The sequence below is a fragment of the Halichoerus grypus genome, chromosome 5 (genome assembly GCF_964656455.1).
Source record: "Halichoerus grypus chromosome 5, mHalGry1.hap1.1, whole genome shotgun sequence".
NCBI classification, from domain to species: domain Eukaryota; kingdom Metazoa; phylum Chordata; class Mammalia; order Carnivora; family Phocidae; genus Halichoerus; species Halichoerus grypus.
The window spans coordinates 154,094,094-154,233,503 of record NC_135716.1 but is presented as its reverse complement, the minus strand read 5'-3'; the positions used below and the strand labels follow the sequence as shown (position 1 = coordinate 154,233,503).

General features: G+C 54.6%; 2 protein-coding genes and 1 long non-coding RNA gene across 17 annotated transcripts in view; 2 read left to right on the top strand and 1 right to left on the bottom strand.

Annotated features, from left to right (window-relative positions):
- Positions 1-30,193: 30,193 nt before the first annotated feature.
- Positions 30,194-115,836, top strand: PTPRF (protein tyrosine phosphatase receptor type F). Of its 11 annotated transcripts, XM_036086085.2 has the most exons (36): positions 30,194-30,424; positions 37,165-37,241; positions 43,895-44,030; positions 52,780-52,925; positions 53,093-53,234; positions 66,274-66,462; positions 72,215-72,232; positions 75,030-75,140; positions 83,869-84,138; positions 85,630-86,211; positions 86,464-86,600; positions 87,073-87,217; positions 90,700-91,005; positions 91,654-91,847; positions 94,741-94,767; positions 96,102-96,219; positions 96,310-96,888; positions 97,528-97,625; positions 97,779-98,032; positions 98,122-98,215; positions 98,821-99,036; positions 99,363-99,517; positions 102,209-102,324; positions 106,273-106,305; positions 107,067-107,164; positions 110,026-110,149; positions 110,293-110,468; positions 111,197-111,316; positions 111,578-111,732; positions 111,817-112,102; positions 112,189-112,367; positions 112,585-112,711; positions 112,927-113,052; positions 113,316-113,470; positions 113,561-113,696; positions 114,113-115,836. In XM_036086085.2, exons 3-36 carry the CDS (start codon positions 43,940-43,942, stop codon positions 114,179-114,181), a joined length of 5,772 nt encoding a protein of 1,923 aa, XP_035941978.1. In that variant the 5' UTR covers positions 30,194-30,424; positions 37,165-37,241; positions 43,895-43,939; the 3' UTR covers positions 114,182-115,836. The 11 variants fall into 11 exon arrangements, with proteins under 11 accessions (XP_035941978.1, XP_035941981.1, XP_077929399.1 ...); XM_036086088.2 differs by lacking the exon at positions 72,215-72,232; XM_078073273.1 differs by lacking the exon at positions 90,700-91,005.
- On the bottom strand, positions 52,932-62,628 carry LOC118531845 (uncharacterized). 2 transcript variants are annotated; one of them, XR_004915418.2, is made up of 6 exons: positions 62,356-62,628; positions 58,580-58,772; positions 56,659-56,922; positions 55,794-55,841; positions 54,460-54,632; positions 52,932-53,191 (listed from the first exon to the last, which is right to left on the bottom strand). It is a non-coding gene; the product is annotated as an uncharacterized LOC118531845 (long non-coding RNA). The 2 variants fall into 2 exon arrangements; XR_013448211.1 differs by lacking the exon at positions 58,580-58,772 and having other exon boundaries at positions 62,027-62,628.
- A 19,466-nt stretch (positions 115,837-135,302) lies between the features above and the next one.
- KDM4A (lysine demethylase 4A) overlaps positions 135,303-139,410 on the top strand; it is a 43,131-nt gene continuing 39,023 nt past the window's right edge. For 2 of the 4 annotated variants that reach the window (XR_013448210.1, XM_036086076.2), the window contains exons 1-3: positions 135,303-135,437; positions 137,838-138,014; positions 138,670-138,845. Coding sequence is in view for 3 of the 4 variants with exons in the window: in XM_036086076.2 (XP_035941969.1) it covers positions 137,877-138,014; positions 138,670-138,845 (314 nt within the window). In the remaining variant the exon portion in view is untranslated. Of the gene's footprint in view, positions 135,438-135,651; positions 135,732-137,837; positions 138,015-138,669; positions 138,846-139,410 lie in introns of those variants that run through there. The other 2 variants (XM_036086078.2, XM_036086077.2) reach the window with 2 other exon arrangements.

The window sequence follows — 139,410 nt, the reverse complement described above, 5'->3', positions numbered from 1 at the left end:
AAAGAAAGAAAGAAGTGAGGCTTATAGAAAAGGGCTTTCCAGGCAGAGATGGAGCAAGATCAAAGACTCAGCAGGAGCATGCTAGCATGTGTGGGGAACAATAAAGAGGCTGCCGGGTCCGAAGCAGAGAGATCGAGGCGGCAGTGATAAAATACTGAGTCGGACTGCTACAGAGGGCCAGCTGACACTGGTCTTGGAGGCCACCGTAGTTGTCTATCTCTACATGACATTCCATGGAAGGGGGCATTTTGACCCCCTGAACCACTAGTATGTTTTCGTCGGTTGATATCACACGGTGTTCCTGTTGAACCTGCCCCCCCCAATCCAGTGAATGCTTTTCTACTCTGTTGATGGACTAGTTGACCTGGGTCTGTCTTAGTAGAGCTGCAACCCAGCGATAGTTTCCCCAAAACAATGCCATGCCGCGGTACTCTGGCCTAAAGGACAGCTGTCCCTGTGATCTCTAGGATACTCGTTTCCAGCCCAGATCCCACCTTCCTTCACGGTCATTCCTCCCTCGGAAACCATGGTGTTCTTCCTACCAGCAGACCTACATCAACACTTCAGTGCTCCATCTGACCAGCTCAGGTCTACTTAATGTCAAACATCAGAGAAGGAGGGCTCTCACTGCCATCCCTTCCTTCTCACAGGCCTGGGGCTTCCGATGCAAATCAGTTAGCCTTCTCCTCACAGACCAAGCCTCCACACCAAGGGTGTAAGAATCCTGCTTCTATGAAGCCACAGAAGGCTTCATGCCCCCATTCCCTCAGGGCAAGGGGTGCCTATCTAACACGCACTCCCATAAATAATGGATACCACTAAGGGCATCCTTCTCTGAAGGGAGGAGACTTGTTTCAAGGTGAAACATTAAATCTACCTAAGCAGAGAAGAGGGACAGCGGCTTGGCACTCTCTTACATATGGATATATCGTAATTTAATTGATTGTTCCTCTACTTTGGGGTATTTGTTTCCCTCCTTTTTTATTATTATAAATAATTCTGCACGAGTATCTTGGCATGAGTGCAGATATTTCTGTAGAATAGATTCTTGAAAGCACAACTGCTGGGTCAAAAGACACATGCATTTAAATGTAAAACATTCCCAAATTGCCCTACAAAACGGCTTTACTGATTCTTACTCCTGTGCATTGCCCCACTCCATCCTCATCATGAAATATTAAGAATCATTCTTCACTCCTGATATTAATACTGTTTCAATTTCCATATCTCTGATTACTAGTGAGCTTGAACATGTTTTTATGTTTATTGACCATTTTTCTTTTGCTGTGAGCTGTTTGCAACCTTTGCTTATTTTTCCATTGGAAAGTTTGTCATTTGCTTATCTTGCACACATGGTTTTAAGTGTATTCCTAGGTATTTTGGAGTTATCATTGTTAATTGATTGCTACAGACAAATAGAAAAGCTATTGATTTTGGTATGTTGGCATCCTTTCTGAACATTTTTCTTGATTTTAATGGTTTTATAGTTGATTATCATTCCTTTCCTAGGGAGACCATTGTATCATTTGCAAATAAGTTTACTGTAATTACTGATGTATTTGGATTTATGCCTACTGTTTTATTCTATATTTTCTATTGATCATGCTTTCTGACTTCCTTTTTCCCTCCCTGCCTTTTGAGGCTTGATAGCACATCTTTGATTCATTTGTGGTCTGGACGTTCTGCATTCTGTTTCTATCCTTCTAGTGGTTGTCCTTCACATTTTGTTAAATACTGAAACAAATTTCTCTATCAATGTCAAGAATCATATCAGTTAATGACTTCCCCCCAAGCAAAGCAAGCTCATAATACACCTGAACTCCACTCCTCACCCCTCATGTCCCCTGTTTTATTGAAATCATTTGAAATCTTAGCACCATATTATTTTTTAAAATATTTTTTCACATTCCATCTCTATTACTTAGGAATCCTTTACTTTCTGCTATTTGCTTTATAGAATGTTCTGGGGGCGAATGGCTGGCTCAGTCGGTGGAACGAGCGACTCTTGATCTTGGGGTCGTGAGTTCGAGCCCCACGTTGGGTGTAGATTACTTAAAAGAAAAAGGCCTTAGAATGTTCTGTTTTCTTTTGTCACCTCCTGTGGTTTAAAAGGTTGTGATCCTTGGGGCACCTGGGTGGCTCAGTCGTTTAGCATCTGCCTTTGGCTCAGGTCATGATCCCAGGGTCCTGGGATCGAGCCCTGCATCAGGCTCCTGCTTCGCGGGAAGCCTGCTTCTCCCTCTCCCACTCCCCCTGCTTGTGTTCCTTCTCTCGCTGTGTCTCTCTCTGTCAAATAAATAAAATCTTTAAAAAATAATAAATAAATAAAATGTTGTGATCTTTTTTTTAATTTTACTAGTGATTGACTTTTATATCACCAGATATATTCTTAATTATTTTTTATTTCTTTTTTTAAGAGAGAGAGAGAGCATGAACAGGGGTGGTGAGGAGACAGAGGGAGAGGGAGAGAGAATCTTTTTTTTTTTTTAAAGATTTTATTTATTTATTTGACAGAGAGAGAGATAGCGAGAGCAGGAACACAAGCAGGGGGAGCGGGAGAGGGAGAAGCAGGCTTCCCGCCAAGCAGGGAGCCCGATGCGGGACTTGATCCCAGGACCCTGGGACCATGACCTGAGCCGAAGGCAGACGCCTAACAACTGAGCCACCCAGGCGCCCGAGGGAGAGAGAATCTTAAGCAGACTCCCCACTGAGCACAAAGCCCTAGCAGGGCTCCATCTCAGGACCCTGAGATCATGACCTAAGCCAAAATCAAGAGTCAGTCGCTTAACTGACTGAACCACCCAGGTGCCCCAGATATATTCTTAAACCTCTATTTCCCTGATTAGAAAAGCTGAGAACAGTCCGTGTCTCCTAACTCCCCTCCTCTACCTGAGGTGAAGACCTCTGCATGCCTCCGCCTGCCTTGCCCCCTCCCCACTCGCTTCTCAGTCTTTCAAAATGTAATGGGATTTATAAATCCAACTTGCGTTTCAACCATCTATATCTTTTTGTTGTTGTTCAATTCTTACGATATATTTAGTTGGTTTTAATGCTCACAACCCCATCTTTTATAGTATTATAATGTTCCCACTTTCAAGCTCTTGATTTTAATTCATCTCCTGAGCAGCTGAAGTGTACGTCTTCAAGTTGTTTACTTAGCACACAGGAGTGGTACATTCTTGTCTACATCCTTCTCTGTAAATCTGGAATATATTTCTGTCGTTTGTGCATGTGAATGACAGCTCGTTGGGTACAGAACTCTGGCGTCACTGTCTTTTCTTCTCGAAGCTCTAACCATCGTTCCCTGTCTTCTAGTGTTCAGGAATGCTGAGGCGAAGCCTGTGTTCCCTTTGTCACCTGACTTAACGTAGGGATCCGTATAATATTTTTTCTTTTGTCTTAGAAAAAATAAGTTTTTCATTGCCAGGATATGCCCTCATACAACTCTTCATTAATTTTCCCTGGAACTCGTGGACTGACTTACCTCATCATTTCTCAGCACAGGAAGTCATTTCCACTGGGTCTGTGAATATTCCGTTCATTTGCTCCTCATGACTGTGAATATCTCTTGGCTGTGACTTCCTCTCCGTCATCCCTGTCCAGGGCCAACGCAGCAACCTTCGAACGCGTCTCTCTGTTCCCCCTAGACCCCCTATTCCTTTCTCATTCTCTACCTTCATTTACGATCCTTGAGGCTGTGGACCCTGATCACTTTGTTCCCGGCTCTGAACACTAGCTCCCCACTGCTCTCAGAATAAGATCCAAATCCCGAGTGTGGCCGCTGCAGTCTCGGGTGAGTGCCCCCCACCCATCACCTCAGGGCCACTAACCTCCCCTTGCTCCCTCCGCCTCGCCCTGCTGGCCTCCTCCCACCAGCCCCAGCTTCACAGATCCTGTCCCTCTGCCCTTGCGGACTGGCCAACCTGTGTTCTCTGGAGGTCAGCTTAAATGTTGCTTCCCGAGGAAACTCTCCCCGACTCTCACACCTCCTCTCTGCTATGTCCACAACTTTGTCCTTTGTTCATTTTTTTCAGTAAGCATTTACTGAGTGTCCCCTACGTGTCGGGCACTGTTCTAGACCCTGAAGGTACGGGGATTGCCTCCATGTTGCCAGGGGTCCAAACCCACACATTCTCCGCTTAGCAACATCCGGGAGCAAAGCCTTTGTTTCTCTCACCATCCGCAAAGCTGCAAGGCCCAGACAACTGGTGATTGGCCCAGCTTAGGTCACATGCCTTTCCTGGCCCTATCACGGCATCGGAGAGCGTGGGGCATTCTGATTGGCCAAGCCTGGGCGGAAGTCAGGTGGGCGAGACAGCAGGCCTTTCGCGCGAGGGTGTCTCCGAGTTCAGGAGGGCTTCCCCAGAGGAATAGCCGGTGTTACCCACAGGAAGAAAGAAATGTGCTTCTAGGCCAAATGCAATACTTGCCCATTCTCACACGATGGGTTTTCTTGTATTCTTCGCTTCCTGCAGCCAGTGCTTTTGCACGCATCTCTCCCTCTCAGCCTGTTCCTTCGGTTTTCTCTTTTTAGTAGCTATTTCCTGGAGGTGCTGTCCTCACGCTGAGTGTAGGCAATGTAGGAGTCCGGGGAACCTTGAGCCCGCTCTACACAAAGCCATCTTGTGAAGACAGTGGCTTCAGATGGCTCTTTCATACTTTGGGGAGCTCTGTCCCATAGGGCTGCTTCCCTGGAGAAATGCTACACAAACTCACCCAAATCACTTTGCACCTCTGGAATCAGACCTGAAGACCAAGTTAGTAGAAGACGCAGTCCGATTTCATGCATGAGGCGCTAGCTCTTCATCTAGAGTGGGGCAGCCCCGATGTCCAGTTGCTGGGCTATGTTAAAGGCAGGCCCAGGCCAAAGCCTCCTGCATGCACCTGGCGTGCCCTCAGCATGTGCTGCATCAGTGTAGAGGGCTACAGGTCCCAGACCACAGTGTTTTGAAGGCCCTGCATGCTTCGTTTTCTGCAACACAGAGTTAGGGTCTCAGTTCAGATTATTATCAACAGGCCATCGACTTACGTAAAAGTCCAGTGGGTTGGTCCCAAGTTGGGCAGGGTATAGTGTGATTCTTCACTGCGAGCGACTGTCGTGGGTTTGCAGAACATCAGAATCCCTCGCACCTGACCACTGAATGCCAAGGACTCCCCTCCATGAAGGCAACCAAAACTACTGCCAGACATTTTCTAAACACCTCCCAGAGGGCCGTGGACACACTCCTCCTCAGCTTTTGAAGACTAAATGGGGGCTTACCTCTCCCCCCACCCAAAGTTCTGCCAGCATCCTGAGTGACTTCACTGTCCTCATGGACAAGCCGTCCAGGATTGGAGCAAGCACCATGTAGATGGAGGGAGAGTCGGCCTTTGTTTTGCTTAGAACTTTTCCAATACCTGCTCACCATTTTGGAAAACCACTGAGAACAAAGCCCCTAGAGATCTGTTCATGCCACACACTACGTTTGTAGCCATGGTGTTCCCGGTGATTCCACATTCACATACGAGCATCTGACCCCTTCATTGTGTCTTCAGGGCAGTCACGCCTGAGCATTTACATACTGATACACAATATATCATCATGCACCATTCTCCTTATTTTTCTCCTTTATATTACTCTTGGGGCCTTACTTAGACATTTTGGACATTTGAACAGTTTAGACATTCAAAACTATAATATTGTAGGTAATCTTACCTGTGCATTTATTTCAGGATAGGAAAGGAGGTGTTAGGAAACATTGTGAGAAATGTGTGTTGGGTGTGATAGCATTGAGAACGACAGGTCTAGAAACTTGGCAGATGTCAGTAACAAGAAGGAATATTTTTTTTTGGTCAGAGCTATCTTACTCTCCTTAAATAACAGACCCATGGTAATGACGTAACCTGCCTTGGGCCAGGCTGATCAGTCTTTGATGCTGCTGGGGACCCAATGGCAGCTAAAATTCAGGTTTTCCACCTTTTCCATCACAAGCATCACACCTAGACTCCCCTGCTCCCCAAATGGCCAGCCCCGGAGAGGAGAGTCCTGGCAGAGACAGGCTCACACAGACACGGAGAGAGGGCTCCTCCTGCCCTCATCAGTGGTCTGTATCACTTGCATTTCCTGGGGTCTCATCAAGTCCCTCATCTTTTTCCTGAAGCCCCTATGGCTCTGAAAGTCTCCTACTTCGTGGGCCTAGGATCACATTCAGGGCAAGCACGTGGGCTCCCCAATCCCCCTCTTCCCCAGGTCTTTGTCCCCGGAAACGTTCCAGGACCTGGCTGCTGGAGTTGGTCTCCAAAGCAACAAAGCCCTCCCTCCCCATCCTGCGGGAGGAGAGCTGGGAGCCTTCTCTGAGTCCTAAAGCCATTCTTCTGGACGAACCACCTGTCCTGGGCTGCACGGGGTCATGTTTCTCCTGAACACAGAGGAGCAGAAACAGGAGGTCTTCATTGGGATTCCGAGCACAGGGGCCTCTCTCACACCTCCACTTGAACCTTCTCTGGATTTTGCTGGCTTATCATGTTGCCTGCATGTGAGTGGACGGAATAAAAGATCTTCCTCTGACAGCCTGGAGGCCCGTTCCTGTGTGTCTCTATGTTTCTGCATCCCAGACACACAGAATTCCAACTCCCGAGGCAGCAATAAATGATTTGGATTTTCCTGCGGGTTTGTGAGATGACAGAGGAGTGCTAATGCTCCCCACCTACTCCTTCGCCCAAGTTCTCCTGCCTGCAGCACGTCCCTCCCCTCTCTGCAACCTCTCTTCCTTGCACTCTCTCCATGGTGGTTCCAGCCTCCTTACCCATTCTCTCTCAAAATCAGCATGCAAAACTCCAGCATCATTAGCCAGACAGAGGCCACTGGTCATTCACCCAGCATCCTCCAGGAGGCCTGGTTTCACCTCCCCACCCTCTCCTGCTTGGCAGATGCCTGTGGTCTTCAGCGAAGTGCAGGAGGTGTGTTATTTGCTTGTGTCCTAGAGGCTCTTGGGCTCAAGCCCTGCCCACTGCCCCCTCCTCTCTCTGCTCCCCAGCCTTGCCTTCACCCTTGAAGCTTCGCTTGGGGATGTGCTCTCCAGCACCGGCCTAGCTCTTCAGCTACTCTTCCCTCCAGGGCCTCTCCTTGGACCCCAGCTGGCCTACAGGGGACCCTCGGGGGTAACCAAAGCCTTTGGGTGGCACCTAGGAGCTAAGGACTGGGAGACTGCTGTGGAGGCAAACCTGTGAGTCCTGGGACTCCCCAGGCACGGAGCGAGCAAGCGGCACCTTCTGGCGGGTCTCCCGGTACCCCTTCTTCCAGGCTTACCAGTCCATGTCTCTCACTCCCTTCCTCCAAAAGGAGCAACCAGGGTGGCTGCTCTGCCTACTTCAGGCCCCTTTCCCCAGGAGCAAGGCAGTGTTTGCCATGCTCCTTTCCCACGGGCACGGTCTGCTGTAAGACGCCCTTCAAGGCCTCAGTCCGTACATGTTCGCAGGGCAGGAGAGAGCGGAGGCCTTTATGCCACAAAGCCCTGGACTGTTTGGAGTTGTCCCGGAGACTGACGGACTTTTGCTGAGGCCTAGGGGTGCCGAGAGACCCAGTAATCCCAATGGACCACCCCAAAGACAAAGTAGGGAATGGTAGCTAGCCAGGTCCAGGGCCTGAGAGGCCCTCAGATGAGGGGCTTCTCTTCCCCCTCTCCCCAGGCTTCACTTATTGAGAACTTGACCTACATCACCACCAGCCCCCTCTGATGCCAGCCCTGAGCCTAACCTCCCTCTCTTGCTCCTCACTGACATCTAGAATGCAGGTGGCCCCTCCAGATTCTGGAGGGTCTAAAATTGTTCAGGAAAGCCTGGCTAAATCGTTCCCACACTGACTGGTTTCAGCCCTCCCAGATTCTCAAAGTTGAGCCTATGCACCTTGTCAAACAGCTCGCCCCAAATGTTCCCAGAGACGGTGCACACGTGTGAGAGCGCCTCCCCACCCCGGTGATCTGGGGTTACTAAGTCAGCACTGGAAGGCCCCTTTGTGAGGCGCTGTCCCTGCTGCCAGCTAACAGGACCACAGACACTTGGGTTGGTTCCTCAGAAGCAAACCCTCAAAGGAGGATTGATATGCAGGTGATCTAAGAGTTCCCAGGAAAAACTAATGGGGGCGGGGTAGGGGTGGGGGCAAGGCTGAGGTGGGGGGATGTCAAGTGCGTGAAATATTGAGCCAAGTCCCACAGAGGGTAACTTTTCGGCTTGATCCCACAGTGGGCTTGGAGGGTGGTGTAGACACCCCCAGGATTGTCCTGACGGGGAGCAGGGGAACCCCGAGTCACTGGTAAAGGCTGTCCCTGCCCCCAGGTCAGTTCTCAGGCTGAGGTGGAGTGCAGGCTGCTGGGTGGGAAAGCCCTTGGGGAGCTGGTGTGCCCACAACAGTCCAGGGGTATATGGGCAGAGCACTGTGCCAGGTGCAGCCCTCTCCCATTACTTCTAGTGCAGACTCTTCAGAGCTGAGACCATACTTCTCCGTCATGTTCTAGCCACTCCGCTAACTCATCTGCCATCCTGGGGGCAGAGTACCTTGTTGCTCCAACGCCTGTCCCCTGGCATCTGCTCAGCCAGCGGGTGAAGCAGGACTGGACCCCAAAGGTGTATCTCCTCCCAACTCCTCCCTCCTCCAGGAAAAGATCTGACCCCTTAAGGAATTGTAAGTCCGTCAAGGCTGGAGTTTCCTACTTCCTCATAATGGGGGGACACAGATCCCTTCTACATGAAGGGTAGCAGGGGTAGCCTGGGGCGTACCACACGCCCCACAGAGCAGGCAGCCTCTAGGCAGGTGGGGTCTGTCTTGGACAAAACCATCCTCTAATCCATCAACCGAGTGACTGGTGGATTCCCCTATGCCCCCTCTGTTCCTTCTACCACCTTCCCTCTGTGGTACTCTTTTCTTCCTCTTTATCCTCTGCTGTCTCCAGGTCGAGTGCTGTAGAGAGGGCTTGCCACGCCCCCACGGAGTCATCAGTGTTTCACCCTGGCCTGGGATCAAGGCATCACTGGACTCCCATTCCAAAGGGTCACCAGGTACCCCCCTCACCATCCTCCTCCTCACCATCTGTCTCCCCACTTCGTCTTCCCAAGGGGAGGGCTGGCTTTTCCTTGGCTTCACTGGGGCATTTCCTCTTCAGCTGGCTATGGGGGCTAGGGTTAGTGTCCTCAAACGTATTCTCCCATCCCTCCAGGTCTCCCTTGGCGAGAAGCTTAGGTGGACGCACAATCTTAAGAGCTCTGGCCCAGGATCCTGAGCAGTCCCCCCTCTGATAGGGGGTTTCCTTTAGTGCTAAACTGTCTCTTGCCTACCTGAGCCCACCAGATCCATCATGAAATCCAATCTCCAGTCTGCAACCCTGGCTCTGTACATGGTGAATTAGCAAGAAACTTCTCCATTGTGTTGACAAGAACACCAGCTCAAATTGCTTTGAGTAGAAGGGGAATGTACTGGTTCGTGAATTGAAACGTCACAAGGGCAGTTAGCTTCAGGATCAGCCGGATCCAGGTACTTAAACAATAGGTTGGTAAACTACAGACCGTAAACCACTAAGCCACATCTAGCCTGTCGCTTGCCTTATCAGTAACTTTTCACTGGGACGCAGCCACGTTTGTTACATATTGCCTGTGGCTACTTAGTGCAAGTGCAGAGCCGAGGAGTTGCAACAGAGCCGGGATAGCCCGCAAAGCTGAAAATATTTGCTCCTGACCCTTTATAGAAAACTCTGCCAAGCCCTGGCTTAAACAAGATGGTCGGGAATCTACCTCTCTTCTTGCCTGAAGGTGTTGTCAGTTCCCCTCAGCCCTGGCCCCTAAGCTGCAGAGACAGAGTGGCTGAGGTGTGTGGTCCCCAGCGTGACGATCGGAGTGGAGTCAGCCGGAGGATAGATGGCTTCTGGGCAGCCCAAAACAACAGACGTCTGCTCTCCAGGCTCTGGTCTTGTTTTCCGCGCGGTGTTATATCAAGCTGCCGCCATGACGAACCATCAGCCACCTGGAGTTTATCCTTCAGCTCGGTGGCATACAGAGTGAGACTGTCCCTGTGTGTCCCCTTGTTGTCGAGCCCAGAGTGAGATCGATAGTGGCCGTGCCTCGGGGACAACGATCGCGATAGAGAAGAGCACAGTCTATGGCGCTGTCCCCAGGGCGCCGTGGGGATCGGAGTGGCCCTATACCAGCACCGCTGCCATTTTTGACCTAGATGGAGCATTCCATGCATGTTTAATAAAGTTCTGTGAAATCCCTTGGCTTGGGGTCCCTTTGGGGGAGCAGTCCAAGCCTTGCCATCACAACTCTGCTGGCAAGACCGTCCTCAAAATCTCACAACTTCTTGGCGAAGATGTTTAAAAATGGGAAACCCAGGGGCACCTGGGTGGCTCAGTCGGTTAAGCGTCTGCCTTCGGCTCAGGTCATGATCCCAGGGTCCTGGGATCAAGCCCCGCATCGGGGTCCCTGCTGGGCAGGGAGTCTGCTTCTCCCTCTCCTCCCCACTTGTGCTCTCTCTCACTATCTCTGTCTCTCTCTCTCAAATAAATAAATAAAATCTTAAAAAAAAAAAAAACGGGAAAACCATAAACTGAGAACCTCTCCCACCACACCTCTGCTGCAGAAGAAGCTTCTTGATCCCTGGTGGGAGACCCAGGCGTAGGAGGAACTGTCTGGTCCTGATTTTGACTGTCTGGTTTCAGAAGACAATAATCAAGGCACACCATTCCTCAGAGTGCGCCACTCTGAGTCCTCTCCAGATCAGCTGCTTGGTGAGCAGTGTTGTCCACGTAGTGCTCTGGGCGCAGGTGTCCCATTTTATTTGGACGTCCTCCGCCATCCTGGGCCAGAGGAACCATGCCCTAATTAGCCCCAGCATCTGTTCCCTCCCCAAGGCCCCGAAATCATCCTGTGTGGACTTCTGCTGCGGGGCAGCCTTTTTGAACCAGTACCAACTGCTTCCACAGTTCATTTATGAAGCACACAGAATCCTGTGCACTACCCACTAATCAGGATGGTCTCTGTCATCCCTGGAGTAGGACGTTCAGGCCACAAGAGGACTTTTGTATCCTTCCTGCCAAAAGGACCCACTTCTCCCCCTTCACTGTCAACAGCTGCTCACTTCCTAGTAAAGTTCCTTGCTCATCCCCCACCTCCATCTGGAGCTGGGAGGTAGACGCGGGTCACCTAATTCAAGGTTCACAAGTATAGCTGAATTCAGAGGGTTGCCCCGGGCTGTCAGCCGAGCCTCTTTTCCAGACCCCTCTGCCATTCCAGTTGGCCTGCACTCCCTCATTAAAGATGGTCTCAGCAACCCGAGGATGTGACTTTTGTAACCTAGCAGCTGCACCTTCAGAGCATATAAAAACGCTGGGCTTGGGGCGCCTGGGTGGCTCAGTCGTTAAGCGTCTGCCTTCGGCTCAGGTCATGATCCCAGGGTCCTGGGATCGAGCCCCTGCATCGGGCTCCCTGCTCAGCGGGAAGCCTGCTTCTCCCTCTCCCACCCCCCCTGCTTGTGTTCCCTCTCTCGCTGTGTCTCTCTCTCTCTGTCAAAAAATAAATAAAAATCTTAAAAAAAACCAAAACGCTGGACTTAATCCGGCATTCCCTCTAATATCTGATTCAACCCTAGGAAGTGAGGCGGGTAGCAACCCACACTGGTAGGGTGCTCTGTATTCACATTCTTTAAATATATTCTCGATAATCCACTTCAAACTCTATAGTCTGATAAAACTCTATAGTCTGATACCTCTATAGTCTAGGCCTCACTGTCAGATGGACTTTGATGAACGAATATCATCATTTTATTATCCCCACCGACCTAATATGATACTGCCTTTCAACCTTTCATCCTAGACCAGGGTGGTTTGCATAGCCTTCACTTCATGTGGTTTAGACGGCCCAGATCCCCACTTGGTCCCCATCTCTGGAGCCCAGAGGTGGGTATGCGACATGGGCCTGCAGACCATTCCATTTCTCTAGCTGTAGTGATTAGTTCAGGGATGGAAGCACGCAAAGCTGGGCCAACCTGATTCTTCCCTGGGAGTTTTCTGTCAGACCCATGAAGAAAATGCTCTCCATTCCCAGAGAGCACCAGCTGGAGCTGCCTGTGGCCATTTCACTGTCCCCATGGAAGAAAAAGTGTACAACAGAAGAGAATGAGGCCAACAGGCTAATCCAACCAGAGATTAAATAGAGCTGAGAGGTGAACAGACAGAGACAGAGAAAGAGATAACTCTGGTGACCATGATTTGAGCCCCTGGCCCCAGCCATTTTGGAGCATCTATCCTTTGAGGAAATAAAATATTATAAGCTCCCCATCTCTTATTTCACCTTTGTTTAGAATTGTCATTGAAACCAGAGGTTTCAGTAACAATAAATAAGGAACCTTAGGAGAATGAGAAGTTACTGGCATGAGGGCTTTTGAGAATGTAAAGCATTGGCTGGATATAATTTTTTGTGTGGCAAAGATTAGGAATAAGTGGAAAGGTACAAGGAACAGAAAGAGAGAGAGAGGGAGAAGGAGAATATTAACCATATGGAGTTAAGATCTTATTTCAAATTACATTTATTCTTATTTTGTATCTCGTCATGATGATGTTGAGTAGTTTGTATGCAAGAAGCTCTCCTATAATATTCCACTCTAACTACAATGGTTTATTGTTTTATAACCCTTAACCTTGAGACTATGATGCTTGTTTATTGTAGAAAATTGTATTTACTCATCGTAAGTTTGTTAGAGGATATTGAACTTTCCATCAACCTTGTAATATTTAACCTGCTGAGTATGACTTCAGCGGTCTTGTTTTATTTAACCAGCAGTACAGGACCAGTAGAGTTTCTTGTCATTTAGGAGAAATAATTGAAAGTTCTTTCCCCCTCACCCAAGTTGTGCGAGACAAACAAGTACTGATCAGAGCAGAGTCACGTTAGAAACACAATACAATGGCTAACACTGTTGGACGTAGGAGAGCTGTGAGTTCTCGCCACTAGGAGAACCCTGTCTTTCCTTTTTTCTTTCTTTTTTAAAATTTTGTCTATACAAGAAGATGGATGTTAGCTGAACCTATTGGGGTAATCACTTCACAATATATGTAAACCAAACCATCATGATACACACCTTAAACTTACACAGCAACGGATGTCAGTAATTTCTCAAAGGGCTTTTCACTTCTGCAAACCAACTGACTTTTTTCCTTTTTCTTTTTAAATGTAGTTATTTATTTTAAGTAATCATCCCTCCACCCAATGTGGGGCTGGAACTCATGACCCCGAGATCAAGAGTCTCTTGTTCTACCGACTGAACCAGCCAGGTGCTCCGAGGCACAGATATATTGACTCAACTTTCCCAAGGCCACACCAACTGTCCTTTCTTTGCCACGTGCAGTGGAAAGAATCCTAACTAATACACCTTCCGGGGGGGGAGTGGTGAGGGAGACTGAGGCCAGAGGGGTCAGCAGAGTCAGAGGCACACAGACGAGCTGATCCCTGGGCTTCTGAATACACTGCCCTCTTTCAGGGCCCTGGGCTACACTAGATATTTTAGAGATTCTTGGGCACTGACACTGACCTAACATTGATTCCTAGGGTTCTAGGATTCCCCTAAGGCCCACTGGTTAGAGTGGGAGTGGATGGGGTTGGGGCAAATGGAGATCTGAACCTGAGTCCACCTTACAGGAGGCCCTGGAAGGCCCCCACCCTACCCTGTGGTCATTCACCTAGTTCCTGAGAGCGCCGCTGGAACACACAGTGCTAGGAGCCCCTGATCCCTGCCCAGATCCCCGACTGGTATGGATTAAGAGCTTTTTTCATAGGAAGACCCTCATGTGAGTTCCTGGATTCTCCCTCCCTGCTAAACAAAGTAAAAGGCCTACTACATCCCTGGGACAGTTACAGACGTTAGTGAAAGCACTAACAACTTGAAATATACAAGGTTAGTGATTCCCATCACATAACAACTGATTCTCCAGTCTTTTTTGGCATAGCCAAAGAAGGATGGCTGTTGGGGAATGGCAGCGGGTCATCAGATGTTTCTTCCGTGATGACTATTTGCAGCTGTTGCTCGAGGTTTGGTCTGATCGAATGTGTTCGCACAGCTCCCTGCACGGGCTGCCTCCCGTCCACGTCATCTGTGGCTGTGTGGTTCCCAGCAATTACACCCACCGGCAGCTCCGGAGCCAGGCGTCACTGTGGCCTCCGCCTGGTCTCTCCTCCCTGTCCCTCTCATGCCCGATGCCCACGGTTCCTCAGTACATTCCTTACCGCTCCTCGGATGCCACAAGGGGGCCCAGAGCTCGCTTAGCTCAGTGGGATTGTTGGGTCTGGTCACAGCTGACACCTGCTTTGGTCAACACTGCTGGGTGGTTTTCCCTCCAATACGACACTCTAAACATGGCAGGAAGGGGGAAGAACCATGGACCATAAATAACCGTACTGCTAGCCAGAAACACACATACCCAAAGCACAGAAAAATGTACAAAATCATTGTCCACTTCTGACTCGAGCTTTTCTTCCAAGCTCTACAAGAACATCCAGAGAACTGTTTTCAGGGATGACTTACCCCTAAGAGCACCTCCGTAAGCAAGGGGCTTTTCTTTTTCTTTTCTTTTTTTTTTTTTTCAAAGATTTTTATTTATTTGTCTGAGATAGAGAGTGAGCACAAGCAGGGGGAGCGGCAGGCAGATGGAGAAGCAGGCTCTCCGCTGAGCAGGGAGCCCGATGTGGGGCTCGACCCCAGGACCCTGGGATCATGACTTGAGCTGAGGGCAGACGCTTAATCAACTGAGCCACCCAGGCACCCCTCACGGGGCTTTTCATGCAGGCTCTCCCTGCACCTAAAATGCCCACCGGCTCCACACTGGGAGGGAAAGTTCTCTCTCAAACTCTCCTGCTCCCTGCTGATGCCCCACCTGTTTGTGTCCCATCATCCTTCCCTTCCCTCCTGCAGGAGCCTACCTCCTGGGACTCTGGTACAAGTTGTCAGTTGTTTGGTCCCAGCTGGTTTCACACCAGGTGAGAGGGGTGGGGGTAGGGGGCTGCTGGGGCCACTGGTTAAAGTATCTACAAGAAATAAAGACCGATTTTCCTACTACCAGCGTCCATCTCTTCTTGGCATCGGGCCATGTGCCATTATGCAGAAAGAGCTGTTGACTCTCCAGTCGGAAGTCACATGGCCACACGGCCCTTTTGTCACTCTGGTCTTCGTATGTCCCATGCTTCAGGAAGGCAGCGAGGGGCCCACAGGGGACCTTGTACGGCCACCATTGTTATTTCTATCTCAGAGTGGTTTCCACAATTTCCCCCTGACTTGAGATGGGATTCCAAATTTCATTACAGCTCAGGCCTGATCAATCTTCATTTCTTTGTGCTGTAAATCTGCAAGCTTGGCAGTCAGAGTGAGCTTGTACCCTGGAGCTTGAGAAGAAAGGTTTAATCCAAGATGTAGCCTAGAACCATCACCCATTAGGTAAAAAAAAAAAAAAAAAATCTCAGACGAGACCCCCATCAGTGGATTTCCTTGAGCCACTGCTTGAAGTCACACACCATGAAATCCCCCCAGATACAAACCTAACTCTGGTGCGACCAAAAGTTTCTGGGAGAGCCGGAAGAGCGGCCTGCCTGACCCTCTGTAGAGCAGAATCCCCTCGGGCACATGCTCCTGGAGCACCCCTCTCCCCAAGGCAGAACCACACTGTCGCCCTCTCCCCCCCTCGCTTGGTGCTCTGGCTCCTGCCCGCCAGGCTGGCTCTGGCCCTCTCTGCTCTGTGTATCAAAATCCTGCCAGCCTGAATATTCCACTCAGCGAAAGAGAAGCCAGCCAAAGGGCGCTTTGCAAAACAAAAGCCCAGTCATTAGCTAAGCGGCTAAACTAACCAAATGTTGTTCCTCGAGTGTGCCCCTGTGGGCCTCTGCGTCCCCCACCGCTCCGTGACACATACCGGCATCCAACTTTGTCTGATTGTTTGAAATGACATTTCCACTCCTACCCTCATCCCATCTTTCTGCCCACCCCCTTCTCAATGTGTGCAGTTACGAAAATAGATTGAAAAGTTCCATCCCTTGTTCAATGTGTGTGTTGCCTGTAAATACTAATGGGGTGAACGGTAATTATCTGGTACTCAATAATAAGATGTTTCATTGTGTGAATAAACTGGGTAGAATTACATCAGAGAACTGACCCTTGACTGATTACGTTGAGGGGAGAGAAAGAGGTGGAATATACAGAGGAAGAGCCCTGTACCACCCCCAGATCAAGGGTTCCGCTTGGGGGTGCCTGGGTGGCTCCGTCGGTTAAGCTTCTGACTCTTGATTTTGGATCAGGTCAGGATCTCAGGGTCCTGGGATGGAGCCCACATCAGGGTCCTAGCTAGGCGGGGAGTCTGCTTCAGGATTCTCTCTCCCTCTGGCCCTCCCCCCTCCAAATAAATAAATAAATCTTTAAAAAAAGGGGGGGTTCCACTTGTTGCAATTAAATTGAAACCAAATGAAATACTTTTGCTGCCTCACGGTTTCACCTTCTTTTTTTTTCTTTTAAGATTTTATTTATTTGTCAAAGAGAGAGAGAGCACAAGCAGGGGGCTGCTGCAGACAGAGGGAGAAGCAGGCTCCCTGCTGAGCAAGGAGCCCAGTGCGGAACTCGATCCCAGGACCGTAGGATCATGACCTGAGCCAAAGGCAGACACTTAACTGACTGAGCCACCCAGGAGTCCCACAGTTTCACCTCTATGCGAGAAACATAGTTTCCTGAATATTTACATTAAATTTTAAGCTCACAACTTTAATAAAGTTTTACTAAAATTAAAAATAAAAAAGTTCTGCCCTTGCCAAGGTTGGAACAGAATCACTCTTTCCCCAACATTCCAAGCTCCAAGCTTACTTGTTTTTACTAAATGACACTCTGGCCTAACATTACCCAATAGAACTTTCTGCAATCATGGAAACATTTTATAGAGGCACCATCCAATATAGTAGTCACAAGCCCATGTGGCTACTGAGCACTTGGAAAGTGGCCAGAGTAACTGAGGAAAATAAATTTATTTATTTAATTTTAATTAATTTTAATTAAAATAGCCACAGGCAACCGGTGGCTACCATATTGGACAACACGACTCTAGCCTAATTCCACCAATGACAATGAGGGACGTCATATGAAACTGTCAAAGAAAATTCAAAATTACATTGACTGTAGGATAGGGCTCGGGGTGTTCACTAGTTCAGATGCCGTCCTCTCGCTAGGAAATATTTTTCTCGGGTGTAAGGACCTGAAGAGGCAAAGCTGCTCTTAAACAACTAGGTCATTTTGTTGTGTTTTTAATCCTAAAGATACTATGAATTACATACTAGTCATGTTTCCTTTTTCCTTCGGCTGCCAGGAAGCTCGGCCAAATTTCGACCCCGCTGTAGATACCAACATCACCCTGAGTTCCAGTTGTCCCTTTCCTACCCTGTTGTCTTTTTCATTTGTCTGTTTTGTTTTTAGTGTCTCCTTCAATGATTTTTAGTACATTTACAGAGTTGTGCGACTATCCCACACACGTTCCATCATCCCAAAAAGAATCCTTGTGCTCATTTCTAGTCACTCCATATTCCCACAGGCAACCACTAATCTACTTTCTGTTTCTGTAGATGTGCTTTTTCTGGGCATTTTATATAAATGGAATCATATCATATGTGATTTTTTTGTGTTTGGCTTCTTTCACTGAGCATAATGTTTCTGAAGTTCATCTGTAGAATCTATCAGTACTTCATTCCTTTTTATTGCCAAATAGTATTCTACTGTACAGATATACTACATTTGGTTTGTCCTTTCACCAATTGATAAAACATTTGCGTTGTTTCAGCTTTTTTGGCTATTGGGAACACTGCTACTATGGACTTTCACTTGAGAAGTCTTTCTGCAGACATATGTTTGCGTTTCTCCCGGGCACATAGCTACAAGTAGGATTGCTGGGTCACATGGTAAATTTATGTTAAAAATCTGCCAAACTGGTGCCAGGTGCCACACTGTTTCTCATTCCCCCAAGCAATGTATGAAGCCTCCCGTTTCTCCACATCCTCATCGACACTTGTTATTGCCTGTCTTTTTTATAATAGCCATTCTCGTGGGTGTGGGGTGGGATCTCATTGTGGTTTTAATCTGCATTTCCCTAACAACTAACGTTGAGCATCTTTTCACACGCTTATTGGCCATTCGTATGCCTTCTTTGGCAAAATGTCTATTCAATGTCAATGTCTTTTGCCCATTTTTAAATTTAGTTATTTGTCTTCCTATCATTGAGCGGTATATTCTGGATATAAATCCTTTTTATCAGACATAAGATTTATAAATATTTTCTCCCTGTCTGAACCTGGTTTTCACTTGGTGTTTTTTGAATTGAAAAGTTTTTGGGTTTTTTTGTTTTTTTTTTTTAAGATTTTATTTATTTATTTGACAGAGAGAGACAGCGAGAGAGGGAACACAAGCAGGGGGAGTGGGAGAGGGAGAAGCAGGCTTCCCGCCGAGCAGGGAGCCCGATGCGGGGCTCGATCCCAGGACCCTGGGATCATGACCTGAGCCAAAGGCAGACGCTTAACGACTGAGCCACCCAGGCGCCCCAAATTGAAAAGTTTTTAATTTTTGTGAAGTCTGATGTAGCATTTTTTCTTCTATTACTTGTGTTTTGGTGTCATTCCTGAGAACTCTTCTTAACCCAAGGTCACGAAGATTTTACTCCTGTGTTTCTTCTAAGACTGTTACAGTTTTAGCTCTATGGCCTTTTTGAGTTAATTTTTGAGTATGGCATGAGATAGGAGTGTAAATTAATATTTTTGCATGTGGATATCTAATTGTCCCAGAACTATTTGTTGCAAAGACTATCCTTTCCCCATCAAATTGCCTTGGCACCTCTGGCAAAAATCAACTGACTATAACTGTTAAGGGTTTATTTTGGGACTCTTAATTCTGTTCCACTTATTTGTGTATCTTTATGCCAGCATCACACTGTCTTGGATTACTGTTTTTGTTTTTTTCTCACTTACTCTTAATTTTATTTAACTGGAAGAATAGGTCATCCCCTTCCTCTTTCCCCAAATTGATATTAGCTCTTGGCAAGAATGTAATTGAGGCTTCCTAAAATCAAGCCATCAAAGCCTCTCTTGTGAAAATCATTGAAAAGTCATTAAAGGGACTATGACCATATTCTTATTCATACAAATCCCAAAGGGGATCAAGAAAGGAGCAGACATTCTACCCTTGCCACAATAATCGGATTTACTGATTCCCAGAGAGAAGGGAAGACACACTGCTAATTATGAGGCAGTTAAGGAATTATTTCCTTTCTCAATATGGCTTTAGAATGTGTTAGACCTAAGAAGTAACGTCTGTCTTTGAGCTATGGGTATGAATGTATGTGTTTAGCAAGTTCAACATTTAAGGAAACCCATATGGATATAGCATATCAAGAAGAAAGCCCTCGAAGAAAAGAAACACACCTTGAAAAATGGGATGTAGACTGCCAACTTCCCCACAAGCATGAGCTTCGGGAGGACGTGCCAATGTGCAGGTTACTGACCGACTTAATGAAGCTCCAGACGTGACTCTCCAGTTATCTTGACTTGGGGAACTGAATGGGGGAGGGAATGGAGCCAGGGAGATAGACACGCCCCACCCTATACTGGTGAAGACCGAAGGGATTTTCTGCAAGTGGGTTACCAGGGGAAGTTAAGGAAGGATGAAGTCCAGAGAGAAGCTGTTCAAAGGAGGCCAGGAGAGTAAAGTTAACATTTAAATCTTGAGATACTAGGGGCGCCTGGGTGGCTCAGTCAGTTAAGCGTCTGCCTTCAGCCAGGTCATGATCCCAGGGTCCTGGGATGGAGTCCCGCATCAGGCTCTCTGCTCAGGGGAGAGCCTGCTTCTCCCTCTCCCTCTGCCCCTCCCCCTGCTCCTGCTCTCTTTCTCAAATAAATAAATAAAATCTTTAAAAAAAAATGAATCTTGGGGTGCTTGGGTGGCTCAGTCCTTAAGCGTCTCCCTTCGGCTCAGGTCGTGATCCCAGGGTCCTGGGATCGAGCCCCGCGTCGGGCTCCCTGCTCTGCGGGAAGCCTGCTTCTCCCTCTCCCACTCCCCACTGCTTATGTTCCCTCTCTCGCTGTGTCTCTGTCAAATAAATAAATAAAATCTTTAAAAAAAAAAATGAATCTTGAGATACTTTTCTCTTTGGTCTCTAGGAAAGTCCTACTTATTGTCCAGCTGTAATTTTCTTTTGCTGCATTATAATTACTATTTGAAGCTGTCCTGCCCTTCATTAAATCAAGTCACATCTTGCAACCCAGCCTCATATGATGGTTTTGGGGAGCATAAAAAGGTGCTGTGGTGAATGGGGCAGGGGTCCTGCTCTACCCCCACCTCGTTGCTGGGGTTTATGGGGATGGAGTAAAGTTTTCTTAAGGTATCTACATCCCAAGCTCCAGGTGGTGACAAGCATTATGAGATGTGATCCCCTTTAGGACTTAGAAGATCACTTAAAATGGCAGGCCAGCTCCCAGTTGAACAACTCAAGGGAGGTCTAAGACTAAGCCTTTCACTTCTCTGCTTATGTTAGATGAAACCCACCTCTGAAAGGGGTATCGGGGAGAGGTAAACATCTACGTAATAGTTTTAAATGCATTCATTTATTCACAAATATAGAGAGTCCTACTAGGTACTAGGCATCTTATATTGCATGTTTTTTTCTAAGTCACCGAAATCCTTTGTGAAAGAAGATAAGGGAGAGAAAGAGGAAAAAGCACTCAATAAATCTTGGTTGAATGAATGAATTGCAAGAGCCAGATGGCACGAGCCTTAAATGAGCAGGGATTCTTTCCATGAGGCTGAAGGAATAATGATCTGGGAGTGGTTTTTGAGAGCGAGGAAGGTTCTGCCCCTGCCTCCTCACTCTGTGGTTGTGGAGGATGGCAGCTTCCCTGGAGACAGCTGCCGGGTCCTCAGTTAGGCAGGAATTAGAGAAAGGACCTCTGAAGGGGCTGAGGGCTTCTGGAGGGCTATAGGGAAGGTTGAGGAGGGAGCAGTGGGAGGTCGGATCAGGGGAGAGGAAATGCAGAAGAAGGTTGATGGAGGATGAAGCCAGCTCTCATTCAGATAGTGGCTGAGGATTACCAGGATATGGGGCCCAGTGGGATTAGCTTTTAAATAGTCCTCCAAACTGGTGCTATTAGAGTCTTGATTATGCTAATTCTAATAATCATCAAATAGCTTCTATTTTCAAGAACCTGTGGTGTGAAGCTCTGGTGAAGCTCTTTATAAACACAATTTCATGCCATTCTCACAATGTTGCAAAGTAAGCAGGGTCCCCTTTTTACAGAAGAGGAAACCGAGGCTCAGAGAAGTCATTTGTCCAAGACCACGCAGCTAGTAAGTGCCATGACTGTAATTCAGACCAGGCGTGTATATCTCCAGACGCCAGGCTGCCCCCCGCATCTGGTCTGTCCTGACTGGGGCCAGTCCAGCCTGTGGCGTTGGTGGTATTGGTGGCATGTGGGGAGTCCCTGGAAACCTGGAGGTGTTCGTGATATACACCTATGCAGCTCCAGGCCCCTAGCCAGAAGCTCTCACCACACTTCTGAATCCCATCTCCACATTGTCTGAGATGCCCATAGACTCCCCCACCTTCTGCACAGAGCTGGGGTCCCAGAGACAGACGTATGCATCATTACTAGTGGAAGAAACAGGGCTCTGCAAGAATGTCTTGCAAACAACCCTGATCTAGACCAAGGGTCAGGGAAGGCTGCCCCAAGGAAGTGATGCTTGAGCCGAAAGTGAAGATGAGCTAAAGGTAAAACAGGTGGGTGTGGGGAAATCATCTAGAAAGAATGTGCGGGTGGTTGGGAGTGAGGTGTTATTGTGTGTTTGAGGAATTGAAAGGAAGCTGGCACAGAGGAAGGGAGCTGAGCAAGGGGGAGGGTGATGCTGGATGAGGCTGGTCATAGGCAAGGGGAGGGCATTCGGCACATGGTAAGAAGCTGGCTTTTTATCCCAGGAGCAATGAGAAGCCATCAGAAGGTTTTAAAAGGGGAGTGACGTGGTAGGACAGGAGAAGGGCAGGACAGGTGCAGTGAGATCAGTTAGGAGCCCCTGTAGGAATCCAGATAAGACGCAATGGTAGCTGGGACCAATGAGGTACCAGCAGAGATGAAGAGAAGAGGATAGGTTAGAGAGATGCTTTGGAAGTAAAATTGGCAGGATTTGATGATGGTTCCTAGGTCTCTGGCTTGCCTGTTAGGTGGACAATGGTGCCATTCACTGAGACAGACAACGTTGGAGAGGTGAGAGAGCGAGGTAGGTCTTGGACACGCTGGGGTTGGGTGCCTTTGAGACATCAAGGTGCAGATGTTGACGAGGCAGTTGGCCCAGCACCTGCTGGTCAGGAGCTTAGACAGGAGGTTCCCCGGGCTGGAGACACACAGGTGTGAATCATCAGCAGATGCATGGTAATTGAAGCTATGGGCATGGATGAGATCACCAGGGAGAGTCCACAGCAAGAGGAGGAAAAGGCCTGGGAATCGGCCTTGAGGAACATGAGCATTTGGTGGAGGAGGGCGACCCCGCAAAGAAGTCTGAGGAGAAGACCAAGGAGTTAAGAGACAAACCAGGAGAATACAGTGTCGAGGGAGTCAAAAAAGCCAGTGTTTTCCAAAAGAACAAAGAATCCAATCAAGAAATGGGCAGAAGACATGAACAGACATTTTTCCAAAGAAGACACCCAAACGGCCAACAGACACATGAAAAAGTGTTCAATATCGCTCGGCATCAGGGAAATCCAAATCAAAACCTCAATGAGATACCACCTCACACCAGTCAGAATGGCTAAAATTAACAAGTCAGGAAATGACAGATGTTGGCGGGGATGCGGAGAAAGGGGAACCCTCCTACACTGTTGGTGGGAATGCAAGCTGGTGCAGCCACTCTGGAAAACAGTATGGAGGTTCCTCAAAACGTTGAAAATAGAGCTACCATATGATCCAGCAACTGCACTCCTGGGTATTTACCCCAAAGATACAAAAGTAGGGACCCGAAAGGGTACGTGCACCCCGATGTTTATAGCAGCAATGTCCACAATAGCCAAACTGTGGAAAGAGCCAAGATGTCCATCAACAGATGAATGGATAAAGAAGATGTGGTATATATATACAATGGAATATTATGCAGCCATCAAAAGGAATGAGATCTTGCCATTTGCAACGACGTGGATGGAACTGGAGGGTATTATGCTGAGCGAAATAAGTCAAACAGAGAAAGACATGTATCATATGACCTCACTGATATGAGGAATTCTTAATCTCAGGAAACAAACTGAGGGTTGCTGGAGTGGGGGGTGGGGTGGGAGGGATGGGGTGACTGGGTGATGGACACTGGGGAGGGTATGTGCTCTGGTAAGCGCTGTGAATTGTGCAAGACTGTTGAATCTCAGATCTGTACCTCTGAAACAAATAATGCAATATATGTTAAGAAAAAAAAAAAAGAAGAAGAATGTAGCAGGAGGGGAAGAATGAAGGGGGGAAATCGGAGGGGGAGAAGAACCATGAGAGACGATGGACTCTGAAAAACAAACTGAGGGTTCTAGAGGGGAGGGGGGTGGGAGGATGGGTTAGCCTGGTGATGGGTATTGAGGAGGGCACATTCTGCATGGAGCACTGGGTGTTATGCACAAACAATGAATCATGGAACACTATATCTAAAACTAATGATGTAATGTATGGGGATTAACATAACAATAAAAAAATTAAAAAAAAAAAAGCCAGTGTTTTAAGAATGCGGTAATCAAGAGATCTAATAAGATGAATACTGGGGGGGGGAGGGGAAGCCCAGCCAGTTTGAGACATGGAGGTCATATCTCAAGCATCATGTTCTGGGGGAGCTGTGGGAGGTGAAAGCCAAATTTGACTGAATGTTGGACTGAATAGGAGCCCAAAATGGCCAGCAGTGAGGAAGGGAGCCAGGTGGAGGTTGCAGGGGGCAGGTGGGTAGGGAGGATCCAGTTGGGAGGGTGCTCAGAGAAAGAGGGGATAACACTGAGTGAGTGGCCTAGGGAATGGAGGATGGGCAGGAGGACTGGCCTGAGATAGGAGGAGGGGGGCTTTCTCTAATGCAGCAGGGGAGAGGGCAGATGTAGGGAGATGTGGGCTGTGCCGGTGGGAGACTGGGGGCATTCCAGTCTGGTGGCTTTAATCCTCTCTGTAAAGGAGCAGCAAGGTCACCTCTGTCATTGAGGAGGAAATGGGCTGGTGGGAGACTTAAAGGGAAGGGGGAGGTTTGGAAATGGCCATTGCAGGGAGCAGGTGCAGAAACGTGCCGAAGGCCCATATGCCATTAGGGGCTATGATTTATGGGAACATCAAGCTGACCTGTGGAGTCACTTGGCTGCTTGAACACAGCACAAGAAGGCAGATAGGAGGGGCGCCTGGCTGGCTCAGTTGGTAGAACATGTGACTCTTGATCTTGGGGGTGCGAGTTCGAGCAGAGATTACTTAAAAATAAAATCTTAAAAAAAAAAGGCAGATAAGGAGGGCTCACTGGGGCTTGGGGTGTGCCAGACACATATGATCAAAAGGCAGAGAGGAAAGGGTTTGGGGTATTGGCAAGTGTTATTAAAGTATGGGGCCTTGGCATCTAGAACTGATGTGTTAGGAGAGCATCAGGAGGTGAACAGGGTGGAGGTCTGATGAGACTGAATAGCTATCTCGAGGTCACATGAGCAAGGTGGGAGCAGTGGAGGTGTGATCAGAGGTGGGGTCACGGCTCAGTAAGGATGGGTGGCCTGGGGTGTCTGCCTGGCTCAGTCAGTGGAGCATGAGACTCTTGATCTCGGGGTTGCGGGTTTGAGCCCAAGGTTGGGTGTAGAGATTACTTAAAAATAAAATGCTTGGGCGCCTGGGTGGCTCAGTTGGTTAAGCGACTGCCTTCGGCTCAGGTCATGATCCTGGAGTCCCTGGATCGAGTCCCGCATCGGGCTCCCTGCTCGGCAGGGAGCCTGCTTCTCCCTCTGACCCTCCCCCCTCTCATGTGCTCTCTCTCTCATTCTCTCTGTCTCAAATAAATAAATAAAATCTTTAAAAAAATAAAAAAATAAAAAAAAAATAAAAATAAAAATAAAATGCTTAAAAAAAAAAAGAATGGGTGGCCTAAGTGGCCTTTGGAAGATGGGCATTATGATGATGTCAAGGAGCTGGCCTGTCTGCGCTTGGACCAAAGTGACCCAGGCAGAGGGCAGGAAGCAGCAAAGGCTGCTGGGAAGTCCACTAAGCTGAAAACAGGCAGGGCCATTGGGTTTGGCAAAACGGAGGTGAATAGTCATTATGGCAAGAGCAATTGCCATGGAGTGTTGGTCTGAGAGCGAGGCTGTAGTGGTCTGAGTATGAGCATGAGATGGGAGAGTGGAAGCTTCATGTATAAACAGCTCTTGGGTTTGCTGCAAAGGAGAGCAGAGAAATGCTCAATGTCTCCCACTCTGAGGGGAGTGTGGGGTCAAGGCAAGGAATTTTTCCTAGGATGGGAGAGATCTAAACATGACTGCAAGCAGGTGGGAATGACCCACAGTAAAAAAGATGGGGGTGGTGGGGGGATGGGGAGAAGCAAAGTCCCGGAGAAGCCGAAGCATCCTGCACCCAGGTGGGGATCAGCCCCTGCTATAGTGGGAACCAGGAGGGAGACAGAGAGGAAGGAGATGGGGGTGGGCCTGTGGATTTGGTAGTGGGGAGATGATGGTGTCCTCCTCTGGTGGCTTCTGTTTCCTCAGAGAAGCTTAAGGCGAAATCATCAGCAGAGTGTTCTACTGAGAAATTAACCCCTGGCTCATTTTTCCCCCTTGTAGTGACTCATCAGGAAGGAATGAAAGGCATCAACCAGGCTTTTGTGTTTGAGGCCTGGGCCTTTTTTCTCCCGCCCCACACCTGAGAAGGTAAACAGACTACTGTGCAGTTCTAGAGTCTGAACTCTTTCCAGTGGGCTAAAAGGGAGAACACCACATATCTCGGAGTTGATTGGCCAACATGGAAGAATACAGGGCCAGGGGTCAGGCATTCTGTATCCCCCGGTGACAGGGCCTCCAGGAAAGTAGCTGTGTATCACCAAAAAATGCCAAGAACTCAAGGCTGCCACTTTGGGCATCTAGGGGAGAGGTTCCCTTGAAAGAGCCTGGATGGAGGGAGTGGGGGGCCCCTTACCAAAGCCCAGGCTGGACAAGGGAGACCCTGTAGATGAGGCCACGCAGTGAAGGCCCCACAGCAGTGACGGCTGATGGCTGCAACAGCAGCAGTGGCCTGAAAAAGACCTCAGCCCTTCCCTGCAAAGCTGTGGGGCACAGACTGACCATTTTGGGGGGTTATGCAGCCCCTGGAGTTCTCGGACAATCGGAGGGAGGTGGAGGAGAGTTGTGAGTGATATGAAACTCTTACTTGATCTCCTGGGTAGGGACTCAAGCTGAGGTTAATCTGATTTAGACCGACTAAGAGATGTATTTACAACATGAGTTTGAGGAGAGCGTCCAGTGGGCCCAGGCCCTGGACAAAAGGGTGAACAGTGAGTGGGAGCTGACATCTGGCTCTCCCCTCACCCTGCACCCTGGGGCTGGAACACAGCAGACACAGAACTACCACGTGGTACCACTCGGCCTTCACAGATGAGCACAAGGACGTCCCTCCCCGCCAGGCCCGGGAGCAGGGAGGCAGGTCAGTCCCACACGGACCCCACGCTCAGAGTTTGGCAGTCTGGACAGAGTCTTGGCTCCTCTCCTTCCATAGCTGTCACACACTCACAGACCCGGCCACCTGAGGTCCTTATCTGTGTGGCCCTGGGGCCTGGGCCTCTGGTTTCTCTACCTTGGCCTGGTGTCCAGTTTCATGTGAGGCCCCAGGCAGCCTGCACATGGGCATCCTCGTGCCGTGCCTCGGCCCACACTTGACCACACGGGGTACCGAAAGATGGGTGAGCAGGGGACTGGAGCCCAACGGGCTGAGTTTTCAAGACCACTGTGTCCTTGTGGGGGCTGAAGCAAGAGCCTGGTTAACACAGCAGAGAGTGGGGTCTGCTGGCTTCAACTGCAGGAGTGTAAAGGCCCTTGCCCACCCCACCTCCAAGTGCTGTGTTCACAGACCAGGCTGGGCTGGGCAGAGAGAGCTCCACTGCCAGAGCTTTGGACCCAGTGAGGTCCGGGCTAGCAGGCATGCAGGTCAGCAGACATCACAAGTCCCTCCAGCATATGCTGGGCCTAGAGGCCCCAGGGTTGCATGAGCTCTGAGGCTTGGTCAGGGAGCTTTTCCCTCCCTAGTCATTTATGTCTGATGGATCCCTGAACACAGAAAAGGAAAGTTTACCTTTTCACTCCTTTAACAAAAACATGCGGAGCATCTGTTGCGTGTTAGGCCCCCACGTTGGCCACAGGGATATGGCAGTGGGCAACGCAGTCTCATCCCTCCTGCCCTCAAGGAACCCACACTCTGTGGGGTGTTGATACCTAGTGCTTAGCACTTCCACAGGCAAGCCCTCAACCCAGCCAGGGATTAAGCATGGCTTCCTGGAGGAAGCAAAGGCTGTAAACAGGTTCCAAGGTACCCACTTAGGGACCTGGGTGGCTCAGTTAAGTGTCTGCCTTCGGCTCAGGTCATGATCCCAGGGTCCTGGGATTGATCCCTGCTAAGTGGGGAGCCTGCTTCTCCCTCTGCCTGCTGGCCCCCCCGCTGGTGCTCTCTCTCTCTCTCTCTCTGACAAATAAATAAATAAATAAAATCCAAGGTACCCACCTAAGGAAGAACAAATCTTAAGGGGTTTTACTTAATGACTATGTGCAAGGGATTTTATGACCAACTTGGCTTTGTATGGACTGAAACCCCCAAATCAGAAACTCTGTCTTTCCCCATCCCCCACCTCTCCTTTCCTCATCTTTCTGTCTCCCCCTACCTCCTGCCCTTTATGTTCCTCACAGAGCCACGTGGTCTCCAGTCGCTTTCGATTTTTCAAGGTTTGCAGGACTGGTGACTGATTGGATGGGGTTGCAGGAGAGAAAGAGTCCGTGTTCCTGGCCCTGTGACAGGATGAATGAGGATGCCATGGCCTGAGATGGGGACTCCTGACGGCCAGCAGATCTGGGATGAGAGAGAGAGTGAATTCAGTTTACCCGACAAACATCCAGGGAGTGGTATGGAAAAGGTTCTTGGTTAGATGAGAACTGAGCCCAGAAGAGAGGCCCAGACTGGTGACAGACTGGAAGTCATCAGCATACAGTTGGCGGTGGCCAGGATGGTCCAGGGGGTAGGAGAAGAGGGGAAAAAGGGGTGGCCTAGGATAGACCCTAGGAGGAGCAGGAGATGGTAAAGGAGATGGAGAAAGGGTAGCCAGTGCGTAAAGTATAGGCCATTGAAGCCAACGGGAAGTCAGCAAAGAGCACGCATAGTTGGCTAAAAAGTATATGTTTTTAAATTTGGGAAAAAAACCAAGAAACTAAACCAGCTCCGAACTCAGAAAACCGGGCAAAATGTCTAAAGATACATAAAACTTACAATACCTCCCCCACAATACACCAAAATTACCAATAGGTAAAAAACCACTGACTGGGAATATTCATTTTTGATCTATTTGTCATCCGGATCTAATTGTTTGCCCAGAATCACCGGAGCCAGTCCATCCCCTTCTCACACACCAGGGGGCGCACATACACTGTTTCTGAATCCAAGTTCTGGGCAAAAGCGGGCAGTGAATTAGGTGAGAATCAGAACTTGACCCCTCAGCCCAGACCGGCAAACGCCACCTCCACCCCTGCCCTGCACATTAACGCTGTGATGCCTGAATCCAGGTGCCTCAACAATCCCCAAGCTTCATTTACTTCTCACCTGACCTCCGAACTCACAAAGGTATCAGGGAGACCCATAGAAGATCAGAGACCCCCAGGGGTCAACTGACCTAGGGCAGTAGGGGCAGGTGCCCATCTTCCCAAGGGAAGGAGAGGGCTGTGTGGCTGATTCTTAAATGGTGGTGACATGGACTGGGAGGGTGGGTCTGGAGCAGATGGGGAAGGGGGTGGTTTCATGCCAACATGTGTGGCTCTTGGTTTGGAGCTCACCAAGTGTCCCTCTGAGTTAGGACTTGGAATGAATCTTCAGGTAAGTTATAGGTTTAGCCCAGAAATTTATAAGGTCAGCATTTGAGTTTGTTATGAGAAGTCAGAAACTCAGTACCAAGGGTTTTTTGTTTTTTAAAATCAGGTTTGGGGGACATTATTAAGTCTTGAACTCAGGGACCAATGAAAGACTTGATTCAGATTCACAGTTGGAATTGGTGTAAGTATTAGGGTGTTGGCCAGCCTCTGGCTGGGGTTGATACCAGGTCAGATAAGTAGAGGGTGAGCATGGGGATGAAGATTTGTGCAGAGTTTCCACAAAGTTAGTCTCATTAATCTTGCATTCTAAGATTATTTCTAGAGTTGGGGTAAATTAGGGTCTTAAATTGCCCCAAGGATTTGTGGGGTTTAATTAAGGTCAGTATCTGCAGTAAGGTCCTTTTCAGGTGACCCAATCCAGTTCTGGAATTGGGAATCCCAATTCAGAAAGTATTGGTGTTGACCTAGGACTGAGAGTTTTATGTAAGTCTTGGGGTTCAGAAGAGAGTAGTGGGGTCCATAGCAAGGTAGCTGTTGCACTTTAAGGTTCATATAGGGATCTGGGGATCAGCGTTAGTGCTGGGGTCCACTGAAAGACCAGAGTTGGTGCTGGTGTCACTATTAAGTTTAGCTGGGTAAAGATGATAAAGGGGTTTAGACTCAGAACTGGTATTTGGGGTCAATATAGGGGTGCAAATTAAAATGACTACTTGTGCCAGTGTGGGAGCAGATTTAGGAGTTTGGACTCAATATTGTGTTTGGGGAAGGGTCTGGGCTCACTATCAGGTGCAGATTTGTATAGGGAGGAAATGGGGTCCTAGAGTAGTTACCAGGTTCATATTAGGAGTGGGAGCCACTCATAGGATATGGACTTCGTATGGGAGTTTGGGTCTGTCCTTGCTCATGACTGGGGTTCTGGTCCAATACTGGAGCTCCAGTCGGTTGAGACTCAGGGTTGGGTTGTGGCCTCGCTGGGCCTACCCGGCTCCACCGCTCTACGAGTAAGAGTGCACGAGGGGAGGGGCGGCGCCGGGGACGCGCACGGCAGGGGCAGGGGCGCGGGCGCGGGCGCGAGCGGGGGCGCGCGGCTGGAGCTGGCGCGGGAGCGGCGGGAGCGGTGGCGGCGGCGGCAGAGGCGGCGGCTCCGACTCCGGCTCCGGCTCCGGCTCCGGCTCGGGCTCCGGCTCCGGCTCGGGTGGCGGTGGCGGGAGTGGGACCCGGCGGCGGCGGCGGCGGCGGCGGCAGAAGAGCAGCGGGAGCAGCGGCCCCAGCGGCTTGGCGGGGGGGGGACATGCGGACCGACGGCCCCTGGATAGGCGGTGAGTGACCCCCGGGCCCCCCCTCCAGTCCCCTCCGCATCCGTTCCTTCCCGGCTCCCGCCGCCCCCTCCCCGCGTCCTCCGAGCGGGGCTAGAGGCGCCGCTTAGGCCGGGCCGCGCCCCCACCTGCCGCGCCCGCAGCCTCGGCTGGGCCCCCCCTCTGAGCCTAGCGCCTCCTCCCCGCGCTTACCCCGCGGCAGACGCGTCCCCCCCCCCCCCCACTGGTGCCGCCGCCGGCTGGCTAGCTCCTCGCCGCCCCCCGCCGCCCCCCTCCTCCCCGCCCTCCGCGCCGCACCTGAGCCGCAGCCCGCGCCCCCCAGTGCAAAGTTTCCCTTTGCATTTGTGCTCCGCGTCCTCGGTCCCGCCTCGTCTCCCCCCCACCGGCGGGCCGCGCTCCGGGGGCGGCCCTCCACCTCCCACCGCCACCCCAGCCCCGGGCGGGTCCAGGCCGCGCCCCCGCCCCCGCCGCACAGGCGCCCCCTCCCAGCCGGCAGGGGATCCGCAGCCGACGCGCCCCCGGCTCGCTCGCGGCCCCGGCGCACGTGCGGGCCCGGGGTTCGCCGGGCGCGAGTTTGGAGCCCCCCGCCTGCCGCGGTCGCCGGCACGGGCAGGGGAGGGGCCGGGGCGGGCTGTGCCCACCCCCACCCCGGCGCAAAGACCTGAAGGCCCCGGAACGACCTGTCCCGTGAGGACGTGTCCACTCGGACCCGCTCCGGAAAGTTCACTCAGTCGCCGCCCCGCGTCCCGTCCCGTCCCGTCCCGGTGTGCCCCGGTCCCCATCGCTGTGCCCACATTTCAGGCTCAGCTTCTGTTTTCCTGGGTGTTTTGGTCTCAGTGCCCTTCAATGTCTGTATCTCTGTCTCCCTGTGTCGCTGCCTCCCAGTCTCACCCCCCGCCCCCCCAGGGTTTCTTCCGCTGTGTGTGGCTCCCTCCCCGGGCCTCTCTGTTCTTCCTCCCCGGGCCTCTCTGTTCTTCCTCCCCGCGTCTCTCTGTACTCCCTTCCCCATCTCTGGGTCTCTCTCTTTCTCTCTCTCTCTCGTCTCCTATTGGTTTTTCGGTGTCTCTGTCTCCCACTGACCAGGATCTCTGCCCGCGCTCTGCTAGGCCCCCTCCTCATTTCTCTGGAATGCCGCCTCTCTGGTTCTTCCATCCCCAGGGTGGGGGAGGGGCTAGGCTTTCTCCCCATTTCAACGACCCCCCCCCCCCCCCGCCCCGCGCAGTGCAGGGCCCCCAAGGTGGAGCAGGTTGGGCGGTGGGAGCCCGGTACCCGAGCTGTGAACTGGAAGGGAGGGGATTCTCTGGATTCCCCTGAGGGCGGCCAGGCAGAGCCTGGGAGACTGGACTGCTGAGTGTTGGTGATGAAGGCTTCACTTTGGTTCCTGAAGAGACAAGGGCAGGGATCCAGAGTGACCTGGTGCGGAATCTGGCCAGAAAATCCAGGGGAGTGCATTGGGGTGGGAGGCCTAGAAAAAGATCCAGGAGGATCTTTCTGGGGGATCCTCAGTGGTGAGGGATCCCCTGGGAAGGGAAGGGATCTGCTGAAGAATCCTTTGGGAGGCATCAGAGATCTGATGGGATCCAGAGGAGGGTTCTGAGAGGAAATCTCAGAAAATTCTATGCTTGGCGCCTTATTAACTCTTGCTTCAGGGAGCAAGAAAATCCCTGTTTTTCACTGATTATATGAATGAGCCTAGGGCTTCAAGAAGGAGCAGGTGTAACTCCCCAAGCACAGCCCCCAACATCCGCAGCCCCGGGCACAGGCCACACACACACACACACACACACACCTTCATTCCCACAATGAGCTCCCCCCCACACACACACACACTGCACATCTACTTGCCTTCTTGCCCTCACACTTGCACACGGGGGCCTGCCCCGCAGCCGGAGCTCAGGCATCTACTGGGCTTGCGTGCCCATGCACCACTCTGTGTGCCCACTTGTGCCCTCATAGCACCCCTTTGCACATCCCGGGGAAGGGTGTGTGCACACTCACAGTCTAGCGCACTCTTCCTGCACACATTTTCTTGCACATTTTGGCTGGCTCAGTTTCCCCCTTGTGATTTGAAACGTGTCTGTAGTTTGGTTTTCCTCTCCAGTTGCTCTTTCCCTTAGCAAGGAAATTGTTTTAATATTATTCCTTCCTTCCTCCTTGTCCTTCTCCCTGCAGCTCCTGACCTCCCCTCTGTTGAGCCTTGTTCACACTGTGAGCATGGGGTGGTGTCCAGGGCCTTGATTTGGGGGCTGGTGAAGCAGTTGGAGGGGGATGGCTGCAGGAAGAGTAGATCGGCTGAAAAGCTTTTCTTGGGAATTGGATTGATATGCAGCAAAATGCTGGCCCTGGTGGTTTATGATCTCCCTGCTGTCTCCCATCAGCCCTGACTAGGAGTTCAGTGTGGAGGGCCCTTAGTCAGGGGCAAGTGGGACCCAGGCCTCTTTGATAGAGACTGTGACACATGTCACAGCTTCTGCACTTTCCAGCTTCTTCCTCCCTGCGCCTCAGTTTCACCCCCTGTGAAATGGGACAGCTAATCCAGCCCGGACTGTTGTGAGCATCCAAGGGAGCTGTGGCAGTGGGTAATCAGCAGTGGCAGGCCCTCCTCGTGTGACCGACACTGTTGTGTGCTTGGGCCCAGCTTGCAGCCAGGGCCCTGCCCTTGAGAAGCTCATGGTCCCTGGGGGAACAGATTGCATCATGGGAATGCAGAGCAATTCACTAACCTCTTATTGATTGCCGACAGTGTGCCAGACCCTGGGCTAGGCACTTTCAGCCGGGCCGCCCTGCTTCCGAGGGGACTAGCAGCTGTGCGGAAGAGGCAGCCCTCCCCTCAGGAACTGCTGAGGTTGAGCTCAGCGTCAGTTCATCTAAAGCAGCTGTGGTCCTGAGCAGACATCACAAGGTTGGGGAAGCTGCCGCCACATGAGGCAAGGGAGAGTTCAGGGGTCAAAGTCAGATGACTTCCAGAAGAGACCGAGAAGGGGCTATCTGAAGTGGGTTTTGAGGAATGAACAGGAGTTTTCCAGTTGAACAAAGAGCACTCCAGGCAGAGAAAATAGTGTGGGTGAAGACTCAGAGGTCTTGAGGTATTCTAAGGTATAGCAGATCCCAGAGGGCCTTTAATGTCCTGTAAATAGCTGTGACTTTACTCTGAGAACACAGAAGGGAGCCGCCAAAGATTTAAAGCTGGGGGAGGGGGAGGGGTGGAATGTGCTAGGATCAGATTTACGTTTCCGGAAGAGGATTCTGTGGTTATGGGAAGTGGATGGACCCAGGATGCCCAGTGAGGAGGGTGCGGGTAAGTCAGGTGAGAGGTGATGGTGGCTTGGACAGGGCAGTAGCATGGAAACAACTAGAAGGCACATTTATGAGGACAGGATGATTTATTGGATGTGGAGGTGGAAGAGAGGAAGAGGAAGGGGTCCAGGTTCCTGGGAGTGACTGGGTGGGGCCTTTCCTGAAGGCCCTGCAGCCTCACTGAGCTGGGACAGGGAGGAGAGGTAGATTTAGGGGGCGGATAATGAACTCGAGCTCGCGGTTGGACACGTTGTCTTTGAGATGCTTGGGACATTTGAGTTCCAGTGCGGGCCGAGGAGACATCCAGGAGGGGGCTGAGAGAGTGCTGAGCCGTGCTCGTCAGTGGTTAGTGCAGGCTCTGGTTCCAAACTGCTGAGGTGCCCCTCGGCTAAGGAGCAGTGTGACCTTGAGCAAGTTGCTTAACGTCTCTGAATGCGTCTTCTCCTTTGTTAGGTGGGTATAAGACAATTCCGTGCCTCGTGCTGTTGTGATGAGGATTAAGGCTGGATATGCAGGAGGTACTTAGAAGAGGGCCTGGCCTCTAGTAAGCATGATACCTCAATAGTATTAGCAAGTAGTCATTATTGAAATTATCGGCGGGGCTGGTGCAGATCCACCCTCATCAGAATCACGGGGTGAGGGCTGGCAAGGGGGCGCCTTTAAAACAATACCTTGTTAAGTAGTTGCAATTCTGAACTGAGGTTCGCAGGTTGGAGGAGCTCAACAAGGAGAATGCTTGGCCCCAAGCTGCCTGCCCTCGTCATCATCTATGGGATTGTGTGTATTGCTCAGGTGTATTTGACCTTCTGGGGGGCTGGTGTGAGACTAGAGGCCTCAGTGTGCTCAGTCCCCCCTTCCCCCCACCCCACCTGGGCCCTGGGTGTCTAATGAAGTCCAGATGCACCGGTCTCTGTGTGCCCCCCCCCCCCCCCCCATCAGAGAACGGTGGTTTTTGCTCCTCGGCAGTGTTTTAGCTGCTACTTCTGGGGACTGTTCTGGCGTAGCCATAGGGCCTGCCTGGGAGCTGCTCTGGAGGGGCCCCGGTGTCTCTGCTCCTCTAGATTTCAACTTGCTCCTTGTCCTGCTGCCAGAGAGGGCTCCAGGTGTGGCACATGACCAAGAGCCCTCCTGGGGGCCAGCCCTGAGTGGGTGCCAAGGACTCTTACCTGATCCTGGTCATTGCTGCCAACCTCACCATTTCTGAGGCCCTTCTGGGGGCCAACCAGGGATTCCAGACTTGGGTTCGGTATCAGTCAGACCCTTTCCAAGTAGCTTTCCAGTTGGCCTTCTGAGTGTATCTGGTGGTCCTGATTGTTCTGGGTTTGTGCCAGAGTGGGTCTAGAGTGGTTCTGGGAGCTGCTGCTGGTGAATGTGAGAGGTGATTCTGATTGCCTGTCTAGGTTGTTTTGGGGCCCGTTTGATCCTGGACTGGTGTGATGCCAGGTACTATTCTGGCTGTTCCAGAATCCTGCCCTCATGCTGTTCTGTGTGCTTTAAGGTCTTTCCCATTGCAAAGTTTTGTCTGTTCTCTGACCCACCTCCAGGCCATTTGGGACATAAACCCCTTTCCTGGTCAGTTTAGGTCATGCTCCTAGTGCCAGCTGGCTTAGGGACCCTCCCCATTCTCCGCCTCAGACCCTGTCCCTCTGCCCCAGGGTCCCTGAGCAATGGAGGAGCCAACAGCCTCATATCTGGCAGCATGAGGCCCCGGCGGGCGTCCCTAGACAAACCGGCCTTTGAGTCTAGGACATGGAAGCTGGTTTGTCTGGCCAGACCCGCCCAGCAGCCTGTGTGCTGGGAGCAGCGGCCACAGGGAACCTTGTGGAAACTCAGTGGACCTGGGGAGGGAGGTGTGCAGCCCTCCTGAGGGCCAGGGCTGTTGGTTCGGGCAGGGGCAGAGGCCAGTGGAGGCCAGAGAGAGGGTGAGCTGCAGGGTCAGCACGGGATGGTGGTGGGTCGGCGAGGCCCGTCTTGGTCCGTTATGATGAGCCTCCCGTCAATGAGGACGTTCCCCCATGCTGGCAAAGGTGGTCAGTCTCAAGGGAGGACGATTCCCAGGTGCAGGAGGCTGGCTTCGAGTTGGTGAGGGCGCTCCCTGACCCCCGTCCCTGAGTGTCCGTTTTGGGAGGAGCCACGGTGGAATTGCTGTGTTTGTGGGGATGGGAGGCTGAAAAGAAGCCCACTGCGACGTGCAGCCTGCCCTGAGTGGGCCCCAGTGGCGCCCAGTCGCTGAGCTGTGGCGAGGTGGGGACGAGACTGGCTGGCTCCATGTCTGACCCCCACCCCCACCCAGGACGGTGCCCACGCTTCTAGAGGGAAGAGCTGGGCTGTGTGGCTGTGTGTGTGCCAGGGGAGGGGGCATCCAGGGGCACACCTTCATTTTAAAAATTATAGAGAAGCAGAAAGTCAAAAATAAATATTGCTGCTGAAGCTTCTTTGAAGGCTACGCGTATGCTGGTGTGGATCTTCCAAGCTGCAGTGTTTTCTTTGAACTCATTCATGTGTTCATCCACTCATTCGTCATATCCTAACGTCCTGATGGAGCACCTACCATGTACCTGCTCTCTCCTGGGTGCTGGGGCTACAGAACTGAGCCGGGCACACGCCAGGCTTATGGTCATGACTCGGTAATTGTATAAAAGAATAATTTGTGGGGCGCCTGGCTGGCTCCATGGGTTAAATGGCTGCCTTCGGCTCAGGTCATGATCCTGAGGTCCTGGGATCAAGCCCCACATTAGGCTCCCTGCTCGGCGGGGAGCCTGCTTCTCCCTCTCCCTCTGCCGCTGCCCCTGCTTGTGTTCTCTTTCTCCGTTTCTCTCTCAAACAAATAAATAAAATCTTTTTAAAAATTAAAAAAATATAATTCATGACATTTGTCGTCACTACTCCTAGGCAAGGTCCAGGCATGTAGTCTGGGTCACCATGGAAGGCCTCCCTGAGAAAGTGCCATTGGCTCTGAGATCTAAGGGATACTTGGCAGAAGCGTGTGGGCAGCATGTTTCGGGCACTGACAAGGCTGGAGACTGCACAAAATGTGGCACATTTGAAGATCAGAAGAGGAAGTTCTTGTGGTTGGCTGGCAGGCCAGAGCTTGGGCCAGTGGGGCTGCAGAGGTGGGCAGGGCTTCTGCTCTGCTGGGGGGGTCTCAGGAGGGCTAGCTGCAGGGGTAGTGGGGGCCTCAGTCTGTGTGTTGCTCATGGCTCTATGCTGGGTACCTGGAAAAAAGCCCAGCACATAGTAGATGCTCAGGAGTCCTGAAAAGAGTGAGTGAGCGAGTAAAGAGATGGGCATTTTTACTGAATGGGGAATGTCCTGCACGAATGGTTTCGAAACCTACTTTTTTTTTTTTTGTCATAAATAGCAGGTTTTGAATGTCTTTCTGCGTCAATATCTACTCTGCTGTGATGAAATTCTTGGTGTTTTCTCATGCTTTACTCTCTCTCCAGGAAGGAGCGGAGACCCCGATGCCCTGCCCTCAGTGCTGGTTGTACAAGAGTGACTGACGTGAGCAAGCAGAGACCTGGTGAGTGTGCCCCAAGAGGTGGCAGGGGCCGGGGGCATAGAGGGGTCCTGTGGGCCAGGCTGAGCAGCTGGGATTGTGATGCAGACTGGTGGGGAGCCGTGGAAGGGTTGCCACGAGGCGCGTGACCCGGTCCGGTGTGCACATGGCTGAGCGATGGTGAAGGACCAGGGAGGTGGTGATGGAGGCAAAGAGAAGGGATGTGAGTGCCTTTTAGGGACGTGGAGGAGATAGGACATGGTGAAGGGCTGAATGTGGGACATGAGGGAGGAGGGGAGGTGTCAAGGATGGTGGCTGGTTTCTGGCCAGAATGCTTGATGGAGGTGGGTGGGGAGTGATACACAGCTCGTCAGCTGCTGTAGGTGCAAAAGAGGCTTCTGGGTGACGTTCTGGGACTTACACTGGGATCTGTCTGCTTTTCCATTCACTGTGTTTCTGGAGAAAAGTCTGTTCCCATCAACTGTACGTTGTGGTAGAAAGAGCAAGGCACTCCCAAGATCCGGGCACCTCCTTCCTTGTCTCTTTCACTTCCGTCTTTCTGCCAGAAGCACAGAGCAGGTGGGTTGGGGTTGGAGATGGATCATGGTGAGCCTTGGATGTCCAGCTAAAGACTCTAGACTTTTTCCTGAGGGTGATCTGGAGACAATGATGGATCTTAAGCAGAAAAGCACCATCCGTGCATCCATCTCTCCACTTGCCCATCCATTGAGTCCCGAAACATTATCTGTGTGTCTGCTGTGGAATCAAGCAGCAGAATGCACCTGAGGGCCATGATCACCTTGGCGTTCTTGTAAGCCAGCGGGGGCACTGGTTTGTGTGCAGGGCAGACAGGGAGCAACCTGAGGCAGGAAGCCCCCTGAAGAGGTCCGTGCTCCTGAGGTCTCACTAGCATGCTGTGGCTGGAGTGGAGGCAGTGGAGGCCCAAACTTCTTGACCAGTTGGGGTGTGTGGGGTGAAGAAAGAGGAGAATTTGAGGAGGATTGGCTGGCTTGGGAGACCAGGTCAGTGGTAGTGCTTGTCACTAAGATGGGGACCAGGAGGAGGGGCAGTACTGGGGAGGATGAGCTCTGGTTCAGCCATCATTCAGTAAGCTCCTGGAAGGCCCAGCCCATGGCTCTCTCATTCATCTCCCTGCCCCTTGGCTCAGGGCCCAGTAGGGCCGCCTGAATAGTTCTGCATGGTCAGCTGATGAGGAGGGTCGTGAGAGATGGGTCTGGCCTAGACAGGAAAAGGGGGTGAGCATGTATTGGGGATCTGCTAGGGGCCCAGTCCTATGCGTGGCAAGATGGGCGTTGGGATCATGTAGATGGTGCAGCAGGAAGGCTGCGTCGTAGGTGGGAAGGGTCAGATGGGGAGGCATGTGTCCCTTCACTTTTCCGTCCTCAGATGCTGGGTCTGACCTACCTGGGAGCCCATTCTCAGCGGGAAAGGTGCCTGAGAGCAGAGTTCTCTGTCTTGTAGAGAGGCCGCTTGCTGATGGCCTGTGTGAAAGGGTGTGGGAGATGTGCTGTAAGGCCTGGCTTCTGGAGGTGAGGCTGACTTTGAGGGGGAGGGGAGGATGCTCTAGGATCCTGAGGCCCAGGTACAGCTGATACAAGGGTTAAGCCAGGCTGGGATGCCCAAGGTGCTCATAGGGGCCTGGGTTCTGGGGTAGGCCCTGGCCTACATCAGCAAAGGATCTTGCTGTCTCTACCAGGTTTTCTCAACCTTAATACTATTGACATTCTGGACCGGTTAATGCTTTGTTGCGGGGGGCTGGCCTATTACTGTAAGATATCTAGCAGCATCCCTTGTTTCTCCCTATGAGATGTCAGTAGCACTTGCCCCCAACCTCCAGTTTCGACGATAAAAAATGTCTCCGGACGTTGCCTGATGTCCCATGGGGGTTGGGGGGGCGGCTACAGAATCACTCTAGATTGAGAACCCCTGGTCAACACCACCTCTTGCTGCCTTCACTAAACCAGGGACGGTCGCTTGAGCTGAGTTCTGAGGGGTGAGTCGGTGGCTGGGGGCAGGAGAAGGGCGTTCCTCCCGGTAGAGAGATCAGCAGGTGCCGAGGCCTGGAGGTGCTGGTGAGCATTCACCCCAGGGAGGCTCCGCTGCCTGAGGAAGGAAGCTGGAGGGCTGGTGGCTTGGTAGGGCTATAGGTGTAGGCAGGTGCCTCTGCTCGTCCCCTTGGTCTTCTGCCCCCAGCTGAGCCTCTGCTGGACCTCGTGCCCCCTGGAGAGACTCTGGGATGCGCTTCCTAAGTTTCCCCTCCATTCCCCGGGGAGCCCAAGAAGCCGAGGGCTGCGAGAGGGTAGGGGGCCCGGCTGTAGGAGGACGGGCGGGCTGTTGCAGGCTGTGCTCACGGACTCTGGCTACCTGGCTGGCAGAGGGAAGCTGCCTGCTGCTGGCTGCCTCCTTCCCCGGGGCCGGGGTCGAGGCTGAGGCTGATTTATTCCCGTCATAATCCCGCGGTCGGTTTGGTGAGAGTTGGAAACATGTTGGTTTTCCTTCCCAAGTGTAACAAGGCCTGTTTCCGCCTCCGCGGCTGCTGCTGCAGTGCCACGCGGTGAGCTGTCCAGGACATGACAAAAGGGCTCGGTCAGCTGCCCGCGGCTTTGACCGTGAGCGGCTCCCGGCTCTCCCTGCCCTCCCTGCCCTCCCTGCCCTCCCTGCCCTCCGGCTCCTCTTGCCCAAGTGTTGGTCTCTCCTCTTGGCCGGCCCCTCTGGGGGGGGGGCCCTGGGTGCCCCTCCTCCTGTTGATGTCCATTTTGGGGCCCCAGCCTCGGGGGAGCCAGGGTCCTGGTCTGGGGGTGGGGGAGCTGTAGGAACAGGTAGTATTTGGAGACTAATTAATATTTGTGAATAATAACACGTGCCCAAGGGAAACAAATCAATCTGTGTTTGCATATTCATGAAGAGGACTCAGAATGATCCCAGCTGTTCTCCAGCCAGGGATCCCCCCCACTGTCTCTGGCATAACATGGTCTCTCGGGTGGGGGAACCCATTGAGGCTGACAGGGGTGCTTAGGTTGGGCTGCATGGAGGTGACATGGCCTCTGTGTTCCATACATTTCCAGGGCATTCTTATTTGAATCTTGTGGTTTGGTGTGGTGCCTGGCCCTTTTTCCTCAGAGCAGTGACTCGCAGGCTCTTGGATTTCACAAACCAGTACACTTTCCAAGAGTACTTGGGGTTCAGATATGGGAATGGCAATTTTTTATTTGGCCAAGTAAGGACATTATAGAAAATACTGCTATCTGTTATCACCCTTATTGCATACAAGAAAGGACATTTTAACACTAAAACACAATTCGAGAATAAAGGACAGTTCTTCCCAAGAAAGGGCATTTGGCAGCTTTACACTGACATAGCAAAGGAAAAGGATATATCAAAACCGTTCTGAATGTGGAAAAATCCCATCCAATTATATTCCTATAATGTCGTACGGTATGGAATTGTTTTCCTGCCCCAGTATGTCAGCGTGGTGGAGCCAGTGGCCCACAGTGCATTTCAGAGACAAGCCTTCGTTAATGTCAAGAGTGCAGGCCTTGTTCTCATCTCAGTTGTTAGAAACGCAGACTCACCCAGCCATGCTGGGGGAAGTGGACACTCAGCTCTTAACACTGTTGCACTGGATTCAGAAGGTTCTCGGCGACCCCAGCAAGGTTAGCATTAGTCCTACCTCCCTGCTCCTCTCCCACCTTCTCCCCACAGGTGACCCTGAGCACTCCGGGGTGGGGACAGGGCCGAGGTCTAGACCAAGGCGAGGCCCAGGGATCCAAGACTCGGAGGAACGGGGCCCAGGGCTGGAGGCAGGCTGTGTTTGCTGAGTCTGGGGTGGACAGCAGCTCGCTCTCACTGGGAGCTGGTGACCCAAGAAGCCCCGGCTTGGACAGCAGTGTGCCTGCCGGAGTACTTCCTGAAGAATGTGTCCGTGTCCATGCGTTCCCTGTGTCTCCGGTCTCTGGGTAGCCATGTCCCTGTGTCCATGCACCTCTGGGAGAAGCTCTTCGGAGAGGGGATGTCTTTGCTTTCAACTTCTCTACCTTTGTCCTGCTTTCTGTATCTGAATAGTGTGCTAGTATCCCAGACTCAGAGACATAGGGAGCCCTTGGAGTCCCCAGGTTAGTGTCACTTGTCTTTCCCACACCGGGGCTGGGGTTACCAGAGGCCCCAGTTCTCCTGACACCCATGGCCGGAATCTCATTCTAGACTGTACCACAGGACCTCTGTTCTGGAGTTAGGCCCCCTCGATGCCTGTACTGGGGACTCACACCCCATGATGTCTGTGTTGGGGGGTTACACCCCCACAATAATGTACTGGCAGGTTATGGCCCGGTAACGTCCGTCAGGCAGCTCTACTTCCGGTGGGGTCTGGCCCGGACAGCCACACCTCCCCGATGTGCCCCCCTGGGAGTTACGGTGCTCTGATTACTGTAGCGGGGCCGCTACAGGGATATGCCGCCCGCCGTGAGAATCGTCCTGGGGGGTTCCAACCCATGCTCACAGTTCCAAGCATGTGTGCCTCCGTGACCTCTCTTCTTTGTAGCCTTATCGCCTTTAGTTCGTACCAGGGAGATCTGCCCCCCATGGTGTGTGTTCCTGTGGCTTACGCGGCCATGGTGTCTACCCAGGGAGGGGGTGCATACCCAGAATGCTTGCACCCGGGAACGAAACCTCTGTGCATATGCTATTGTTGTACCCCATGATAGCTGGACTAGGCCCCTCTTCCCCTGTCTTTTGGTGCAACAACACACCACTGAGCCGTAAACCCACGGTGTCTATACCAGGACAACAGGATGATTGTGTCAGGGGGCCGTGCCCCCGTGGCAGCCTGGCCAGGCAGTTCGCCGCTGCATGTCTGCTGAGAACTTTAATTCCATGGTTGGTGCTGTGGCTTCACCTCAGTGCAGTGGTGACCAAGCTCAGACAGGGCCTTGGTGCTAGGGGACCTCCTTCCCAGACCGGCCGTACCGGGCATCGTGGTGGGGACCTCCTCTCTCCGGGTCTCAGCCACTGGAACTTTGTGATCACTGAGTGGAACCCCAGGCATGGTGTCAGTGGGGCCGGATGCCCATCGTGCCCCTTCAGCTTTCTTGTTTTTGCTTCTCAGCTGCTGTCTAAGACTCGTTGCCAGCTCTTGGGACAAAGAACATCTCCTGCACTTTGCCCTTTGTGCTCAGCCCCTGCCCCACTTCACAGTCCTGCCTGTTTTGTCTTAGCACCTCTGCTTACCTACTGTCCTCCGGTCTTAGGACCTCTGGCTGTCCCGGTTGAGACCTGAGATCGAGTTCCAGGCAGGAGCAGAGCCATCTTTGAGCCCTGCCCCTTCACATTCCCTGGCCCTGGCACTTCCTTGCAAATTCTCCTACCACTGTGGGCCAGCTGGGACCTGGCTCTAACCTAGACTCTCCCACCGGAGTCCATGGGACCCCTGCAGGGCCCCAGGGTATGTTCATCATCACCCCCTGCCCCCTCTATGTCCGGGTGTGCTTTCAGAGCATTATTGAGGGACTTCTCATGTGCCAGCCACCTGCTCAGAGTGAAGTGTGAGCAGAGCTGGTGGACACTGTTGTGGGTCCCCTAAAGCCCCCTGGGTGGGGGGTCCAGCATTGGGGCTGTGGTGTGAGAGCAGTGTATCGTAGTGAAAGCTTCACACAGGTGCCTGGCAGACGGCGGAGGGCACACCTGGTGGAGGAGCCCGAGGAGCAAAGGCCTGGGAGGCATTCAGCCAATCCCAAACACAGTCTTCCCTGTGCACAGGTGGCGGTCTCAGTCTGGAAGGCAGTTCTGAGCAAGCAGCTCCCGGAAGCTACTAGGCCACTAGGGCAAGGGCAGAGAAGGTGTGGGTGGAATCTGAGGGTCCAGCACCCCCATTCCTGGCCACACCAGGGCCTCCCTGTGGTTTCCTTTTGGAGTGGGAAGGTGCCATGGGAATTGGGTAGGTTGAGGGTGGCCAGGCGGGGCAGCTCTGACTTGTCAAGAGCACGTCCTGGCGAGCCTGGACGGGTTGTGGCTTTGGCTTCAAGCCTCTGATACCTGGATTCTGTCTGCTGCGAACAAGTCTGTGCTCTGGGGCCTGTACTCAGCATGCGGGGTCTGGCCCACTGCCTCCTCCCTCCCTGCTGGGGAGAGAAGAGACAATGGGATGCCCCAGGGACTCCAGAGTCCCTGGCCTGCATGGGTCTGCTACCTTCTCACTGCTCCCTGTCTCTGTCTCTGTCTTGTTTTGTTTTGTCTGTGTGTGTCTGTGTCTTCTGACCCTGTTTCCCCATTCCTGTCCCCTTCCGGAGGCAAGTTGGAAACTCACAATCTGGGACAGAACAGCCCTGTACATCCTCTGGGCTCAGTGGCCCCCTGCCCTGCTACTCAGGTTTAGAGAATGACCTGAAGGCCTCTTGTGCTGTCTCCCTACAGTGTGACCATTGGGTTATCCTTGGGGTCACCGAGAAGAGGGGATCGGTGAGGAGCCTGGGTCGCCAGGGTCCGGTTGGTCATTGCACAGTCCAAAGTCGAGGAGGGCGGTGTGTCTGTGGAACCGGGCTCTGGATGGTCAGTGAGGATGAGCAGGGTCTGGGTGGTGAGTGGGGGCCAGGAGGTGGCACAGGTGGGCGATAGGGTCATCGCTGGATACCAGCTAACTGGCTGTGCCCTTCTCTCCATCACAGGTGGATTGTCCTGGGCTGTGGCTGGCCGTGGTGCTAGAGCCCTGGATGGCCCCTGAGCCAGCCCCAGGGAAGACGATGGTGCCCCTTGTGCCCGCGCTCATGATGCTTGGTTTGGTGGCAGGTGCCCATGGTGACAGTAAGTCTGACCCCTCAAGCTGCACGTTCCTCCCAGCAGGATCCTAGGGTGGGGGACATGGGCAGCTACTATGAGAGGCAGGATTGTAAGACACCTTCCCAGACCTCCTACTATTAGAGAACCCCCCCCACACAAGAAGTACTCCAGCCCCATGCTTCCTAGGAGCATCCTGTGGAATCTCTTAAGGCACTGCAAGGTGGAGCATGGCTAAGTGTGACCCCGTTTTATGGAACGGGGGTGAGACATGTCCAGGATTCATGTGGTCATTGGGTGACGTGCTTAGGTGTGTACTATGTCTGCCACTGCAGATCTGTGCAGAAGACCCAGTGTGAGCCATGTCAGAATTGAGTGGGAATAAGGGGGTGGCACACGAGGAATGTACATAGGTGTGTGAATGGGATGCCGGCTGAGTCCACAGGTCCAAGGAATGGTCGGAAGCCAGAGCCACCATAGCCCTTTCCCTGGGCCGGACTCTTGGGGTTCACATGTGGGAACACTGAGCCCCTCCTTCCCCTTCCCCACCATCCTTCCCCACTACCTTCCCCACCATCTACCATCCCCACCCCTTCCCCACCATCCTCCTTCCCCCAGCCCCTCAGCCTGGGGAATGGGGGGAAGATTGCACCTGGCTGGCAGGAAGCTGGGCTGTGTGTGTGTGTGTGTGTGTGTGTGTGCGTGCGTGTGTGTGTGTGTGTGTGTGTGTGCGTGTGTGTGTGTGTGTTGAGGGAAGTGGGATCGTCCCCTGCCCAAATCTAACTCCGAACTTTCATCCCTTTCCTGCCGCCCTTCCCCCTGCCTGGCACTACAAGACTGGCCGCAGCCCTCCCCGTCACCATGGTTACCACTGCTTGGTTACTGGAGGGAGGCGGAGCACAGGGCCGATTTAGCCAATCTGCACACTGACTGGGAGGGGTGAGGTCGGAGCCAAGGTCCCTGGGGGAAGGGGCTGTTCCCAGCCTGTCGGGAGCCCAGAGGTGGCCAAGGGCCAACGTGGGGGTCAGCCTGGGGGTCAGCGGGCCACAGGGCTTCCATCACCCCCCACTCCAAGTATCTGGGCATAGATCTCTCTCCTTGCCCCACCCAGGCCCTTTCTCCTAATGGCTCATTAATTATTCAGGACCAGATCCCGGAGAGGGGTGGGACCAGGGCACCCCGCCCTTTGTCCTCTGAGGAGGGGCCCTGGTGGGGCTAGTAGGGCCAGGGGAAGGGGAGGGCCTTCCTCCTGGGGGCAGAGGGAGGGGGGTAGTGGAAGCTTTGAGGTGCAGGCCCTGGTGGGGGTGATCTCCAGGCCTGGCTGGGGCTGTTGGGGAGAGCTTGAGCCTGCAGAGGCAGGTTGGGGTAGAAGTCACTGGGTGTGACTCTGACGTTGGCAGGGAGGCAAAAGCTTGTCAACAGTCAGGTGTGGTCAGTAGCCCTTGGACACTGAAGTCCTGTCCTTGCTCCCCAACCTCACCCTGGACACTCTCATGGCCTTTGGACAAGAGCTTGAGGGCTGAGGGAGGAGCGCCCAGCTGGGCTTTCAGACAACACATCCTGGGAGACTAGCTGCCTTCCCCTCCTGCTGTAGATTGAACATGCCATAACGTGTCCCCTCATACCCCCAAACCCGTTCCTCTTTCTGTGTTCTCTCTCCTGGCCAATGGCATCACCACCCGCCCCACCACCCAAGTCAGAACCCGGGGCCTCCTCCCTGTCTCATACCCCACATCTAATCCATCGCCAGCTTCTGTTGTTTCTCCCTTCTAAACATCTTTGGAATGCATCCACCTTCCCTTCCGCTGCCTTCACCCAAGCCACCCTCGCTCTTGTTTGGGCTTTCACACGCAACTGCCTCCCCATGGCTTCCCTGCCTCCGTTCCCTCACAAGCCATTCTTCCAAAGTAAAAGTCTGGTTGAAAACGGAAGCCTGACTGTGTCACCCCTCAGTTTAAAATCCCTCATGGGTCGTCTGGGTGGCTCAGACGGTGAGCGTCTGCCTTTGGCTCAGGTCATGAGCCCAGGGTCCTGGGATCGAGCCCTACATCGGGGTCCCTGCTCAGCGGGGAGCCTGCTTCTCCCTCTCCTGCCGCTCCCCCTGCTTGTGCTCTCTCTTTCTCTGTCAAATAAATAAAATCTTTAAAATAAAATAAAATCTCTCACTCTCCTCCCCTGTTGCCTTCAGAATCAAGCTTAGGGGTCTCAGTGCTTCTCAAGGCCCTGCATTTTCCAGCCTCTACCAACCTCATCCTTCACTCTGCCCCCCTGCCGTGTAATCCCGCCATGCTGACTTCTCTGTCGCCCATGCACTTCCCAGGCCTCTGTTCCTTTTGATCCCTCTGCTTGGAACACTCTTCCTCATCCTCTTCCCTGACCAGTTCCTATACACTTCCTCCAGGAGTCTGGGTCATGTGCCACTTGGGGGGCAGAGTGGAACAATACTTGGAGCAGAGTCCCAGAACCTCCATGCTGGTCCCTTGAGACCCAGAACCCAAAGACCAGGGTCTGGAAGGTAGGAATCAGCTGGAGATGCTGAAATAGGGTGAGTGGGGCTCTGCTCCCAGGCAGACAGCCATGGGAGTGGGGACTGGGCTGGGAGCTATGGGGACCTTGGCCCGGGTCTTAAGGACCTGCTAAATACACTTTTGGATCTGTACCCTTTCCACTGTGGCCAGGCTTAGGCTGGGCTTGGGAGACTTCTAGCCAGGGATGAGTGGGCAAACGTGGACAGAGCTGCTGCAAAAGGTAGGGCAGGCGCCCCAGAGAATTGACGACCAGAGCAGTGAAGCGCGGAGCGGACAAATGTGTTTCTATAGGCCTCTTAACGAGACAAATGAATGGGAGCGCTGGCCTCTGAGGGGAGCGGAGGGAAGGAGGGTGGAGAAGCAGCTGCCGAGAGTTAGCCCAGAGGCCCCAGCGTTAATGCCGAGTCAGCTCCAGTGGAGACCCAGGCACGCGGGGTTGGGCAGTTCCCGAGCCCAGGGCTTCGTGGTTTCTCAAGGGGAGCGGCTTGTGGGTCTGGAGGTGGTCCCAAGCAGGAAGAGGTTTCTGCTGCTCTAACGGGCGAGTCAGGTGCCAGGTGTCCACACAGGCCTGCCTTCGGACCCTGCCGTTCGAGTTACTCCAGCGTGTGCTCTGTCGGGGGGCGGCACCAGCTCAGAGGTAGCGACCTAAGCACCTGGCTCGGGCGCCGGGAGGCTTCCTGGAAGAAGGGAACCCTGAAGGGTGACTGGATATTTGCTAATGGGGGGTGGTGCATAATGGGATGAGATTGGGTCGGGGGGACATTAATGGCCCTGGGCTTCTCCATGGAGCTCATGAGAGAGCTACAGTGAAAACCTTTTGTCCCCAGGCAGCATGGGACAGAGGTAGGGATGCAGCACAGGTGATCAGGTTTGAGCAGGGGCCCTGGTTACGGCCCAGTGACTTGGAATCATAAGAGCCCAGAGCAGGATGCCCCACAGCTGGAGGGGTAGGGGTGAGGGTGGGGTGGGGGGCGGGGTCCTGCGTAGCTGAGGGGGTGTGTGTGTCATGTCATACCCCCGCCCTGCCAGCCTTATGGGTAGGCAGGGCCACCGGGTGGGTAGGACCTGGTGGCCTGCCTAGACTCTGCCCTCTGTGGCGCTTCCGGCAGATTGCTTTCTCTTTCTGGGCCTGTTTTCCTATTGCACAACGAGGGTAATCATTCCTACCTGGAAAGGTTAACTGAGGTCCCATGTTCAAAGCACCTGGCACTTAGTATGTGGTCCCTCCGATCGAGGCCACGACCTGGGGCTCCCTGTGTGTCCCCTGGGAACCCAGAGAACCCAGGGGTGTCTCTGGAGGGTTGTGGGTCTGGAGGTGGTCCCAAGCAGGAAGAGGTTTCTGCTGCTCTAACGGGCGAGTCAGGTGCCAGGTGTCCACACAGCCCCCTCTGGAGGGCGCCAAGAGCGGTCATAGGAGCTAGAGTTAATGAGTCCCCAGCTCATTAGGTGGTTCAGGGCCTGGGAATCCACCTCTCCAGGAGCTCCCTCCCCTGCCTTGCTGTCCCTCACTGCCTCGGGGCTGTGTGTCTGCTCTCTGCTTCCGTGTACGCATGTGTGTACGTGTGTGTATGTACTCCACAGGGAAGGCACAAAATAGCAGTCTGTCTCCCTGTGGAGGAGCCTCCAAAGTGGCCCAGTTTGGCTGTGAACAGCCCCCCCACCAGAGGTGTGCCTACCCTCTCCCCAAGCCAGCCCACTGGTTTCCTTTATGAGGCCACTCATTCCCACTGTGCATGGGCTCCGTGGCCGCTTGCATGGAGAGTGTCCCAGGGCATACCTCTGGGAGCCGCTGCCCGAAGAGCTGTGTGGCCCCCGACCTCCATGCAGCGAGGAAGGGGGGCCAGGGGGTTACAGAAAGCCCCTCCTGGCACGTGGTCTCTGAAGTTCTTCAGACCCTCCCTGAACACCAGCTCGGGGTCAGCACCGGGCCGAGTGGTCAGGGTGCCTGGTGTTGACAGCAGTCAGTGTAGCTGTGATCAGTGCTGGAATGGGAACCCCAAGGGCAGCCGGACGCAGGGCAGGCTCCCACGGGGGGTGGGGTGCAGGAGAGGGGCAGGGCTGCGCACACGAAGGCAAAGAGGCGCCCATCGGCCTGGCCTGTCAGGGCAAGTCCACCAGGGCCGAGCTGTGTGCCAAGTACAGTGCTTGGCCCATGGAAGGTGCTCCGTTTGGAACGAGTCGAGAAGGGTGAGCCTAGAGAGGTTAGCAGGAGCACGTGTGGGGAGGGTAGCAGGGAGAGAGGAGTCAGCACCGAGTTTGTAGCTGGGGAGAGCCCTGGTCAGATTTGTGCTCCCCAAAAGTTGGCCTGGTGAACAAAAGGGTCAAGGGCTCAGTAGGGCTTTGGGACGAGGACGAGCTGGGCTTTGGCTGCAGTGCTGGGTGAGGGGACCCTAGGTGGGAGTCGGGGTGGGTTTGGGAAGCCGAAGCCGAGGCTGAGGCCGGAGACAGGGGAAGGGCCTGTCCCCTGGCGCACGGGGCTGGGGAGGCTCTGCCAGTTTGGCGGGTGGGTGGGCTGGGCGGCACACTGGCTCCTCTCCAGGCTCCAAGGGGGCTCTGCCTCCTCGGTGGCCCCAGGCCTTGGGCCCCCATCCAGCCTCCACACAGTACTCAGGCTTTTTCCCTTCTCGCTGCTTTCTCGTGACCTAGACCTGGCTCTCCTCCCCAGCTTCTGGTTCTTTGTTTGGCGGGGAGGCCCCGCCCCCCGGCGTGCTCTCCCGGCCATTCCGGTTCAGCAGGTTCCAGCCTCTGGTTTCTGCGGCTGACATGTTGAGGCAGGAGCCAAAGGAGCCCAGCACCCTGGGCTGCTTTCCCTGGTGGAACGGGCTTCCCCCTGGTGTGGAAGGAGCTGCAGTCTCCATCCTCCTCGGGCATCCCCTTGTCAGGTCCCTCCTTTATTTGTTCCACACCCCTGTGTGCCAGGAACTGGTCGGGCAACTGGGACAGGGCAGGAAGCAAAGCAGGCATGGTGTCCGTTCTGCCCCGGGGTATTGTTCTAGGTGGGGAAGCAGCTGTGAGCCAAATACTCGCCCCAAACATAGAAAAAGTAAAAACGTCACGCACGTACTATGTAACAAACTGTGAGCAGTGCTATGAGAGAGGCAGAGGGAGTTACCAGAGAGCTTAAAACCAGGAACTGAGCTAATGGAGTAGGGGACAATGACAGAGAGACCAAGGGAGGTTTTCTGAGGAAATGATGTTTAAGTTGGGATCAGGAAAGTAAAGAGGATGTCTAAGAGGTTTGTGGTGGCAGAAACAGCTTATGCAAAGGCCCTGAGGCCACAGGGAACATTGCTTATCCAGGGGATGGGAAGCCAGGGCTGGTGGGGGTATGGGGTGCGCATGGTGGAGAGTGGCTGGGGTTAGACCTGGCAGGGCTCTGTCCACCATGAAATGAGTTGAAATTTTGTTTTGATAGCAGTGGGAGGCCGTCTCTGGGTTTTAATCAGAGGAGAGAGGCAGTTCACTCTGGCTGCTGAATAGACCAGAGTGGAGGGGGCAAGACTGGAGGCAGGGACACAGCTTGTTGGGCTGGTGGAGTGTCCAGTCAAGGGAAGGTGGTATCTGGACTAAGGTGGTGGCATTGCAGGAGGAGATCACAGGAGATCACAGAGCTGCTGGTGTGCAGGTCCTCGGGTGTGGGGGAGGGGTGCACACCCAGTGGAGCGTGAGTGGGCAGAATCCTATCCGAGAGGACCCGTCTGAAAGGACCAGCAAACAGGGACAGGCTCTGCAGACCAACACAGACTGGGAGAGTCTGGAGCCTCCTTCAGAGTGTAGTCGGAGGAAATGTGAAGCAAATTGAAGCTTCTAGAACCTCTGTTATCCCCAGGCCACTCTGGCTCCCACCAAGGCTGCCCTGGCTCTTCTGGCCCAGTGGCCTCATCCCCTCTATTCCAAGAGCAGTCAGGTAGGGCCCGAGTTTCCATCCTCCATGGAGCCTTGGATGCTGGTGCTGGAAGATGAGCTTAAGATTTAGAATGCCAGTCAAACCCTAGCTCCACCCCCATATCACTCTGTGATTTGTCCATTACTTAGCCTTCTGAGCCGCCATTGCTCCATCTCTCAAACGAAGACGCTAAGATGACCCGCGTCATTGTTTCAAGACTAATAATATGAATGAGAGTCTGCACAGACCCTTGGGTCACTAGCACCATTTTGCAGATGAGAAAAGGGAGGCTCAGAGATGATGAATGACTTGCTTAAAAATTACATAAAGCGCCCCCTCCCCCCGGGCCCCGGGGTGCTCAGTAAGGTGGTCCCCTTCCTGCTCTCTGTACCTGCAGCTGTGACTGCTGACCCAGTGGTTCCCCAGCCCCTCCGCTCCTCGGGGACCGTGCCCATCTCCACTGGACCCTAGATCGGCACCCTCTTCCTTTCTGCTGCCTCCTTGCCATCAGCATGTAAATATTGTCTTTCATGTCTTAGGAAACCAAAAAAGAAAACAAGATGTAAACCTCCCTCGGCCCCTCATCCCCTCTAGGTGCCATCTTTTCTTCACAGCCAATGTCCTGTAAATGGTCACTGCACTCTTCCCTCTCCTTCCTCACCCCCCACTCACTCCTCCACCTTCTTCGGTCCGGCTCCCCCCAGCATGCCACAGGCCCTGTTCTTCACAAGGCCCCTCTGTTCTGCACCAGGTGTCTTGGAGTCAGACAGGCTTGAAGTCAAGTCTCAGATGTGCCACTCATTGGCTGTGTGACTTTGGGCAAGTGACTTGACCTCTCTGAGCCTGTAAGCTGGGAATAACAATGATGAAGGACTAGATGAGATAAAGTTCCTGGTGCAGAGTGGGTGGTTAGGGAGAGATTGTCATCATGGCACACACACGTTTCTGTGCCAGGGGCTGTGTCAGGTCGGGCCGGGGCTCACCGGCGCTGAGCAGGTGGTCTGAAAGGTCATTTCTCACGGTATTAGCCTTCCTAGAGCTGTTCATTGGCCTGATTAATAGGAAATGGATCCTCTGTCAGGATTAACGAGGCGTTGCTACGTCTTAATGAAAGCAGGTCTCTCTGGTCTTGTGGCCCCGGGAGGTGGGATTCATGGGGACAGGTGCTCCCAGTCAGCCCTGGTGTGTGCACCAAGGTGATGTGGGCATGGCGGTACAGTGTCTGAGGCCCCTTCTTCCTTCCCCTCCCCCACCTCCCGGTGGCCACCCTGGGGAGATGTACAGGCTAGCTATATCAGAAGGCAATAACCAAGTCAGTGGGGGCGGGGGGGGGTGCAGATTTACAGGAAAGCATTCACCTGGGAAGACGTCCAGAGATACTTAAGAGGTGGAATGTCTAGGCCTTTCAGGACTGCTGGTATGTGGAGGCTGAGAGAGGAGAAGTCACGGTTTCTGGCTTGAGCTTAGGGGTAGATGGAGGTACCATCACCCAGATGGAGAGTAGTGGGGGAGGGACAAGTCTGGGAGAGACACTGGGGCAGCTTTCCGCATGCCTTTGTCCTCGAGCTTGGAATTGATGGGGGGGGAGGGGAGACAGAGTGTAGCAGTTAAAGCATGGACTCCAAACTCAGAACTCCTGGGTTCAAATCTCAGGTCTGCCGCAAACCAGCTGTGTCATGTTGATAAATCCCTTAACCTCTCTGTGCCTTGATTTTCTTCTTTATAAGCACATGCAATTGTAGCACCCACTTCATATGCTAATAGCTCTTTGAATAGTGCCTGGCACGTAGTAAACACTTTATAAGGGTTAGGTGTCACTATTAGTGTTTTCTTTCTTTTTCTTTTATTTATTTATTTTTTAAGATGTTACTTATGTATTTGACAGAGACATAGCAAGAGAGAGAACACAAGCAGGGGGAGTGGGAGAGGGAGAAGCAGGCTTCCCGCAGAGCAGGGAGCCCGATGTGGGGCTCGATTCCAGGACCCTGGGACCATGACCCGAGCCGAAGGCAGACGCTTAACGATTGAGCCACCCAGGCACCCCTCTTTCTTTTTCTTTTAAAGATTTACTTATTTATTTTAGAGAGCGAGAGGGGGAAGGAGGAGAGGAAGAGAGAGAGAGAATCTCAAACAGACTCCATGCTGAGTGCAGAGCCTGATGTGGGGCTCGATCTCATGACCCTGAGATCATGACTTGAGCCGAAACCAAGAGTCAGACACTTGGCCAACTGTGCCACCCACATGCCCCTAATGTTTTGTGTACAGATCTTCTTGCCACCATGCTCCCATGCCTACCAGCTGTGGAGTGTTGGCCATCTCTGTAGGACTGTGCCATGGTGACTTGGTGTCTCCATTTCTCCAGGCAAACCTGTCTTCATTAAGGTCCCTGAGGACCAGACTGGGCTGTCAGGAGGAGTGGCCTCCTTCGTGTGCCAAGCCACAGGGGAGCCCAAGCCGCGCATCACATGGATGAAGAAGGGGAAGAAAGTCAGCTCCCAGCGCTTTGAGGTATAATCTTGGGTAGGAAGGGGCAGGCAGGGCTCCCGGTCTGCCTGTCCTCTTCCGGGGTCTGATCCTACATCCCTTCTCCTTCGTCTCCCTCCTCGGGGGCCTTTCGGAGGTGGGAGGATGTCTGACCCTGAGCCGGCTGTGAGCCTGTGTCTGTCCTCTGGCAGGTCATTGAGTTTGATGACGGGGCAGGGTCTGTGCTGCGGATCCAGCCGTTGCGCGTGCAGCGAGATGAAGCCATCTATGAGTGCACAGCCACCAACAGCCTGGGAGAGATCAACACCAGCGCCAAGCTCTCAGTTCTCGAAGGTACGTGCCGGGGAGCAACGTGACGTGGAGGGCGGGTAGACCGGCGTGTGGGAAGAGCCAGTCAGCCAGCCCTGCCCCTGCCGTGGGCTGGTGTGTGTTTGGCAGAAAGGAGAACTGGCCATCTTGGCGTCGGCAAAGGTCGGATGTGGACGGGGATGGTCACTGGATGTGGCCTGGACTGTGTAGCGTGTGCCTGGTGTCTTTGTATCCTCCTGCGGAGCCGTGGCATTGCTCGGGTAGGGTCTGAGGTCTGACTTGACGCGTGGGGCTGCGGTTGTCTATCGTCTGGGTGACGTGGCTTGTGGCAGCGGATCTGATTTTCCTGTGGAGCCTGGCGGGGGACTCCAGAGAGGTGTGTTCCCTATAGCCCTTAGGAACAAGGGCCCCAGGCTGGGGGCTAGGACTGTGTGTGTGGATTTTAGTGCCTTCTCCCCTCCTGGCTCCTGCATTCATTCACAATACTCCCTAATGCTGCTGGGAAGTCCAGAGCGTCATCTGACCTGGGCCCTGCCCTCGAGACGGTCTCCAGTAAGTCTTATGGGGGCAGCTAGGGTTGCACAGAGGAGAGGGAACTGTTGTCTGAGCTGAGCCCGAAGGGTAAGTGGGAGTCGGGGTGGGGGCCTAGGCAGAAAGAACAGCAGCAGCATGTGCCAGGGCCCAGAAGCAGGAGAGAAGGGGGCTTTCAGGGAACTCTGAGTTGCTCAGTTCAGCTTGGGGGGTGGATGGAGTTTGAGGGCACAGAGAGACGGTGGGGTGATCTAGAGAGGCTGGAGGGCAGATCACACAGGATGTGGCTGAGAAATGAACTCTCCTGGGGGTGTAGGAAACCATGGGTGGGGGGGTGACATGATCGGCCCCCAGCCACAATGGATTCATCAGCCTGAATATGTCTGTGTGTATTTTCAAAATATAGCCTTGATTGTTGCCTTTTTTAAAAAAATTGCGGTAACAATACCTGTTCACTGTTGAAAATTTGAGAAGTATAAAATAGCACATAGGAAAAAATAAAAATCACCTGTTATCTTACCTCTACCAGTGACACTTGATTATTTCCTTAGGGTCCATTTTCTGGGCAGGCATTACGTATGCAGTTAACCCTTGAACAGTGCAGGGGTTAGGTGTGCTACCCCCCCACCCCCCACCCAAGCAGTGGAAAATCTGCATATAACTTTTGATTCTCCCAAAACTTAACTACCAATAGCCTACTATCTACTGGAAGCCTTACCAATAACGTAAAGTTGATCAGGGGCACCTAGGTGGCTCAGTCGTTTAAGCGTCTGCCTTCTGCTCAGGTCATGATTCCGGGGTCCTGGGATCGAGCCCCACGTTGGGCTCCCTGCTCAGCAGGGAGTCTGCTTCTCCCTCTGTTCCTTCCCCTGCTTGTGCTCCCTCTCCCCCCTGAGATAAATAAATAAAATCTTTAAAAAAAAAATGTAAAGTTGATTAACACATATCTTGTGTATATATTATATACTGTATTTTTACGATAAAGTAAGCTAGAGAAGAGAAAATCTTATTAAGAAAATCATGAGAGAGGGGCACCTGGCTGGCTCAGTCAGGAGAGTATGTGACTCTTGACCTCAGGGTCGTGAGTTCAAGGTCCACCTTGAGTGTAGACATTAGTAAAAAAAAGTAAATTTTTAAAAAAGAAAATCATGAGAAAAAATAAATTTGTGTAGTACTATACTATAGTTAGCGAAAAAAGTTCACATATAAGTGGACCTGTGCAGTTCAAACCTGTATTGTTCAAGGGTCGGTTGTGTAAGAAAAATGGGATCACATCCTGCCCAATGATCTGTAGACTGCTTTTTTTTTTTTTTTTCAAGATTTTGTTTTTAAGTAATCTCTACACCCAATAGGGGGCTCGAACTCACAACCCTGAGATCAAGAGTTGCATGCTCTACCGACTGAGCCAGCTGGGCGCCCCTCATTTGTAGACTGCTTTTCAAAATAACATACCATGAACATCTTCCTCACCATTAAATATTCTGTATCATTATTTTTAATGGCTGTAGGTATCACACGAGGTGCCTTAATTTATTTAGCCATTCCTTTATTGTTGGACACATATATTGTTCCCATTTTCTTGCTTTTATAAATAAAGTGCTATGCACTTCCTTGCAGATAAGATGTGTTCACCTTCCTGATTATTTCCTTATTCTAGATTCATGGAAGTGGAATTGCTGGATCAAAGGACACATGAATTTTTAAGAGTTTCAGTATTTCCAGAAGATTGTGTCAGTTTACACTCCCACCAAGCAGGGCATGAGAGGGCCTCTTCTGCACATCCTCACCAGCAGTGGGAATTATCATTAAAAAAAATCTTTGCCAAGTTAATAGGCAAAAAATGGCATCTCAATTTAATTTGCATTTCTTTGATTACAAGAGCAGTTGAACATCTTTTCACATTGGCCATTTTTATGCTATGGCTTTATGTGTTTGCATGCATCCATTCAGTAACTCCCTTGCGCCTGTGTGTTTCCTGTGTGTATGTGGCGGGGGTCCAGTTTAGAGGGACAGTGGTTAAGAGCAGGGGCTCCAGACCCCTTCCTCTCTTACCTTGTGACCTGGACAAGTAACTGTGCCTCTGAGCCTCATTTGCTCCATCTGTAAACAGGGAGGCAATGCCTACTACCCGAGCTGGTTTGGAGGATTGAATATGACGTAAAGTAGTTCACGGGATTCCAGTGGGAACGGTAGCTGCTGCTGGGCGGGAAGCTGCCAGTACCTGGCTTCCGTGGCATCATCTAGGTGGTGCAGCCCCACTGTCCATTCCCACCGGGGTGGGGTGGGGGGACTGACCTGTGGAGCAGGGACCCAGAGGACAGGCCCTGGGCCAGGACCTCAGTTTCTGTCGCTGTAACCGGGGACAAGTAGTTCAGCCCTGCCTTCCCTCCTGTTGGCGTCTGCACCAGCAGGGAGCCATCTGTCCTACCCTGGCATTTGGGAGATGGCTAAAGGGTCAGAACCGTGGCTCCTGCCCCAGAGGGCATCTGATCAGACTCTTGTGGAAGAAAGAGGACCTCCGTGCTAATGTTGAAAGAAAAGCACCCCTCCCCAGAATCCCTATGCCCCAGTTCCTTTGTGGGCACTCTCCTTCCCCCGCACTGCCCTAGGCAGCTTTATCTTTTATAGGATTGAGGAGGAGGAGGATGGTCTTTCAGGTCCTGAGGTGAGGGGGATTCAGACTTGGAGGGGACCCCTCCATCCTGAGGGGCATTCTTGAATGAAGGTTCCTCTAGCAGGGGCTAGGGGATGTTTGTGTTTCTAGGCTGTGGGAAGTGTCTGATGAGGTTGGGGTCAGTGTGGGGCAGGTCCCTGCCCTGCTGGTGCTCCCGCCCCTGGGGGGGGGTGGGACTGTGGGCCTCAGGGAGCCCCTCCTCCTCCTGAAACGCGGCACCCGGAAGACGAAATGCTGACTTACCGTGTTGGTCTGTGTAACCTTGACCAGGCTCCTGGCTTGGCAGAAAGGAGTGGAGTGGGAGGTCTCAAAGGTGCCAGGAGGCGGGGCCAGGAGGAAGCAGCCCAGACTGTGAGCATCCCCGCCCCTCCCTGCCCGCCCTGAAAGGTGTGGGGGCCGGGGGGGGGGAGCGGAGCAGGCTGAAAGGGTAGTCTGACTGGGGCTGTGGGCTGGAGCCAGAGGAGAGCCAGGCCGCTCCTGGGAGGCCTCCACAGGTTCTAAGGAGGCCTGGGGAGAGGATGAGACTGGTTTGAGGGCTGGGAATAAGAGTGAGTCCCTTCCGGGTGTCACACACCGCACGTACGCCCCAAAGCACGAAAGCACGGTCCGTGCACATGCTTACTGCGCACTGGGCATATCAAGGGAGTGGCTGAGGGCTGCCTGCGGCGACCCGGCTCAGGGGAGGAGTCAGTGTGCCCCCAAAAGGGAGCCCCGGCCTACAGCTGTGGTCCCGTGCCCCCTGCCCTGTGTGGTTCCGCACCAGGCCCAGCCTCCCCCATATGCAGTCCGGTGCAGCGTCGGGGAACCACCAGGCTGCTTGGGGGCCCGCCACTCCCTCATCCCGGCCTTTGCCCCCGGCTCCCCCGACACCTGACTGCCACTCCCCGTGTGTCCACGTGTGGCCCGGTGTGGCCCTGCGGTGCTGCGCCTGCCGCCCCCCCAGCCCCAGGGCTGGGGACCGGGTGGGGGTGCCCGGCACAAGCGGGCCAGGGCGAGCCGTCCGGGCTGTGACGCGCGTGGGGCCCTGCCGCCCAGTGTTCCTGTCTGAGTGGTAATTGAAGCCATTAGCGCACCAGCCTCTCCCTCGCCCGGTAATGGCAGGAAAAGCTCTTCTCACTCCGCACTCTTGAGGCAGCGGCTGAATCACTCCCCCTCCAACCCGCCCGCTGCCGCCACTGAGACAGAGAATCTGACATTTTCCCTCTCCAGGGAGGGGGAGGGGCGGCAGGCTTTGCTTCTTGGCCTTTCCCTCCAGGAGGTGGGAGGAGTGAGGGGCTTGGCGCTCCTTCTGGACCTTACGCTCTGATCTGCCTGAGCCAGTGGGTTCCAGGCCAGGCAGGACAGTGGTCAGCGAAGCCCCAAAGGAGGCCAGACAGCAGGGATGTAGGCAGGGCCCTGGTGACTTGGGTAGGTTCTGGGAGGGCTACGGAAGGGGAGGGGAGAGGTGGAGGACCGCAGGGGGTGGGGGGGAGCCCAGGAGCAGGAATGAGCTGTTGGTGACTCTGTCCTGGGGGGGTCTGGCGCTGAGGGCCGGTGGCGGTGCTTGCCTTGTGATCATGGACACAGCAGCCAACACGCACCCCGTGTGTGCCGTGGGTGCCCCGCGTGCCCTGGGTAAGGCTGTGTGGTGTGTGCTGCGTGTACAGCCGGGGGTGTGCAGATGTGTGTGTGTGTGTGTGTGCGCGCACGCACGCGCGCACTCCCATCAAGCACCGTGGGGAGGTGTGGTGTATACGGCAGGTGATGTACATCGTGCCGTGTCTGTGTGTGCGCACACGGGCGTGTATGTGGGGCGCGGTGTGGTGTGCATGGCAAGCAGCCTGAGCTGAGTGTGTGGGGGTCAGTCTGACGCTTGGGGGCATGGTCAGAGAGGCTGTGTTGGGCTCATTGTCTTGGGGACCCATGGGTTCCCTGCCCAGAGCTGCTGGTCAGCGAGACAGCTGGACAGACGAACGTGGGACAGAGTGGTCAGCCTGACCTGTTCTCAAGTACAGTGGCTCCCCAGCACGTCCTCTGCAGCCAGGCCAGGAAGGAGGGTGCACAGATAGGGGTCCTGCTCAGACCTTGGGAGCCCTCCACTTCCTCCCCTGCTCCTACCAAGGCCAGGCTCCCTTTCACCTGTTTCCACCCGGCCTCGATGTCTGCTGGGTGACTAGGACCGTACCATCCTTGGATGCCACATGGGCCCGGGAATCCAGGTGCCTTCATGGAGTGTGTCTGGTCTGCCTCCTTCGTGGCAGGCTCTGTGGGTGCCAACTGTTAGGCATGTGGGATGGAGACTGGGGTAGCAGGGCAATCAGTGCTGGGCCTGGACCCATGAGTTCTGCAGTGGCTCCCACCCTGGCTGGCCTTGGGACCTGTGGGATGATGAAGGACCTCTTGAGACACCCCCCCACTCCTCACCCCCATACTCAGTCCCTTTGGAAACAGCCTCAGGGACAGGAGGACTGATAAGCAACATGTGACCCTGTCCTGAGATCCTGGGCTAGGCTGGACGTGGAGCAGTCAGTAAGGGAACTTGCTTTCAGGATGGGTGGGAGTTTCCCAGGGAGTTAGCACTCCTTACTCTACCCCTCTCTCTGCCCCTGGCCCAGGCCTCACTGGGGTTGGGGGCGTTTGGATAAAGGGCTACCACAGGCAGAGGATGACTTCCCAAGTGGCAGGCTCTGCCCTCTCCCTGTTGCCTACATAGGTGTCTGGGTAACAAGCTGGTTTTGCAGAAGCTGGGCCTGTCACCTCCCTGATTTGCAGCCACAGAAGGCCTAGAACCCAGACCAACTCCTGCCCCTCCCCTCTCAGCGGAGGCATGACCTACGTGCTTCTGGTCCAGTGACTGGTCTCTGTGACCTGTCCTTCCACCCCCCATCATGACCACTGTAGCATTGGGGACCACACAGACATGAGGCTCGGCAGCCATTTCCTGGAGAGTTCTGGGCCCTCGGCATGGGGCCGGGGGAGGTGTTAGGTAGGTGGGCAATGCCAAGAGGGCCTTGAAGTTCAGACTCTGGGTTTCTTGGTACCTAGAATCCCCCATTTTCTCTAGTTTTGATCCTTCTCCAAGGGCCCAGCTGGACTCCCTTCTGAATGGCCCTCCTGTGGTATAGGCAGTATGCTTGTGTTTTCTGTTAGCCAGACAGTAGGTACGTCCCCCGTGCCCAGCCTGCCCCCCCATCACAGGTACTTACTAGTCCCTGGTTTGTGCTTGGCCCCCTCACTGACTCCCCTCTCCCGTAGCCTCATGACCACACAGTGGAGCCAGCAGCTCTGGGAACAGCTAACCAAGTTGGAGGTTTTAAATGCCCGTATGTGTGCACATTCTCTATCCTTGGTAGGTGCCTCCCTCTGGTTGCCGGGGAGAGAGGATTTTAATCAGAGGAATGACGCGATCAAATGTATGCTTCAGAAAGGTCCCTGAGGGTGCAGAGTGGGGTGGCAGGAGACCAGTAAGAGGTTGAGGCAGCCCTGCAGCCCAGGCAATAGGGCAGTGGCCCAAACCCAGGCAGCAGGCAGGGGAGGAAGGGGGGAATGGGTGGCAAGCGGTGGAGAGAGCTACCTGGCTACTGTGGGGCTGAGGAGGTGGGAGACTCTGGGTTACGGCTCTGGGGCCAGGTAGGTGGTGGTACCATTCTCTAAGTTTCAGGACCCGGTCTGAAGGGGCAGATTGACGAGTCCAGCTAGAAATCTGTTGTATCAGGCATGTGCGGGCATCCAGGGGGAGGTATCCAGGAGGCCTTGTTCAGATTCGCCTGGCGCTCCAAGGGACATCTGGAAATGGAGTTTTGAAGGCTGAGAAATGGCACATCTCAGGGAGCCAGAGCCAAGAAGGGAGGAAGAGGGCCCGGATGGAGCCCCAGCTGGCTAGTACTTCATGTTGGGGGGCGGTGGGGGGGGTTTCCATAGGAATCTGGTGAGGAGGGGCCTGAAAGGGAGGAGGGAAACCCAGAGGGAGGCTGTGGAAATGGAGAGAAGAGAGGTATGTGAAGGAGGAGGGAGTGGTCAGTGGGGCGGGGTGCTGTCAAGAGGGCAGACAAGATGGGCACTCAGAAGTGTCCTTTGGACTTAGCCCCGTGGAGTCGTGATTGACCTTGATGAACTGGCCAGAAGCAGTAGGGGTGGCAGCTGGGTGACAGGGGTCTGAGGAGTGAGTGGGAGGCTGTCGGTGGTCTGGGGTGACTGGGCCTGAACCTGGGGCGGAGAGAAAATAGATAAAGGCGGAGAGAAAATAGATAAAAAGAATCTTCCTGGAGTAGGGCCAAGGGGGGGAACCCCAGGAGGAGAGTCCAGCCTGGGCCAGGTCCCGGACGCCAGAGTGTGGGTAGGGTGTACAGCTGGGGATAGCCCCACGGTTCACTTGGGGGGGGGGGGTTGAGTAGAGCAGTATGAGGTGCCAGGGAAGCCCTGGGGGAGGGGGAGGCCATGGCTGCTCTCAGCTCTCACTGCCACTCTCGGGCTCTCGCTGCCGACAGGCCCCAAACAGCTCAGATTCAAAAACAAAACAGGCTTTTAAGATGCCAAGTTTGATGAAATCTGAGTGCTGGAAGAGGTGGGAGTTTTCTCTTAGAAAAAGCTGAAAATCGAGACTGAAAGCTGCGAAGGAAGATGGGCCCAAGGCTCCCTGGGCGCCCCCCCTTACTGCCTGGAAGCAGGGTGGGGGTGCTCTCTGGAGAGCGGGAGCCTCCAGGGCTGGGGAGGGCCTCCGAATTGATAGCTGGTGTCTTGGCCCCAACCCTGCTAAGGATGGAGCTGCCTCAGGGACGACGCTTGAGGTGGCCTTGGTTTCCCTAGAGTGCACAGGGGTTGGGGGAACCCGCAGCCCCACTACCCATGTGCTTCCTTCATGTGTCTCTACACGTCTGCCGCTCCCATGTCTCTGGGTGCACGTGCCTCAGCATTCGCGTCTCCCTGACTGCATGTGTCCACATGTGTGCACTGCCTCTGGATCTGCTCGCAGGAGTCTGTTTCCACAGGTGCCTGTCACTGCAGGTGTCCCTCCACACACGCACGTACATTTCTATTTTTGCACCTGTCTCTTTCTCCATGTATCTCTCTGTGGGTCCCTGGCTGTGCATGTTTCTAGGTGTCTGTGTTCAGAGACAGGGTGAGGCCAGGCCCAGCACTCAGGCACAGGGGAGGAGGTCAGGCTGACAGACGGTGCCACCCCAGGGAGCCTGTGGGTGCGTGTGCCAATGTGGGCCTGCGTATGCACAGAGACGCCGTGACGCTGGGTAAACACGGGTGAGAAGGTCGTGCTGACAGACGGTGCTGCCCGCCCCAGGACCCTGCGAGGCGTCTCCATCTGTCGGCTTCCCTGGTGCATCCCCCTCCCTCTGGCCCAGACTCAGCCTCAGGCATCCCAGGCTGAGCTGGACAAAGAAACCTGTGTGTGCTTTGTAGGGGCCTCACCAGCCTCCCTCCCCCCAGCCATCACAGCCGGCCTAAGCTCATCCCCTGTCTACCCCTACCCTAGCCTCATCTGTCAGGACCCCAAAATTTGCCTTAGCTCCAACCAGACTTACCTTCCTACTGGCCCCCCACCCTCCCATAGCCTTCACTCAGGCAGTCCCCCGCCCTCCAAAGCTCTCCCTGCCTCCCATGCTCAAGGGTTTAGTACCTTTGCGTCTCTCTCCTCCTCCAGGAAGCCACCAAGATGGCAAGTGAGTCATGGAGTTGAAGCAGCTCCACCACCGCTGTGGGGCCTCAGCCAAGTTTCTGCCCCTCTCCCCTAGCCTTAGTCTCACAACACCCTCCGCCCCCACACACGCACCCTGTCATCTTCCTCTGCCCGGTGGGGCCAGCAGGGGAGGAGTTCAGAGCTCCTGTTGCAGTATCTAAAGACCAGTGCAGTTTGCGGCAGGAGCCATTAATGTGCACGTGCGAACCCACCACAGGTACTCAGAGATCTGGGGGGGGCAGACCCTTGGGAATGTGTGTGCACCCTACCTGTGCATGCTGGCGGAATCCACAGACAGCTGTAGAGACTTGGGCTCCCGGGTACCTCTAAAGTCCCTTAGAGGCCTCATGGGCTTCTCTTTCCCCCAAGGACCCCCTTGTCAGAGAATGGAGGGGCCTCCGCCCTGCAGCCACACACTGCGAATGCCCGGCTGAGGCTATGAGGCAGGTGTGGGGAGCCCCATCTACCCGGTTGAGCGGGAAGGAAGCCTAAGGGGGAGGGGAGCGGAGAGTTGGGGAGTTGGAATGGGGGAGCAGGGTCCCGGGAGGGGGCGCGCCCGCTCCACCCAGGTGGGGGCCGCAGGGGCGGCAGCTGCTTGGACCAATCGCGGATGCGCGCCCGCTGGGACACGGCACGCGCAGCCTTCCTCCGCGAGCCCGCCTCTCCGCCGTTGCCATGGTTACCGGGTGGCCTGGAGGGGGAGGGGCCTTCCTTCCACCCGCAGCCCGCGGGACAGGTTTGGGGGGGACTCGATGAGCATACATTGGGGTGTGGGGATGTGGGTGTGTGCCCTCGGGTGGCCACATGTGGGGGACAGTCGGGTTTGTCCTGCCACTTGTGCGCAGGGGGTTTCTGGGGAGCGGCTGAGCCCTGAAGCTGGGTGGAGGGTGTGGTATGGGGCAGGATGGTGGCACTGTTCCCCAGGGGCACCCCTCCCCTCCCGGGAGCCCAAGGCCCAGCCCTGCCAGGCGTGGGGCCCACCCCCCGGGGTCATCCCAGCCCCACCTCTCATTTAGCTGTGTGACCTTGGCCGGTTTTTAAGCCCCCCAGTCACTCCTCTACCGCATGGGGTTTTTGTGAGATTAAATCATTTTTTAAAGCGTTTTAACTCTCTACATGGAACATAGTAAATGCTCTGTAACCATAACCTCCTATGCCTCCTATCTGGGCCTCAGTTTTCCTGATTGTTGATGGGTTTGCGGTGATCATGTGACGTCAGACTGAGGGATTTCCCCAGGTCAGTAGCCTCAGTGGTTGAGGCTGTAGTGGTCCTGGCCCCTGTGGGTACTGGGGGTGTGCGGGGGATAAATGTGCCGGACTCGTGGATGGGTCAGTTTACACCAGCTTGGCCAGACACACGACGGGCATCAGTAAGCAGCTGCTGACCTTGGCTACGTTTGAATGTACTGGAGGCCACCTGCGGAGCAGGGAAGGAAGAGACGGCAGCAGGTCCCTCCTGAGGGGCCGGAGTCCTCCTGCGAGACACGCTTCCCCGGCTGGAGGTGCAGGACTGCAGCCTTCCGAGCTCTGCCTAGAAGCCTAGTTGGCACAAGGGCCCAGCTTTTGGGTCCCGCTGTTTTATGGACAGCTCTTCACACATGCCGGTTTTAGGCTCTGGCGGCAGTGCCTGAGGCATGATCTGAGCCAAGGACGGAGCGATTGAGGGCGCGATAATTGAGGGAGGAAAATTAATTGTCCTTAATTTGGCGTAAATCCCCAAGACCTTCCCCGTGTTAGGAATTCAGAGTAGATTCCGGGACACTGGGCCGCAGGTGTTTGTACTTCTTCCCTTCTCCTTGATCTACCTTGCCGGTGGAGATGGGGGCCAGCTGACTTCTGGGCCGGGACTCTGGCAGACTCTGTCACCCCTGCGCCCCTCATTGCTCAGCAGGGCTGAGCAGGTGGGATTGAGGACTGTCACCCTGGTGAGCCAGGGTGGCTCTAACTGTCCTGAGTGTCCCCCAGCTGCTGAGGAGGGCAAAGAGGGTGGAGGGGGGCCCTAGGCCTTCCTGTTAAAGCAAGTAGCAGCAGGCCCAAAGGAAGCTGCCTCCTGCTTGGTATACCCCAAGTCCTGCTTCCTTGCCACTGTTTAACATTCTCCTATTAAAAATCAGAGCTGGTGGGGCACCTGGGTGGCTTAGTCGTTAAATGTCCGCCTTCGGCTCAGGTCATGATCCCGGGGTCCTGGGATCGAGCCCCGAGTCGGGCTCCTTGCTCTGCGGGAAGCCTGCTTCTCCCTCTCCTGTTCCCCCTGTTTGTGTTCCCTCTCTCTGTGTCAAATAAATAAATAAAATCTTTTTAAAAATAAATAAAAATCAGAGCTGGAAGGCAGGACACTGGGACCATATTTACAGCCAAGGAGATGCTGGGTTCACATCTGGGATTTATAAGGCTGCCGGTGGAGAAGTAAGCGTACTGCCAGCTGCTGGGAGAGGCTGGGGAGGCAAGGCCGTGCTCGGAGTCCTACCGCTCTCCAGCCCAAGACCCCGTCTCCTCGTGGGGCCACGGTCCCTTTGGGATGCCCCCGGCAGCTAGAGCCTTGGCAGAGCCCCCCCAGGATCTGGCAGCAGGTAGAGGGATGTTTTGCCCCTGCCTGTTGGGGCTCCTCTGGCTTCCTCTCCTGCCTGGCTCCCCAGTCAGTCCCCCCGGGTCTCTGAGAGTCTATAGGGAGGATCAGCCCTGCCGGCCTTTACTTTCTAGAATCGCTTCTGAGGGTGCCGTGTGCCTTTTCCCTGGTACAGGAGTCCAACCTCAGCTAGTGTCCCCACACGCCCATCTTATGCTGGGCCCAAGGGAGGAAGGTCCAGGTGATGCTGTCTCCTGGTCTCTGCCACCGCGGAGCCTTGCTCCCCCACTGCAAGACTGACGGTGTTCCCCATCCTCCACTGGGCGTGTCTAGCGTCCACACTGACGGAGAGGCTCTGCCGAGTTCCCAGACACGCTCTGTGGTTTGCTCCTGGTGGGCAGACCCCACCAGCCCCAGGCCCTAGTCTCGGGTACCGGACTGCCCTGGTGGCTCAGCCAGTGCTCATTATAATGGTAATGTCAGCTAATACTCATTTGTGCAGATTCTCTGTCACACTCTCCAGCACATGTGCATCATTAGATGTGGTCCTCACGATGGCTTTACGAGGCGGGCACTGGAACCCAGTTTACAGTAAATGGAGGCATGGAGAGGATGAGTAATGCACGCACAGGTCACAGAGCTAGTTAGTGGTGGAGGTGGAAGCCCCACTCGCCTGCACTAGACCAGAGCCTGTGCTCCCAGACCCTCGTGCTTCCGTGGGTGCGGAGCGGCCAGCCTCGCTCCCCCAGCCTCAGGGGCTCTGTGCCGGAGTCTCTGCAGTGGGAGTGGGCGTGTGCTGATGTCTGTTGCTCCCGTGGAACTGACTCTTGCGTGACTGCCAACCCCCAGCAAGGTGGGAAAAGGCAGCCAGGGAGTTTTGTCTCCCTTCATCAAATTTTGGTGTCATCATAGAGCTTTTTCATGCTCCAACATGGTCCCCAGGCCTGACCGCGGCCCCCAGTGAGTGAGGGAAGAGGGTCAGGGTCAAGACTGGAGTAGAGAATGGGTCAGGGTCAGGACCAGGGGTTGTGGGGGTGTGGTCACTGGTAGGGCAGGGGGTACCCAGAGTCAGGTCCAGAATCCAGGCTGTGACGTGGGATTCTGCTGTGCTGTGGAGCTAAGGGCCAAATGCAAACAGTGGAGGGGACACTGCATGTGCAGAAAAGGGAAGGGGGACTAGACAGCACAGGGGGCCTTTGGGCTCAGTTGTGGCCCTGGGTGCAGCCATATGAGCCGTGGGCTGCCCCACAGCCCAGCATCTGTGCAGCACTTTCTGCTGTGGCCAGCAGAGCATCAATCCTTGTTTTTCCCAGGGCCCGGAGAGATAAGTGCTGACGTCTCCAGTCTGAGGCATTGTTTCTCAGACCTGGGAACTCCCTGACAGGGCAGGGGATGCTCCACTGCCGACTGTCTCCCTCCCCCTGCAGCCCTGCAAAGGGCAGGCCTGGGTAGTGGGACTCAGGAGTCTGGTTCCGCACATGGAGCAGAAATCAGAAATTGGGAGACGAGGGGCCTTGAGGGTCCCAGCCAACCGGGGAGTCAGGAGCCGCTGCCCCCGGTGGAGGGTTCTAGTGGGCAGGCAGTGCTGGCCCTAACTTTCACTTCTGTTTTTCGTCTGCAGAGGAACTGCTGCCCCCCGGGTTCCCCTCCATCGACATGGGGCCTCAGCTGAAGGTGGTGGAGAAGGCACGCACAGCCACCATGCTGTGCGCCGCAGGCGGGAATCCAGACCCCGAGATCTCTTGGTTCAAGGACTTCCTCCCTGTGGACCCTGCCACGAGCAATGGTCGCATCAAGCAGCTCCGTTCAGGTGAGCAGAGGGCGAGGGTCAAGGGGCCGCACAGACTTCAGGAAAGGTGTCCACCTGGCACCCAGCACAGCCTTCCCTCTCGGGCCTGGGAGCCACAGGAGGCCTCGGCCTGGGGCCGACCCTCCGGGCTGAGCAGAGGGCGTCCAGTGGGCAGATCAGATCTTGGTACAGGCCCCCCCGGCCCAGGGAAGAGAGCTTGACAGCAAGAGCTCGTTGTCAGTGATTCTTTTCCCTTCCTGGGATCGACAGAGTCTAGACTTCGGTCCAGCCCGGCTCCTTGCAGCATGAGTAGTGTGCCCGGCGTGGCGTTGGGCTCTGCAGAGGTGCTCTGTGGGTGTTCATCCTCCATCTTGCCTGGAGTCTGGCCTACATGATGCTTCTCGTTACTTCTCCAGACAGCAGGGCTTAGCCAGGAAAAGAGGCCAAAGATGCCTGATTCATCAGGCTTCAAAAGGCTGAACCTCAGGAGCTTAGAGCCAGGAGGACTTGCTGCCATCCCTTGGCCACCAGGGCTACCTGTCTCCTCTGGATATCTCAGTCGAGCCAGCTCGGAGCGCTGGCAGCAAGGATGCCGTCATGACCAGGCAAGAGGTGTCGCCCCATTGATCGATCTGCCTCCGAGGCTCCCGCCAGGATAATTGATTCAGTTTTTGTGGGAACGGTGCAGGCGGGAAAGGAGGCTCAGAATCAGCTCAGCATCAGCTTAGCTGCATTCTGCATTTGCCTCCGGCAAAGCCTGGACCGAGAGACCTTGGTCCAGAAACTCTGCTGTTAGCTGCGGGGTGGTGGGCTCAGGCAAGATGGCCAGAACCAGCCAGAGCCCCTGCTGCCCGTCAGCTGTGAGGTCAGCACTGCAAAGGAGGACGTGACTCTGCCCCTTTTGGGGTCCTGCAGGCCTAGAGGTGCCCCTGCCACTCCCTGGGTTGCCAGCCCCTCCCCATTGCCTCCCACCAGGGAGATGCCCCAGCAGCGCCCGGTCGGGGGGTGGGGGGGAGAGATGAGCTGCCCAGCAGGGGCAGGATTCAGGCCCGAGCCATGGCCACCTGAGACAGCCTACAAAGTGTGAGCTCATTTAATTTAATTAAAACTCAACAAGATGGAGGCAGCTGTAAGGCAGTTAATTAAAACAGCCATAATCAAGGCAGGAAATGGTCCGGCGGCATTTGCAGCCACTGCCCAGCACTGCCCAGCGGCCGGCCTGGTTCGGCTCCTCTGCATTTCCCCACAGCCCCCCCAGGCAGGCTCCCCACACAGCCAGATGGTCCTCCCCGCAGGCCTGGCCTCTGCCCCAGCACGGCCCTGGCTGTCCGTGGCAGCAATTCTGGGAAGGCTCACGGTCTCGCGCGCTCGCTCATCAAGTATTTATGCAGTGATTACTGTGTGCCAGGCCCCGTGCCACCCGTTCACTGCCCGTTACTCCACCGGCTGCTTCTCCCTGGCTTTCCCCTCATGCCTGTCTTCCCTGAGGCCTCCTCATCCTCCACTCCTTCGGCCAGCCAGGGAGCCCCTGTCCCCGGCACTTGCTCCATGGACCGGGCCTTCCCCCCAGGCCAGCTCACCCCCTCCTGTAGCTTCAGGTACCCTCTCCACGCCCGCGCGCCTCGTTCTGTCTCCCAACACCCCACAGCTTGCCCGAGCTTTAGACTAAAAAAATCTAGCAGCCTTCTGAGTGTCACCCTGACCTGCCGGGAGTGGTGACTTCCTTCCCAAACAGCCGTGGCCTTCTCCCGCTGACCAGCTCTCGGGGACACACCCCGACTCCTGCTCCAATAAGGAGGCATCACGTCCTTTTGTCACCCACACGGCTCTCACGCTGGACCCCCTTGGTCCTTCCACGGCCTTGGCTGTATCCCAGTCCCCAAGCCCTGCACTCCCCACCTCCAGGCTCTCCCCAGGAATCCAGCTGCCCACGTGGCCAGGCACCTGCTCCTGAACGAGGCGCACAGAACCCTCCTGATCTTCCCAGCTCAGGTCGCCAGCTTTACCTCCTCGGGTCTCAGCTACACCACTTACTAGCTCTGTGGCCTCATGAAGTTCTTTAACTTCTTTGAGCTTCTGTTCTCTCACCTTTAAAAAGGATTAAGCGAGACAACAGCAGTCGAAGCTTTAGTTCGCTGCCTGGCATATGGGGAGGGCTCTGGCCTCCCCTCACTTGCACGGAGCCACCCTGACCCCATCCTTGCCGTCTGCTCTAATTCACCAAATCAGGAAGCCTCTCCCTTCTGTGCCTAAGTAAGGCCTACTCCTTCAAGACACACCCCACCCCGTGTTGTTACCGCCTGGCCCCAGCTCTGCTCACTTAGGCTAGGCACTCCTTGCAGGGAGGGCATGGGTCTGGCTCCCCTCTGCAAGGTTTCCCTCAGCTCCCAGCACAAGCCCAGCTATAGCACAGGTATCTCTCGTGAACGAGACCTTCGGGCCCTGTCCCTGCAGACAAATGTCCATTCCCCCTGCTTCTTAGGTCCAAGGAAGACCTTGTTTGACCTTTGCTGCCACGTGGAAGCTGTAATCTGAGGGTTGTGGACCCAGGGTCCAGTTCCTGGGATGGCACCTGAGGGACTTAATCATCCTGCCTCTGTAGTAACAGACAGGAGTGTCTCCCTGCACCGTTCCTGCCTGGCCCTGGCACCAGGCCCTTGACTCCAGGAGCTGCCGGCCCTGTCTATTACCATGTAAAAGGGTGCTGGGGCCGGTCCCCGCACATTTGACAGGGACTTCCCTTCGTGGAGGGGAATCAGGCCTCCAAGTACTTGGCTGGTTACAGGGACCTTCACAGTTTACGCATCGCCGACGGATCACAAAGTATTTCCCTGCCTTTTGTTGCACTTGATTCTCCTGCAGCCCTGAGAAGTAGGACAGGCTGTGATTATCATGCCCACTTTACAGCTGAATTAAGGGAGTCCCCTGGGGTCACACGTGGAGATCCAGGGCCAGGGAGCTCCCCTGTGCAGTCACCGGAGGCCTTCTGGCATCACAAATGCCGAACCTGGGGCCTGGGGAATGGTTGGACCCTGTGAGCACTGCAGATTCCGCGGTCCCGTCCTCTCCAGATCTCACACCCTCCCTGAGCCGTCCCCAGAACCTGTGAGGCACCTGCAGGCTGAGCTGCAGCCCGTGGCACGGGGCATGGCCCCCGGAACAGGAGCTGGGGCGGGGGGGCCACTGGTGCGGGCGCCGCCCAGGCCTGAGCTCTGCTCCACAGGCGTTTTCCTCACTAAAGCGACGTGACGTGCTGCCACAAGAGCCTTCTGGGAATTTGAACTTGAAGCCCAGGGTGGGCGTAGGAGGAACGGAGACAAACTCAGGGAGAGCAGAAATCAAGTCAGGAGCAGACGGTGTCACTGGGGCAGCAAGCAGAGGCTGATCTCCAAGTGGGGCTCAGAGCCACTTCCGGGTCCTGAAAGGAGCTGGTGGCCCACACGCTCTGCCAAGCCTGGACAGGGCGCCGAGGAGACCTCCCTTGCTCCGCTCGTCCCCTTGGCCTGAATGTGCACGCCGCCATCCCATCACCGTTGAGGACAACCTGATCCACCACATCCACGTGCTCACCCGGAGCACAGTCTCCTTGCACATCCTCTGACACCTGAGCTGAGACTACAGGGCCTGAGCAGAGATGCCAGCATCTGGCTGCGGGAGAGGGCCCACTGGCCCTGGCAGATGGGACCCAGAGCCAGGCACAGAGCAGACTCCAGGGTGGGCCTGAGGGCTGCTGGTTGGCCCAGCTCTGACCAGCAGAGCCTGTCCCCCCACTCGCCCCACCCCTCCACTGGGTCTGCAGGAGGGCACACTGGCGCTGCAGGGTCATGATTTATTTTCCTTTGGCCTAAGCACGCTGGCACCTCTCAGGAGAAGCGCTGACTCCTGGGGCCGTCCAGTCTCCCACACCCACCCTGTAAAATGGTAAGGCAAATTCTTCTTTCAGTTTAGTGGAGAAATGACCCTTCTGAGAGGTCCAGAGACTTGTCACACAGCAGGTTAGGTTCTGGGAGAGCAGAGGCCAGAAGCCTGGACCGTTTACACTGCCACCCCCTCCCAGGCCGGGCCTACCCTGTAGAAGTAGATCAGCGGTTGTTGACTTTTTGGTTCCAGGACCTCTGATTGTAAATATTAGAGGACCTCAGAGAGCTTTTGTTTGTGCAGGTTTTATCCATCAAAATTTACCATATTAGGTGTTAAGAAAAGGTTTTAAATATTTAAATGTTAAAATAATTTAAAAACCTATTACATGTTAAATAACTTTTTTTTAATGAAAAATAATTGTATTCTAAAACAAAAACATTTCGTGAGAAGAGTGGCATTGTTTTACATTTTCACAAATCTCTTTAATTGGGGGCTTGATAGAAGACTGCTGGATTCTCTTGTCTGCTTCTGCATTTGGTCTATTGCAATATCATACTTCACGGAGCTCCTGGAAAACTCCACTGTATATTCGTGAGAGAGCAAGAGTGGAAAAGGCAAATAACTTCTTAGTGTCATGAAAATAGTTCTGACCTTGTGGACCCTCTGAAAGGGTCTCGGGGACACTCACAGTCCCGGGACCATGCCTGGGGGATCACTGTGATGATGGTTCTTCCCAGACTCTCTGCAGCCCCTCCACACCCAGCCCAGCTCCCAGCAACTGCCTTTGCCCCCGCCTCCAGCCTCTGTGTCTGCAGGAGGCAGCCTAATCCGGTGGGAAGCCTGTGCAGCAGGCCTGGTTAGTTCCTGCCACGGCACTTATAGGCCACGTGACCTTGGGCTTTGGGGAAGCCACTTACTATTCCTCAGCTTGTTTCATCATTCCTATGTGGACATGGGTACTTCCTCCTAGGCAGGTGTCATCAAGTTCAATGAGAGAGTGATCAGTGTTTGTCCCTTGGCACACTTCCCTCCCCCGCAATGGGCAGAGTGGGGAGAGGAGCAGGGTGGACAGCATTGGGCCCAGGCCCACCCATGGGCTCCTCACTTTTCTGGATGAGGCTGTAGTAGATGGGGCTTGAGCACAGCCTCAGAGGAGGCCCCTGTTCAGACCTCATAGCAGCCCTGCAAGGGGCATTTGGAGAGTATGCGTCTGGCCCTCTGGGCTTGAAGCACTGAACAGGCAAGGGGGAGGCCCTGGCTTCTGGCTCTTGCCAGTCTGGTTGTGGGGAAGCTCAAAGGTCATTCACTTTTTATCTGGGTTGAGTGGGCTCTACAGGGCATCCGCCACTGGGTTGTAAGCTCACCCCAAGTCCCACGGCAGGGCTGGGCTGGTGTGTCTGCATGAGGGAGACCTGGCCTGGTGGTGGCCTACGGCAAGCCCTCCCTTTAGCCCTTTCTGTGTGCTTAACCTCCTTGGTTGGTTTTGGTAAGTGCTTTGTTTTGAAATCTTGCCCACCTGGGACATTTGGGTGCCCCTGAGGAGTGGGGTTGCTCCCTCTTTTATTGACTTTCTCCTCATTGGCTTCAGCCAGCTGGGTCTGCAGGAGCCCCGACTCTACCTTCCTGATTCCCATCACCTCCGGCCCCATGACCCCAGCCCCAGTCCCCGCCCCTGCCCACCTCAGAACAGTGCCTTTGACCTGGGGGACCCTGCTTCACCCACACTCGGCCTGGCTCAGCCTGGCCCTTGTGCACTTATCACCTGCGTCGGCCTAACTCAGGCCTTGATTTCTCCGTGTATTTAAGGCCCTTTCTCATGTTTTATTTTATCTGATTTGGCTTTTTGTGGCTTTCCTTCCTTTTGTACTAATGCTTCTCTCTGATCTTATTTGCATTCAAATTACCTCGCCAGGTGGTTCACCAATCAGAGGTAAGAATGCTGTCCGTGCATCTCGCCACGCCACGCCACTGCCGTCACCACCACTCCATCCCGTCCAGTCCGTCACCTCCCCCATCCCCATCCTGACCTCTCCAGCCTCCTCATCTCCAGCTCCGGTCCCCTCAGCACCACCGGCCACCACACACCTTCACTCTCGGTCATTCCCTCCTGTGGACTCATCCATTGCAAGTCTGGACTGTAGAAATACTCAGCTGAGCCCTGCCGTGGGGATGGCAAGCCCTACCTCCCGGGCTTTCCAGGCCAATCCCACAGAAGGGAGCCTGTCCGCTCCCACAGGGAAGCCAAGTGCTGAGCCCCAAGCCTGGCCACAGATGGAGAGTCTTCCCAGGAGGTGGGGCAGCATGACCAGGCCTCGCCTTTCCTCCTAAGAAGCTCCTTTTTTCTTGGGTCCCTCAGTGATTGCTTGACTTCCCTTAACATCCTGGCCCTAGAGCAGGGTGAGGACCATCCTGTAAATCCCCGTAGCCCAGCACATGCGAGGAAGAGCACCCAGGCAAGACTTTAGTGTAGGTGCTGCAGTGACACGGGGACCTGCCGAGCCTGGCTGCTTTCGTGCCCCAGAGCCCTGTGGCCTGGCTTGGGCTTCAGAAATCACATTCTGGACTCAAAGATCCGGGTGCAAGTTTGACTCACCTGGGTGGCCTTCAGAGAGGCGATCCATCTCGCAGAAGTCTGCTTCCTGCTCTTTAAATCGGGGCCAGGACCCACCTCACGACTCATGAGGTTTAGAGGAGCGGACGGGGGTCTGGGCAGTGTCTGGCTTGGAGCAGGCCCACTGGAAAATGGTTGCTTCTGGACTGATTGTATTCACATCATTTCTTCACACCTCCCTCAGCGTCCTTGGGCACATCTAGATCCTCGGTCCAGGACCAGGGTGGTCTCAGGTCAGAAGCCGGGGCTGAGAGAAGCCACTGCTTCCCTGTGGGGCATCTGGTCCGCTACCTTCCGAGGCCAAGACTCGCCCTCCAGACCCCCCACCCACCCTGTCAGCCTGCACTAGCTCTTGATGCCCCTGCCACTGGGTCTTGGTGTTGGTTCCAGATGGGGTTCTGTGTGCATCCAGGTTCAGGGGCTGTGTTGGGTCCCTGACCAGGCCTAGCTCTCCGTACAGGGGAACCTCCTCCCCCGGCAGGGGTCTCACCCAGCCACTACTTCTTGTCCCTGCCTTTGGCACCAGCCACCAGGTCTCCGCTCCCTCCCCAGCTGAGCTGACCTAGTGCAGCACCCCCTGCCCCCAGCCGGGAGCCTGGCCCCACCTGCTTGAAGGAATATTTTCTGTAACAGCATCCATCCATCCCATACACGTGACCTGTTGGGTGCCCATCAGGGCTGTTCTTGCAGGAGATGGGTATTGGGCAGTGCTCCCTGATGTCCAGTGGGGAGGGCTGAAGGCAGGACCATGGAGCAGGCCAGCCCTTTGTCCTGCATCGGGGTTAAGCCTTGGCAGGTGCTTCTCCCACCTCCAGCCCCCAGCCCCCAGCGTGTTCAGCACCCTTCCTGCTGCCCTGGGTCTGGGTATGGAAGAGGGGTGTCAGGCAGTGAAGGGGCTGCAGCTGGGACCCATGGTGGTCCTCCCCTGGGGCCTGGGCCATGAGAGTGTGACCTGGAACTCTTCCTGTGGCTCTTATCCAGGCCGCTCAGGTGGGATTCGGCAGGTTCTGTCTATGTCTTTTGTGGGTGTGGTGACTGTCAGCCAGCCTGAGGCCTGGGAAGGGGCTGTTCTGTGCAGGTGGCGGTTTTCTGTCAGGCCATGTGCTGTGGGGTTATTAAGTGTCCATTGGACTGTCCTGTGTGGGTTTGATTGTCTGTCGGCTTGTTCCAGGGAGGGGGTGTTGCCTGTGGCTCGGGGTGTTACTGCCGCAGATGGCTTGCCTGGGGTGCTCTCAAGAACGGTGTTTTCAAGTATTTATTGCCAGGGCTGGGGGGTGGCCACGTTGAGTGGTTTCACCCCCCACCTCCTGCTGCCTTGGACTCCCCTACCCGGACCTGCCAGAACTGGCCCTCTGTGAGGGTCCTTTTCAGCTGCCTCCGCCCCAGTCCTGGCTCCTGTCTGTCCGTCTGCGGCCGGAGCAGCCCCTCCGGGCACTGGCCCGAGTGGGAGCTACAGCCTCCATTAGCCTCCTGAATTATGCAGCAGCCGCGGTGGGTCGAAGCACTTTAGCGGGACCAGGCTGAGGAGAGGAGCCGGAATGGGTGGGGCCAGCGGGGTGGGGGCCGGGTGGGAGGAGAGGATGGGTGCTGTGAGCAGAGGCTGCCGGGCACCAGGACCCCAAAGCAAACCCTGTCCTTCCTGTGGAGTTCTGGTGGGCGGCAGACTCCCAGGCGCTTGCCCGATGAGGGCCACTGCATGCTTGCAGCTAACTCCCAGGCCAGCAGGGATCCAGGCTGCTCCCACCCACGCCTGGCTCCACGTGGCCTGGCAGGGCCGGTAGGTCTGGGAGCACTCGTGGGCATGCTCACTGGCAAATGGGCTCCAGGATTGGAGTCCAGGACTGGGCACTCCGTGGAGCTGGGGGATGGGATGGAGCCCGCGGCCCAGCCGGCAAGCTCTGCTAGGCTGCGGGGTTAAGACAAGCAGGATTGTGCTGCAGAGTACAACGCTTGCTTCCAGCCACGAGGCCACGGGGCTCATCAGGGAGAGCTTCCTGGAGGCAACACTGGTGCCCAGGTGTGGCCCCGATATCTTCAACATCTGGTCAACACAAACCCAAATGCCATCGAGACTCCTCCCCACGATCCAGGCCTGACTGTCGCTGTGTCCCCGCAGGTGCCTTACAGATTGAGAGCAGCGAGGAGTCGGACCAAGGCAAGTACGAGTGTGTGGCGACCAACTCTGCAGGCACTCGCTACTCGGCCCCTGCCAACCTGTATGTGCGAGGTAAGGACGTGGGCAGTGCCTAGCCCTGTCTCCACGGAGCTGAACTGGCCCTGCTGGGCACGCTGTCTGGAGCCCTTGGTGTGGGCAGTGGGGGCTGCCCTCGGCCCAGGTTCTCCTTTCCCTGCCTCTTTCTGCCGCAGCAAGAACAACTGCAGGAGCTCCCACTGGGCAGACTCCCGGTGTCCGCCACCACTTTGCCTTCCTTCCCTGCAGGCCCTTTGGGACGCAGCCACTCTTGGGAGCATTTGTATCTCTTGTAGGTCCTGCCATGTGGGCCCAGAGCCCCACGGGAGTCTAGAGCCTTCCAAGCAGACTTTTCACTGTGTGTGTGTGTGTGTGCGCGTGCATGCGCACAAGCAGGCACACTCATTTGTGTGTAAATGCGGGCATACGTCCCTGGTAGTCCTCGAGTCTGTCCTGCCCGCCCCAGCAGGGAGGGCTCCAGGCCAGGTGAGCCTGCCCTCCGGCCAGGTCTGCCCAGGGCCTTCCTGGAGGAGGAGCTAGCTGTGCTTTGTCACCAGCCAGGACTCTTGTAGAGAAGGTCAGTCTGAGGCAGCTGTGAGCCCCTGTAGGTGAGCTTACCTACTGTGTTTCAGGTGTTCCTTGCTGAGACTTGGTGGACCGTGCATCTTCACAAGTCCAGGGACCCAGCAGAGAGGGTCTGGAGACTGATTTGGAGTGTCCAGGGTCTGCTAGGCTCACAGCCCAAGGGTGACCAAGGCTGGCCACCCGCTCCTTCCTGAGAATGTGCACAGTGCCCGGGAGGGGCCCTAGGAGCCCCTCCTACCCCCACACCCCCTCACTTAGCCCTCCTGCACAGACGGGTATCATTACAAGTGAAACTATCTCCACTTGGGGGATTTGAAAAGGAAAGTGGACACGGCTTCCTTGCAGCGATGACTTCATCACGCTAAGTGCTGAGTGTAGCTTCTCCAGGGGGTCGTCTGCCTGTCCGCCCAGGCAGTGTCAGCGGCCTGTCCCACTCTTTAGGGCCAGCCACATGGTCAGACAAGGCAGAGAGAATTAGGCCATCAACCATGTAGTTACTGCGGAGCTGCTCCATGTCGGGGCAAAGGTTCCCAAGAGGCCAAGGCTGCCAGCCCATCGGGTGACGGGCAAATTGTGTCTCAGAGACCATGGATGACACTTCATTGGAGTTGGGGGTGTGGGGTGGGAGGTCCCCACTGGCCCCCTTGTCAGGTGTCCTGCCCACCAAGTGCTTGCCTCAGTGGCCCCAGGGCCTGTCTTAAGGAACAGCATGAGAACAGAGAGGCCGGGAGCCCGAGAGCCACCCGGATGGCCGAGATGAGGGGAGCTGTGAAGTGCACAGCCTTCCCCCACACTGCTCCGGGCAGAGCTTCTGACGGGCGCACGGGGCTCTGACGAGTCCCCCTCCTAGGGAGGAGCCGCTGGAACAGCCCTACTCATAAAGACCTGCCTCCTTCCACCTGGACCATTCCAAATGCTATGCAGTCCTGACTGAACACTTCTTCCAAAAGATCACAGGGCCAAAGAGTGGAGGTCCCAAGAAAGCCTTTTGCCGTATGCGGCTGCACCAGGGAGAGGAGCGGCCCAGCAGAGCTGCTGAGAAACAAGCAAGCCGCATGGGCATGGTCTAATGGGCACACTTCCTGGGCCAGAGCTGCAGGAGAAGGTCCAGACATAGGTGATGGACCCTGCATTATTATCTTGGCTGGGTAGTCTCTGAAGTCACCCTCACACTGGCCTCAGCCCTGAGGCGAGGCGGGGGGTGTCTCTGGAGATGAGCTGAGCTTAGCGGCCACAGCCCAGGCACTGACCAGGGAGCTCTTACCTCCAGCCCCACGTGGTGGGCTCAGGCAGGGTCCCGACATGGCCCATTCTCCACTCCCACCAAGCCTTCCTAAATCACCTTTCCGACCCACACCCACAGGCCTTTTGGGCAGCGAGTGTGGGGGCTTCTTTAATTCTAGCCCCACTTGCCAGGGACCCTAAGGCAGGCTGTCCCAGCGCGGCTTTGCTTGCCTTTCCCTCTCACACACGTGTTCCTGGTGCCCACGGGCCAGTCCTGTCTCTGTGCCCGAGACCCGCCCGGTAGCCAGGCCCCACCCGCACCTGTGCCTGCCCTGTTTGTCCAGAGCGATTTGCCCTGTAGCCCCAGGACACACCTACTAAGGAGACTTGGCGACATCTAGAAAGCCAATTCCTAGGACTTTTGCCTCTGGTGTGGCAAAAGCTTTTAATCTCAGGCCTGGCAAAACCCGCACGTTCTGTCCCCAGCGGTACTGAGGGCCCATCAGCCCCAGCTCCTCTGAGACAGCCTCTCCCGCGCTGGCCACCAGCTCTATCCTGAAGCCTGCTTGTGAGTGGGCCACCCGTGGAGACATCCCCCAGCGCCACAGAGCGGCTGTGAGACCTCCTTCCAGAGCAGGCATCTGTTCCCCTCCAGGCCACTGGGCTCCAGCTGCCAGGAGCCTCAACATCGGGGCCCCTGTGGCCTCCAGCCCAGGTTTCTCAGCCTCAGCGCGTTGACACTTGGGGCCGGATGACTCTCAGTTATGTGGGGCTCTGGCCCCCTAGATGCCAGCAGCACCCCTAGTCATGAGAACCCACAACATCTCCAGACCTTGCCCGGTGTCACCTGGGGGGCTCCCTCCCCACCCCCCACATTGGGAACCACTGCTCTAGATGGACAGCCTCCTGCCAGTGTTCATCTCCCTTCATCCCTTTCTTCTCCCGCTGTGTCCACTGGGCTCAAGGCCACATCTCCTCCTTAGGTTTGTCTTCAGTTTCTCACATCCTTCCTCTGTCGCCCAGACTCTGAGGGCCCCGCTGTCTCTCTGAGCCCCTGCACCTGCCGCATGTAACGGGACAGTGCGTGGGAAGCCCCCAGCACAGTGGCGGGCACACGGGAAGCGCTTAGTGGCCAGTGACCACTGTTGCTGTCAGGGTAGCTGTTGGGGAATGCATCTTCCACTCACATCTGCCTTGGCTCAGTTGCCCGCAGCTGCACCCGCAGTCCAGCAGGCCCAGGCAGGCTGGGTGGACCGGCCTGTGTCACCATCTGTCTCCCTCTCTGAGTGACTCACCCTCTCCTTCCCTCCACAGTGTCTCTTTCCTCCAGCTTTCAGGACGCGGAGCTGCCGGGGGCCAGGGCGTGGCCGTGCCCTAACTGCCCCCAACCGTCCCCCTTCTCTGCAGGGAACTGGCTGCTGGCCACAGCTGTCTCTAAACGGGGCGGTGTCTCCACAGCCTTTCTCCCCGTAGGTGCCCAGACCAGCTCCTCACACTGGGACAGTGCAGTGTGGGGCTTCCTCAAGGTGGTGGGAATCTAGTGGCCCGTGTGCCTTGGTGGGTTTGTGGGCTGGTGGGTGTGGGGGCCGACCCCAGAGCCCAGCTCACTGGGTCTGTCGAGCCGTGGGGTGTGCGTGAGGCATGGGGGCCCGCCTGTGCTCCCCTTCCACCCCTCCCTGTCCCGCCCTTGGTATCCCGGCACCTGCCAGTGGGACCCAGCCCCGTCCACCGTGTCCTCCATGAGTCCTGAGTCTTTCGTAAGCGGCGTGGTCCGTGCGCACCTGCGTGCACGTGCGTGTGCGTGGGGCACAAGAGTCTTGTCTCGTGTCTGTGCTGTGTGGGCAGATGAAGGTTGGCCTGTTTTTACTCTCTCTGTGTTTCTCCTTGTCTTTTTTTTATTCCCTCCTCATCCTCATCGCACTCTGCCATCAACCCAAACTCTCATCTCTCAGATCAGCGAGAAGGTTGGTCCTTTTCACTTCTTATCCATCTACAGTTCACCCGTCGATGGGATGCTCCCGTCAGTAGGGACCAGCGGGCTCAGTCAGCTCCCTCGGGCTCGCTCCAGCCAGGCCTGCCCGCCGGTCAGGCTCTGCTCTGCGTTGTTTGGGCCGGCAGGCCGGCAGGACTAGGGGTGGGTGGGCAGGCCCCCTGCCCTGCATGCTTCTGCTGCTTGGGTCCCTGATGTGCCACGTGTCTGCATGTCCCCTTAGCTGGGCCCCTCTGCCGGGGCGGTCAAGCAGGCATGGTGCATGCCGGGACACTGTGCCCCGCCCTTATGCCTGGGCCAGGCCAGCTGTCTGTTCCAGGTGGGGCTCGGGAGTGGTCGGGGGAGCTGTGAGAGCTGTAGTGCGTCACGCGTGCCTGTGGGGCCTTCCTTCCACAACCTCATCCCCTAAACTCCACCTTTGCCCCAGCTCAGCTGCAGCCACTGGGAAGACCCAGGGAAAAGGCTAATCTAGAATGAGCTCACACCTCAAGGTCCTACAGCACAGGACAAAAGTCCCACAGGTCTGCCCTGACCTTGAGGTTCCCACCAAGCTCAGTGGGGCGGCCAGCCCCAATCTGCCTCACAAAGCTTGGTGTCCATGGCACAGGTGGCCGGCATCATCTTAGGCATGGAGGAAATCTCCTACACTCTTGTCTTTTCCCTCCCTGACCAGAGCCAAATGAAGATCTTCCCACCTGCCCCAGGCCCCCCGAGCCCGCTCCCGTTTCCTCAGGCCTGTGCTGGGTGCTGAGCGTTCACATTCAGGGAGCTCACACCAGACTGGACAGTTGACTGCAACTTAGTGAGGCCCACATGGGAGCCCAGAGGAGGCCCCAGCCCGGCCACAGGTTGGGAAGGGCTCCCCGGAGACCCTGCTCTAGCCCGCTCCAGAGCATTCTCATGTGGGACTCGGTTCTCAGCCCCACCCTCAGGGCCAGACCACTACCCCTAGTCTTGGGGCTGGCAGCAGGGGTTAACGGTCATTCTTGTGTCACATGGTCTGAGTGGTCAGAGGAGACTCACCTGTCCGCTGGGCTTTGGGCTCAGCCCCAGGGAGCAGACTTGGGCCACCTGCTCCCCTCTGCATCGTATCTCCGTAGCCTGGGTTTCCTCCAGGAGGGAGAAGGGAGCCAGTTGGGAGGAGGGCTGCAGCCTCAGCTCAGATATCAGCCCTGAGCATCCATGCATATGCACTCCTGAGCTCTGGGGCATTTCGGTTACACCATTTCGCTGACCGGGCGGATCTGCCGGGGCGTTCAGAAAGCAGTCATCAGCAGAGACAGGCCAGCCCTCAGCCACCTCCCCGTCCTCGCCGTCCCCCCACCGCCCTGGTCCCTTCCCCTTCTCCCCCTCTGTGGTCCCACCAAAAATAAAGCACGTGCACAAATATTTAACGGGAAGGCAGAAATGAGTTTCTAAATATTCCAGGGGGATTTGCCGGGCTGGTAATTTGTTTGGCGCTGATAATTACATCTTACATTTTTCCAGCTTTACTTAAAACTGTGTGCCGAGTGCGCCGGCATTTAATTACTGCTCTGCGGCAGCCACAAGGTTATTTATTAAAGAGTTATTTTATCTTGATACAGTGGGTCCTGCCCCTTATCCCCTCCTTAATGTTGTGTTATTTTCATCAGAGAAATTCCTGCAAGTGAATGCAGATTGCGGGGCCACCCTCCCCCTGCAATTAGGCTGTCACTCCACTGAATGCCGATGCCTTCGGGCACCACACCGCCCTATTATACGGGCTTGTCAGTGCAAATAATTAGACTTAAAAGTTACAGTTGAAATATAATCCAGAAATGGCAGAGCCCTGTTCTGGAAATTGTCTATAAAATGTCAGCACCAAGGATGCACGGGGAACAGTAATAGACTGGCATTGTTGGAGCCCAAGATTAGACCCTGAGTGTGTTTTTCCTGGCTCTGGTTTTTTCTTCCCTGCTGCTGCTTCTGTCAATAGACCGGATCCAGGGCGAGTCTTGCCCCTTTTGGAGGCCTCGTGTCTGGGACAGCGGGAGGAGTGGCGGCGGGACTGCTGTGGGGAGGCACCAGCCACGCCCGGCCATCAGGATGGGGGTGGCTGTCCAGGCAGGTCCAGGACGCAGGGCCCCACTGGCTCTCGGGATCCTTGGAGGTTGTGTCTTACCTTTCTTGCCCCCACTCTCCCTCCATAGACATACCCTAACCTCGCTCACACTGCAGGGAGGATGAGCCTGAGCTGTGGGAGATCGTGCCTATCAGCCTTTCTGCCTATCAGCCAGACCTGAAAAGGGTGTGAGCTTTTCATCACACTGACGACCTCCTGATAATACGTAACTTGGGCATGTCACTTAAAAGTTTCGAGTCTTAAGTCCGTCCCCTTGTCTGCAGTCTGGAGGTGATGGGATCTATAGCAAGGGAACCTTCCTCACCTTGAGTAGGAGCTCAAGAGTGGTTTCCCTTCCCGAGCTTGTTCTGATGCCTGTGAACAGAGAGCAGATGGGCCACCCCTGGCTGAGAATAAAGACCTGATCAGTTAAGGCCGTGCCCCTGTGCCTTCCTGCTCCAACCAGGGCCGTGCTGGACCCCTCCCTTCTTCAGCAGGCCTGGGCCTGGTCAGCAGACGGACCTGCCTGCCTAGGCCTCTCCTCCCACAGCCCGCCCCCCAGGCCCAGCTCCAGAGCTCGGGGAGGGCCCGCAGCACCAGGCTGGGTGATGCTAATGTCCATGCCTCCTGGTCTCACTCTTGTGCCATTTGAGGGAGTGCTCAAAGGGTGCTCTTTGTCGTGGGTACCCCCCGCCAGTCATGCCCAGGATCCACCTATTGTCTGCCATGCAGAAGTCTCTGCCAATGACATGCTGTCATCATTCCGTGGGGACTCCCAGCTTTGGGACAAGTGACAGAAACCTACTTAATCAGCTTAAGCAGAACAAGGAGATTCTTGTCTTATCAAACTAAAATATGTAGAAGTAGATTTGGTGTCAGGGAGGGCTGGATCCAGATATTTAAACAGTTTGATCAAGCTTTTGTGTTTGTCTCTTAGCTCTGCTCTCTACAGTTGACTTCTTTGTTCTCCAGCGTGTTCTCCCATGTGTTATGAAAGGTGGTTCTCAGTTCCTTTAAAGTTGGGCACTGCAGTACAGAGAGAAAGTTGTTGTTCTGATGGTTTTTGCAAAAGTCTAAAGGCTGTATCTTGTTGGCCAGATCTGGGTCACGTGGCCCACATAGCAAGGACAGAGGGAAGAGGTGGTTCCCCTAAAGAAAATGAGGAGGCCGGTTCTATAAGGTAGAACACTAGATGTCCACGAGACACACTGAGACCCCAGTGGGCCTGGGGGCACAGAGGGGACTCAGCTCATGATGTCAGTCACACATGGCTTGCTTGGGGGTTCTGTCCGGAGGCCTTGGACTGAGGCAGTGTGGACAGTTGAGGCAGGGGCGTAGTGAGGTGGGGTCCAGTCGTGTGGCCTGAGGAATCAGAGGGAACCATGCAGGGGTTTTTAACAGAGAGGTGATGTGAACAGACTTGTACTAGCTGTTGGTGGAGGGCCGGTTCTGGAAGAGAGCTGCTAATACAGCGGTGCCAAGAGAGATGGAGGTGGCTGAGGCTCTGGTGGGGGCAGTAGCCTCTGGGTTTGAAAAGAAATTAGTGGGTTTGAAAGATACCTTGGGCCATCCGTTAACAGGACCTGGTGATTCGTTGGATGTCTAGTCTCTGGGCCACAGCCTGACCCCAGTGCAGCGAGGTCAGAGTCGGACCGGGCGGTTTCTGTAGTTATTTCCGGCTCGGATTCTGTGGTCTGAGGCTATCCGAGCAGCAGAGTCTGGAACCTCTAGTGGAGGGGCCCCTGATGTGACGGCTCGGGTCCTCTGCATGCCAGGCTCCCCAGCACGGGTCCTCGGAGACCCACACACACTCTCAGTGGTGCCTCTTGGTCACGTAGCCTCGCTGCCTGACCTCTCCAGCCCTGTCTGTAGGGTGCCTGTGAAGGACACACCTCAGCCTCGGCCCACCAGCTGCATGACCCATCAGCACGCCAAGCATGCCTGCCCACGGCTAGGTCTTGCCTGACTGCCCTCCCTCTGCATGTTCCGAATGTTTGTGCCAAGCTTGCAACTTTGGGGGGTTCCAGGCTGCACGTTGGCCTGGGAAGCTCAGAACAGCTTCTGGCCTGGGAAGCCCAAGGCCGGAGGTCATGGCCAGGCACAGCCACCCTCCCCCTGGAGACCCTTGTTCATTGACGCAGAAAGCCGTTTGTTCGGCGCCCTCATCATGTTACTGCCATCGTCATGCCCATCCTGCCCGCGGACCACGTCCCTGGCCCACCCTGATCCCTTGCCCCTGCCCAGCCCCTTCTGAGGGGTGGCCCTTCCCCTTGGGTTCCCAGGCTATGCCTGGAGCATGGCTGAGATCATCTCTTCCCTCCGGTCATGGCTGGGAGGTGGAGGCAGTGACTGCAGAGAAGGTGGCCATGTCACTCCTGGCTTGCCCCTCTGCCCTGCCCCCGCCATGCTCTGAGGTCCTCCACCCTCCAGTGCCTGGACTTCTCCCACTGGTGCCCCAGTTAGCCCCTCTGGAGACCCACAGTGGGGGCGGGGGCAGGAGCAGGTAGGGACAAGCACTGGAAGGCAACCTGGAATGTGGCCCCGACGAGGCCCGCAGTGTAGACCTGAGGCCTGAACCTTGCACTGAGTCCCTGTGTGACCCTGGGCGGACAGCAGGACTTTCCTGGGCCTCAGTTTCCTAGGCTGTAAAATGGGAGCTTGGTTGTGGAATCTCTCGTGTTCCAGTCTCTGAGCGTGGGGGCTACTCCTAGCCCAAAAGCAGGATGGGAGGTGGTAAGCTGGGGCCCAGGGACTCTGCCCCACCTGTCTCTGAGGTGGGTTCGGCTCTGACAAGAGGGGCTTCCTGGATGAGGGGCCCCTGCCCTTCCATCCTCTTGAGTGTCTTGCCCGGCCTGTGAGTGTCTCTCTCCCTCCTCCCACAGTGCGCCGTGTGGCTCCTCGTTTCTCCATCCCTCCCAGCAGCCAGGAGGTGATGCCGGGTGGCAGCGTGAACCTGACTTGTGTTGCGGTGGGCGCGCCCATGCCCTACGTGAAGTGGATGTTGGGGGCTGAGGAGCTCACCAAGGAGGATGAGATGCCGGTCGGCCGCAATGTGCTGGAGCTCAGCAATGTCGTGCGCTCTGCCAACTACACCTGCGTGGCCATCTCCTCTCTAGGCATGATCGAGGCCACAGCCCAGGTCACAGTGAAAGGTGAGTGCCACATGCGTGCCTGCCGTGGCCTGTGGCCTGCCCCGTTGTGGAGGGCAACAGGAGGTCCCAGCACCCGTAGCAGGTGAGCGTGGCTGTTGTGGGGGTGGATGAGGTCGAGGGATCATTGCCCTCTTCTGGGTGCCTCCTGGGGTCCTGCTGGCCCTCAGTAGTGGAGAGAGGGGTTTCTGTAATTCTTGGTGTTCATAATAATAGCCAACAGGTACTGACGTCCTGGGGGCAGATGCTGTGGTGGCAAGCACAGATCACTTTGTTCAGTCTGTGTCTACCCTGGGAGGTAGACATTCTCGTCCCCCTTGTATAGATGAGGAAGCGGAGGTGCAGGGTCATGTGGGAGTAAATGACAGAGCAGGGACTTGAACCCTTGGGGGTCTGATGCCACAGCACGGCCCCCTAACCACTACACATGGCACCAGACCCTCAGGTTTACCAGCCTCCTGGCAAGGATGTGGTGAAAGAATGGCCATGGGGACGTGGGCTCTCCGCCAGAGCCCTGGGATAGGCACGCGCACTCCTCCAGGCTCCCTGCTTCCACTCCTCCCCGCTCAGAGCCATCCTCCGTTCTGCAACTAGGATGATCTTTTGAAGATGTAAAGCAGGATCTCACCGCTCTGTTTTGAGAAACGGCTCTCTAGTGACTTCCCGTTGCTTTTAGGGTAAAGACTGGGATCTTCACTCCCTTGCCTGGCCCTACTGGCTCAGCTCAGTTCCGCCAGGCCTTCACGGCGCCCTCGCCATGCTGGTCCTCTCACTGTCCAGGTCTCAGCCCTGTGAGGCCTTCTGGATTTGCCCCAGCTCAGCATCCTGCTTGCCGCTCTCTTTGCCTGCCCCAGAGTCATGATTATGGACTCGGCGCTTTCCACTCACCCTAGAATGTAAACGAGAGCAGGCATATGACCCAACTGTGCGACCTGTGTCCTCAGCCCCAGCGCAGTGCCCAGCACTTAGTAGGCACTTGGTACTTATTTGTTAAGTGGTTGGCTGTGGGTCTGGGACTTCTCCACCTTCAATTTGAGCCAAGCCACAGGTGTGAAGGGCCAGCAGCCCCATCACTCTAAAATCCAGGCTGTTCTCTCAGGCACGTCTGTCCCCGACACCAACCCCAGTTATACGTGAGTGGCCACAGGTGAGCGTAGGCAGGCCCCAGAGGCAGACCTCCACCTTTCAGCCTGTGCGCCTTCCATCTGCACGAGACCCAGTCGCTACACCACCTCTGGGTCTATTAGGAGGGGATCCAGTGAGTTCTGGAAGTGGTGCAGGTAGACACTAGATGACCAAAGGCCCCTGGGGGCACTGACAAGGGTCACCATCCCCCACTAGGTGGTGCCCTTAGAGGTCACCTAGAGCTTTCCGGGCCATTCTTCAAGGTGGGCTGTGGAGGTCAACCACACTCTGGTTGGGTAACACCAAGGGCAGGGTTGGCTCCTGGGGTCATGACCTCAGGCAGCTCTGAGCCTCCCACTTTGTTCCCAGCTCTGCCGAAACCTCCGATTGACCTCGTGGTGACAGAGACAACTGCCACCAGCGTCACCCTGACCTGGGACTCTGGGAACTCTGAGCCTGTGTCCTACTACGGCATCCAGTACCGTGCGGCAGGTGCGGAGGGGCCCTTCCAGGAGGTGGATGGCGTGGCCACCACCCGCTACAGCATTGGCGGCCTCAGCCCTTTCTCGGAGTACGCCTTCCGCGTGCTGGCGGTGAACAGCATCGGCCGAGGAGCGCCCAGCGAGGCGGTGCGGGCCCGCACGGGGGAGCAGGCGCCCTCCAGCCCCCCGCGCCGCGTGCAGGCACGCATGCTGAGCGCCAGCACCATGCTGGTGCAGTGGGAGCCGCCCGAGGAGCCCAACGGCCTGGTGCGAGGCTACCGCGTCTACTACACGCCCGACTCCCGCCGCCCCCTGAGCGCCTGGCACAAGCACAACACAGATGCGGGGCTTCTCACCACCGTGGGCAGCCTGCTGCCTGGTATCACCTACAGCCTGCGCGTGCTGGCCTTCACGGCCGTGGGCGACGGCCCTCCCAGCCCCACCATCCAGGTCAAGACGCAACAGGGAGGTAGGTGCGGGCAGCACGCCGGCTGGGCGGCGGCAGCGGAGCCGGGGCGGGCAAGACCGTGGCGGGGCCCCTGCCCTCAGGCCGTGGGCTCAGGGGCTGCGGGAGGAGGAGGGCCTGTATTCCCCACGTGTGTGGTCGCCTGGGATGCAGGGCAGGGGTGCGGGGGTGTCTTCCCCTGCCTCCTTTCTCTGGGCACCCCTGCCCTCGAGGGGAACTGGGGAGCTCACGGCGCCTGGCGTGGGGGTGTTGCAGTGCCTGCCCAACCGGCGGACTTCCAGGCGGAGGCGGAGTCGGACACCAGGATCCAGCTCTCATGGCTGCTGCCCCCGCAGGAGCGGATCGTCAAGTATGAACTGGTGTACTGGGCAGCAGAGGATGAAGGTCAGCAGGTGAGTGCTCGGCGGGGACAAGAGGAGGAGGGCCCCTCTGTCTGTGCTGGGCTCACCCCGGCAGGCTTTCTGGATTTTGTGGTTGTACGGACACAAGCCCTAGGCTTCTCCCTGGGGCCCTGGGGCTCACGTGGCCGGTATGATCTGTTGTCCTTGTCACCCCTGTGCTGGGGGCAGAGTCCCCAGGTCTGTCCTTGGGTCTCTTAGGCTCTGTGGCTCACATGGCACTGGCAGAGCCCTCAAATTCCCCACCGGAGGCCCTTGTCTCAGGCGTTCATGGCTGTGTAGTCGGCGAGGTGTTCGTGGCCTGGGCTGCGCCGTGTCCCCTGTGCAGTCCAGGTGGCCATGTGACATGGAGCCAGCCCTGGAGCCACAGTGGGTCCAGAGGGGTCAGCTGCAGCCCATGTTGGGGAACACCCTCTGAGTGACCTGTGAGGTCAGAGCAGTCAGTGAGTGCTCCCTGCTCTTCCAGCACAAGGTGACCTTCGATCCCACCTCCTCGTACACCCTAGAGGACCTGAAGCCTGACACACTGTACTACTTCCAGCTGGCCGCCCGTTCCGAGATGGGGGTGGGCGTCTCCACCCCCACCATTGAGGCCCGCACGGCACAGTCCAGTAAGTGTCTCCTGAGGCTCCTGCCTGCTTACACCTGGGCTGGGACTCAGACACACACACCCTTCCCCCTTGGCCAGGGGCGTGGTCAGGTCTGCTGGGCCCTGGCCTGGACTCTGGTCTGGGCTCCGGCTCCGGACCCTGAGAGAGGGACAGGTAAGTTCCCGCCGGTCCGCGTCCAGGCAGCTGTTGGCCACGCTGCTCCCCGCCCGACTTCTGCCCCTCCCTTCCCCAGCCCCCCCACCCCCACCCCGGCCAGGTAAGTTCTGTGTCTGTGACTCATCCCCCTCCCCCGTCTGTGCTGGTCACACTAGCTGACTAGGCCACTCTCAGCAGTGGGACGGCCATGCTTGCTGTGTCTCAGACATGTCCCCGCTTTGGCAGCTGTCCTCCCCTCTCCATATCCCCACATCTCATCTCCCCTATCACCTACATTCCCTGCCTCATGACCCCCCCACCATGAGAAGAGTATGTGAGCTGTGTCATCTCACACTGAGCCAGCCACACGTAGGGACACGTCTGTGAGAAGGTCTACGTGCCTGCCTTAGGAGCGCGCGGTCTTCCGCGTGTGAGGCTGCCCGCCAGCCCGTTTGCGTGACTGCCTTGTGGCTTTGTGTGTTAACTGTGTTTCCGTATACATTCCTGTGTATGGGGAACGGACGCCGCCAGGCCGCGTGCGACCCCGTCCAACCACCTGGCGGTGCCGCATCTGTAAGAGTGAGTGTCTGGTGTGCTGCAGTGATTGAGTGGCCGCGAGGCTCTGTGTCCTCACCGTGGGGGCCACGGCACGGGGCAGTGAGCACATGTGACAGCCTTAAACACAGCAGTATCTGTGAGGCGGTCCATGTGACATGGGACTGGGTGTGAGTGTGCCAGTGATGAGGGGAGGCCACGCGTGACCTAGTGTGCACGGGTTCATCCTACAAGCACTTGCTGCGCTCCTGCGGGGCCCATGCACAGTGCAGGCCTGGCAGCATGACCCGGGCTTGGCCTCTGCTTGCAGGGATCCTCGTCTGGTGGGGCAGAAAGATATTAAACCTGCAATTACCCAAATGAGCTTTTAATTACATTTGGGTAAAGTGCTGTGGAGGGGACAAACAGTGGAGAGATGACGGGGTGGGAGCTTCGTCTGGTCTGAGGGGGCCAGGCGGGGGGGCTTCCTTGGGGGGGACACAGGCCCCAGGCAGGAGGTCAGCAGGTGCAAAGCGGGAAGGCACTTAGTTGTGGGCAGGGGGGAGCAGGGGGCCAGTGTGGCTGAAGCAGCTGGCCGCAGGTTGAGGGGACAGGTGGGAGGGCTGGCTGGCCGCTGGGCGAGAACATGAGGGACAGCCCAGCAGCATGCCAGACACCGGCGAGGAGGCCGGGCGGTAGTCGAAGCCAGAAGTGGCAGCTCAGCTCGGAGTGGCGGTGGATTAGAGCCGTCTAGGGTGCCAGCTCCCCGGGACCTGGTGGCGGACTGGCTTTGGGATGCTGAGGGAAAGGGGAACGTCGTGCGAATTCTGTGCTTCTGGTGTGTAGACCTGGGAAGAGGGTTGGAAGTGGGACCGAAGCAGGCGCCGCAGCCAGGGAGGCCCTACGCCGTGCGAGCGGCCATGCTGGGTTAGAGCTGGGGGACCCTGAGGAGGATGACCAAAGACAGCAGGAAATCCCGGAGAGGAGAGCGTCTTGGAGGTTGGAAGAAGAGAGTTTGAAGGAGCAGACGAGATGCTGCTGCCGAGCCATCAGGGCCAGAGGAACACAGGAGTATCCGCTGCGTCCTCCGCTGCGTCGGGTACCTGGGGGTGGGGCCTGGGACGAGGGCTGTGAGGACTAGCTGGAGGGAGGGGACCGCTGCAGCGGGAGGAAGGGTGCTGTGGGCCTGAGGATGGGTTTTGTCTTTTAAGATAGGAAAATTCGAGCATGTTTAAATGTTAACTAGGAATGAGCCCACATGGAGAAGTCGAAAATTCGGGAAAGAGAAGGATTTTGGGGACTCAGCGACAGAGCGTGGATGGGAGAGCTCCACCTTAGATGGCAGGGCACACCTCCCTCCTCGTGGGAAGCAAGGGTGGCTCAGTGAGATTGCAATTGTTCGGTGGGTTTGGTAGCGAGAGATGGAGGGAGCTGCTGGTGAGAGGCTTCAGTTTTCTCTGCAAAGTGGGAGACAGTTGTGTGCTGAGAGCTGGAGGTTAGCGGAGCGTGGAGGAGGTTGAGAGCGTTCTGTGTGCAGCAGCGGAAGGAGCTCCGGCGGAGGGAGCTGGGCAGAGAACAGAGGCCGCGGGCTGCAGGCAAGGCCCAGGTGAGGCCACTGGGGACGTGCTCATAGGATGCCAGCCTTCCAGGGCAGCTGACAGCACCGCCTTGAAGAGGGCAGAGGATTGGCTCCATCCAGGGCTTGGCACAGGCTGGGCAGGAGTGTGGGAAGAGAAGCAGGTGGGGGAGTTGGGGGTATGTGTCGAGTGGTGAGGTACAGGACCTCGGGGTCAAAGCCCAATATCGAGGGTGGTAAGGATGGTAGGTCCGTGGGTGGAGGCCCCCAGGGGGGTGAAGAGCCAGCACAGTGCTGGGGACCTTGAGCAGCTGTGCTGGGACAAGGTGAGGGTCTGCAAGGGGATGTTGGAGGCCCCGGTTTGGGGAGTAGGGCCATTCTGAGTCGTGGCAATATCTAGGGCATGGCCACAGCAGAGCAGGGGAGAAAGCCCTGGAGATGAGGGGCTCCGGGGCCAGGGAGGGAGACTGCTGAAGTCACTCTGGTAAGGGGTAGGGGCAGAACTCGAGATGGTGAGGAAGCCGTGTAATAGCACCAGGTTCCTCAATGAGGATAAGGCTTGGGAACGTCGCTGGGAACAAGGGGGGCACAGTTCTAACCCCAAGGAACTCGTTGAGTGAGAGCACCTCCATGGGGTGCATTTTCTCCAAATTAGCCAGGGCCATTGGCCTCTTTCCCATCTGGCCTCTGGTCTCTGTGGCTGCTTGTGGCTCACACACAGGCACCCTGTCCCATCTACAAGTAGGCACAGGTCACAGCGACCTTGTGCCAGAAGACTGGGGCTGCTAGTCCTGACGAGAGCTATGGGCCCAGCAGCGGGAGGTTCTCCATGCGTGGTTGTGTGTGTGACCAGGGGCACATGTGTGTGACACTGGGAGTCATGACCCATGTCTGTGTGTATGCGGCAGGGTGTGTGTTTTATGCGAGACAGTTCTTATGTGTGGGAGAGACCTTGTGTGTGTGTGAGGTGCTGTTAGACCCTATATGTGTGAAAGACACCATATGTATGTGTGGGAGGCCCCGTGCACGTGCGCGTGCATGTGTAGAGCCTGTGGGCCAGAGGGAGCCGGGCTGGCTGGCGGCGGTGGTGACAGCCTGCCTAGGAGGGGCCCTGGGATAGCCATTCTGCACTCAGGAAGTAGCCCGCCTGGGTGAGTTTTCCATCCTCTGTGACTAGTCACTGTGCCTGCGACCCCCACCCTCCATCTGCCTGCTTCCCCCCATTTGTCTTCCCCAGCCCCCTCTGCCCCTCCCCAGAAGGTGACCTGTGTGAGCACGGGCTCCACCACAGTCCGGGTAAGTTGGGTCCCGCCGCCGGCCGCCAGCCGCAACGGTGTCATCACCCAGTACTCGGTGGCCTACGAGGCAGTGGACGGCGAGGACCGAGGGCGGCATGTGGTGGAGAGCATCAGTCGCGAGCACTCCAGCTGGGACCTGGTGGGCCTGGAGAAGTGGACGGAGTACCGGGTGTGGGTGCGGGCGCACACAGACGTAGGCCCCGGCCCGGAGAGCAGCCCGGTGCTAGTGCGCACAGACGAGGACGGTAGGCAGTGGTGCCGAGGGGAGGGGCGGGGGAGGGGAGGCCCCCCTCCCAGACACCATGCACCTCGCACGCCCAGGGCCTTTGCCTCACACAAGCCAGGAAGGCGAGTCCTTCCTGGTGCAGGCTTAGTAGCCCACACTGGGGAAATGTAGCTGATGGGATGGCCTGTGCCCAAATCGCAGCCTGTGGGGCTAGCTCCAAGGCAGCTGGGGCCTCGCAAGGCTAAGGCAGAAGAAGCAGCCCCCACCTAAGATCTGGGAGGTGGTGATTGGAAAGACTGGTGCAAGAGACGCTCAGAGTAGAATCAACGAGACTTGGTCTTGGCCAGACATTGGCATGATGTAGGGGGCCCAGAAGAAGATGGGACAGGTTGTGCTGACTTTAGGGTGGCCAAAGGCCTTGTGCCTCACCCCTACTCTTCCCACCAAGTGAGGTAGCTCAGGGCCAGAGGGGTGGGCAGGCCTTCCTTGTGCTAGGCAGAGGGAGCCCTCCCTGTTCTCAGCAGGGACAGTGTACAGAAACCACACCAGGGCCATTCCTGGGGCAGTGGAGTGCAAAGGCAAGGCCCTGGAGCGTGCTGTGCCACCCCCCCCCCCGAACCAAGGTCCATTCCACCAGGCCTGACTCTCTTCTCTTCCTGGTCCCCAGTGCCCAGTGGGCCACCACGGAAGGTAGAGGTGGAGCCACTGAATTCCACGGCTGTGCATGTCTCTTGGAAGCTGCCCGTCCCCAGCAAGCAGCATGGCCAGATCCGCGGCTACCAGGTCACCTATGTGCGGCTAGAGAACGGCGAGCCCCGCGGCCCACCCATCATCCAGGACGTCATGCTGGCGGAGGCCCAGGTGCGCCCCTGGGAGGTAGTGGGGTGGGAAGGTGGACAACACCAGCACGCTTCTCTACCTCTGTGGAGCCCAGGTTTGCCGCTGTCCCCTGCCTGCCCTCAGAGGACTCAGACACCGAGATGTCCTGCTGTGCGTCAGGTTTGGGAGGTGCTCAGACCAGGAGGTTAGGGCTAGGTTCCAGGAACACTCCCTCTGCCATCTTGGGTCTGCCTGGCAGTCACTTCTGTGGCTCACGTACCAGCACTAGCAGTTAGGAGCACAGACCCCGGCTTCCATTGTCACCCCCTGCCCAGGCTTCGCCCCCCCCCCCCCCCAAGCCCTGCTTTGTGTTTTGCAGGAAGCTCATTCACTGTCAGTTAGGCTGGGATTTAAGATTTGCCTTCCTTCTCAACGGTGCTGGGCTGGGCGGCCTTTCCTCTCCCAGCCAGGGCAGGGACAGTGCTCCTGCCGCCGTCTGCCCCCGCTCGGGGGAGTTTTGTGACTGGCTGGGCTGGGCTGTTGCTCTGGGCCTGGCCCCCAGGAGGATGGCTCAACCCCTGGTGTTTACACTCAAGGTGTGGGCCTGGCAGCCAGCCTCATGTCTTCCTCTGTGCACTTGGGGTAAGGTCCCCGGGGTATCCTGAGCACTGGCTTGCTATTCCGGAAAGAATCTGGGATACTGGGAGGTTATGTGAATGGCCCAGAATTTCCCTGTAAGTAAGTCGGTGGTTGAGCTTGGACAGGAAACCCAGTCTCTGGACTCCTGGAAAGAGCTGTAATTGCTATGGCGAGTTTCCTCCCCAAATATTCTGCCGAAGAGTCCTAACACCTGGTGTGGTCTGCTTTCAAGGTCTCCCCAGCCAGAAACGGGCCCCTGGGAGGGGATCCACAGTGGGCAGCACTGAGCCAGCCCTGGGGGAAGGAGCCCAGGTTCCCTTCAGAGCCCACATGCCCACCCTGTCCAGCTTTCCCCCCCTCCCTGGGCAGGGCCCAGAGGTGCAGGGACAGACCCTGTATTCTCCATGCTGTGCTCAGGGTGGGCTCACCCACACGGACAAATGGGGCCTTCATGCCTCCGGCTGGGCTTAGCACTCAGCCAAAATTCCTCTCTGGCCCGAGGGGGCTGTCTTCCTCCTCTCAGCCTGGCCAGCGCTGAGAGAGAACCAGGGTGGAGGAGGCGGACATGTGCATTCCTGGGGCAGGTTGAGGACTCCTCCTGGAGCCTCCACTGACACACCCACCCAGAAACATCCCGGGAATGGGCTCCCTCCAGCCCCTCCCATCCTTGGGGGCCCAAGGCACAGCTGCAGCCAGTGGGGTTCAGAGCCACCCTTTCAGGTGCCCCCTTCTGCTTCCAAGTGGTTGGAAGGGAGCTGGGCCACAGGAGGAGGGACGCTGTCCCTGTGGCCTCAGACATGCTGTGACGGGGTGGACATGAGCCCGGGGCTCCAGGAAAGCCAACTGAAGGTGGAGGGCCTGGTCCCCAGCCTGGCCACAGGGCCCAGCTGTCCCCTGACCACCCTGTCCAGGACTCCACAGCCGGTCCCTCTTCACCCAGCAGCCCCAGCCGCTTAGCCCGGGGCCCCCATCAGTTCTGGAAGAAGCACAGGGGTCACACCCACCTTGAGTGTGCGGCCAGGCCTGTCACCTTTTATGTATGTCTCCATCTCAGGTTTATCTGTTTCTCACAGTACGTTTTTCCTCCCTCTCTCTGTCTCCTCCCACTGACTGTGCCTGCCTCAGTCTCTTCGCCTTTCTCTTTTCCGCTGCTCCCTTCCGTCCTTTCTCCCTCCATTTTGCTTCATCCACTTTGTCTTTCCTTCTCCTCCCTCACTTTGCCTCCGACACGGGAGAGGTGCTCTGTGAGGACTTCATGCCCAGGCCTGGCGTGGACAGGAAGAGTCTTCCCCGCCCCGCCCCAACAAGGAAGCTGGAGCAGAGGTGGGCCCAGCCACACCGTTAAAGGTGGTCACGGCCAGTCGGGACCCATTGATGGCCTCTTGCCATATTCTGTCCCACGCTTCTTGCAAGACCTTTCCAACAGAGCTTCCCAGAACAGGAGGAACTGGAGTCAGGGGACAGAGGCCAGACCAGCACTTCGAGGGTGGTTGGGCCAAAGGACCCATGGTCCCTCTGCGGTGCTGGACACTGGCCAACCTCAGCCCTTCGGTGCCACAGGACCTCAGAAGGGACACCTCACTCCCCCTGTCTGTCCAGCTAGTGCACCTACACGCACTGTGGCCTAAAGAAGAGTGTACCAAGAAATACCGACATTGCCAGCCCTGAAATATGCCTTCCCACCGCAGTGAGATCTCAGGCACCCCCAGGAAGGAACAGCATCTGAGTGCTTCCCCTGTGCCTGTGGGCAAGGGCCCAGGCTCCACGCTTGGCATTCACACTCTCAACATCTTGCTGGCCAGCCTGCCCGCCCCCTCCTGGCCCCGGTGCAGCTCTCTTCTGGGCTACGCTCCTGCCTGGGCCAGCTGCGTAATCTGTCTTCCAACTGGGAGACTTGGGAAAGTGGAAGGAGACACTGAATAATCATACCACAACAACAGGCATAGGCCGGGACTGGCCCAGGCCAGACTCTGCCAGAGGAGTAGGATGTCTTCCCCCATGTCTGGTGGCCTCTCCCTCAAAGCACCTATAGGTGGCGCTCTCTGGTCCCTGTGTGTCCTGGAGCCGTTCCCCCCCACTTCCCCATCAGGCTGTGTGCCCTCCCAGTCTCACTCCCCTCCTCAGCCCTGGCAAACAGCATGGGCTGGGATCTGCAGATGGGGAATGGTCCTGGGGTGATACCCCCATGGGCAGGCCCTGTAGAGGCCCGTGCCCTCCCTGTGCCCTGCCCAGGCCAGGCCCACTGCAGACAGAGTCCTTCACATCCTGTCTCCCTTTCTCTCCCTCCCGCGGTCAGTGGCGGCCAGAGGAGTCCGAGGACTATGTAAGTAACAGGTGTGCGAGCGCGGGCGAGACCTGGGTCAGGCTGGGCTCGCGGGACGCTCCCCTCCCCCACCTTCCCCCCAGCCTGAGCCGCCAAGGTCCGCGGGGCACCAGCCACATCCGGAGAAAATTGGCGTTTAGGCTCAGGCGGCGAGCTGAGCAGCGATTGGCATTTCCTCTAATCCTTAACTTCTCGCCTGTCGAGCAGCCGTTTTAGGCCAGTGTTTGTGATCGACCAAGGCCTGGCCCCTGCTCTGGCCAGACGGGGATGCAGTTAAATCCGATCCTGATCATTAGGCCTTATTGATCCCTGGAGTGAAAAATCACCTGCTCCCGGGCCCAGGCTGGGAGGGAAATCTGGGGAGCTGGTTCTGGCATTGGTGCATTCTGGGGCCCCAGCCCTGGGACACCCTCCAGCTGGGGCAGGAGGGTGTCTGCGAGGGGTCGGTGGTGGCTGCAGCGGCCCCACCTGAGACCTGGAGCTGGAGGGACACCAGGGTTGGTGGTGACAGCTCTGTTCCCACCGCATGGTGGTCCCCCCCCATTCTTCCCACTCTTTCCCCCCCCCCCCCAACCCGTGTGGCGTGGCTTGGCCTCCTGTGGTGTTCCTCCGCATGTCTGGAAGTAATGCCTCGGCTGGAGATGGGCATAGGCGGGGCCTGCCGAGGCTGGGACACCCTGCCCTGGCTGACTCCTTAGGCCTCACCCGAGACAGCAGGGAAGTAATGTTCCCCACGGTGGGGGTTTTCTGTCCTCGTTTCTCTTCCCCGTCTCACAAGGTATTGCGAGGCACGCGGTGTTCACAGAGCCCATTCCTACATGAGGTTAGACGGGGCCCTGACCTGGTCCTGCAGGGTAGCACCTTGACCCACTCCACCTTGCCTGTGGGTGTGGGTGTGGACGGGTGTGTGCATGGCGCATGCACCGCAGTGGCCCTCTGCCTGCTTACACGGGAGCTGTAGGCTGCGTGCACATGCGTGCCGGGAGCCGTGCAAGGTGCTCGCCCCGTGTGTCCCCTGTGCACAGACGTCGTGAGGTGTCATTCGCGGCGCAGTGGAGTAGAGGAACAGTGTAGCCTTTGTTCTTACCTGAAAGGAAGAGGGAGCTGTCTGCTCCCGGCGTGCAGCTCCTGGGACGGGCGGGGTCCTCCTGGGCACACATCCCACCCGCCTGCCGTGCATCCGGCAGCGTCCAGCCTTGCACAGCCCCGCCACCCCCAGGACCTCTGGCCCCATGTGCCCCAGAGACTCCCTGCCAGCTGAGGTCCTGAGGTGGCTGGCACGGTCTGGCCTCCTTGCTCCTCGGTGATGGGAACGAGCCCCTCCTCCTCCTTAGGAAACCACCATCAGCGGCCTGACCCCAGAGACTACCTACTCCGTTACCGTCGCCGCCTACACCACCAAGGGGGATGGTGCCCGCAGCAAGCCCAAAATTGTCACGACGACGGGGGCAGGTGAGTGAGGGGTCAGGGATGGAGCCGGGGGTGGGGGGAAGGGCGGGCAGCCGGGTGGGCGGCACCAGAGCCCGGCGCGTGGTTGTTCAGTCCCAGGCCGGCCCACCATGATGGTCAGCACCACGGCCATGAACACCGCGCTGCTGCAGTGGCAACCCCCCAAGGAGCTCCCCGGGGAGCTGCTGGGCTACCGGCTGCAGTACCGCCGGGCCGACGAGGCAGAGCCCAACGTCATGGATTTTGGCAAGGACAGACAGCACTTTACTGTCATCGGCCTACACAAGGGAGCCACCTACGTCTTCCAGCTGGCCGCCAAGAACCGGGCTGGCCTAGGAGAGGAGTTCGAGAAGGAGATCACGACTCCCGAGGACATACCCAGCGGCTTCCCCCAAAACCTGCGTGTGATAGGGCTGACCACCTCCACCACGGAGCTGACCTGGGACCCCCCGGTGCTGGCGGAGAGGAATGGGCGCATCACCAACTACTCCGTGGTGTACCGTGACATCAACAGCCAGCAGGAGCTGCAGAACCTCACCGCCGACACCCGCCTCACGCTCTCCGGCCTCAAGCCGGACACCACTTACGACATCAAGGTCCGAGCCCGGACCAGCAAAGGCGCCGGCCCACTCAGCCCCAGCATCCAGTCCCGGACCATGCCCATGGAGCAAGGTGTGTGCTGCGGGCACGTGGCCGCGCCTGGGGACCTCTGCTCTCCTTGACCCACTGACCTCTGGTGACTGTGATCCACCAGCCTCTGCTGTGTGACCCTCCAGTCTCTCATGACCGTGACTACTAACCTCTAGCCAACAGGCGCCACGGTTTCAGTGTGCGACCCTTAACCTCTGCTCTCCTTAACCTACTGATCTCTGCTGTGCGACTCCAATCTCTCATGACTTTGACCCGCTGATCTCTTTTGCATCACCATGCTTGGGTGTGGGACACTAATCTCTCAAGGCCCTGACCCACTGACTTCTAGTGAACGTGCTCCACTGTGCTCTGGTGTGGGGTCACAGGCTGCTCATGACCAAATCCCACTGACATCTGGTCACTGACCAGCACCTCTGGAGATCCCGACCGTGGGTCCTGTGGCATCTGCCCGGCTCGGTACTCACTGTGAAGAGGAGTTTGGGCTGAGAGCTGAGCTGTGTGATTGATTGGAAGCTGGCTAGGAGTGGGGTACCTGGCCTCTGCAGCCATTCCTGACCCCCAGCCCTGACTGGCACCTGCTCCCGGCAGGGAACCATTCTCCCCAGCCCGGTTACATGGCCAGAGCTGACAGTCCCCTCCCCCCCCCATTGTGTTCCACAGTGTTTGCCAAGAACTTCCGCGTGGCGGCCGCGATGAAGACGTCTGTGCTGCTCAGCTGGGAGGTCCCCGACTCCTACAAGTCGGCTGTACCCTTCAAGGTGGGTGAGGGCCCTGCCGGGGGCTGTCCCTCCGGTCCCACGTGTGGGCGTTGGTGCCGCAGCTTCCCGGCTGGGCACGCACACCTGCCCCGCCCCGTGGGCCCATGATGGGGAGGCTCACCTCCGCGCCCTGCCTGTCCCTCCCCCCGCCAGATTCTGTACAACGGGCAGAGTGTGGAGGTGGACGGGCACTCCATGCGGAAACTGATTGCAGACCTGCAGCCAAACACAGAGTACTCGTTTGTGCTCATGAGCCGTGGCAGCAGCGCCGGGGGCCTGCAGCACCTCGTGTCCATCCGCACGGCCCCGGACCTCCTGCCGCACAAGCCGCTGCCCGCCTCCGCCTACGTAGAGGACGGTCGCTTCACCCTCTCCATGCCCCACGTGCAGGACACCTCCCTCATCAGGTGTGCAGATGAGGCCGCGCGGGGTAGAGGCAGGGCCGGGGCCGCGAGCATGGACGACGACAGCCCTGATTCCCACTCTGCCCGCCCAGGTGGTTCTACATCGTGGTGGTACCTGTGGACCGTGTGGGCGGGAGCATGCTGGCCCCGAGATGGAGCACCCCCGAGGAGCTAGAGCTGGACGAGGTGCCCGCGGATGGGATGGGGCACCACTCGTGACAGCCCCCATTGCACTGGTTGGCTGCAGCCCCAGGGACACCCCCAAATTGGAATCTGTCTCTGGCTGCTCTGGATGACAGCCTGGGCCTCTCTGGGACTCTGAAGCGGCCCCCTGGGAGTTCTCAGGAAACTCCTGGAAGGCTTACAGAGACTCCCTGGAGGGTTTTGCTGAGAATCCCCCAGGACAGGAGGAAGCAGAGACCACTCTGCAGGTCTAGAGACTCCTGAGCCCTAGAGACTTGGGGCAGTCCCGTGGGGCTGGAGTAGAACCCCCAGCATATTGGGAATTCCCTGTCCTGCTCTCGCAGATGTGTGGAGCCAGCCTTCTCTGGTTGGCGGGGGGCGGGGGGGGGGTAAGTGGCCCAGAGGCCCTCTTCTAACTAGGTGGGGGGGGGGGCATTGCTGTGTGCTAGTGTGTGGCGTTATTCCGCGAGGACAGTGGACCAGGCCAGGCTCAGGCCCCTTACACAGGGTGAGCCTTGGTCTCAGTCCAGGGAGAAGGCGTCTGAGGCCACAGGCGCAGCGGCACGTGGTCTGAGGTCGGACGTGACTCCTGTGCTCTGCTCTGTCAGCTTCTGGAGGCCATCGAGCAGGGTGGTGAGGAGCGGCGACGTCGGCGGCAGGCAGAGCGGCTGAAGCCCTACGTGGCTGCTCAGGTGGACGTGCTCCCCGAGACCTTCACCCTGGGGGACAAGAAGAGCTACCGGGGCTTCTACAACCGGCCCCTGTCTCCGGACCTGAGCTATCAGTGCTTCGTGCTCGCCTCCCTGAAGGAACCCACGGACCAGGTCTGCCTTAGCCGCCTGGGCTCTCAGCACCCCGAGAGGGGGCCAGGCTCAAACACTATGAGATCCCAGACCTAGGGCTGCCCCAGAGACCCCAGACCTGCACTAGGTTATTTGGAAAGACATCAGCCCCAAGGACCCAGGAGGCCAGACCTGATCCAGCTCTAGAGACTTAGTCAGCTGGCCAGGCTCAGGTCAGCCACTTAGGAGCCAGCCCAGCGAGCCCAGCGTAGCCCAGCCCCAGAGCCCTTCCTCCGGGTTTGGTGGGCAGAGGGTGGGGGATGTCACACTGAGCTCATCACCCGTGCTGTTCCTCCACTGGGCCACAGAAGCGCTATGCCTCCAGCCCCTACTCCGATGAGATCGTGGTCCAGGTGACACCAGCCCAGCAGCAGGAGGAGCCTGAGATGCTGTGGGTGACAGGCCCCGTCCTGGCGGTCATCCTCATCATCCTCATTGTCATCGCCATCCTCCTGTTCAAGAGGTGAGTGCTGCACTCAGGGCTCCGGGGGGACAGCCACCTGCCCCTGGGCTCGGAGGTCCTTCCGGGCATGGGTCCTGCAGGTACGGGGCAGCCGCAGCGGCCCGCACTCCAGCTCCTGAGCTCAGTGGGAAGCCCGGAACAGTGGGAGCAGTAACCTGGGTGTGACGAGGAGCCAAAGCTTCACAGAGGGCTGGTTCACTTGCATCCCTGGGCACGTCTATCCATCTGTCTCTCTGTTTCAGTGGATGTGAGCATGTCTGTCTTTAAGCTTCAGGACACTGCCCTCCCTGGTCTCCTACCTTCAGCACTCGCTCTGCCACCATCCCGAGGTGACTCCCCAGCCTGGCTCTCCCACTTAGGCCTCAAGAGGTCCGGACCCAGCGGCAGGCCCACACATCCACGGACATTCACTTGGCACACGTTGATTGAGCTCCTGGGGTAACCACAGCACCCACAGCTGTCCCAGACTCAGTGTGTCTCGAACCTTCCCCTTAACCTTGCCCTGCAGTCACTATCACAAGGGACCGGTCCCTCCACCTAGTTAGCAGCCAGAAACCTGGGTGCCAGCCTCACCCCCCTCTCCCCTGTCACTCCGCCTGGTCCCCTACGACTTCTGTCTTGAGGATAGCTACATCTGCTCCTCCTCTCCCCGGAGGCTCCCCACAAGGCAACATGTGTGCGGGCACAGCTGGGCACCTGGCACACAGTGCTCCTCGGCCCTCTCTCTCGGGTAGTAGTAGCCACCTACTCTTGGAGCCGCCCCCTCTCTCCATCCACCTGCCAGCCTGAAAGGTACTCCCCAGAGATTTGTCACCCTCAGTTTAAAACTTTTTAGTGGCTCCCAAAATAAAACACGCCCTCTGTCACCTGACGATCAAACACCTGGCTAGTCTGGCCCCTCCTGCCATTCCCAACATCGTCACTGAACTACTGCAGTCCCCCCGCCAGCCAGGGCTACGCCCCCTCCACACTGCAGCTGTCCCGCTCAGGCCCACCCAGCGGCTGCCGTTGCATCTTTCAAGGCTCCCTTCCAGGGGCACCTGGCTGGCTCAATCAGCAGAGTATGCAGCTCTTGATCTTGGGGTTGTGAGTTCAAGCCCCTAGAACTTAATTTAAAAAAAGAAAAAAAGACTCCCTTCCAGACTCTGGTACCCACGAGACTCTCCTGGGTCCCCACGTCTTCCCCACATTGTCCCCCATCTGCCCCAGTGGGCACATCCCAAGGCCTGTGTTTCTAGCACCCACCACACTGCCGAGCCCATAGGGTATGTTTGTGAATACTTGCAGTGAACCCACGTTGGTCTGTATGTCTGAACTCGTCTCCGCATAGCAGTTCTTGCTCCGTGCTCCATTTCTCCCCTGGCCCTGACCTGAACCGAGGGCCTCCTTCTTGCAGAGTTGATTCCTTCCTCCCAGGGTGAATAAGGCACAGGCTTTCCTGGTCCAGGGCATGGAGACTAGGGGGGCGGCCCGAGGAGTGTCCCACACACCCACTCATCCTCCTTCCCACCCCATCTGGGTCCTGAGGTCTGTCAGGAGAGCCAACCCCTGCCTGTGAGTGCCACGTAACTGCCGTAAAGAGGTCCCTCAGTGTCCCCCTTGTCGTAAGAGGGCCTGAATGCTTGGCAGAAACAATGACCATTCCTTTCTTCTGTCCTTGCCTGTCTTTCGGGACCTAGTAAACAAGAAAGGTAGGAGTCATTCCTTCTCTCTTCACACACCTCCCCCTTCACATCTTATCCCTGTGCACATTTCGGGCCCAGCAGGGAGGGGCGGGGCTTTGACCAGAAGCCTCCTGGCCTGTGCTTGTCTGGTCAGCTCAGCAGGCTCCAGGGTGGGCTCTGTGACTCTCTCGACTCATACCCTGCCCAGGGGACGCCCCTTCCCCAGGGCGCAAGCATAGTGCAGACCTCACTGCCCTCCCTGAGTGCACAGACTGACTCCGAGCTCCCCAGAGCCTTCTACCAGGCTCCGGTTCTCTAAGATGACCTAAGCACTGCAGGAGACGTATGTGCAAAGAGCACTGGCTGCAAGGCAGGGGGAGGTGTGTGTTTTTACACACTTGTGCACACTTACGCAAACACCTGTGTCCACATAGCAGGAGCGGCTCCTGGATGCTCGTCTGCAGCTAGACCCCATAGTCTGTCTCTGACCCTGTCCTTCTAGACGGGGGAGCTGAGGCCAGTGAGGGAGGACTCTGCCCAGCTAGGGTGACACCTTCCCCGGCCCTCCCCTGCCGCTCTGGACATTGACCCTGATACTGAGAGACAGACAACTGGGGCCCGGCTCTCTGTGATGTTTGTGTAGCTTGTGTGTCGTTTGCATGTTTATTCCTGGTGGCTTCTGCTGCCTCAGCTGTGGCGGCCTTGGGGACAGCAGCCACTGCCCAGCAGTGACCTGCCCTCTGTTGGAAGGCACCACCAGCCTTTGCAACCCCTTCCCCCGTCGCTGCACTGGCCTTCCGTCTGTCCCCCAGTCCTGCTGCTGCGTCCCCACCCACCCCACCCTGTGTTCTCCGTGTTAAACCGCTCTGCCACTGACCCCCCTGTGCTCAGAGGCCCCAGGATGGGGTGGGGCAGCGGGAGGGACCGAGCCGTACGCACAGGGTCTCTGCCACAGCCAGCCACGCCTCCCGTCTCTGTCCTCTGCCTGGACCTCAAGTTCTCACCAGCTGCCCTTCTGCCCTTTCAGGAAGAGGACCCACTCCCCATCGTCCAAGGATGAGCAGTCAATCGGGCTGAAGGACTCCTTGCTGGCCCATTCCTCTGACCCCGTGGAGATGCGGAGGCTCAACTACCAGACGCCAGGTAGGGTGGCTTCCCAGCCCACCTGCCCCAGCCCAGGCCTGCAGGTCCTGGAGTCTCTACCAAGAACCCATGGCCTCGTGCCCCCATTTCCTACTCCTGTTTCTTCCTGCTGCCCGCTCCCTGTGCCCTGTGACAGAAGCTCCAATATGCAACAGCTGCACGGGAGCCCGGGAGCCCCAGAGCCTCTCGGGGGAGGCCCAGCTGCTTAGGCCCTGCCTCATCTTGGGTCAAGGCCTCTGAATATGAGCTAAGGACCCTCACAGAGTCCACATCCCAGCCACAGGGTGGCCAGCGTCTGCACCTGCATTTTGTCCCTTCCGCACTGAAGAGGGGTCTCTTGGTGGGAAATGCCCCATTAGACACTTGTGGTGGGATAGGGTGCCCAGACTTAATTGTGTGAACACAGGGACCCCACACAGGGCACTCTACCTGCCCTTCCTTCTCCGGCCACTCTCCCATGGCTCTCTGGCTGTCCCTGCTTCCTAAAATGTCACTCCCTCCCCCCCCGCCCCATGCCCCAGGAGACACAGCTCAGACTGCTCCCCGAGGTGAAGTCTTCCAGCCCACCTCAGCCCCCACACAGGCCTGGGGGTCTCCCCTGGCTTCCAGAACCTCTCTGCTCCTTCCACAATGACACCTCTCACCCTGGGCGAGAATGGCCTCAATGACAATCCAAGTTCTGTGGAGCCAAGAACTGTGTCTTATTCATCACCATCCCTTGTACTGTGCACGCAGTGGGCTCTAAGGGGGTACCTGTGAGATGGACACACAGACAATTGAGTTGAGTGAATTAATTAACATACACACAGGACTTAACGTATACGTGAGCTAGTTAAGTTAGTGCATGTTAAATGACTGCAAAACTTAATGGCTTAAAACAACAACAGGTATGTGTTACCCCTTACTGTGTTTGTGGATTAAAAACTCAGACAGGAGTATAGCAGGAAAAGCTTGTCTCTATTTCAGAATGTCTGGGCCCTCACCTGGAAGTCTGAGAGCTAGAATCGTTTATTTATTTATTTATTTTTTAAAGATCTTACTTACTCATTTGAGATAGAGAGATACAGAGAGAGAACATGAGTAGAGGGAGAGGCAGAAGCAGACTCCCCGCTGAGCCGGGAGCCCGACGCGGGGCTCCATCCCGGGACCCTGAGATCATGACCTGAGCTGAAGGCAGAAACTTACCCAACTGAGCCACCCAGGCGCCCCGAGAGCTAGAATCATTTAAAGCAGAGATCAGCAAACTTTGGCTCATGGCCAAATATGGCCCACCACCTGTTTTTGCAAATAAAGTTTTATTAGAATATAGCTATGTCCATTCATTTGTATATTATCTGTGGCTACTTCCACACTACAAAGGCAAAGTTAAGTAGCATCTACCATATGTCCACAAAGCCAAGAATATTGGCTGTCTGGTCTTTATGGAGAAGTTTCCTGTGCCCTGAATTCTGAGGACTCATTCATTTATATGTCAGGTGTTGATGCTAGTCAGCTATGAGCCCACCTGGGGTTGTCAGCTTGTGACGGCCACATGAGGCCTCTTCACCTGGCCTGGGCTCCCTCACAGCACAGTGCCTGGGGTCCAAAGGCATGCATCCTGACAGCAAGTGCACTGGGCCACCTAGCAGGCTGTTGCAACCCAGCACGATCGTATCTGTGAGGAATCAGCTGTCTAGGCTGCTGGGGGCCTAGAGGGCAGAGAAGCCTCCGATGAGAGGGGATGCCAAGCCATGTGGGCATGAGTCAGGCAAACGGGGAGATGGGAGAGGGCTCCCTCCAGTGGAAACAGCACTGCGGAAGCAGCCCACAGGCGCTGGGTATCCTGCAGCGTTGGAGTTGGGGTCCCGAGAGCCCACAGATGAGAGTGGAGGGTAGGCAGAGGTCCACCACAGAGGAACCTGAGTGCCAGGCTAAGGGGTTTGGACTTCATCATGAGGATACCAGGGAAGCATTAAAAGTTTTCAGCAGGGCGGGGTGCTTGGGTGGCTCAGTCAGTTGAGCATCTGCCTTCGGCTCAGGTCATGATCCCGGGGATCCCCTGGATCAAGCCCCACGTGGGGCTCCCTGCTCAGCAGGGGGGGGTTGCTCCTTCTCCCTCTGCTGCTCCCCCTGCTCCTTCTCTCCCTCTCTCAAATAAATAAAATCTTTTAGAAAGTTTCCAGCAGGGGAGCGACAGCGTCAGAATTGTGATTTGGAGATGTCGCGCTGGCTGCTATGTGGAAGTCAGATGGGAGGGGAGAAATTGGGAGACTAGAAAGCCAGGGAGTGAGTGAAAGGTGGCGAGGACTTGGATGAGGAGTGTGGCCGTGGGGGTGGAGGGCAGTCTCTGGCAGTGTGAGGAGGCAGCAGGGCTTGGGCTTACGGCTGAGCAATGGGCAGGGGGTTCCAGGCAGCACCCGGGTCTGCGGGTCTGTACCTCCTCACTGCCACCCGCCTGAAACTACGGGCGTGGGAAATGAGCAGCATGTGGTAGTCAAAGCCAGAGTACAGAGGGGGGGCAGCCAAGAAGGAGGTGAAATGTTGAGGAAGGCTGAATGAAGAGGATCCAGGGAGATCAAGAAGGAGCGGCCAGAGAGGAAGAGTACGGGAAGAGTGGGGTGTCCCTGAAGCCAAGGCCGGGCAGGAATGGCTGCGCACCCAGAGGATCGCTGGCTTTGGCAGGGGCGACTGTGGAGAGAGCATGGTGGCCGAGTCCTGGGGGCAGAAGCATCTCGGTGGGTTGAGGGGCGGTGAGTGGGGAGTGAGCAGGTGGAGAAACCCCTTTCAGAGGCCAGGGTGTGAGGGATAGGATGGGCAGGACCACAGCAAGAGAGGAGAGGGGTGTGGGGTTGGAAAAGGATTTTTCTTCTTACCAACATGGAAATTGTTTACAGCTGGTGGTCCTTCAAGTGAGCATTTGAGATGCAGGGGTGGCGATGCTCGCCTGTGGGGCAGGAACCCAGAAGCCAGCTCTAGACCCTGGCCTGGGTGTGGGGGTGTGACGTGGCCCAGAGGAACAGTGTGGGGATGCTTTCCTGAGCTCTAGGCCCGAAGAGGATGGGAGTTGGGGGGAGCTGGTGCAAGGGAACGTGCTGCTGGAGCTCTGGACTGGTGGCCCCGGTTTTCTCCACGAAGAGCAGAAAGTGGTTAGAGCATCAGGGAAGGTGTGGCCTGGGTGTGGGCACTAAACAGGCATGCCTGGGAGGATTGCTGAGCCGCTAATGGCCCAGGGTTGGCTGCCGGGGCTGGAGGGAAATCACAGGGGTCTGAGAGAAAAGGAGCGATGAAGAGGGGGTGCAGAGGTGGGGTAAAGGTCAAGTGCAGAGGGATGGGGGTGTCCCGAAGCGGCCAGCCATGAGTCACCAGAGATGCAGAGCTCAAGGAATAGAGCTTGCCAGTGGGGAGAGGCATCCCCGGACACGGTGGTCCCCGGACTGTTGAGAGAACCCGGGACCAGGAGGGACGTGGGGAGGGATCCGGGGCATGGCGAGTTTTCTTCCTATTTTTTTAGTTCGGCAAGCTTTTTTTTTTTTCTCCTATAATTTAATCTTTATTCTGAAAATTCTTCAAACCCACAGAAAATACAGTCCGTCATCTGCGTATCCTTGTGCAGACTGACCCTGTCGTTTCTGGCCATACGTGCCTCATCTCTCTATGTGAAGGCACACTCCTTTTTCGCCTAATCATCTGAAAATAGCCAAGGTCAAATTTTGGTACCAGAGGGGATGAGGGTTGGTTCGGATCTAGAATTTGGTCTTAAAAAGAGGCTCCCCCAAGCCTGCCCAGGGGGTTGGGAGCGCTCTGCTCCGGGTGGGAGATGGGCCTGCGTTCCTCAGGAGGGGGGAATCTGGGGGCCCTGTGGTGGGGCCACCGCTCCCGCTCCGTCCCTCCACGTGTCCCCTGAACTGGAGAAGGTTGATGGGCTTTCTTCTCTTGCCCCGCTATTTTTTGTGTTTTCTTTCTCTGCAGGTTCCAGTGTCCCCAGTTGCCCGAATATCTCAAGTTAGTTTTCCGAGTTCGGGGGCTCCTCTGGCTTCTATGTCTGTTTCCTCCAACTTTTTCTCACCCCATTGCCTCCCTTCTTTCTCAACTCTTCTTTCCCTTCTCTCCGCTCTCCTCCCCTTCTCCACCCTCCTCTCCCCACAACTTCCTCCAGTCCTGTTTTCCCTCCCGCTGGCCCCTGCCCTGTCTCTCTGCCCCTGTCGCCTCCAGTCCCTGTCCGACACCCTGTCGGGTGGCTCTCCTGTCTCCTGTCTCCCCATCTCCCTCCTTATTTCTGCTTCTCTCTCTCTGGGTTCTTCCGTGTCACTCTGCCATGTCCACTCCATCCACGCGCTCGGTGTAGAGACCACGTCCCTGAGTCTCCCATGGTGACTGGCGCCAGTGAGGGGCAGGAGGGCTGCCCACAGGCAGGGCCTGTGGGCCGGGTGTGCAGCTACTCCCAACCTGGGTTTCCAGCCCCAGCCCGGGAGGAAGGAAACCTGGTTTCCCTCTTGAGAACCCGCCAGGCGGGGCCCTGGTGCCCCCCACCCCCCACGCTCACACGTGCTCACGCACACACGCTGCCTCTGTCCTCTCCTGCCCTCCGGCCGCTGTGTGCCCCACTATCCCTGTCGCCGCATGTGCTGCTGTCCCCATGCCACCAGTGCTGAGTGCTCCATGGTCACACGTGTTCACATGTGCGCATCACATGCATCGGGGCTGTCTCCACCACCCGGCGCTGGCCTCGCCCTGACTCCGCCTTGATGTGCCCCCTCCCCTAGGTATGCGAGACCACCCGCCCATCCCCATCACCGACCTGGCGGACAACATCGAGCGCCTCAAGGCCAACGACGGCCTCAAGTTCTCCCAGGAGTATGAGGTGAGACGTCCTTACCCCCTGCCTTGTGCCTGGCCTGGGCCCCAGCTGTGGGTGGGGGGCTCCAGGCGCTGGCGAGTGGGGAACTCCGCTCCTCAGGGCAGAGGCCTGGCAGAGGCCCTTTCAAGCACCCCACGTCTGGACACTCAGACACGTGCCCACATGCTAACAGAAGCAGACAGAAGGTAGGGGCGCCTACACACACTTGGATCAGTAGGAACAGCTCATTTATCAAGAGCTAACCGCAGGCGAGACCAGGCTAGGCCATTTGCATGCGTCCCCTCCTTCTGTCCTCCTCGCAGTATGAAATGGTACGTTTATTAGCCCATCTTACAGATGAAGAAACTGAGGCTTGGAGAAGGGAAGTGACTTGCCCAAGGTTAAATAGCTGGTGCGTAGAGGAGCGGAAGTCAGACTCAGGCCTGCCTGACAGCCTGTGGCCTGCACATGTATGCCTTCACGTGCGATCTCAGAGCGACACGGGTCACAGGGGGGGAATCGGGGGCCTCCAGGCTCGCTGCTCAGGCTGCACAAACCTTCCTGCTCATGGCCCTCCGTGCACTCTCTTCACTCTGGTCTTGACTCCTACCTGCCCCCTGCTGGGGGCTCCAACGTCCCGGCTCCGGGGGTCTGAGGGCTTGCAGGCGGCCCAGCTAGGGAGGGCTCTGCTGGAGAAGGAGGTGATTAAAGGAGAGCCCCCCCCCCCCTCCTCTAAGGAGCACACCCAGAGGTGGTATTCTGCCTCGGCTCCTTTCCTGCTGCTGCCCCTGCCCCCCGCCCAGGCCTGGCCCAGGACTCACCCTCAATCCATAATGGATGCACAGGTGACTGGTGGGCTGGCGCAGCCCAGCCTGTGAGTCTGCTCCCTCTAGTCAGATGTCCACCGTCAGCTGTGTGTGGTACCCTGGGGTCCCAGGATTCCCCTTCCGAGGGCCGAGGGCCAGGTAGGTTCCAAGGGCTGTGGGCCAGGTAGGTTCCGAGGGCTGTGGGCCAGGTAGGTTCCGAGGGCTGTGGGCCAGGTGGGTTCCGAGGGCTGTGGGCCAGGTGGGTTCCGAGGGCTGTGGGCCAGGTGGGTTCCGAGGGCTGAGGGCCAAGTAGGTTCCGAGGGCTGAGGGCCAGGTTTCTGCAGAGGAAATTGAGCGTGGCCGCCAAACTGATGAACGTGCCTGCTGTGAGGAAATCATGTCCCCTCCGGCTGTAGAGCACCCCCGGGGGCCTGCTTTGCAGTCAGGCCCTGCTGTGGAGGTAACAAAGTTGGTGAATTATGCTCCCTGCTTTCACTTCTCTCACTGGCCCAGAGGGCCTTCCGTGCTCTCTGCCCACACCCATCCAGTCCCCCATCCCACGCCTGCCCTTCCTTCCCACGAGACTCTGCACCTCACCGTCCAGGCTCACGGTGCTCCCCCTCTCACCTTCTGCCCACTTCTGTCATCCAGTGTGAGCTTTCCCTCCTCCAAGAAGCCTTCTCTGCCTACCCGGGCCTGCTGTGGGCTTTCCCTCAGCCAGGGTCCCGTAGCTCTGTCTCCTTCAACGGTCAGTCGGTCGTCACACGGTGGAGCACTTCCCCGTGCTCAGTGCTGGGGATGTGGAGACGTCAGGCAGCTCAGGCGGTGGGGAGGCCAGCTCAGACAGATAACCGACGCTGAGTACGACAGTTGCGCTCGTATTAAACATGACAAAATGTGCGGAGAAAGTAGGCCGACAGCCAAGGCAGGCTGAGGGGCGGGGTGTGCTGCAGAGCCTGCTGTCCTGTGGAGAGGTAACAGGCTGGCGCCAAAGCACGGAGGGCATCGTGTGCTCTGCTGAGAACTTTGGGTTATATCCTTCTGTGAAACGGGCATGGTAATAGAGCCCGCTTCATGGGAGGATGAGGGGAGGAAACATGCGAAGTGCTTAGAACAGTGCCAAGCACACAGTGGGCTCTCGCTGAGACTCCACTATCATGATCTGTGGCCATAAGGAGCCGTGGGGGGCATCGAAGCAGGAGAACGATGATCAGATCTGCACTTTCTGAGGGTTGTTCTGGCTACAGGACAGAGAGGGTCAGAGTGGGGCGAAAGCGAAGAGACAGGGAGATGCCCAAGTCCGAGTTGGGGCGGTCAGGCTGAGAGGGTGGGGAAGCACGAGGACATGGTGACTGAGGGAACAGGAGCATAGAGGCGTTTTTGAGGATGACTTGAGGGTTCTGGCTGGGGTTTGGGGGTAAACGGGTGAAGGTGCCTTTGACCGAGACGGTGTTCCGGTGGCAGAGCCGGGTGTGGGGGGAAGCCGATGATCTCTGCTTAGCAAGGGTTGAGATTGCAGGGCCCGTGGGGCCCCCCAGGTGGGGTTGCCCAGGAGGCTGCTGCCCATTCAGCCTGGGAGCTCAGGGAGGCCGGGCTGCGGCTGGGGTCGCGGGCAGCTCCAGCAGGTGAGTGCAAGACCCTACGAGCAAATGAGGGCCCCAGCAAGGTTGTAGTGCAAGGAAGGCCCAGGAATGAACCCCGGAGGAGTGCTGGCCCTGCCCGCAGGAAGGGCAGGTGGAAGGAGAGGAGACAGAGAGGGAACGGCCAGGGAGGTAGGAGGAGAGCTGGACAGGGTGATGGAGCAGGTGCCCAGAAGCCGCAGCGGTGTCGGGTACAGCATGACCCGGGTAGCCATGGCTCCATCTTGGTCTGTACTCATTTCATGAGTTGGGGGCAGGGCTGGAGGGACTGTCCCCTACCCCCATCCGACCCCGACCACTCTGCTGGGCAAGGGGATTTGGTGCCATGGTCAGAAGGGCCCCTGGTCCCTGTGGGCACCACCTGGCAGCCCAGGTCTTGGGGGGAGTAGGGAGACCCCAGCTCTTTGCTTGCTGTATCTGCCTCCTCCATTTCCTATAGTCCATTGACCCTGGACAGCAGTTCACATGGGAGAATTCCAACCTAGAGGTGAACAAGCCCAAGAACCGCTACGCAAATGTCATTGCCTACGACCACTCCCGAGTCATCCTTACCTCCATCGACGGTGAGCCGAGCGCAGCGCCCCCTCCCGCCCCGTTGCTGGCGGGGGCAACACTTCATCCCAGGAGCCCCAGGGGTGTGCCGAGGTATGGTGGGCTGGGCAGGGGCTCGGGGATAATGCTCTCCTGTGCCCCTTCCTGTTCCCAGCTGTCCCAGGGAGTGACTACATCAATGCCAACTACATCGACGGCTACCGCAAGCAGAATGCCTACATTGCCACGCAGGGCCCTCTGCCCGAGACCATGGGCGATTTCTGGCGGATGGTGTGGGAACAGCGCACAGCTACTGTGGTCATGATGACACGGCTGGAGGAGAAGTCCCGGGTAGGACCTTGCAGGGGCCTTCCCGCCAGGAGGTGGGGTGGGAGAGACTCAGGCACCAAATGACTTCCAGGCACCTTTTCCTGTCTCTGTCAGAAGTTCCCCAAGGGACGCATCAAGTGCTCTTGTCTTCTTGGGGTGTTCTCATGCTCCCCGGCTGCTGGGTATTCCTGGGATGTGGCCCGTTCCCTAGATGCTGGCACATTCCTCGGATATTAATATGTTGTGCCAGATGTTGTCATTTTCCAGGAATGTTAATATGTTCCCCAGTTGCTAGCATGTTCCCGGGATGTTCACGTGTTCCCCAGATGCTGGAGTGTTCCTGGGGCATTAACACATCTCCTAAGTTAATTAGTGGAAAGAGCTGCTGTTATCTGCTTTCGCACTGCAAAGCATCGACTGGAACGTAAAATTTACAGAGCTTGAAAATGGTGCATAAACGTTATGGGTAAATTTGGCAGAAAATGTGCCTGGTGTGATCTGGTCATGAATAAATAATTTTCAATTACGGCCCTCGTTCTCCCAGCTGGGGCAGGAATGGCAACGGAGCAGGAGAACCTGATGTGGTTTGGTGAGGGGGGTGGCATCACAGGTCTGAGAGTTCAGGGCTGGGGGCCTTGCAGCCAGGTCAGCTAGACCTTCTGCCCTTCTTCTGCCCCGGGGCCCCCGCCTATCTGAGCCTTTGGGTACCTCTAAGCACCCTTGCACCTGCCCCACTTGTCGCTCTGTAGGTGAAGTGTGACCAGTACTGGCCGGCCCGGGGCACTGAGACGTACGGCCTCATTCAGGTGACCCTGCTGGACACAGTGGAGCTGGCCACCTACACCGTGCGCACCTTCGCACTCCACAAGGTATGGCCCTGCCCTGTCCGGAAGTGGTCTGAGCACGGTGTCCTGGGGATGGGTAAGCGAGAACTTGGTGCCAGAAGTGGGGGCTCAGAGGCGTGTGAGCGCCCTGGGGCAGCCAGAGCCACGGGTGGGATGACCACAAACAGCGCCTCAAGCTCCTTCAGGCCGCCTCCTTGGCTTCTGAGTCCTGTCAGAGGTCCTGTCCAGAGTCTATGGCAGACATGCTCGCCCCGTCCCATCGTGTCTCCGCACTCTTCTCCCCAGAGTGGCTCCAGTGAGAAGCGGGAGCTGCGTCAGTTTCAGTTCATGGCCTGGCCAGACCACGGGGTTCCCGAGTACCCCACCCCCATCCTGGCCTTCCTGCGGCGGGTCAAGGCCTGCAACCCGCTCGATGCGGGGCCCATGGTGGTGCACTGCAGGTGAGAAGGGGCTGCCACCGAGGGGTGGGGGGGGGGCGGGACGGGGGTTGGACCTCTGCCCCAAGCCAAGCCCTTGTAATGCAGCGCGGGCGTGGGCCGCACGGGGTGCTTCATCGTGATCGATGCCATGCTGGAGCGGATGAAGCACGAGAAGACGGTGGACATCTACGGCCACGTGACGTGCATGCGCTCACAGCGGAACTATATGGTGCAGACCGAGGACCAGTATGTGTTCATCCACGAGGCGCTGCTGGAGGCCGCCACGTGTGGACACACAGAGGTGCCTGCCCGCAGCCTGTATGCCCATATCCAGAAGCTGGGCCAAGTGCCTCCTGGGGAGAGTGTGACCGCCATGGAGCTCGAGTTCAAGGTGGGCTCAGGGGCCTGGACTGGGTCATGGGGATGTTCCCCCCACTGCCAAGAAGCCAGGCCTGACCAGCCCATCCCTCTGTCTAGTTGCTGGCTAGCTCCAAGGCCCACACATCCCGCTTCATTAGCGCCAACCTGCCCTGCAACAAGTTCAAGAATCGCCTGGTGAACATCATGCCCTATGAATTGACCCGTGTGTGTCTGCAGCCCATCCGTGGCGTGGAGGGCTCGGACTACATCAATGCCAGCTTCTTGGATGGCTATAGGTCAGCATGCCTGTGACTGCCCCACCACGCTCTCCGGGGGCCTAGGCCTGCAGCTGGCTAGCTGGGGGCACAACAGAGTAGGGCCAGCCCAGAAGATCAGAGTGGGCTTCCCGGAGGAGGGGTAGGCGATCTGAGTGGGACTCCAAGGGATTAGGCAGTCTTGGGGAGACTCGGGGCAGCAGCACCTCCAGCATGTCCAGTCTTCTGTCCACCCCAGACAACAGAAGGCCTACATAGCCACACAGGGGCCTCTGGCAGAGAGCACCGAGGACTTCTGGCGCATGCTGTGGGAGCACAACTCCACCATCATCGTCATGCTGACCAGGCTTCGGGAGATGGGCAGGGTGAGCGCCCCCCCCCCCAGGGCCCTTCCCACACCTGGGAGCACACCCACCACCTCTGCATGGCTCTGTCCCTTCACACCCAGCCTCCCCTCAGCAGAGCCTCAGACCCCCTTCTCACCACCTGCAGCGTCCTGCCCCAGACTCCTCTGAAACCTGGAGCTCTCCTCCCCCACTCCTCCCTACCTGCTCATGGGGGCCGGGCCCTTTGTCCACAGGAGAAATGCCACCAGTACTGGCCAGCAGAGCGCTCTGCTCGCTACCAGTACTTTGTCGTTGACCCGATGGCCGAGTACAACATGCCCCAGTACATCCTGCGTGAGTTCAAGGTCACGGACGCCCGGGTAAGTGTGGAGAGGGGAGTGCATATGCTTGCATGAAAGCGTGTCTCTAACGTTGCCCGAGTACGTGTGGGGTGGTGCCCTGGCTCAAGCTGCAGAAATCTGAGGTGAGGGTGTAGGTGGGGGGCATGAGCACCTTTCTCGGGGGCCTCGGGTGTCAGGATTTCATGGGTTGCGGACCTGTGTTATTGCACTGCCCATCTGGCCTGGTAGGGCTGCAGCGTGAGGTACACGTGCTAACCGTGTTCCCGACCCGCCTCTTCCAGGATGGGCAGTCGAGGACGATCCGGCAGTTCCAGTTCACAGACTGGCCCGAGCAGGGTGTGCCCAAGACGGGTGAGGGCTTCATCGACTTCATCGGGCAGGTGCACAAGACCAAGGAGCAGTTCGGGCAGGACGGGCCCATCACGGTGCACTGCAGGTAGGGCTGACCCCGTGGAGGGCTGGGGGAGGGTGCGGGGCCCGTGGGCCTGGGGGGCAGGATCCCTGATCCAGTGCTGTCCCTGAGCAGCGCTGGCGTGGGCCGCACCGGCGTGTTTATCACTCTGAGCATCGTCCTGGAGCGGATGCGCTATGAGGGCGTGGTCGACATGTTCCAGACCGTGAAGACCCTGCGCACGCAGCGCCCGGCCATGGTGCAGACGGAGGTACGCGGGCCCACCGGCTGGTGCGTCAGCTCAGCTCCTCACCTGCACGAGCTGCCAACGTTTACCGTTGCTGTGCGTGAGGCGCTAGGGTAGGACGCGTGGAACATGCTCCCCATTCCGCAGCTCTGCGCTGAGCACCGGCAGTGTGCCTGGTTCCCGGCTGGGGCTGGACAGCAGCCTGTATGGGGTGCGGATAAACATGATGGGGTGGCCGGGGGGAGGCAGGTAGGTGCAGGGCAGCGGGAAAGGGGGAGAGCTGAGCCTTCAGAGGCCCCTCCAGGTTCTCTGGACACCACCTGGGGCCGACATCTGGGGCTAGCACCTGCCCGGGGCCCCCCGCTGCAGCGGGAGTGCCCCCGGCTGTCGGGAGTGTCCACCCCCCCGGGCTGCGGCTGACCAGCCCCCTGTCCCGGCAGGACCAGTACCAGCTGTGCTATCGTGCGGCCCTGGAGTACCTTGGCAGCTTTGACCACTATGCAACGTAACTAGCGCTCCCCTCTCCTCCGCCGCCCCTGCCTGGGCTCCGGAGGGGACCCAGCTCCTCTGAGCCATACCGACCATCGTCTCGCCTCCTGCGGGGTCACAGCGTTTCAGGAACATTGCCACACCAAATGGAGAGCCCGGGACACCCCTGGGCGAGTGGGTGGGCCGGCAGGCAGGTGCTGTGGCCCGTCTCTGTCCACCAGGCCCGCCCAGAGCCTGCTTCGAGCTCTCTGTTCCGCTGCCGCGTTTCTCATGCTTCTTCTCATGGGGTGGGGATGGGGGCAGATCTCCTTTTTTATACATTAAGTGGGGTAGACTGAGGGATTCTAGCCTCTTCCCTCTGATTTTCCTTTTGCAAATCCTTAATTGCAGAATGGGCCGCTGTGGGGGTTGGGGTTCAGTTGTTTTCTTTTTTGAGTTCACTTTGGATCCTTTTTTTTTGTATGACTTTTGCTGCTGAAGGACAGAACATGCCTTCCTCTGTGTGGAGCTGGGGCCACCAGGCTGAGTGGAGGCCCAGCCGTGGGCCTGGGAGGCACCACTGATCTAGCTGCTCTTCCAGCCCTTCAGATGAGATCCTGTTTCAGCCAAATGCGGGGAAACACGACTTTTTTTTTTTTTTTTTGAGTTTTGTTTTGTTTTTCCTTCAGAGCCTTATTTGAGGCGCCACAGACAGTGGTGGGCGGGGAGGAGATAGGAAACACTCATCTCCAGTTGTCTGTTCCCGTGTGTGTGTGTGAACATTCACAGCCCAGAACCACAGACGTGTCTCGGGGAGCCTGGCAAAGGCGTTCCTCATCACCATCGTGTTTGCAAAGGTTAAAAAATGCAAAGACAAAAAAACAAAACAAAACAAAAAAAATCCAAAAAAAAAAAAAAACCCACCAAGAAAAAAAAAACAGAATCATCCCCCCTGACCTCTGTTTCCAACCCCCAAGAGGGTAGGTGGCCCCTTGTGCCTGGGCTTCCCAGGGGAGCTGCCGGGCTGCCCTCTGGGCCCACAGAGCCTTGCTTTCGTCCCCAGCATTGCGGTATGGCGTGGTGTTGGTAAGCTGTGGATCCGGCCACGTGGCCTCGGTGATTGACACAGGTCAGGGTGTGTACCACGCCCCGCACACCTCAGGGCCGAGCAGGGGCACAGCTGGCCCTTCGGGTCCAGGCCAGTGGGCCTGGGAGCACACGTCTGTCCTCAGAGCAGGGGCCAGATGATTTCCCTCCCTGGTTTGCAGCTGTCTTCAAAGCCCCTGAGAGTCCCTCTTTTCCACTCCTTTGAGATGCCCTCAGAAACCAATGTGGCAAGACTACTGGACTTCTCTCAATGGTACTATAATCAATCCTTATTCTCTCGGCTCGCTGAGGGGCAGGGAGAGGGCCTCTGGGCAGCACTATCTAGGTAGGTCAGTGGGGGCGGGGAAGGGTGCATAGCTGTTTTAGCCGAGGGACGTGGAGCAGACGTCCCCAGATCTAGCTAGGCTCAGTCAAGATCAACAATCCAGGGTTGGTAATGTTGGATGAAACATTCATTTTTACCTTGTGGATGCTAGTGCTGTAGAGTCCACTGTTGTACACAGTCTGTTTTCTATTTGTTAAGAGAACTACAGCATCGTTGCATAATTCTTGATGGTAATAAATTTGAATAATCAAGATTTCTTACAAACCGGGCCTCTGTCTCAGCTCTTTCTGGAACTAAAGAGTGGGCTCTGTCAGTTCAGTACCTAGGGGTAGATTCTGGAGATTTCCTGCTCCGAAGGGGACAGTGAGGCTGTCCTGAGTATATGTGGCAGGTGGGGCTCCCAGCATGGTGCTCACTTCCTGAAAGGAGCATTACGAACCCTGAAAACCAGACCCCAGTGTGTATCAAGAGCAACCCACCTGGGACCCCAGCTCCCCAGGCAAAGAGCAGGCGCTTTGCCTCTCCTCACCCCACCCTCCCCTCCCCTTCCCTCGCCGCCTCCCCTGCTGGGAGGACAGAGATGGCACGTGCCGGTGGAGGCGGGGACGGGATGGAAATGGGTTAGTGAGGACTCTCGTCATCCCTGCAACATGGCTTCTGGACCCAGTGTGGCCGTCCGACCCCCAGACACACAGCAGCATGGGCTCAATCAGACCAGTCCTGCCAGCTTGTTGAGCCGTGGAACTTCCCTGGGGCACAGAGACAAATAGGACCCAGAACAAGTGGGAGAGAGAAGTCAGCAGTGACCAGGTTGTTAGTGCTGTGACGAGCCCCGCACGGAGGGGCAGTGGGTACACTGAGGCAGCCCCGGACCATGCAGCGGGATCAGCGCAGGCTTCCCGAGGAAGGGACATCCACTGGATTCTGAGCATTTCATAGGGGCGAGCAGTGATCACTTTTAAAAAGGGGGGGAAGCATTTCCAACAGAGGGAGCAACTTGTACAAAGGCTTGGAAGCCTGAAACGGATGGACAAATAGGGACTGCGAGGGGTGCAGTTTGGGGGGCAGTGAGGAAGGCCAGCTAGAAGCAGCCAGATGGCGCAGCTGAGGGGTTTCAGTTGACATGGAAGGGATGCAGTCCCGGCAGGTGAAGTCCCTCCGTCACGTCCTGCCGCCCCCACCTCGGGCCTTGCCGCCGTCTGGTGTTGGCCACTGTCTCCTTGGGGGCCATGAGTGACCAAGGCCTGGGATTTGGGCTCCCCAGCACCTCGGTCAGTGCCTGGCCTATTTCTACCTGTTTAGAAAAATGACATCATCCTCGCATTACTCTTGATGGTATTACATTTGAGTGGTTGTTTACTAAATAAAAGAACGAACCGTCAAACATCTCCGAGTGAGGGAGAAATATCAGATTGTCACTTGAACAAGAGCATGAGAACTGCCGGGCAGGCTCTGCACAGAGTACTTTAGGTCATGATCACTAAGCCTCAGAAAAACCCCACTGAGCGGACCCTCTCCTCTCCACTTCACAGACGAACGGGACTGAGGCTTATGTGGATTCATTTGTCAAAGACCACAGGGCAGGTGAGCGCCAGAGCTGGGACCCACACGTGGTTATGTCCGCCAGAGTCTCTGCCCTTCCCCTCGCCCCATGTCAACCCCCCTCCCCTGCCTTGTCCCCCCAATCCTCTGGGCCCCCCATCACAGTGTGTAGCACCCCATCCACTCAGTTTCCTCCCTCACCCCACATTCAGCTAATCGGCAAACCCCGCCCCCTCGGCCTTCTCGCTCACCTGTTCGATTCTCTGCATTTCCCCTGCTGGTGCCCCCACATCACCCTCTCTTGCCTGGACTGCTGCCCTGCCTTCTACCTGGTCTGCCTGCCCCTAGCCCCGCCCTGGCCAACCCATTTTCAGCACAGCAGCCAGAAAGATTCTTCCTGGGGACAGGCGTGACCATGTCCCTGTCTTGACCAGATCCTGCCAAGCCCTCACATTTGGCCCAAACTCCATGGGTTTCCAAGGTGGCAGAACCCGGCCTCTGCAGCCTCCTTGCCCCTCGCCCCCTGCCCCCTGCCCTCTAGCCATGACATAGTCTACTCTGTCAGCCTTGTGTCTACCTCACCATTCCGCCTCTCAGCTCCATACCTTCCCACAAGCTGTTCTGGAATATTCTCCCCCACCTCTCTAGCTGGCTAAATCCTGCTCATTAGGTCTCCACTGAAATATTTCCTTCAGAAGCTATCCTTAAGCATCCTAAATGAGGCTAAGTGACCCTCCTGTGCAAGTAATTTGAATTTTTTTTTCATGTAATCCTCACAATACTGTACAGTGTGGTCCTATTATGCCCATTTTGTAGATGAGAAAATTAGGTCTCATCCACTCATTCAACACATACTTAATGAGCATTGGCTATGTGCTAGTCACACCAGCGACCTGAACAAAGACTTCTGCCCTTGTAGTATTTATATCCGTAGGAGGAAACATGGAGCGTATGAAAAATAATAAATGTATATGTCGTTTGTTACTGGTAAGTGCCATGGGGAGGGGATTAGGAAAGGAGGGATCAGGCACGTGGGGAAGAGTGGTCAAAGCCTCACTGAAAAGACTGAATGTCAAGAAGACGAAGCTGGTGAGGGATTTTTGCCTCCACAAAGCATGAGCATCCGGGCACAAAGAGCAGGTGGAGCAAAGGTCCTGAGCAGTAATGCGCCCGATTGTTGAGGCTGGTGTGGCCGTGACCCCGTGAGCCAGGCGTGAGAGAGCAGTGGGGGATGAGGTCAGTGAGGAAATGGGAGCCAGGCCCAGGCCCTTGGGAGGACCTTGGCAGAAACCCAGGTGTGGAGAGAAGTGGCCAGACACTGGTTCGTCTTGGAGGTGGCATGAAGAAGATTTGCTTAGGGACCAGATGAAAAAGTTAATGTTGGCCCCACAACCTTGCCTTGAGCAACTGGAAGGATGAAGTTGTCATTTATTGAGATGGGAAGGCTGAACATAAGTGTTGAATAACCTACTCGAGGGTCCCCATCTGGAATATGGTGGAGTTGGTGGCACTCCCAGGTCTGCCTGACTCCAGGGCTCTTTCCACATTGCTACCTGCCAGTAGCTAGGAACAGTGAGATACACTGAGAAAAAAGTATCTGGAAGGAAATACACCAAGTGTTGTGAGGTGAAAAAAAAAAAATTCTTTTTTTAATTTAAAAAAATTTAAAAAACAGTTGTGAAGGTAGGTGATTTTCTTCATAATTTTTCAAATTTACTGGAAAGAATTAATATTGCTTTAATTTTTAGAAAATATTTTATCTAGGGGCACCTGGGTGACTCAGTCGGTTAAGCGACTGCCTTCGGCTCGGGTCATGATCCCAGAATCCTGGGATCGAGCCCCGCATCTGGCTCCCTGCTCAGTGAGGAGCCTGCTTCTCCTTCTGCCTCTGCCTCTCCCCACTGCTTGTGCGCACTCTCTCTCTCAAAAATAAATAAATAAAATCTTTTTAAAAAAAATATTTTATCTGTTCATTTGACAGCGAGAGCGAGAGCACAGGCGGGGGGCGGGGGCGACAGAGGCAGAGGGAGAAGCAGGCTCCCCACTGAGCAGGGAGCCAGACGTGGGACTGATTCCAGGACCCTGGGATCATGACCCGAGCCGAAGGCAGTCGCTTAGCCAACTGAGCCACCCAGGCGCCCCAATATCACTTTAATTTTTTTAAAAGACAAACAAAATTGTACAATGAATACTTCTTAAAAAAAAAAAAAAGTCTTCCAAATAGGATAGAATCGGAAAATGTTAAAGTCCCCATTCTCTTCCCAGCCCCCAAAATCCCCAGAGGGTGTCACAATGATTTAGTCTATATCCTCCTGGGCATTTTCTACGAATATACAAACATGTATATAAACTATTTTTTTTATACAACTAGAATCATAGTCCTATCTTTCTGCAAATTGCCCTTTTCCATTTAAATATATTGTGGACCCCTTTCTACGTCACTACCTCATCTTTTAAACTGCTACACGCTCTACTGTTACAGATCTACCCTAAGTTTGTAAAATGGTTATCAATACAGTTTTTTTACTAAACAAAAAATGGAAGCACGTTATAGATAAAAATAATTAAGTCTTGAAGGACATGAAACAAAAGGTCAGCTCTCCTCCCTCCAGCTCGTTTGATTCCCTGAAGCTTCTGGTAGGAGTTTCTGGGGTGGTAAGCATTGAAGGATGAGTTGCACCTTTAGTAGACAGCACCTGGTGACTCCAGGTTTGAGGGGTTAATCAATTTATGTGACCTCCCACCTGTACCTCCCGATTTGGTTAGCTCTATTATTACTTTTCATTTTTCCGGAACTCCCTTATGACTTTATTTATTTATTTATTTATTTTAAGATTTATTTATTTGACAGAGAGAGACACAGCAAGAGAGGGAACACAAGCAGGGGGAGTGGGAGAGGGAGAAGCAGGCTTCCTGCTGACCAGGGAGCCCGATGCAGGGCTCGATCCCAGGACCCTGGGATCATGACCTGAGCCGAAGGCAGATGCTTAACGATTGAGCCACCCAGGCGCCCCTCCCTTATGACTTTAAGCAACATACTTAAACATCTATGTCTTGATTTATCGCCTTCGGCGGTCCTATTGATTGTCCTCTATGAAGAATGAGGACATGAGCTCACTTTCCTGGACTCCCCCTCCTCCCTCCTCCACCTACCATTTTTTGTTACTTCACGTTGTCAAGGTTTACAATATTTTCTGTCCTATTAGTGCAATTAAGTCTTCCATTCTAGAAAGTGAAAACCAATAAACAGCATTTTAATTGTATGTTTATGAAAAATCTTTCAAGCACCAATTTCCAATAAGTTTTTCTGATTTTTTTTCTTTATTTCCTTCACTTGTGGATCACACTCAGCTGCTGTTAATTTTTTTCTTTGGCGAGTACTCCCTTGTGAGGTTTTTGCTCACAGGATTAGAAGTTTTCTGATTCTTGTATGTCTGAAATAGCTTTCTTTTACACTCACAGTTTTAACTTGACCTGGCATGGGCTTCTTTATAAAAAAAAAATTGTTTTCCCCAGAAACCTGAAGGTATTTTTCCTAGTTCTGTATTAACTAGTTGCTGAAAGAGGAGGGGTTGTTTGGCAACTGTGGAGGCTTTGCTAATGGGTTTCCTTATCAAATTACCCTGATATTTGCCCGGTAGACCACTTTGATTTTTTATTTGTAGACTCTGAACTTAAGACCTGTCCAAGCTTCTCTTGGGAAGAACAACCTTTGACTCAAGCATTTTGGCTTTAAAGAAGAACGTGGCAGTTTTTTGTTTTGTGTTTATTTTAAGAAAATGTGGTTTTCTCGGCTCCCATTTCTCCATCAATCTGCTTACTATTTTTTGGAAGTCTTCTTTTAAGATTTATTTTTTATTTGTCAGAGAGAGAGAGAGAAGAGAGAGAGCATGCACGTGAGCACAAGCAGGGGGTGTGACAGGCAGAGGGAGAAGCAGACTCCCCGCTGAGCAAGGAGCCCCATGTGGGACTGGATCCCCCAGTAACCCGGAATCATGACCTGAGCCACCCAGGTGTCCCTGGAATTCTTACTTTTAAAAATATTTTGGTGGGGGACGCCTGGGTGGCTCAGTTGTTAGGCAACTGCCTTCGGCTCAGGTCATGGTCCCAGGGTCCTGGGATCGAGTCCCACATCGGGCTCCCTGCTCCGCGGGAAGCCTGCTTCTCCCTCTCCCACTCCCCCTGCTTGTGTTCCCTCTCTCACTGTGTCTCTCTCTGTCAAATAAATAAATAAAATCTTAAAAAAAAAAAAAAAAAAAAATATTTTGGTGGGGGTGCCTGGCTGGTTCAGTCTGTAGAACGTGTGACTCTTGATCTCAGGGTCCTGAGTTCAAGCCCCACATTGGGGGTAGAGTTTACTTAAAAAAAGATACTTTGGTGTATGGTTAATGTGAGTTGGCTTCCTCCCCCAAATTATTTGTTAGATCACCTTTCTCCCTGCACTGATTTGTAATACCTCCTTTTTATCACCCATGAAATCATTGTAAATACAGTGTCTACTTCTGGGTCTCAAGTCTGTTTCATTCATCTATCTAGTCGAAGCCAAAACTACTCATGTAACTGTTGTGGCTTTGTTTAATTACCTGACACAGCTGGTCCCCCCCAGCATTACCTTTTTATTTTTTTCAAAAGTAGTGCTATTCCCCTGTTTTTCTTCCAACCGGATTCTAGATTATGTTTGGAAAGTTCCCCTCCCTCGATGTTGCTTGCAGATTTGATTGTACCTCAATAAATAAAATTGACAGCAATGTATCTGAGGAATATGTGTTAACATAAAACAAAGAAAGGCTGAAGTCTCAGTGAAACCTAGGATTTGGGATCAAAAGCAAGCTGTGCTCATCCTGCACTGCTGAAAGGGAGGGGACGCTGTGTGGTGTCTGCAGTCATCCCAGTTTCTAGAACAAGTGCTGTAGTGCGGCTCAAGGATGCTGCAGCCTCTTATCATCCCCAGTGTCGTCAGCCTGGCAGTTTAGACCATCATGCTCTTCTTCAACACGTGGCTCATCTCTCCTTAAACCCTCTACCCCAGGCTGATCTAAATACTTGTTTCTTAAGTACATCATGCCAAACATCTGCAACAACGAAAGGATTAAATCCAACGCTTCTTTCAAATCAATAAAAACAGAAGTAAGCACCCTAATAGAAAGATGGGCATGGACACAAATAGACAATTTACAAAATGGGATACATTTTTATTGGAATAAGTCCAATAAAAATGTGGAAGGTACCCAACCTCACTATCAAAGAAATGCAAATTGAAAAAAGAAAAAAGAAATGCAAATAGAAACAACAAAGAGGTACTATTGTTTGACTATCAGATTGGCAGAAGTTATATGTTAATATGGTATGGGGAACCGGACACTTATATTGTTAGTGAAGATATAAGCTGGTTCTACCTTTCTGGAGGAATATTTACAATATCTATCAAAAGCCTTAAAACATGCTTTATCCTTGGGGCACCTGGATGACCTAGTGGGTAGCTCGGGTCATGATCCCAGCATCCTGGGATCAAGTCCCTCAACGGGCTCCCTGCTCAGCGGAGAGTCTGCTTCTCCCTCTCCCACTCCCCCCTGCTTGTGCTCTTTCTCTGTCAAACAAATAAATAAATATCAAAAAACCCACAAAAACATGCTTTATCCTTGACGCAATGATACCTATTTAGGAATTTATATAAAAGAAACAATCAGACAAATAGTTAAAAATCTATGGCCAGGGATGCCTCGGTGGCTCAGTCAGTTAAGAATCTACCTTGGGCTCAGGTCATGATCCCAGGGTCCTGGAATTGAGCCCTGCATGGGCCTCCCTGCCCAGTGAGGAGCCTGCTTTTTTCTCTCTGCCTGCCACTCCCTCTGCTTGTGCTCGCTCGCTCTCTCTCTGACAAGTAAATAAATAAAATCTTTAAAATATATATATAGTTTTTTAAAAATCTATGGGCAAAGATTCATTTGTAATAGTTTCAGCATCATTTGTAATAGTAAAAAGTTGGAAATAAGCCAGAATACACATACCCGTACCCACACCAACACTTACATAGTCTTCAATCTTGCTCAAGTGAATTTGGAGACCATCAGTATCCGTATCACCTGGGGATGTTTTATTTTTTTTATTTTTTAAAGATTTTATTTATTTATTTGACAGAGACACAGAGAGAGAAGGAACACAAGCAGAGGGAGTGGGAGAGGGAGAAGCAGGCTTCCCGCCGAGCAGGGAGCCCTATGCGGAGCTCGATCCTAGGACCCTGGGATCATGACCTGAGCCGAAGGCAGACGCTTAACGACTGAGCCACCCAGGAGCCCCTCACCTGGGGATGTTTTAGAAACAATCTCAGGTCCCACCCCAGACCTACTGAAACAGAGTTTTTATTCTGAAAGTTCCTTGAGGTATTTGTATGAGTGTTAAGATTAGAGAAACACTGGCAAGAATATACATCAAAATGTTCGCGGTGATTTTCCAGGTAGTGATGCTCCCTGTTTTAAATGCATTTGCTAGTTTTTCTACCTCTGACACACCGTTTTCATAAGAATGTGTCAATTCTAGGACACTCCGTGCCGTGGCTGAACATGCCTGGACACCCTTCCTGGCACACCTCAGCCAAGACCCAGGAAATCTCCTCCGAGAAATCCCAGTCTTAGCCCCTTCTTCCTCCACCCCCAACCAGACAGCCTCCCATCCAGCTGTGTTGTTGGTCCAGTAACCATAGCACTGTGCCGAAATTATTATTCTTGCTTCTTCAGCTGTTCACAAACTAAAATAGGAAAAAAATACCAAAGAAATTATCCAGGCTGCAGTGCAGAAAGGAAATGCAAATTAACATTATAATTATGGTTTGATTCATCTGTCTCCTCCAGTGGACTGTGAACTTCTTGAAGGCAAGGACCATGTCTCACTTGCCTCCCAGCTTCGTCTGGCCCAAAGTAGGGACTCAATAAATATTTGCTAAGGGATGAAAGAGAGGTGTTTGCCCAGGCCCTGAAGCAAAATCTGATTTGTCAGGAGGAATTCTGGCCGGGGCTGCCAGCACGCTCGGCCCTCAGCATCTCCTCTCCCACCTCCTCTGAGGTCTTCCTTTTGCTCCCACCCTGAGCACACATCCTAGTCAGCTCCTGGAGAGACTTCTCATCTCCCAACCGCCTCAACTAAGAACCTGCATCCGCCACACCAGACTCCACCCTCTCCCTGATGAGCTGCTTTTCTTCCCTTCCCCCACACCAATGGCAGGAAAAGCTCAAAAGGAAATTTACCAAGCAACAGTATCTATTTTTTAAGATTGATTGATTTATTTGAGAGAGAGAGAGCTCACACGCAGGGGGAGGGGCACAGGGAGAGGGAGAGAACGTCAAGCGGACTCTTCACTGAGTGCCGAGCCCAACACAGGGCTCTATCTCAAGACCCAGAGATATGACCTAAACCAAAATCAGGAGTTGGACGCTTAACCAACTGAGCCACCCAGGGGCCCCAACAGTATTTTTTTTTTTTTTAAAGATTTTATTTATTTATTTGACAGAGAGAGACACAGCGAGAGAGGGAACACCAGCAGGGGGAGTGGGAGAGGGGGAAACAGGCTTCCTGCAGAGCAGGGAGCCCGATGCAGGGCTCGATCCCAGGACTCTGGGATCATGACCTGAGCCGAAGGCAGATGCTTAACGACTGAGCCACCCAGGCGCCCCCCCAACAGTATTTTTTTAAAATATTATTTAAAGATTTTTTATATTTGAGAGAGAGGGAGAGTGCTCACGCATGATAGGGGGAGGGGCAGAGGAACAAGCAGACTCCCTGCTGAGCAGGGAACCTGATGCAGGGCTTGATCCCAGGACCGGGAGATCAGACCTGAGCCGAAGTCAGACAACCAACTGAGCCACCCAGGTGCTCCCAGTATTTTTTTTTTCATTTATTTATTTGTCAGAGAGAGAGAGAGCAGGTGCACACAAGCATGGGGAGCAGCAGGCAGAGGGAGAAGGAGAAGCAGGCTTCCCGAGCAGGCAGCCTGAGGCGGGGCTCGATCCCAGGATCATGATCTGAGCCGAAGGCAGACGCTTAACCAACTGAGACACCAGGTGCCCCCAGTATTTTTTTTTAATAAAGAAATAAGGGTCACCTAGGACCTGGACTGGACTTTGACCTGCAGAGAGGCTTTTGGCCCCAGAACTGGGGTGCCCCTCAATCACCTTGTGGCCCAAACCTTTTTGCAGGGATGGCCTTTTCCAGCCTCATTTCAGGGCAGTCTCTGCAGTGACTCCTATCTGAGCTTCTGAGTGGTCTTGAAGACTTAAATCCAACAAACATGGTACACACTTATTACATGCTGTAGTGATACCTGCTAATCACTTAAATTGACAAGCACTCTACCTGGTTTGTTAAAATTTATGTTTTTGTTTATTTTTCTAAGTAGGCTCCATGCCCAACATGGGGCTTGAACTCACAACCCCGAGATCAAGCCATGTGTCGCTAAAATTTAATTCCCCCAACAGCCCTGTATAGTTGGTTGTATATATTCTCCTTTTGCAGCTGAAGACTAAGATTCAGAGAGGTTGAGCAACTCACCCTAACTCACACAGGAAGGGAGCAGAACCTAGATATAAACCTGGCTCTGTGTGACTCCAGAGCCTGAATGCTTAACTACTATATAGATTGCGATCCGTGTGGCTTCATTTACCCATTCCTTCCACAAATAATATTCCAGGAGTGTTACCTGAGCCAGGCTTTGCACAAAGTGATGGGATTCAATGGTGGAAAACAAAGTCCCTCCCCTTAGAGGCTTAGTCTGGTGTCCCAGAAATATTATGTACACACGTAATTACAAACTCTTAGGTGCTCTGCTCCTGGATGCTTTGTGGGCAAAGCACCAAATGCAATGAAAGCAACCTAGAGCTGGCGTGTGACTCAGAAAGGCTTCTGTGGTCTTTAGTAAAGGCTCTGAGCTGGGGGGAACACAGCTCCCCGCACGAGTATGTTAGAAAAACAGGACATAGGCCAGCATGCCTAGAGCCCAGAGAGCACCAGAAAGTGGTGCAGGGTTCGGGGTAGAGAGGGTAGGGGCCAAATCACTCAGGGTCTGGTCGGCCAAGGCAAGGGACTTGGGAAGATTTAAAGGGTTTTCAACAGAGTGGTGAATTCAGACTCACTTTCTGGAACGATCGCTCTGGCTGCCGTTTGGAGAACAGATTTGAAGGGGCAATGGTTACAGCAGTCCAAGTAAACAGTGATGTGGCTTGATGTGGGATGCTAGGGGCAGGCAATGGAAGAAGGGGGATGTGGGGTATAGTTTTGAAATTAAGGCCAGTAGGACTGAACGTGGGTACAAGAGAAGGATCTAGAGCACCTGGACACCTGGATGAATACGGTGCCTTTTCTGAGAAGGGGAACACTGAGGGAGGAGCTGGCTGAGGGGAGAACCAAGAGTTTGCTTTTGTTGAGTTTGAGATACCAGTAATAGTCCGAGTGGGCAATTAGAGTTGTCTTCATCTTTGGGTCCCTAGAATCAGCACAAAATTGGTGCTTATTTAAAACATCTGTAAATAAAAGAACACACAAATTTGAGTCACACCTTGAAGAATGGATGGGATTTGGCCTTTGAGATGAAGACCTGTTGGCGCCTGACACCAAAACAAAACCAAAACAAAAACCAAATAGAACAGTTGGTGGAAGCAAAGAATAAAAGGCTGAATGTGATGTAGGAGTGGCCCCGCGGCGCCTGTTGTTAGCGCTCACCAAGCCTTTTTGTACCTTTGCCTCTAACCCGGGGCCATCCTCCGCAGAGCCAGAAAATAAGTCAGGGCTAGGAAAGAAAAATTACGTTTTTATTGAAGGTAGGGATCCAGGGTATATTTCTGGGCATGTGTGTGTCTGCCTCAAAGCATTTTATATTTGTATTTTTTTTTTAAAGATTTTATTTATTTGACAGCGAGAGACATAGCGAGAGAAGGAACACAAGCGGGGGAGTGGGAGAGGGAGAAGCAGGCTTCCCGCTGAGCAGGGAGTCCTACATGGGGCTCGATCCCAGGACCCTGGGATCATGACCTGAGCCGAAGGCAGACGCTTAACGACTGAGCCACCCAGGCGCCCCAATATATTTGTATTTTTATATTTCATAGGCTAGTAGGCCCTGGTCTTTCCAACTTGACCTTGTCTGCAAGGCCAAATTCACTTTTTATTTGCATGGACTGACCCGGTTGCAGAACCTCAAGCCCCGCCCCCAGCGAACAGGGCCCGAGCAGGTCAGGCTGAGCCGCCCTGTTCCTGTTGCTTGTGGAGCACCGAGCACAGCTTCCTTTCTGAGCAGCTGGTGTCGGGCACTTTGCCCAGAGCCTCCAGAGAAATGTTTAAGTTTAGTAGCTAGTGCCCACAAGTAAGGGTTGGAAAAGACCGACCCAGAGGTGAAGACCAAAAGCATCGTTAGCATACAAACAGTCCTTCCTGCTTGTTTACTCATTCAGGTCATCACTCAATCGTTTATTCAACCAATACCCTCCAGTCGGGTGTTCAAGTTCCCGAAATCCCCAGCATCCTAATTCCCTCAGCTATAAAACAGGGACAGTCATAATGCCTTCTTTTGAAGCTCATTAGGAGGATGAAATTCATTCACTCAACAAATACTTAGCACAAAGGGCTGGGGCTGTCCTAAAGTGCTCAGGATAGTGGTGAACAAAACACAGATCTCTGCCCTCACGGAGCAGACATTCAAATGGGGAGAGATGATAGAAAAATAAATAAAGCATATAGTGGTGGTCAGAGAAGGCTTCACAGAGGAGGTGACATGTCAGCAAGGCTCTGAAGGAGGTGAAGGAGCAAGCCATTAACACCAGAGAGAATGGGGAAGTGGAATGAGCTGAGAGAGCAGTTAGACAAGAATGGGGGTAGGGGAGGGCGCCTGGGTGGCTCAGATGGTTAAGCGTCTGCCTTCGGCTCAGGTCATGATCCCAGGGTCCTGGGATCAAGCCCCGCATTGGGCTCCCTGCTCAAGTGGGGAGCCTGATTCTCCCTCTCCCTCTGCCATTCTCTCCACTTGTGCTCTCTGGCTCTATCTTTCTGTCAAATAAATAAATAAAATCTTAAAAAAAAAAAAAAAAAGAATGGGGGTAGGGGAAGGCTGTAGGCCATCAGAGGACTTGGCTTCTCTCCAGAATGAGACAGGCTATCATTTGGTGTTTTTAAGAGGAGGAGCACCAAGATCTGTCTTCTAGTATTAAAGAATCACTCTGTCGGCTGTGTTGGGGAGACTGTAACAGGCAGGGACAGAAGCAGGAAGAAGAATCCTGATCAGTCTGCAGATGATGGTGGGTTGGCCCAGGGTGGTGGCAGCAGAAGTGGAGGGAAGTGCTGGATTCGGGATGTGTTTTGCAGGCAGAGCAGAACTATATACATGTTAATGTCAATGCACCAAAAGCACAATTCATTTAAAAATTTTTTTCAATAAATTGGACTTTGTCAAAATTAAAAACATTTGAGCTTCAAAAGACACTATTAAAATGAAAAGACAAGCCACAGAATGAGGGAAAATATTTACAAAGCCTATATCTGATAAAGGATTTGTATCCAGAGTATATAAAGAACTCTTACAACTCAATGTTAAGACAATTCAATTAAAAAATGGACAAAAGATTTAAATGGATATTTCACCAGAGAAGATGTATGAATGGCTAATAAGCATATGAAAAGATGTTCAACATCATTAATCATTAAAGAAATGCAAATCAAATAAATCCCTAATGAGATACCACTTCATACTCATTAGAATGGCTATAATCAGAGAGACAATAACAAATGTTGACAAGGATGTGGAGAAATGGAGACCCTCGTCTATTGTTAATGGAAATGTGAAGTGGTACAACCATTTTGGAAAACAGTTTGGTGGTTTCTTAAAAGATAAACATAAATTCACTTTGCAACCAGAAATTCCACCCTTAATTATCTACCCAAGAGAAATGAAAACACATGTTCAACACAAAGATTTCCACATAAATGTTTATAGAAGCTCTATTCATAATAGCCAAAAAGTAGAAACAGCCCAAATGTCAATCAATATTGTAACCTAACTCAGAAGGTTCACTCCTTGGAGTACACCAAATTGAACACAACCCAAGAAAATGTTGAAAGCAAAGAACTCTTTATTACTTGCTACAAGTAAGGAGACAGAGAGGCAGTGCTTAAAGCACTGTCTCCCCATGGAGCTGGCAGAGGACATTTTTATTCAGTTTAATAGGGGGTGCGGGGGGGCGCCTGGGTGGCTCAGTCGTTAAGCATCTGCCTTCTGCTCAGGTCATGATCCCAGAGCTCTGGGATCAAGTCCTGCATCGGGCTCCTTTCTCAGTGGGGAGCCTGCTTCTCCCTTTGCCTTCTTCTTCCTCGGCCTGCCATTCCCCCTGCTTGTGCTCTCTCTCTCTCTCTCTCTGTCTGACAAATAAATAAATAAAATCTTTTTAAAAAATGGAGGAAAACAAAACAAAACAAATGGTAGAAACTCCACACAAAGGAGAAGATCATAGTATTATAATGAGCTAAAGGTAACCTCAGGACAATGGGGATGGGGGGGTGGGGGGCACTTATCTGTAGGTCTGAAGCTCCAATCCATCTCTAAGTGGCTCATGTAAGGGGCTATCAGGTGACACATACCTCTAGCAAGGGGTTATCAGGTGAAAAACCTAGTTGGGTGTCTCCTTGGCTGGAACTGTTGGTTCTGCAAAATAAAACACATTCCTTCCTTGCTTTTGTTCCTTCCCCTTGTCCTTTTGGCTGAGTAACTTCCCATGGCATCCTAGCTAATAATGGTACAACAGGAGGGCACCTGACTGCTTGGCATAGTAGGTAGAGCACGGGTCTCTTGTTCTTGGGGTTGTGAGTTCAAGCTACAGGTTGAGTGTAGAGATTACTTAAAAATGAAATCTCAAAAAAAAAAAAAAAAAGCCAGTTACAAAGACCACATATTGTATGGTTCTATTTATATGTCTAGAAAATGCAGATCTATACAGACAGGAAGTAGATGAATGGTCGCCTGGGGCTGCTAGTAAGGGCAGTGATTGTAACTGGGCACAAGGGTCTTTTTTATTTTTTTAAGATTTTATTTATTTATTTGAGTGAGAGAGAGAGAGAAAGCACGAGATCGGGGAGGGTCAGAGGGTCAGATCGGGGGGAGAAGCAGACTCCAGGCTGAGCAGGGAGCCCGATGTGGGACTTGATCCTGGGACTCCAGGATCATGACCTGAGTCGAAGGCAGAGGCTAAACTGACTGAGCCACCCAGGCATCCCTGGGCACAAGGGTCTTATTGAGGTGATGGAAATGTACTAAAACTGGATTGGGTGATGGTTGCACAACTTGGTAAATTTATTAAAAATCATTAAATTATACCCTTAAAATGGGCAGATTTTATGTTATGTAAATTATACCTCAATAAAGTTGTTTTTATAAAAAGAAAAATGTCAATGACAGTGTAAACAATTTATGTATATATAAAGCACTTAACATAGTGTCTAGAACATAGTAAGTGCTCAATAAATGTAGTTAACTTTTAGGGGCGCCTGGGTGGCACAGTCAATTAAGCATCCAACTCTTGATTTTGGCTCAGGTCCTGATCTCAGGGTTGTGAGATCGAGCCCTGCGTGGGGCTCCCTGCTCAGTGCGAAGTCTGCTTAGGTTTCTCTCTCCCTCTCCCTCTGCCCCTCCCCTCTGCATGCGCGTACACTCTCTCAAATAACTAAATAAATCTTAAATAAATGTAGTTAACTTTTTTCTTTTAAAGTAAACTCTACACCCAATGTGGGACTTGAACTCACAACCCCGAGATCAAGAGTTGCATATTCTACCAACTGAACCAGTCAGATACCCCTATAGTTAACTTCTTAAGCTAATAATATTACCGTGATTATTACTGATGTAATGCTTACTATGTGTTAGGCACTGTGCTGGGTACTGGAGAAAATGAAGCTCTAGGAAAGAATCTGTGAGCGAGAAGCATGGCATGAACTTTAGGCCATAAAGACAGACTTTAATGTTCAGATTCTACTGCCATTGTTAACAAGTCACCCTAAAAGTTGTTCATCCCTGTTTTTTGCCTTTGGAGTAAGCACAACTTGTGTGAATTTATTTATTTACGTGAACACCTGTTTCATGTCTGTCTCCCTCACTGGATTATAAACACCATGAGGGCAGGGAAAGGTCTGTTCCTCTCATTACTGGCAGGTGGGCATCTTCTAGAAGATTTTTTTTAAATTTATTTTTTATTTTTTTAAAGATTTTATTTATTTATTTATTTGAGAGAGAGGGCACAAGCAGGGGGAAGTGGCAGAGAGAGAGAGGGAGAAGAAGCAGACTGCCCACTGAGCAGGCAGCCTGATGTGTGACTCCACCCTGGGACTCCAGGATCATGACCTGAGCCGAAGGCAGATGCTTAACCGACTGAGCCATCCAGGTGCCCCAAGAAGATGTTTTTTTAAGTTTATTAAAAACAACTTTTTAAAAAATAATCTCTACACCCAATGTGAGGCTCAAACTCAATACCCTGAGATCAAGAGTCAGATGTTCCACCAACTGAGCCAGCCAAGCGCCCCATTTTAAGACTTTTTGCTGGGTCTGAGAGGAGGAGTAGTTGCTGCTGCTACTGTCCTTTCCTCCTTATCCCCATGAATGAGGATGGGATGTCTGGAGCTTCAGCAATCCCCTTACAACGATGAGATAGATGCACACCTCTGAGGGCCAAAGCCAGGTTGTGAAGTACAGACAAAGGTGGAAGCAGCCTGTCTCTTCGGTGACTTTGTTGAGCATTGAGCCAATGCCAATGAATACCTCCCTTCAGACTTATTACACATGAGGAAAAAAACCTTGTATTTATTTAAGCCACTGTTGCTAGGGTTTCCTATTTCTGGTAATGGAACACATTCCTAAATGATAATATCAATAAGACTGAAGTGAGACTCTTGAAAGATTTGGTCTAGTGGAGGAAGATGGACATGTAAATAAATCCAGGCACCTGTGGAATACTTGTTTCTGGGCCTCTGTACAGGGTGAGGTAATGGACTGCAACAAGGAGTCCCTACTTACACACTGGTCTCTGGCTCAGGAGATTGGGTGGATGGCTGCCCCACGAACTGAGCTCGAAAACCTAAGAGGTGGAGCTCATTTGTGGGGCAGATACATTAGTTCTTTATTGGGCATGTGGGTTTTAGGTGCCCGTAGGAATCCAGAGATAGGAGGATGTTTGGATCTGAACACAGGGGAGAAGATTGTGCTGGAGTATAGAATGGGTGTCATCAGTGCACACATGAGTGAAGCCTGAGAGTTTAAGTGTTTTGAGCTCTTGTTTCAGGCTTTATGTTAAGTGCTTTGTATTATTACCACCACCACCATCATCATCCATTCCACAGCTAACATTTACAGAGCACTTAATACATGCCAATTTGACTTCTAAGTACTTTACCTACATTATCTCATTCAGCTCTCACAACCAAGAAAGGGAAATACCGTTCCAATTTTAGTTATAATTGAGGATTAGAGAAGTTAAGTAACTTGCCCCAGGTCGTACTGCCAGTGACTTGTGAAATCAGAAACACCTAAGGAGAGTTTGTAGAATGAGAGAAGAGGGCAAAAGACAGAGCGCCATGAGGACATCAACATATTTTCAGTTCTTTAAAAAAAATTTTTTTTAAAGATTTTATTTATTTATTTGACAGAGAGAGACACAGCAAGAGAGGGAACACAAGCAGGGGGAGTGGGAGAGGGAGAAGCAGGCTCCGGGCTGAGCAGGGAGCCCGATGCAGGGCTAGATCCCAGGACCATGGGATCATGACCTGAGCGGAAGGCAGACGCTTAACGACTGAGCCACCCAGGCGCCCCTCTTAAAAAAAATTTTTTTTAAATTAAAAATTAATTTTGGGGACACCTGGGGTCCTGGTATCGAGTCCCACATCGGGCTCCTTGCTCAGCGGGGAGTCTCCTTCTCCCTCTGCTTGCCGCGCCCCTGCTTGTGCTCTTTTTCTCTCTGACAAATGAATAAATAAAATCTTTAGGGGCACCTGGGTGGCTCAGTCGTTAAGCTTCTGCCTTCAGCTCAGGTCCTGGGATGGAGCCCCACATTATGCTCCCTGCTCCACGGGAAGCCTGCTTCTCCCTCTCCCACTCCCCCTGCTTGTGTTCCCTCTCGCACTGTCTCTCTCTCAGTCAAATAAATAAAATCTTAAAAAAAAAATTAAAAAAAAGATCTTTAAAAAAATTAAGGTATAAAGTACATTGACTGTTACGGACCACTTATAAGTGTACAGCTCAATGAAAATTTAAAATGTGAACACACCGGTGTAATAACCACCATCCACATCAAGAAACAGAACATTACTAAAACAAACAAAACAAAACAACAACAAAACCCAACTAAAAAGATCCCCCCACATTGGTAACACCCTAACACCCCAGAAGCTTTCTTTTTTTTTTCTCTAGAAGCATTCTTTATGCTACTACCCCATCATTCCCTGTCCCCCACCCAAAGGTAACCCCACCTTTGGCTTCTTTCGCCATGATTAGTTTTGCTATGAATATCAACATTTAAGGGGTGGGAAAGATGGGCTTAAAAAGGTGACTAAGACAAACTGGTCAAGGGAACGGGAGGATGTCAAGAGAGCCTGACCTAGGCTTGAACTATCATGTGAGCACACCAATTGGAAGCTAGTGATACAAAGTAGCCGTGATCTTGGAAAATCCTCCTTGGCAGCAGCAGAAAATGTAGCAAGATCAAATTCACAGAGTAGCTGGTAGTGATAGCAGTACTAGCAACTGTATCCATGCCCAGGTCAGTGGAGCTGTAAGGCATGCTGTAGCATCTTGTTTGGTGGCAGCAGCAAGGAGAGCGGTAGATGAATTCTTTGGCATGATTTGGGGTGGTTTTCCTCATTATGTGTCCTCCAAGTTGAATTCTTCAGGCTCTTAACAATTTTGTGAGCTACCCAATATAGTCTATTAGCTAATATACTATCTCACTAGGTCAAGAGAGAAAAACTTTGTAATTGTTTTGAGACTATTGGTTGCCTACCCAACGATCAATGATCATTCCCTTGTCTTTTCTGAAACAGAACTCTGCTTTTATTGTGGTGTTTTGTTGTTTTTGTTTTTTCTTAGGGTGCATGTGTCCAGCCCCAGGGGAATAAATCATGATTGATCTACCTCCATGCCACTCTAGGTAATATCATCCTTTTTGCCAACATATATTTCCCCTCCTTTTTGCAACAATCCCACAAGGCAGGTATTATATTTTCCATCTTACTGATGGGAAAACCCAGGCTCAGAGGAGTGACCGATTTTGAACACAGATCTGACTCCATAGCTCTTTAGAGTGCACTACACCATTACTCATCTATGGGTATAATTTTAGACTTTTTTTTTTTTATGATTCCGGTTTTGAGAATTCTACTTTTCTATTGGACCTATCAGAGCGTCTTGTAGGCTTCCTTGCCCATCATCCGTGATAATATGGGAGCTCCTTAGGGCGACTCAGTGCCCCTTAGGAACAGTTCCTAATGACTTCTAGGTACCCCCTCAACTCTCCAGAAGTACGTCTAATGACTCCCAGGATCTTCTCCCCCGCCCCAAGAGCTGCTCCTAATGACCCCCAAGTCCCCGCTCATTGAAGAACTGCTTTTTAATGACCCTGAGGACATTCCCCCCTCAGAGCTCTTTCCCCTTCAGGAACTGCTCCTTTCAGGAAATGTCTCATTGGCCGGCGAGTGAGAGTTTCCCAGGATACGGGACTTTCAATTTTCACAACCAAGGCAATCTCGGGCAAAACAGGACAAGCTGGTCACCTTATCAGAAACTGCTTGATCTCGGAAGCTGCCCGTAAGGGCTCGCAGCGCACTTCCACCTTAGGCAAGGGTCCTACTCACTCTACAAAGACCCTGCCCCACGCTTTCATTAGTAACATCCTACAATAATTGCACTGCCCCTACCCTTGCCGACCATCCCATTTCCAGGCACTCGCCTCTTTCAATCCTGATTAGCTTTGGGCGGCCAGAAGCCTGCCTATGATTGGCCAGCCCCGCGATTCAGCCAAGATGCTCAGTGGCCGCAGTCCCGAGCGGTACGGTGTTTCCTCCTGGCAACAGCCCGACCCGGCGCTCATAGGCTGGCAGATTGATATGCCCGGACTTTTGGGCAACTGCAGCGCGTGCTCATTGGCTGTTTGAGGAGTGATAGCGGCCCTCAGACTGGTTGACTCTGTGCGGTTGCGCAGGGGCAGACTTTCTGGAGGAGGCGGAGCTTCGTCCTCCGCCGGCTGGAAAAGCGGTAGGTACGGCTAGTGGCGACAGCAGAAGCCAAGCCTTAGCCCTGCCGGGGCAGTGGGCTTTAGGTAAGAACCGTACGGTTTTGGAATCGTTTAGGTTTGTTGCTGCTGTAGCCGTGACCGTGAGCTCCGGTGGGGGAGGGGCAGAGGGTTTGCCGTCAGCGGTGAGTGATAGACGTGGTTCTTGGCTAATGGGAACAGGACCTTCTAAAATGGGTCCTGAGATTGGTCCTTTCTAATCTCTTATGGCCAATGCACGTCGGGAAGGGAGGCGGGTGTACTGGGCCTTATTTTCTTCTTCCTGCGGCCGGGCCTCACTCGCCTAGGCGGCGGGGCCGGGAGGGGCTGGCCGTCTACGCGGTGAGGTTCGGGGACCTTGGGAGAGGGGGTCTGCCTTGGGAGTGGTACCCGCGGGGGCAGCTGCGAGGGGAGGGGGCGGGAGTTAGAGGTAGTTGTTAGCAACAGCGACCTTTATTGAGTTACTAAGTACCGGGCCTAGTGCTTAGCGTTTCGCTTGCATCATCTGAGTTAATCACAGCAACCCTGCTGGGCAAGGAGGTTGGGATCCCCATTTTACAGGCGGGGAAACTGAGACTCGAGCAACTCACACAGCCAAGGTCACACAGCTAATAAATGGCAGAGACCGGATCTGAATTCAGAGTTGTTTTGATTCCGGAGCCGGTGCTCTTAAACCACTAGGCTTTGTTGCTGAATGGGGGAAATGAAGGAGGCAGGGAACAGGAGCTTCCCCCAGGGAATAGGCTGGGGAAAGGCATCCTAGGATTGAAAAAAGGCAATGAGCAACTGAAGTGGGGGCGAGGAAGTCAGTTATTCAACAGTTACCGAGTATCTGCTCTGTGCTGTGCATTGTTCTAGGTTCTAGGCATACAAAGATGACTAAGTCCAGAGGCAGGCCCTAGCGATGGGACCTAACACCGTGTTCACATGATTATATGTTTTTGTAAAATTGGCTGAAGTAAGATATTCTGTATTTTTAAAAAAGAGGGTCTTCAAAATTGATTAAACTTGAGGTTCTTCCACACTTGGATCTGCCCTTGCAAAGGGCTTAGTCTAGGTGGAAATTATGATGTAGGCAGCATAGGGTAATGGAAGAAGCACTGGGGTGCATTGCAGGATGGTGGGGAGATGTCTTGCTCTGTAAAACGAGGATAACCATATCCCTCCTATGTAAAGTTTTGGTGAGATGCATGAAAAGCTCCTGGCCAAGAACACACTTCTTTATTTTTGGTGAAATGGAAGCTTGAGAGATGTGGGTAGTGAGGCTTGTCTTCTTTCCTACCTTAGATAGTTCTGTGCCATGCTGTCTTCCTAGTCTGTTAGTGGGTTGCTGGTAGGTTGGAGGCAATTGCTTCCCTTCTGAGCTCTCTAGCTCTCAAAGGGATCTCTTGGATCTGGGCTTTGGGGCCCAGATTTGGGGAGTCGAGGAGGGAAATGTTTTTGCTTCTAAAGTGGCTCCTTTTAGCTGGTGTGCTTGGTTCTTAGTCATTTGGAATAGTCTATTGTGTTATCAGGCAATGGGGATGCACCCACTTAGTTGCAGGCCTCATCTAGAAACACAGTATTTCACCTTTTACAGTCAGTTTGAAGTTTGCCCTGTATTGGCAGTTTATTGCCCATTTACATTTTGTGCTTTGAATTCTGGGAATGGTACCGTTGAACTCTCTAGCTTGACCTCATGTAGTACTGATGAAATGACATTTTGGTTTAGGTAGAACAATTTCATTTTAGGGTTTGAAATACTAGTATCAGAGTACTTTTTAACTCTTAAACTTTGTAATCTTGTAGCCAAGTAAGGTTAAACTTTGTAATCTTGTAGCCAAGTAACTTTCCTTAGGAATTGTTTTAAAGTTGTGCCCTAAAAGGGAGCCCATAGGTTGTTTTTTAAATCTTGTTGTAATACATCGTTTAATACCTCCTGAAGCAATTATCAAAGGTGAATAAGGGAGGAACTTGATAAGAGTAAAAGAGGGGCAGGGCAGCTCTAGTATTGTTCAGTGGTACCAACAATCTAGTAACAACTTTGAGCTGAAACAGTGTCTACATTTAAATGAGATTTGATTACATACAATTTTGATACATTTGATTCTTTTAAACAGAGCCTTTTCTATCTGTGTTCTTGTTCACTTAAATAACCTACCTAGAGGCAGATTCCAGCTGTGAGGTCTTAATGTTTCTTCAGGATTTCTACACCTTTTACTGTTTCAGCACTGACATTCCCAGCATTTTTTTTTCTTTTTCAAGTTTTATTTAAATTCCTGTCAGTTAACATACAATGTAATATTAGTTTCACGTATAAAATTTAGTGATTCATCACTTATTTACAACACCTCGTGTTCATCACAAGTGCCCTGCCTCCTTAATATTCATCACTCATTTACCCATCCCTCCTGACATTCCCAGCATTTAATCCTAATTACATTTTATGTTCTTAATGTATTTCTTCAGATTCCTGTCTGACCAAAGTGGCCTCAGAAAGGAGGGAAGATGGCTTCTGAATCTGAAACTCTGAATCCCAGTGCTCGGATAATGACCTTTTACCCAACCATGGAGGAGTTCCGGAACTTCAGTCGATACATGGCCTACATTGAATCCCAAGGAGCTCATCGGGCTGGGCTGGCCAAGGTGAGGGTGGATGGGGTTGTTCCACATGGCTTTTGTGACAGGGCAGCAGGAATTTTTCCTAAATGGGGGATGAAAACCAGGCAGGGTGTTGAGTATATACTGTCCTATTTGCAAGTTAATTCCTTTCGTTAACATCTGAAGCATCTTTTAGGTAGCAGGAGAGCTGAGAGAGAGCCGCTTGGCTTCTTTAAAGGGAAGTAAAGAGCCAGTGTCCCAGGTCCAGCTGCTGTGCTGCTTCCATCCTCATGGTGGAGATGGATGCTTTAGTGTTTTTACCTGTCACTGAGGGCTTATACCCTCCACCTTCCCTTGTTTTCATTTCAGTCTCATCTAGCACTCTAAGAGCAAGTTGGCTCTTTGTGTGCACTTTCTGTTAGATTAAGAGAGAATCAACTCCTCAGCCTCCTGTCTTGGTGTCCAGATAAGATACTGAGCTGAGAATGAGTATTATCTTTGGTCATTGCAGCGAGGCCGCTAGTTGGTGGCCAAACTGGGTCAGGGTTAGCCCAGCAGTGTGACTTGCTATGTTTGGGTGAGCGTGCTTAAATCAGAGTCACTTTATAGTAAAATCGACTGGTTGGGATAGCAGCCTACTTACATCCTGGACTGTGACCAGCTTGCCAGGTTTCTGATCTGTTTCTTGTGTTCCCTACAGGTCGTTCCTCCAAAGGAGTGGAAGCCACGAGCATCCTATGATGATATTGATGATCTGGTCATTCCTGCCCCCATCCAGCAGCTGGTAACAGGGCAGTCTGGCCTCTTCACTCAGTACAACATACAGAAGAAAGCCATGACTGTTCGCGAGTTCCGCAAGATAGCCAATAGTGATAAGTGAGTGAAAACCTGTCCCTTCCTACCCACATAGTGCCTAGGAGCTAACGTCTCATCCTCATGGCTGTCTCCTAACACTGCTGTGTGCCACTGAAGGATGCTCTCCTCAGCCCTAGCTCTGTCTCCCCTTCTGCTTTTTTTATGGAAGCATCCTTACTATTTTCTGTACTGTGTCACAGTCTAAATACATCCATATTCTTACCTGAAGTAATCCCATTGTTCTTCCATCAGAAGTGGCATCATTCTCTGACCTTGGTAAGTTGCAGAGTTGCAAAGGAGAAAGTTGGGAGTTGGTTCAAAAGGAGCTTTTGCCAGATGTGTTGATAACACCTGCTTATCGAAAGGTGGCCCTAGTAGTTTCTTCTCTTTCTTCTGGGTCCTTCTGTCTTTTATCATGCTCAAATTCCTCACTACCCATCCAACTGCTGTCTCCTTTCCATTTTGACATAACAAAGTGTGCATAGACTGCTATGCTGGTTGTTAGTTTTTTTGCCTCCATTCTTCATCATCCGTACATCCTTATCTCTGTTAGACATGTCTTTGTGTAGGCCCCCTGTTTTCCGTG

Bases quoted from the DNA above. Each gene is read 5' to 3' on its own strand.
- PTPRF (XM_036086085.2), top strand. From the start codon at position 43,940: ATGGCCCCTGAGCCAGCCCCAGGGAAGACGATGGTGCCCCTTGTGCCC. The intron at 98,216-98,820 runs GTGCCCGCGGAT...CTGCTCTGTCAG, and splicing joins AGGAGCTAGAGCTGGACGAG to CTTCTGGAGGCCATCGAGCA. The intron at 112,368-112,584 runs GTCAGCATGCCT...TGTCCACCCCAG, and splicing joins AGCTTCTTGGATGGCTATAG to ACAACAGAAGGCCTACATAG.